The following is a 144,179-nucleotide window of genomic DNA, read 5'->3' as shown; positions in this document are numbered from 1 at the left end:
GCAACATACTGTAGATTACAGGGATGCTGACTTTGGCCCAGACAACACAGTCCTAATTAGATGAAACCATTTCTTCTGTCCATGTGATGTTCTGAGTTTTACTGGGTTATAATGTGTTTGCAGATAGTCTTCAGTGTTTGAGTTCTTGCAACTGCTGCACATGCTGTTGTTATCACACGTGACCCCTTGCCTACCAAGGCAGCATGGGGGAATGGCAGTACCATTTAACAGCAATTCTTTGGACCCATTCAATCTTCAGTCCTGTGATCTTTCCATGGGTGGTTCTGAACCAAGAAATTTCCATTGTGCAATTATCTTGCAGATGATCCTGTCTTCCGTTTATGACCTTTGTTTTCTACCATTTTGTTGTTAAGAAGAAACAAATCCATTAAGGAGGGGAAAGTGGAATTGTTGTTTGTTATCTTTTTGCTTGGTATTATTAACAAATCTGCTTGAAAGCAACCTATAGCTATCAGCTGTGATGGAAAATTAGTTTAGCACAACTCATGCAGCTATGTTCATTTCATAGGGTCATAGAATTTCTTATCCTACTACCATCTCTTTTCAAACTGTGCCTTTCTCTTATCTTCTAAATTGAGTGGACATTAACTATTCCCTTTTTAATGAACAATGTGGTCCCTCTTGCCTTAAATCTTAGGTACTGTGTATTGATTTTTCATTTCTTCTTTCTCAAGTGCTTTCTGCATCTTCATCCAAGAAAAACAACCTTTCTGGAACAACAACTTTTTCTCCAAGTGCAGTCTTTGGTAGTTACAAATCTCCTTAATAGGATTAGAATCTGTATTTTTGCGTCAGTTACTTATCTAATCATTATTATGTGTTTCTGCCTTGGCCTAAATGTGGTTACAGTATTTTGGTACTCAAGAACAATTCACTTTTATGAAATTTGGAAGCAACAAGTAGTAGTAGAAGTTCCTTTTGAAAATTTTGTTTCTAAACAAAGTGCAAGACAGAACCAGGTTTACTTGGGCACAAGTTATGATTCCGCATATGACAATAAGGAAATATCATACTAGAGAAACAGGAACCTCTGCATTATTATGTTAATTATGAATAATTGATAGTGCCTCATCATAATAATAGAATGTCATTTAGCCCAACAACTTTGTAATCCAGGAACTTCTGATATAATACAGCACTCTGCTATTACATCTGTCTTCTGGCAATATTACATTTGTCCTCTTGAAGCTCAATTGATGTAATAGTTTCAGTAACTAAAGCAAAGCAACTTCTCATTCAATTTGCATGAGTGAAAGAATGACTATAGTAGCTCTCAGTGGGTGGTTATTAGAGAAACTTGTTGAAAGCCCTTTATTTATATCATATGCAAAGTCTGAGACTTCCCCATTCCTTTCAGCTGCCACAAGAAGATGCTGGGCAGTGCCAAAAAATGGAGAAGCCAGTAAATATTTTTTATTTTATTTATTTATTTTGTCACACAGTATATATAAGCATAAGCATGAAATAATTATACAATATATAAGCATATATATGAGTATGTAATAACTATATTAATTGGATATAACGAAAGGAAACAATAGGACAGGAATGGTAGGCATGCTTGTGATCTTATGCACGCCCCTTACAGACCTCTTAGAAATGGGGTGAGGTCAGTGGTGAGATTCAACCAGTTCGCACCACTTCGGGAGAACCAGTTGTTAACTTTCTGAACAGATTGGCAAACTGGTTGTTGGAAGAAATCATTAGGGCAGAGAACCGGTTGTTAAATTACTTGAATACTACCACTGGGTGAGGTCAATAGTAGACAGTTTTTGGGATTTTGGGAAGAGACCATAGAGTCAGGTAGTGTATTCCAAGCATTAACAACTGTGTTACTGAAGTCATATTTTCTGCAATCAAGATTGGAGCAGTTAACATTAAGATTAAATCTATTGTGTGCTCGTGTATTGTTGCAATTGAAGCTGAAGTAGTCTTCGACGGGAAGGACATTGTAATAGATGATTCTATGAGTTAAACTCAGGTCATGTCGAAGGAGGCGAAAGAAAGAGCTGGAGTTGATCACAAGGAACTACTATCAAATGGGAGCTGCTGATATTGCAACTGGTTTAATTTCTCCTACAAAGTCCAGGGTGATATCCTGTAATCCTGGTAGTATGAAAATGAACTGGCCTGTTACTGCCAGGGTAAGTGAAGAATTCTGCCTTAGACAAGCCTCTTGCAATATATGCCCCAGATATCTTTAGGTATCGAACGGTTATTTCAGTCAGCTTGATTTCTCCATGTATTAATGCTACTGAAGGTAAGAGGGCAAAGAGGACTTGTAATGATGCAGGTCAATGATACACCTATTCTCCAGGCATGAAACAGGAGAGAAGGACAAAGGGAACAGAATACAGATCCATTTCTATTCTGCTCCAAAGAGATGATGTTGCTCAGAATTGAAGTTATCCTTCCCCAAAACATCTATGCTTGCTCAAAAGTATCTCAAAAGGAAGAGCCAAAAGGTAAGGTGAGCAACTTTAGCCACTAATATTATTTCTTTACACATACATGCAGCTAAGATGACTGGGGTCCTTGATGCTCTCTGAGCTTGATTGTTTTCTTGAAGATGTTTCATTATCCAAATTTGGTAACATCATCAGTGGCTGAAATGGCAAAATTGACTATTTTGATTAAAGAAAATAATATATTACTAAGTACTTTTGTTTCCACATGGAGACCGCTTCTGAACTTTGTGCTTGAAGTGGAAAATAATGAAATTTTGATTTTGGGTTTTACCAATTAAAGGTAAAGGTTCCCCTCACACATACGTGTTAGTCGTTGCCGACTCTAGGGGGCAGTACTCATCTCTGTTTCAAAGCCGAAGAGCCAGCGCTGTCCGAAGATGTCTCCGTGGTCATGTGGCCGGCATGACTCAATGCCAAAGGCGCATGGAACACTATTACCTTCCCACCAAAGGTGGTCCCTATTTTTCTACTCGCATTTTTACGTGCTTTCGGAACTGCTAGGTTGGCAGAAGCTGGGACAAGTAACGGGAGCTCACCCTGTTTCACGGCAGCACTAGGGATTCGAACCGCCGAACTGCCGACCTTTCGATCGACAAGCTCAATGTCCTAGCCCCTGAGCCACCGTGTCCCCTGTAATTGTACTAATTACCAATTAGGTTGATAGATTTTTATAGAAATGGCTTGTTTATATTATGAAAAAACAAAACATTGTGATTTGTCGTTAATGCCTTATTTTACTCTAACAGACAGGGGTGGGATTCAGCTGGTTCGGACCGGTTCAAGCAAACCGGATGCTAATTTTATATCTGATTCACCAACCCAGTAGTTGCAAGGACTGTCTGGCCCTTTCCACCCCTCCCCTCCTCTCCAAGGAGTCTCCATGCGGCCCGTTTTGGATGCCAGGTAAATACAGGACTCGCGCGGAGGCTCTGAGAGGGCAAAAAATGGGCTTCCTGAAAGTTCCAGAAGTGTGGAAATGGGTCTGTTTCCAGCCTCTGGAGGGTCTCTGGAGCCCAGAGGAGGCCATTTTCTCCCTCCCGGAGGCTCAAGAAAAGCCTCCGGAGCTTGGGGAGGGTGAAAATGCGCCCTCCCGCTGTGATGCAGGAGACTGAGTAGGCCACACCCTCCATAGCCATGCCACCCAGCAACCGGGCAGAGAACCAGTTGCTAAAATTTTTGAATCCCACCCCTGGCAATAGAGGGAGTCGGAAGTCAATGGTGTTTTTCTTTTTTTCCTACCCTTTCTCACTTATCTTCCCCCTCTTCTTCCCCACCATTATCCTATTTGTTTTTGTATTTTATATCTTCTTTTATCTTTTACAGGGCCGGAATAGCTCAGGCTGTTAGAGCCTGTTATTAGAACACAGTAGCCTGCAATTACTGCAGGTTCAAGCCCGGCCCAAGGTTGACTCAGCCTTCCATCCTTTATAAGGTAGGTAAAATGAGGACCCAGATTGTTGGGGGGGCAATAAGTTGACTTTGTAAAAATATACAAATAGAATGAGACTATTGCCTTATACACTGTAAGCTGCCCTGAGTCTTCGGAGAAGGGCGGGATATAAATGTAAACAAACAAACAAAAAATCTTATAACTTAATAAAAATATTAAACCAGGAAAAAAAAACTCAGAGAGCACCAAAGACCCCTCATTTCAACTCTGAGCTACAAATATTCTTCTTTAGTGTATGAATTGCATCTCCTGGAAAATATCTGATATGCTCTTTCTCATGTCTGATAACTCCATTGTGTCTGTATATTATTTCTTAACACTGCAATGTGAATTGACACAAGCTTTACATGGAAGCAGATAAATGTCGCTTGCAAGTATATAATATAAGGAGTGACCAGACAACTGATAGTCACCCAAACAGCTTTCGTGGATAAGGCGGGACTACAACTCACTGTCTCCTGGTGATTGGCCCAAAGACGTCCAGTTGGCTTTCAGGCTTAAGGCGGGATTAGAACACATTGTCCCTTGGTGACTGGGCCAAAGTAATCCAGCCGGCTTTCATGGCTACGGGGGGATTTGAACTCATGGTCTCCTGATTTCTAGCCTGGCGCCTTAACCATTCACCCACCCACCTTGTTCACTTCATTTGTAATAGCGAATTTCTTGCGAGAGAGACAAGGTTAATATTTGCTTATATGCTTTATTTAATAGATTAAATTAGATAACCATTCTAGTATGTGGTTATAGTTTATAGTTTATAGGAGAGTAGGCTACAATTAGAGAGACTTTGATTCCACCTTCAGCCATGGAAGTTTACTTTAGGCCAGACACTCTTTCTCAGTCCAAGTTATCTCACAGGTTTGTTGTTATAGGGGGGAAAAAATAGCGGAAGGGAAGGAGGAAGGGAGTGAGTTCCTGAATGGAAGATTATTTATTTATTTATTTTATTTATTTAATCAAATTTTTATACCACCCTATCTCCCGAAGGACTCAGGGCGGTTTACAGCCCGATAAAAATACAAATATAATACAAGATAAAACACTAATTAAAAAACTTATTTAAATAGGCCAAAATTTAAAGTTACAATTAAAATGATAAAACCCCATTAAAATTAAATTTAAAATTAAAATTCTAGTCCAGTCCTGCAGAAATAAATAGATGTGTTTTAAGCTCGCGGCGGAAGGTTCAAAGGTCAGGAAGTTGACGGAGTCCTGGGGGAAGTTCATTCCAGAGGGTGGGAGCCCCCACAGAGAAGGCCCTTCCCCTGGGTGTCGCCAGTCGGCACTGCCTGGCAGACGGCACCCTAAGGAGTCCCTCCCTGTGAGAGCGCACGGGTCGGTGGGAGGCAATCGGTGGCAGCAGACGGTCCCGTAAGTAACCCGGCCCTAAGCCATGGAGCGCTTTGAAGATAGTTACCAAAACCTTGAAGCGCACCCGGAAGGCCACAGGCAGCCAGTGCAGTCTGCGCAGGAGTTAGATATAAATCTAGCAAACAAACAAACAAATAGGCTTGCAGTTACTTGGATCCATAGGATTAAAAATGCTTGCAACAAATGCAGACATGCTTTTAGCACATTGTCGGCTCAACTCCTTAAACCAAACATGGCTTTTCCCTAGATTGCACCGCAGCTGAGAACAGATGTGCGATTCCAGGAAAGAAGACCCAGCTGCTTCAAAGCCAGGGCAAGCTGCCCAACTCTATTAAGTGCATAAAATAAAATTTTTAAAAAAATAAAAATGGGTTTAGAAACTTTAATATAGCTTTTTTTAAAAAAAAACAAAAACCCTGAAGATTCCATAGTTCAGGATCACCAGCGTGGCTTTCTTCTCATTCGACTAGAACAAAGCAGAAGCTTATTTATGTCTCGTGCAGCAATTAGGCCGGGAAGGGTTTATATCTTCCATCCATTGTATAAATCAAGAGCTACACGGAAGCATGCAATATTGAAGTTTTTAAAAAAGTAAAAACTAAAACTCTCTAGAAGGGGCCTCTACGGCCGACCTTCTGTTCCTAGCAATCTTTATGATGTACAAACTGAACAGCCTGTTGTTGCTGACAATCCTGTGAAAAACTAAAACGCCAGACATGTTTTGGTTATGGCCAAAGGCCCTGCAGGGATCTGGTTTATTTCAGAACACAAGCATGGGAGATAATAGGAATATTGATGCTGACTGAGGTCAGGTTACCAAGAAGGCCAGAATATAATTCTAAAACGGAAAAGCTGGTACGTGAGGGCTAGGATGGATGGAATCAATAGGCTGCCTTTTTAAGGGTTCCTGGTTCTAAAAATAGACCTATGTGAAGTGTGAGAGACACGGCAGTTTCTCAGGAAGGGAATCTGGGAAAAGAGCAAATAGACACGTTTTCTGTTCTCCATCCATCCATCCAGTATTCATTACTGCAGCCAACACAAGAAAATTTAAAATACTCTGGGACCCAACATCACTAGATCACTAAAATCACTAGAGATGTGTTATGTTCCTTCTTGCTTCAAACGCTCTACCATCATCTCAGTGCCGAAGAAGCCCACCATCAAGGAACTGAATGACTACAGACCAGTTGCTTTAACATCTGTAGTCATGAAAACCTTTGAAAGGCTAGTGCTTTCCTACCTGAAAACCATCACGGATCCGCTGTTAGACCCCTTGCAATTTGCATACCGAGCAAATAGATCAACAGATGATGCTGTTAATATGGCTCTGCACTACATCCTACAACATCTTGAGTCTCCAAAGACCTATGTAAGGGTCCTTTTTGTAGACTTTAGTTCAGCATTCAATACCATCATTCCAGACATTCTTCTTACTAAGCTAAACCAGCTACAGCTACCGGAACAGACTTGTAAGTGGATCACAAGCTTCCTAACAAACAGGAAGCAGCAGGTGAAGCTAAGCAAGATTACATCAAATACCTGTACAATTAGCACAGGGCCCCCCCAAGACTGTGTGCTCTCCCCACTTCTCTTCTCTCTGTATACCAATGACTGCATCTCCAATGATCCATCTGTTCAGCTACTGAAGTTCGCAGATGACACAACAGTGATTGGTCTCATTCGAGACAACGACGAATCCGCATATAGACGAGAGGTCGAACGACTAGCCTTGTGGTGCAACCAAAACAATCTGGAACTGAACACACTCAAAACCGTAGAAATGGTGGTAGACTTTAGGAGAAACCCTTCCATACTTCCACCTCTCACAATACTTGACAACACAGTATCAACAGTAGAAACCTTCAAATTTCTGGGTTTTATCATATCGCAAGATCTCAAATGGACAGCTAACATCAAAAACATCATTAAAAAAGGACAACAAAGAATGTTCTTTCTGCGCCAACTCAGTAAGCTCAAACTGCCCAAGGAGCTGCTGATCCAATTCTACAGAGGAATTATTGAGTCTGTCATTTGCACCTCTATAACTGTCTGGTTCGGTTCTGCAACCCAACAAGAAAGACACAGACTTCAGAGGATAATTAGAACTGCAGAAAAAATAATTGCTTCCAACCTGCCTTCCATTGAGGACCTGTATACTGCACGAATCAAGAAGAGGGCCGTGAAAATATTTGCAGATCCCTCGCATCCTGGACATAAACTGTTTCAACTCCTACCCTCAAAACGACGCTATAGAGCACTGCACACCAGAACAACTAGACACAAGAACAGTTTTTTCCCGAAGGCCATCACTCTGCTAAACAAATAATTCCCTCAACACTGTCAGACTATTTACTGAATCTGCACTACTATTAATCGCTTCATAGTTCCCATCACCAATCTCTTTCCACTTATGACTGTATGACTATAACTTGTTGCTGGCAATCCTTATGATTTATATTGATATACTGACCATCAATTGTGTTGTAAATGTTGTACCTTGATGAACGTATCTTTTCTTTTATGTACACTGAGAGCATATGCACCAAGACAAATTCCTTGTGTGTCCAATCACACTTGGCCAATAAAATTCTATTCTATTGTGCCTGCCACAACAACAAAGTAGCACCAAAAGCCACAGAATAGAGCACAGCTATAGAATACAGCTTGAAAAGTGAGTTTCTAACCCTAAGATTTGCAAAACTGTTCTTGAAATGTTGGGATAAGGAATGAAAGCTACTAGAAATCAGGGGGCTGCACTTAGGTTATACTGTACAGCTGTGCCCAGTGGTGGAATTCAAATTTTTTTATTACCGGTTCTGTGGGCGTGGCTTGGTGGGCATGGCAGGGTAAGGATAATGCAAAATCTCCATTCCTACCCCAATCCTGGGAGAAGGATATTGCAAAATCCCCATTTCCACCCCACTTCAGGGGAAGGAGACTGCAAAATCTTCATTCCCACCCCACTCCTGGGAGAAGGATACTGCAAAATCTCATTCCCACCCTACTTCAGGGGAAGGAGACTGCAAAATCCCCATTCCCACCCCACTCCTGGGAGAAGGATATTGCAAAATCCCCATTCCCACCCCACTTCAGGGGAAGGAGACTGCAAAATCTTCATTCCCACCCCACTCCTGGGAGAAGGATACTGCAAAATCTCCATTCCCACCCCACTTCAGGGGAAGGAGACTGCAAAATCTTCATTCCCACCCCACTCCTGGGAGAAGGATATTGCAATACCCCATTCCCACCCCACTCTGGGACCAGCCAGAGGTAGTATTTTCCAGTTCTCCGAACTACTCAAAATTTCCACTAATGTTTCTCCAAACTGCTCAAAATTTCTGCTAACAGTTCTCCAGAACCTGTCAGAACCTGCCGGATTGCACCCCTGGCTGTGCCCCAGGTCCTTGACTTATGACCACAATTGAGTCCAACATCTACTTTGTTAAGAGATATCTGTTAAGTGAATTTTGCCCCATTCTATGACCTTTTTTGTCACAGCTGTTAAGTGAGCTATTGCAATTGTTAAATTAGTAACGAAGTTGTTGAATCTGGCTTCTCCCCATTCTGTCTTTGCTTGTCTGAAGGTCACAAAAGGTGATCACATGATCATATGATATATCAAGTCAGAAATATCAACCCGTTGCCAAGCATTTGAATTTTGGTCATGTGACCATGAGGATGCTGCAACGGTCATAAGTGTAAAAAGTAGTCAGTGCCATTGCAAATTTGAATGGTCACTAAATGAACTATTGTAAGTTGAGGACTACCTGCATTCTACAAAGAGGGTAAGACAAGCTTTTAGTGGCTTTATTGTGGGAGTTGACTTTTTAGTGACAAGGAAAATAATCCATGCTGCGTATACATCCAGAAGGCTGGGGAGGATTGTTGCCCAAAAGGTTGAACATCAAAAACAATAAAGTGCTTCATAATACAGGCTGTTGTTCTTGGGTAGCTGGTTATTAGGCCATTCAACCCACAGCAATTCTGCAAGTAAAGATTTTTGTCTGACAATCTGGTGGGCACCAGAAAGCCTCCTCAATTTAACTTGTGTATCAAGTAGCTGTAAATACATTGGAACAATAATCTGTCTCGAACGAATAACTCCTATGCTTAGGTTGCTTCATACCAAAGTTGGAGATTGATTGATTGATTGATTTTGCCACACAGTATATATAAGCATAAGCATGAAACAATTATACAATACATAAGCATATATATGAGTATGAGTATGTAATAACTATATTAATTGGATATAACGAAAGAAAATAATAGGACAGGAATGGTAGGCACTTCATTAATCATTTTCATTATTAATCATTTTCATTATTAATCATGATTAATCAATCATTTCATTAATTGATTTTTGAGCCATGTATGGAATACTGACATCCAAAGAATTGGGGAGAGTTAGTTATGAAATCTGAACACTGCGGTTAAACAAAGTTTGAGAAATTATCCTGCCAGTTCATCAACCGCTCTGCCCACTGTGATTATTCTTAACACCGCCTGTCCTGCAAAGGTCTCCTGCAGCGAGTTTGCAAACATTCCAAGCAATGCACAATCCCTGGCAAACGAAAGTGGGTGAAAATGCTAGAGGGTTGAAACAGAACACAAAGGGATTGTTGTCCCAGGCTTGGCAAGAATATCCCCTATATCTACTCCTTCCCCAATCCAGCCTTAGTAGCCAGACTGTCTGCTGGATATAGCAAGGACTTAATCAGCCCCCATCAAGAATACTAAGCGCTGCATTGACCACAGTAGAAGGTTTTTTTTTAATCAAGTATCTGTCGTGTCCCACTCCTCCGCTGACGGCTGGGTCCGGGAAATCCGAATCAGGCTTGCCTCTGCAGCTCTGCCCAAAGTCCTAGCAAAGTCCTCAGAGCAGGCAGGAGACCAGTAAGTGACTTCAGCAAGATAAGTTTGACTTTTGCCTGACTCAGAGACTGCCAGAAAGTAGCTCCTTTATATAGGCCATGGGGTGTGGCTCCATGACTCAGCACTCATTAAGGCCTGCCCCTCCCTTCCCTCTGTTGCCTCCGCCTCTCCAATCTTCTGATGCGAGGGTCACTCCAATCAGCTGTTGTTGGGAGTAAACCCTCCTCAGGCTCACCTGCTGTGGAGGAGGGGGAGGGGTCTAGCTGCTCCGTTCGCCTGGGCATGGAGTCAGGGCTGGGGCAGGGAGATGCTCCTTCTTCTGCAGTTTGTCTGGGCATGGAGCCAGGACTGGGGCTGGAAGGCATACATTCCTCAGTGTTCGGGAGCAGGTAAGAAGGCCCCGGCTGCTCTGAGGGCGGGCAAGACACAACAGTATCCTTGCTGTCTTGACATTTTAGTACAGGTAGTCGTTGACTTACGACCGCAATTGAGCCCAGAATTTATGTTGCTAAGTGAGAAATTTGTTAACTGAGTTTTGCCCCATTTTACGACTTTTACAAAATCACTGCAATTGTTAAATTAGTAACATAGTGAATCTGGCTTCCCCAGTGACTTGGTTTGCCAGAAGGTCGCAAAAGATGGTCACATGACCACAGGGCACTGCAACTATTGTAACTATGAACCAGATGTCAAGCATACAAATGTAAATCATGTGACCATGGGGATGCTGCAATGGTCGTAAGTGTGAAAAAATAGTCATGTCACTTTTTTTCAGTGCCATTGTAACTTTGAACAGTCACTAAATAAATTGTTGTAAGTTGACGACTACCATAGTAGCAACAATGGTGGGTTGCTACCAGTGCGCCCCGGATCGGACGAACCGGTAATGGTGGCGGGAGGCTCCGCCCACCCACCCGAATGCTTCTGTGCATGTGTAGAAGCGTTGTGAGTGTGCCCCTGAGCAAACCAGTAGCGACAGGTTTTGAAACCCGCCCCTGAGTAGCAAGGAAAAGAACAAGGTGTTAAGTCCCGGAGTCACGTTGGAGGCGAACGCCTTGCCAACAGCAGGAGACTGCTGATTGGCTAAGGCGCGGGCCAAACAGGAGGCGGGAAAACCGAGGGTTGTTATTGGTTCAGCCATCTGACAGCTCTCTATAAAAGAGCTGTCAGAGAGCTGTTCGTTGTTGTTGTTCCAGTTACTGTTCTAGCTATTCAACCGTTCTGTAGTGTTTAATAAAGTTAGATTGAATTGAAGCACAGTCGCCTCAGTTTATACCCACGGAACATTCATAACACAAACTCTATTGACTAGTCAAAGATACAAACTCGGATACCTAGGACTTACATCAAATGTGGAGATCCTACAGTTTTCTAGTCACGGCCCATAGTACAGTATGGTCAAATATTACAAAGATACCCCTAAACTATCTTATATCTTAAACTGGGTTTGAAGGTAAAGCTAAATTACACTTGTTGCTGCATATAAATGAAGTGTGTCTGAACCTCTTCAAGGTGTAGACACTTGAAAAACCAGAAATTGAAATATGAATAGGTTCCTATGAAAATGGGCCTAATTAGTACTTGGATAAAATATTTGGGAGAAGGCAATGGTATAGTAATTCCCTATGAACATGCCATCCAGAACAAAGGTTGACTCACAGAAGACTTTACTTCTTAATTTTTTTTAAAAAAATCAGGTTGTAAATCTATCTTTTTGCATGGACATGAATCATGTCAGCTGCCTCTTGTTCTTTCATGTCACCAGTGAACAGGTGCACTTTTAGTTCTGCCGCAAACATTTATCCTATCAAGTTGCCACATATGGACAGACATATCAGATTTTTAAAAAAATCCGGTGTAAAATGTCTCTGGTTACTGGTAACAACCAAGCAGATCTCTTCTCCCCCCACCCCACCCCCATTTCCTTCTGCTTTTTGCATGAAATGCTACAGCCCTTTTCTTTTAATCCCATCTATTTCTTGTTAGCAGAGAGAAATTAGTCATTTGGAAGTCCTTAAATCATCTCTGTTCTTGGGTCACTGGTCAAGAATCAATATGGCTAAACAAGGGCAACCCACTTGGATTGAGATGTGTGAGACATACAGGCAAGAGACAGACAACACAATTTCCTTCCTTCCTTCCTTCCTTCCTTCCTTCCTTCCTTCCTTCCTTCCTTCCTTCCTTCCTTCCTTCTATTTATTATGCTATTCATTTATTAAATTTATATGCTGTTCATCTCACTATCAAGCAGCTCTGGCCAGCTTACACTATCATGAGGGACAGACAGTTTCATGCTGCAGGATAAGTCAGGAGCTCCTATGTGTGGACAATGGTAGAAAGCCATGGGACTTGGTGAGTGGTCATGAGAAAGTGTTGTGACCCAGGCCCAAGTAGGCAGTAGGAAACTCAGTCAGTGAAAAAACAAACAAACTTTATTCGAACAGCTATGAATTACTTCATTCCCAGCATAGTTCTACTAAATTAAAGCAAATTCCTCCCAATACAAATTCCTCAGTCCTATTGCAAACCTTGGTCCAATTAGGCAAACTGCCAAAGGCCTTTCTTTGCGAACATACTGAAATCACCAATACAAAAAATAAATGCAAGAAGACGAAGCTACCAACGTTGTTTTCCAGCAAAACCCAAACGCCGTTGCTGGACTGTTTTAATCCTTATGGAAGGGGCCAATCATCTCTTGGCCCTACTCCCGAGTTTTCCTCTTTACTTGAGCTACTCTTGCCTTCTGGCAGCTCTTCTCATGCGTGCATTGGGAACAGGCTCCTCCTGTTCCTCTGCCTCACTACTATCAGTCTCTGGAGGCTCTGGAGTCGGCACGTCACTCCCCGATGGCCCTGGCCCCATTTCAGCCTCAACACTGCCTGACTCCGTTGCCAGCTCCGCAGGGTCCTGGCAGATCACAACAGAAGGTTCCACCTACTCAACTCTACCCAGATGTTGAACAGCCCAGCAAGAAATTTTAAATTAAATATTGTGACAGTGACCATGGCAGCTCCATCGTAGAGGAGCCTTACTGAAATAAGTTCAAAGGGATGGGATGGTCATCAGGCAAAAGACAGGAACCAAAGAGACTGTTTCATATTGTCAAACTGCTCACCTAGTACCGTAGGATCTCAGTTTATGGCAGAACTGATTATACAAGCTACCATGAAAGACAAGGAAGGAAGGAAGTTCCTTGAGCACAAATTGGACTGGGTGTGGGAAGATATAAACAGGAAAAAGAAAATAGTTGAGTGATAATAATGAAGAATAAGCAGAATGGGAAGTTTTGCAAATGATTCATAAAACATTTAAAATTCATGTATAATAGGAACAAACCAATATATGTTAGACATGTTTTTCCTGAAAAAAAAATGTGTGAAGAAGATTGAAAAAAAGAAAAGAAAACTATAGACATTCAGTTAGAACTTTCTTTAACTTAAGACTTCTACAGTTGAAAATTATCTCTGCCCTGGAAGATGCTCTCTAGCAGCCTACCTGAGAGTTCAGGAGCTTGATCTGGATTAGTGTCCTAATGTCTACCTTCTCCTGCAAAGTAAAAATGGCTAGATCTTCAGTCCACCGATTTCCCAAGTCTGTTAGTTTCACAGAAACTGATAGGAGAAGTTGAAGTCTTCTACTTGAACCTGCATCTTACACCAGATCCTAATTCTTGGTTTCCATCGATACCATCAAGTTAGGTGTCCTGAAAACAGCTTCCAAATGCAAAAAGACCAGATAATGGAAGAATCTGAAATAAGCCCATCAAGTCCTCTTTACTAGAAAATGAGTAGGATTGAATGTATTTATCAGTGCTTCTTCCTTTTCTCCCTCAGCTCTCTTCAAATAACATGGACAGCAACTACGGACAATCTGGAAGGCACATAGGGAGAAAGCTAAGCAAATGGGAGGAAATTGCATCTGGAGTAATTACCGATTGCATTAAGGGTATCAAATCTGACATAAGGCAAGCTGCCCCGTCCTTTAATAGCTGTAAGAAACATTCAGCAGATTTGGATATCAATTCTTTTTTCTGTTGTTGTTTTGGATATGATGTTCCTCCATTATCCTGAATTGTAGTCCTTCCTCTGAGAAATTTCACATGTGGATCTAGTATTAAAAGCACAGAACCAGGTCCATCCAGACTGGATAGATCTTCCTATATATTTTGGTGTTGAAACTGAGGCTCAGTTGTAAGCTATGAATTAGTCCTACTTATGAACAATACTTAGAACTCCCAAACTGATAGAACTGGTTCAAAGGGAAGGGTAATTTTTTAAAAACAAAAATACCATACAGATGTATTCTTCAAATATTTAAGGAAGCAGCAGACTATTATTATTATTATTATTGTAATGGTGATGACGAAAAAAGTGCTTCTCAGGACAAACAATGGTAATTGTTAGTTATTTTCTTTTTGCATTTCGTATTTCAGCAGTACAGGAGAGTAAAACGAGCTTTTAAAAAATGTATAGGCCTACTTAGTGATGTGCTTGAGCAGGCTTATACCAGTTTATGAGGTTGATTATTTTTCTGGAATTTTGAGAGCCGGTTGAGAACCGAACCATACTGCTTAGCGTACTGACCAATTGTGTTTGGCAACTAGTGACACAGTGGCAATGGAAGTAAGCAGAACTAATTGTTAAACATTTAACACACTTCTGGCTCTACCTACTAACCGTGGCCCCCTGGTTAATCAAGTAAAGCTTTAGTTAATTCATCAGCAGATAAGGAAATGAACTCACTAACAAAATAGTGATATTAGAACTGGAAACAAGCTTCTCTAAGATCCAATTTTCTGAAAATATTGTGACATATACAGGCTTATAAATTTGCTTTGAAAATTGAGGCCAACACAGAGGCAAGCCACAAAGAATATTTCATCCAGTTAATGCCTTCCTTGACAAAAACATAACTTTGATCAATATTTCTTGAAATAAAACTATTGTTATATTGTTCATCATCTTTCAGCCAAAGCACTCTTGGTTTTTAGGATAAATGAGAGAGATGTTCAACTGATTATAACAGCAAATAAAGATCAATCTGCTTCTTTGGTTTACCTTAATTGCCCTTATTTCATCATAAAGCAATGTTTGTGTAGTTGAGGAACTTACACAAAGATGGAGAAATCTTATAAAGATCCTTGGTTCAAACTCTACTCAAATCTCTCACTATCTTTAAATTTATTCTTCCTTAAAAGTCTCATGCTGAAATAAACTAGGGCAGGGGTCTCCAAAGACAAAGCTGGCTGAGGAATTCTGGAAGTTGAAATCCACAAGTCTTAAAGTGGCCAAGGCTGGAGACCCCTGAACTAGGGTTATCAGTGTAACAATCTTCCAGGTAAAAATATGGGAAGGAAGAAAGGAAGGGAGGGAGGGAGGGAGGAAGGGAGGGAGGGAGGGAGGAAGGAAAAGAGTTTGTATAATAGTGTCTATCAAGCCTTCTACTTTCTGGGAAACTTTGATAGATAAAATTCTATCCAGCAATTCGTGTGTGTATATTTTATAGACAGAAACACCATAGTCCCCAAGTCTAAGAAACTAGAACTCAAATACTAGCTTGGCTGCATTCACTATGTGAGCATAAGGATTCTCTTTTGCAGTTTGATTCTAAGTTTGTTCAGATAGATAGAAACCAAGTTTCTTCACTGGGACCCTCTTCTCCATCAGTAAATTTAAAATAATGCTACTATCCAGTGCACCAACTGATGGTCTGTAGGAAAGATTCCAGATGTTGTTTCTAAGCATCATTACTTGATACTCTTATTTAAGAAAAGATATACTTCCAGTTTCATCTTTAATGAAATGAATTGCTTTATTTTATAGTCCTTTAAGTATTCTGAAAAAAACGGAGAGCTATTGGCAAACTGCCTAGTAAGAGTCATTTCAGGAAGCACTCACATTCCTTAGCACCCAATCAATGACCCTATAATTAGTCCTTGAGCCTCATACACCTTTCCGTTCTTGTGCAAAGCACCAGCTAGTGTAGCTTTAAAATTATAAATTCATAAGAACAATATAGAACAATTAGCCAATCTGACAGAGTGAACCAAATCCTGTGGACATAAAATGGACTTCAACAGCCAGTGAGAAATAGCAAGGAAATGCATTCCCATTTCCCAAATTGGTGAGGCATTATATGATTGGACCCAGCTTCTAAAATCATCTTCTTTCTGTGATGTATCATTCTACCCCAGAAATAAGGTTTCCTTCTTATAATTTTAGGGAGTGGCAGAAGAGTATCAAAGGTGATCCCCAAATGATTATTTGGAGCCTAAGTCATGTTGACTGCACACTGTACCGTAACCAGAAGCATACTAGCAACCAGGACAGATGTTGCAGAATACAGAATAACAGAATTGAAAGTGACTTTGGAGGTCTTCTAGTCCAACCCTCTGCTTAAGCAGGAGACCCTATATCACTCCAGGCAAGAAGTTGTCCAATCTCTTCTTAAAAACTGCCAGTGATGGAGCACCCACAACTTTCAGAGCACAGCTGTTTCACTGATTGTTCTCATTGACAGGAAATTTCTCCTTAATTCTATGTTGGATCTCTCTTTGTTAAGCTTCCATCCATCACCTCTTATCTTGCCCTCAGCTGTTTTGGAGAATAGGTTGACTGCCTTCCTTTCTGAGAGAACCTCTCAAATATTGGAAGACTGCTATCATGTCACTCCTCGTCCTTTTCTTAGACAGACTAAACATTCTCATTTCCCACAACCATTCAGTCAACCTATCTGTAGGTTGCATACAGTATGATTCAAAGGTCTAGTAGCATCAACTTCATTGAATGTTATCAACAAGCAAGGACCTCAGAAATCTTAGTTTAATCATTTCATTTTAGGACTCAAGCAGGAAGAGAGCCATTGGGTGCTTCATTCCCTGGTTTACAGCAGCAGGCACGGATGGCTGATTGAGAACTGAATCTGTACATGTGGGTGGGGTGAGAGTCACAGGACTGTGGTAAGCCAAACAATGGTATGTGTGTGTTTTGTGCTGCATATTGTTTCAATGCAGTTAATATAATTTGTGAATTATGATTTGTGGCTTAGCATAAAGAGGGAGCTCAGCCAAGAGTAGCTATGAAAGAAAATTGTGGTTCAGCAAATTGTGGCCTAGCACAATGTCTGAACTCAGTCACTGGGGAACTTCTATTTGTGAAATGCAAACTGTGATAGCTTTTCAACTCATTGTTTGTTGTTGCAGTCCCCCGAGAGAGGAAGGTACATCCGCAAACGGAAGGGACTTAAGCTTCTGGGGATCATCTGTGCCAAGGGGGAAGGGCAACCTTGCTTATCTACATTCCTGATTTAGAGAGATTCAGATTTCTCCAGCACCATAAGGCTATATTACAAGAGTCATTAGGCGAATGGGGTATTATCATTATGTTCCAGAGTGCAAAATGGGCTCCTTTCTGTAAAAAAATAATCCCACACCCTTTCTCAATCACTGCTCATCACAAATCCAACAATATTTATTCTTTCCATCATTATGACCAAGAACATGGCCAGAACAATCATGATCAAATGATCTATTTTTTATGGCAAATTACTAGGATTCGGGAAGTGGAGACGTGCTGGTTCTTGAAAAAGATACTAATTCTGTTCCTATCTCTTTGATACCAATAATGACATAGGGGAACTAAGCAAGTGAAAAAGCTCTTGCGGTAACATTTTATAGCCATGGTAGAGAAAGCTTCATATGTTAAGTTTCTGCATGTCAAGTTTCTGGTGCAGAAATAAATTGGTGGGGGGGGGAAGGGAGCGGAGAGAAAACTTATGAACATTTAGAAGCAGGGCTTAAATTCACATTGGCAGTGTTATAAAACCAAAACTATGTTCTCCCTGACCCCAGTCTTTTATGAATGGCACAATGGTCCAATGGCTGCTTACATACCTCCCTCCATAACATCCCTAATTAAATAAAAAGCAGGATATTAAATCCGGCTATTACTAAACATCTGAATTAAAAAAAAAAAGAGCAGTGGCTGATGTATGTTTCTTTAAGAAAGGATAATCATAGCTTTTAAATATTTGATGTTATGATACCCAGTTGGCAGGCTGACACAACAAAAGTACAGTACTGTATGGTCAACTCTGCACATGGATTTCTATTCTGGCAAAGTGCAAGATTGGAGGTCAGAATGTGAAGGTTCAAAAAAGGGGGCAGAATTCATTTTTGATCAGAGGATCAAAAGGGAGATTGAGGTTGGTACAATTTCACTTAATCTTCACTTCAAAATTAAGTTTATTGGCCTTCTGTTTATCAACACACTCCAAGAAACAGATCGTAATTAATCCATCAAAAAGAATGCGGTCAGAAATCAAAAAATAAAATCCCCTAATTTCTGCAGCTTGGGGCTGAGAAATCTTTTTGGAAACTCTAAAAAAAATTGCTGCCAATCAAGATAGAAGGCTGGGGATTTTATTTATTTGACTATATGTGTTAATTGTATTAATCTTATGACTCGGGGCAGTTGTACAACAAAAGAGAAATAAAACAAAAACAAACATCATAAAGAAACATAAAATAATTATGTAAATGTAAGAATGGGCATCCTCAGCAGATAACAGAAGCCAAAGCTGGTTAGACTGGGGGAATTTTAATGATCTTCTAGAATATCAGAACAGAAGGAATTATTCAAGCTTTTGGGGATAAAATGCTTCTTAATACAAAAGTTGACACAATAAAGTTGCTCCCCTGTTCAAATGCTTTGGTTTTCAAAAAGAGGAGGGACCCGCAGTTGATCCTTTTGAGATGTCTGAATCATTTGGCAAGGAATATATTAAATTTATGTCCCACATTCATTCAGGAGCTCAGGCTGGTATACTCCCCTCCCACCCCCAAACAGTCCAAAATAGGATAGAGAAAAACTAACTGAGCCAAGATCACCCAGTGAACTTCTGTAGCTAAGGGAGGCCAAAAAAATATGTATCCCCTACTCCATATCTAACATCTTAACAACCGTATCACCCTGACTGTCAATGGGAGGACTGAAGTTAAATTGAGTTGCAGAAGCCAGGCAGAGGAAATAGAAGGCTTACGGGAATCAATGATCTGATATACTGTACTTACACCTTCAAAAAACTCAAGAGGGAATGAGAAGCAACAGTTATACGACTGGATTTAAAACCCATTCAAAGGTAGGCAAACTGCAAGGTCTACCAAACTCTAAGCTGAGTACAGAGGTGCAAGTCACACCACCCTAGGCTACTGGCTCAGAAAGAAGGAAGCCTCTGGAAGTTTATTATCCTGCCCTCTAGAAGGGAAACTCTGTGTCTGACTGCTCCTAGAAACTGAGCCACGCACTTCATCAAGTTACTCAACCGCCCTTGTACGGCAGTGAGATAGATTTTCCCTGCAAAAAAAGGGGTGAGAACTATTTATTATTTATTCACATTTCTTTTATTTATTTATAAATTTTATTGGCTGTCCATCTTATCATAGGGTAACCCTGGGTGGTTTACAGTTAGATATACAGTTAAAACACAAAAACTATCAATCTCCCAAAGGACCATAGTTTTTTTTCCAAGAGGCAGCTGGACTTTCTGTTTTTTCTTTGACCACATTTCGCTTCTCCTCCAAGAAGCTTCTTCAGCTCTGACTGAGAATCTCCATAGACATAACAACTATGGACTTTACCTGACCTAATTCCTTTGCCTCCCCTCCAAAAAACCCCCTGCCTATATGGAAAACCCCTGCCTATATGCACCAGTTGACTGACATTGTTATCAGCAGGTATATGCGCTAATAGCATTACTTGTCCGAGGAAACCGGACCTGCTCCTAGGCAAGGCATGATGCCAGACTACAAAACTTTGAACAGAACACACGATTGTCTATGGAGATTCTCGGTCATCCAGGTCATGGTTGTCATTCCCCACCATCCAGTCAGACCTGAAGAAGCTTCTTGGAGGAGAAGCGAAACGTCTTAAAACCAGAAAGTCCAGTTGCCTCTTGGGGGAAAAAAAAAAGCACTTTTGGGAGAACATAAGATTGTTTCAATCCAAACTGAGGGACGAAGCAAACAGGATCTGCTCCCAGGAAAGGAAAGGCAGGATGCCGCCGGACTACAAAACTTTGAACAGAACATACGATGGTTTCAATCCACACGGAGGGGCGAAGACTGGGGGTGGGGGAGGGAGGTGGGGGAGACCGTGTCACCTTCCTCCGGTTCATACCAACCTGACCTCCAGTTGCCGGTTCAGCGGTGGCCAGAAGCGGAGCGAGCGGCGACCAGGAGCTTCCAGGAGTAAAGGCTGCGCGCGGCGCTCGCCTCGCCTGCGGGAGACCGAGAGATGCCTCCCGCCCCGCTCGCTTTGGATTGTAAATAGGGCACCGGGCTGAGTTTTAGTCCTAGGCGCCTTTACCTTCGTGTAAGCGAAGCTTCCAGCGGACCGTACGAATCCAAAGCTCCAGCTGAGAGATGCGTCGAACCCAGCGCGCTTACCTGTCGGCTCTTTTCCAGAAGCGAACTTTGTTTCTCCTTGCGCGCTCGCGGAACCGAGCGGGAATTACGGTACCCGAGATGTCCTTTCTGCTTGCGCAGCGGCGGCGCGAGTGAAGCCTCTGCCGCCTCCTCAGCAGCAGCAGCAGCAGCAGCAGCAGCAGGTGCCGTCCGCGCGCTGAAAGAGGCGGTGTTAATTCTAGAATAACTCCACCCCTTGCTTCGCCTGCCGGAGCCTCTGGCTTCCCCCTCCCCCTTGCTTTTTCGACCGTGTTGTAGTTCATCGGCAAGAGGCGGGGGCTCGAACGCAACCCTAGCTGGAAGCCACGCCCCATTTCCTTAAAGCTCCGCCCTAACGCCATATATGGTGTATCGACGCGAAGGTGTTTTCTGCAAACGTCACGAGGAGCTATCGAATGCCTCCGTTCCGAAATTAAGTTTGCCTTTCTTGACGGAGGAATACGACAGGGGCTCGTGATGGAGCCAATTCACTCAGCATATTAGGGCAGTAAGTAACTTAACGGGTTGAAAAAAAAAAAAAAGACCCAAGGACGAAATCATCAAATGATTTTTTTTCTTCCTATGGAAATATTAATGTATATGTTTGAAATTGTTTGAAGTTATTCTCCCAATGTTCCTTACAATAGTCAGTAGAACAGCATGTCCCTGCAATGTAAAAACTTTAATTATGATTATTAAAGCAGATGTGGATATGAGAACATTAAAGAGCACAGGTTGCTCAGGGGTGAAATCCAGCAGGTTCTGACAGGTTCTGGAGAACCGGTAGGGGAAATTTTGAGTTCAGAGAACCGGCAAATACCACCTCTGGCTGGCCCCAGAGTGGGGAGGGAATGGGGATTTTGCAGTATCCTTCCCCTGCCAGGCCCACCAAGCCACGCCAGTTTCACCAAGCCCTGCCCACAAAACCAGTAGTAAAAAATTTTGGATTTCATCACTGAGACTGCTCCAGATGGACTGAGGCTATTCTTCTGAACTGTGGATGCTGAATGTCAGATCAGGCCCATGAGTAGATCTGTCTTTTTCAACCTTGGCAATGTTAAGATGTGTCGGCTGAGGAATTCTGGGAGTTGCAGTCCACACATCCTAAAGTTGCCAAGATTGAAAAACATTGGACTAGATTGTAAATGACAGTTTTGATTTAGGATGCATAGAGCTGCGGTAGGACAGAAACTCTTTAGCACTAAATAAAATAAAGCAAGACCGAGAACTCTTATCTCTTGGATGCTATCCAGTGGCCATCAGGATTATTGCAGTCCATATCTTATAGTCCTAGGCATTTGAGGCTATTTGAACATGTTCTGAAGGACTGAAGGGAGAGGGGAGGATGTTTGTGTAGTCCAGGGGTCAGCAACCTTAAACACTCAGAGAGCCATTTGGACCCGTTTCCTACAGAAAAGAAAACACCGGGAGCCACAAAACTCTTCTGGTGCCTGACTATTTCCTGAGCAGTTACAAAAGTAGCATATATAGTTGAATTAAAGATTCTATTTTCTGCTGAAACTTTTCTTTTCTTGGATTTATCCATGGTTGGTCTGCCAGGGGTTGAAAAGCTTAATAAATTGTGCGTCGTTGGGTGTCGCACATTGGCAGTTGTGACACATATTTTGAGCAACAGGGAGCCACAGCAGAGGGATGAAAGAGCCACATGAGGCTCCAGAGCCGTGGGTTGCTGACCGCTGCTTTGGTCTATAAGCATTCTATTCATCTCCAGGTTACCACTTCATTTAAACATCCACTTTGTTAGGGTTATTCAGATCCTTGTTACTCAGATCTCTTATCTTCTATTTCCGTTGCATTTTTCAATCTGCTTTCCAAGATCATAGAAAGCCAGGGGAGATGAATGATCTTGACAGAAGTATGCAAGAACTGTTACCTAGGCAAACAGACTGAAACATTCCTTAAGTCCAAGGGAAGCAAGATAGCATTCAGTAGAGAGACTCAGGCAAATGCCTCCCTGATTCACCGAGGTATAACAGGGGAGGTACATTCCCAGCAGGCTTGCAAAGATTCTTTTAGTATAGCCTATTTCAATAAAGTGCCATTTTGGTCTTCCTGTACAGTTGTTTTTCTGGTCTGGTCTACCTACTGGCGCTGACAATAGGAGAGCTTTCCTGGATGCTTCACTTGTATTTCTTGGTGTGTTTTATCATTTCTTGATTTTTTTTTCACCCTCTTGACACCAAATAGCAATAGCACTTAGACTTATATACCGCTTCACAATGCTTTACAGCTGTCTCTAAGCGGTTTATAGAATCAGTATATTGCCCCCGACAATCTGGGTCCTCATTTTACCAACCTCGGAAGGATGGAAGGCTGAGTCAACTCTGAGCCTACAATACTGCATTCTAACCACTAACCACCATCAGAGCAATGAGATATATGTCCCTCTCTCTTACTTACATCCTGATTACAAGATGTAAGTAATCATCACCATGCATAATTTAGGAATGTTTCCCCAAATGTATTAATAGGGAATAGGTTCCATGAACCAACAGGAATTTTATTTTTAAATAAATATTCCTAAAATTTCAATAAAGTGCCCTTCAATAAAGGGCCGGAATAGCTCAGGCTGGTAAAGCCTGTTATTAAGAACACAGTAGCCTGCAATTACTGCAGGTTCAAGCCCGGCCCAAGGTTGACTCAGCCTTCCATCCTTTATAAGGTAGGTAAAATGAGGACCCAGATTGTTGGGGGGGCAATAAGTTGACTTTGTAAAAATATACAAATGCCTTATACATTGTAAGCCGCCCTGAGTCTTCGGAGAAGGGCGGGGTATAAATGTAAACAAAAAAAAAATAGTAGCCTACACATCACATTCACATTAATAGACTTTCCCTAGGCTTGGAGGAGAAAGTGCTAATGCTCATGGGTAAAAATTTCCTTGCTTTCATAGGGATTCCAAAATGCATTTGTTCCAAAAATTCCAAAATCCATCATTAGTCCTGGGCCACAGGACTAACCATAGAATTTTTAAAAATCATTTTATCCACCAAATTCAATCCCATGCTTGGTGCAGAAATCCAAATTAAAGTTTCCTTGGCAAGCAGCAGATACGTTTAGCTTCTTTGTGTATATAGCAAAGAGGAACTCGTCATTCATCACTTTCTGAGTAATCAGTTCCTTTATGAAACTTTTGTTGTTGCTAGGATGTTTTTCATAGCTTTCAAACACAATCTGCCTTCCTATAACTTTGAGGTCTTTATTCCGTATCTTGTACTTGGAAAAAATAGTAAACAAATTTTTAATATATTCTTTGGGTGCTTAAAACATAGATAGATAGATAGATAGATAGATAGATAGATAGATAGATAGATAGATAGATAGATAGATAGATAGATAGATAGAATAGAATAGAATAGAATAGAATAGAATAGAATAGAATAGAATAGAATTTTATTGGCCAAGTGTGATTGGACACACAAGGAATTTGTCTTGGTGCATATGCTCTCAGTGTACATAAAAGAAAAGTTACGTTCATCAAGGTACAACATTTACAACACAATTGATGATCAATATATCAATATAAATCATAAGGATTGCCAGCAACAAGTTATAGTCATACAGTCATAAGTGGAAAGAGATTGGTGATGGGAACTATGAAACGATTAATAGTAGTGCAGATTCAGTAAATAGTCTGACAGTGTTGAGGGAATTATTTGTTTAGCAGAGTGATGGCCTTCGGGGAAAAACTGTTCTTGTGTCTAGTTGTTCTGGTGTGCAGTGCTCTATAGCATCGTTTTGAGGGTAGGAGTTGAAACAGTTTATGTCCAGGATGCGAGGGATCTGCAAATATTTTCACGGCCCTCTTCTTGATTCGTGCAGTATACAGGTCCTCAATGGAAGGCAGGTTGGTAGCAATTATTTTTTCTGCAGTTCTAATTATCCTCTGAAGTCTGTGTTTTTCTTGTTGGGTTGCAGAACCGAACCAGACAGTTATAGAGGTGCAAATGACAGACTCAATAATTCCTCTGTAGAACTGGATCAGCAGCTCCTTGGGCAGTTTGAGCTTACTGAGTTGCTGCAGAAAGAACATTCTTTGTTGTCCTTTTTAATGATGTTTTGATGTTAGCTGTCCATTTGAGATCTTGCGATATGATAGAACCCAGAAATTTGAAGGTTTCTACTGTTGATACTGTGTTGTCAAGTATTGTGAGAGGTGGAAGTATGGAAGGGTTTCTCCTAAAGTCTACCACCATTTCTACGGTTTTGAGTGTGTTCAGTTCCAGATTGTTTTGGTTGCACCACAAGGCTAGTCGTTCGACCTCTGGTCTATATGCGGATTCGTCATTGTCTCGAATGAGACCAATCACTGTTGTGTCATCTGCGAACTTCAGTAGCTTAACAGATGGATCATTGGAGATGCAGTCATTGGTATACAGAGAGAAGAGAAGTGGGGAGAGCACACAGCCTTGGGGGGCCCCTGTGCTAATTGTACAGGTATTTGATGTGATCTTGCTTAGCTTCACCTGCTGCTTCCTGTTTGTTAGGAAGCTTGTGATCCACTTACAAGTCTGTTCCGGTACCTGTAGCTGGTTTAGCTTAGTTAGAAGAATGTCTGGAATGATGGTATTGAATGCTGAACTAAAGTCTACAAAAAGGACCCTTGCATAGGTCTTTGGAGACTCAAGATGTTGTAGGATGTAGTGCAGAGCCATATTAACAGCATCATCTGTTGATCTATTTGCTCGGTATGCAAATTGCAAGGGGTCTAACAGCGGATCCGTGATGGTTTTCAGGTAGGAAAGCACTAGCCTTTCAAAGGTTTTCATGACTACAGATGTTAAAGCAACTGGTCTGTAGTCATTCAGTTCCTTGATGGTGGGCTTCTTCGGCACTGGGATGATGGTAGAGCGTTTGAAGCAAGAAGGAACATAACACATCTCTAGTGATTTATTGAAAATATGGGTGAAGATGGGGGCCAATTGGTCAGCATAGATAGATAGGTAGATAATCACTGCAACCATCATAAATGTGAGTCAGCTGTCAAGCATTCAAATGTAAATCATGTGATCATGGGGATGCTACAACAGTCATAAGTGTGAAAAATGGTCATAAGTCACTTTGTTTCAGTACCATTGTAACTTCGAACAGTCATTAAACAAACTGCTGTAAATTGAGGACTATGTGTACCTTAACAACTACATGAAACTGGCTCTCATACAGTTTGATGCAGAGGTGGGCTGCTGGTGGTTTGTACCAGTTTGATTGAACCGGTAGTTCCGACCACTGGCTGGGCCTGCCCAACCGCCCCAGCGCTAGCCTGTCCTATTTATCTCACTCTCTGGTTTTGTTCCCTGTCCATGAAGCCCAGCTGACTGCTGCGGCTCACCTGCTCTACTCTGTGAGTTTGAAGCCACGTGAAAGCGAGGAAGCTGCACATGCAAAGTGCACATGTGCACGCTCACATTTCCAATGAACCAGTTGTTAACGTATGTGCAGCCCACCTCTGGTTTGATGTATTGTGTAAAATATATTTAATAAAGAAATAAACATTCTCCATTCAAATGCAAAATGCAGAATTTCTTTAAATCCACAACCTGAATGGTCAAACAATTTGCAATTTCATAGGATGTTAAGCAGGTGCATCGTGCCTGAAAAATAGCTTGTTTACTTTGTAGAAATACAGGAATCAGAAAAGATAATCAAATATCACTTTGTCCAACCTCTTGTTGATACAGGAAAACCATTGTTACTGTACATTCTGCCTTTGGCTTTTCAGTCTTCAGTAAAAGAAACGTATAATTTTTCAGGGCAGATTGTTCCATTCTCCGTTGATTCATACTGTTAGGAACATTTTCCTAGTATTTTGTTTAATGCTGTAATCCACTAGTAGGTGGGCCAGGCAATACATTTCCAGAACCTCCCTAAGAACATTTAGCTACCTCCAAGATTCCATATTGTGCAGATGCTCCAGGAGAATAACAGGGTCAATGGCATCCAGCAGAGCACTTCTCCTAGTAACACTTGCCAGCTCCCAGCAAGTACTACCATTATTGTATTGTCTCAGAAACCAGACTGAGGAGGATCCAGAAAATTAGCATCCTCAATGAAAGATTGAATTAAACATAGTTCATTATCCCAGAAAGCCTGGATGAACATTTTATATTCTCGGGGTAATAGGCTTCTACGATGTCCTAGGTTTATTTACACAAGTCACTGGTAAAGAAGTATTTCTAATCTCCAGCACATGACTCAGCCATCTTCCCCTAACAATTCTTACCAGGTTTCACCAAGTAATTTATTCACATCTAGGCCGGAATGATTAAATAAGGACGTGGTGACAAGAAACAATAACACTAACCATCCTTCAAAACAGGAGCAGTTAATCCAGAATCTGTCTTCAAGTGAGATGGATGTTGAATGGATATATAGGCCATTTTGCAAACTCATCCTCATGGCTTGTAGAGGGCTCCCCCTCACAATTCTGATATCCAGAATACAACAGCAGATCTACCTTTTGAAACAATTGTCTTGGAGGACACCTTGTTGGCAATGATGGTAAAATGAAGGAGAAATATTACATCGAAAAAATAACCCGCTCCCTAAATATACTTTCTCAGGAAAACTGAATTACCATCTGTGGAGAATAGACGCAGCACAGGGCTGTACTGTTGGGTTCTTGGTGTTTTCTGAATTTGCTTCTCTTCCTGCAGCACATTTCATGACTGAACTATGTAGTATAAGTTCATGGGACAATGGAGCATACTGTTATATGTCATAACTTGTCACTCATGCATTGGTCATCTAATGGCTTGAGTACTACAAGGGTAGTCTACAGGGGACTGCCCTTGAAGATTACCCAGAAGCTCCAAATGGCCCAGGATACAATGCAATGGGCAATAATGAGCATACTTTGCCCATGTAACACCTTCAAATTTCTGGGTTCTATCATATCGCAAGATCTCAAATGGACAGCTAACATCAAAAACATCATTAAAAAAGGACAACAAAGAATGTTCTTTCTGCGCCAACTCAGTAAGCTCAAACTGCCCAAGGAGCTGCTGATCCAATTCTACAGAGGAATTATTGAGTCTGTCATTTGCACCTCTATAACTGTCTGGTTCGGTTCTGCAACCCAACAAGAAAAACACAGACTTCAGAAGATAATTAGAACTGCAGAAAAAATAATTGCTACCAACTTGCCTTCCATTGAGGACCTGTATACTGCACGAATCAAGAAGAGGGCCGTGAAAATATTTGCAAATCCCTCCCATCCTGGACATAAACTGTTTCAACTCCTACCCTCAAAACGACGCTATAGAGCACTGCACACCAGAACAACTAGACACAAGAACAGTTTTTTCCCGAAGGCCATCACTCTGCTAAACAAATAATTCCCTCAACACTGTCAGACTATTTACTGAATCTGCACTACTATTAATCGTTTCATAGTTCCCATCACCAATCTCTTTCCACTTATGACTGTATGACTATAACTTGTTGCTGGCAATCCTTATGATTTATATTGCTATATTGATCATCAATTGTGTTGTAAATGTTGTACCTTGATGAACGTATCTTTTCTTTTATGTACACTGAGAGCATCTGCACCAAGACAAATTCCTTGTGTGTCCAATCACACTTGGCCAATAAAAATTCTATTCTATTCTATTCTATTCTATTCTATTCTATTCTACTTTGCGAGCTGCAGTAGCTTTTGGGTGTGATTCAAAGTATTGGTCATTACTTATATATGGTAAGCTGTACATGAACTAGGTCTGATTAAAATGAGAGACTGCCTGGCTCCCATAATATCTGCCTGGTTGAACAATCTGGCAAGTTTGGTGTGCTCTGGGTTCCTTAAATTAAACAAAATTTTCTTGAAGTACCCTTGAAGTACAGCTTCTTTGTAGTAGTGCTTGTCCTCTGGAATAAGGTTCCTCTACAAGATTCCTCTAACTTTCTACTTAAGCTTTTATTGATTTAGAGTCTAGGCAGTTCAGAAACCCCCGTTTCTCTCAGAAATACAGTTCCTAAGAACAACCAGATCTCAATCATCCATCCAATTGACATATCAATCAGAATGTCAGCAGGATCACTAGGTGAAAAAGTTCAAAGACCTGAATGTTCCTAATTCACCTGGGATCTATTAGTCTTCTTGGCAGCACCATATCAATCAGTCCTTTATCTTGCAGTGCTTCCAAAATCTAAAATATTTAAATGCTAACAAGTAATGATTTGACTACTTTTGTATTGCTAGCAGAAACCAAATGGAACAACAACAACAAAACTCTATTAAACTGTTGTAAGTTGAGGACTACCTGTATGGTTTCACTGTATTTAAAAACACAATAATTCAAATAAAATCTCACCTTTTAACAGTACTTAATAATAATAATAATAACAGAGTTGAAAGGGACCTTGGAGGCCTTCTAGTCCAACCCCCTTCCCAGGCAGGAAAACCCTACAGCATCTCAGACAGATGGTTATCCAACATTTTCTTAAAAATTTCCAGTGTTGGAGCATTCACAACTTCTGCAGGCAAGTCGTTCCACTGATTAATTGTTCTAACTGTCAGGAAATTTCTCCTTAGTTCTAAGTTGCTTCTTTCCTTGATCAGTTTCCACCCATTGCTTCTTGTTCTACCTTCAGATACCTTCTCTATCCCAGTTAGATATACTTTTAAAAATGCATTTCATCTTTGCAAATAACATCTTTGCATTATTTCATACCACTCTACTATCAAAGTTTTCCAGTTTCAGTTCTTCCAGTTTATAAGGATGTCAGTATTATAATAAATTCTGAATGGTTGCAGTGGTTAAAGGCATCAATCTAGAAACTGGGATACCTGGATTCTAATCCTGTCTTAAGCACAGCTGGGTGACTTGGGCAGTCTTTCTCTCTCAGCTCTAGAAAGAAGGCAAGGGCAAGCTATTTCTGAAAATCTTGCCCAAAAACCTGCATAATTTGTCCAAGCAACTAAGTTAGGACTGACCTAAAGATCTGTCTGTCTGTCTGTCTGTCTGTCTGTCTGTCTGTCTGTCTGTCTGTCTGTCTGTCTGTCTGTCTGTCTGTCTATCTATCTATCTATCTATCTATCTATCTATCTATCTATCTATCTATCTATCTATCTATCTATCTATCTATCTGTGTATCTATCTATCTATCTATCTATCTATCTATCTATCTATCTATCTATCTATCTGTCTGTCTGTCTGTCTGTCTGTGTATCTATCTCTAGCTATCTAGATACCACTTCGTTGTCTAGCTATCTGCTCACCATAATTGACATGTAACCTATCTAAAAGGATGAAGAATTTTTTTTTAAATGTCCCCAAAGTATCTATTAAAAATTTTACGTTTTATCTGAAAGGAAGATGACTTTTAATTTCAAAGTTGATTCTTAATTATAATAAATTGAAACAACTTCTACAGGAAAGGGGAGCAATACACCAATAGAAATTCAGCACACTGATTGCTTTGTCAACCCAGACAGACCTGCTGGTTCTCTGAATCCAATCCTGGGAACTTTTCTTTCCTCAAGTAATACATGCAGGTGGAAATTGTTGTACTTATGAATATGTATGCATAGTCATCAACAAAAAGCTATATTTCAGAAAAGGTCAGGACAAGGCACTCCAAAATAAAATAATGAAATAACCAAGGATTAAAATTTCTTCACTGTAAAAGCATCCCATTTATAAAAATAATTGATCCTGTATCAGCACGTACAGATTATTCCCTCCTTGCTTCTAGCAGAAACAACAAAAAGGAAGAGGGAAAAAAAAGCAGGGAAAAGAGGTAAGGATAACAGGTAGCTGTCCTGGAAAGATACTGGATAGAGATAAAATGATCAGAAAAGATATCTGGACAGAAAACACAACAAAAGATTGAAATTTGTATTTTTCCAAATAATCCATGTTCTTCAGCAAGTATGTCTACATCCACTGGCACCTCTCATTCTTTCTCTTCTCTTCAACATTTGCTTCTATTCTTCTCAGTCGATATAGAATAATATCTCCCTGCATGCAATTCCCAAATAATTATTTTGAAGAAAAAGACTTGAATTCTTTATGGAATTTGGCATTCATAACCATCATTCTATTTCTCTGTTGCTCTTCACGTTGAAGCTCAGAAAAATTTAGAAAAGGACTTTGAAAACTGTGAAAGAAAAGCATTAATAGTAAAAGAAACTATTTGAAGGTCAATTAAAAAAATAGAATTAGGTTAATTTAAAATAAAACCATTTAGGAGGCATCCAGATTGCACTGAACTGCAAGTTTTATTAAGAGAGAACATTAGTAAAGACATAGAAAATAAAAATATAAAGTATAAAAATAGTGTATGTTGAGGGGGGAAAAAATCAAAATCCATAACAATGGTAGCTTTATTATATCAACTGAACAAAATCACTGCAAAACTTGATAGAGAAAAAACATGGCTGGTTTTATAGCCGTTTTACATTGTTTATATGTCAGCTTTGGAAGCCATACTAGGCCGAAGGCTTCCACACACTGCCACTTTCTCCTCTGTGGGAAAGGAGGGGAGGAGGATGGTAGTACAAGGGATGATTAGACATAACAACATTCCTCCTCTCGGTCAAGGTCAGGCTAGGTTCCCATCTGGAGAAGGAGTGGCCGGAGTGATGCTTCAACATGGGACAGTTGAGGATTGGAGCATGTGACCGGCAGAGGGGTCATGAGGGTGGAGATTTTGAAGTTTGTATTAATGAGGAAAGAACCAGAATCCCCGGGTTCGGTTTTCATCCAACTGTGCCAGTTTACCTATGCTAGTAAAAGAACTTTGAAAGATTTGGCTTCGGAGTCTTTTCTGCAGGAGGGGCTTTCTGGAACGCTGACATTATATTTTAGATGATATGGACAACAACTTTTAGACTTCCAAACTGGATCTTACAATCTGCAAAACAGGTTTAACTTATATTGCAAAACAGCTTGACCAAATCCTGTTAGAAAGAAGCAAGCAAATGTCTACGAAATCATTTTTGAAAATAGAAATTCAGCTCATTTTTCTCCCATCCCATTATGGTACATACAATTCTAGGGTGGTAGAAAATATAAGAGAAATCAACATCAATGCTAGATATAATTTATTATTCTCGGCAACAAAGGTGAATTAAGGCTAATTAGTCAAGTGTGGCTCCTTGTTTGAAAAATGTAATATGCCCCAATTCCAGCCACAGAAAATGCCTAGAATAAGAGAGACATTCTAGCATTTAATGGTGTTTTCAGAGTTTATATTTGAAAGGTTCTTCAATTCACCTAGCCTATCAGACGCTTTAATTTTTGTGTGTGTGTTTTTGGAAAACAAAATTTCTAAAGATTCTATTTTTTTTCTTATTACTTAGTATCATCTCCTTTCATCTTAGCAGTAAATGTCACAGCTCTGTGAGCTGTCTGTAGAAGCTCTCTGCTCCTCCACTATCTTCTCCCAAAGGCCTAACTTTCTGGTTCTGCAGCACTTCTAATTTTTGCCAACTGAATGAGTGGGAATGAATTATATATAAACATTAATTGCCAATGTATGAATACTGCTTCCTAGATCTTCCTCTCTTTCTCTATTTGAATGCCCACCTGATGTTCTCAGCAGTGACAAAGCACTTTTAGGATACCACACATATTTCAGAGTTACCCTAAAGCAGTGAGAAGGCAAACCTTGAAGTTTGCATCCAACACATACGTGTTGCATTCAGCTCCCAAATCTCAACCTAGTGTTGGAAGAAATGTCCATCTGGGTTCAGTTCCAAGTGGGGGGAAAAGACACTGGAAACATGAAGACTGTTTGGAAAGATGGTTTAATGGTGGACTGGATCACATGGCTTGAGATCCCAGACAAAAAAGTACATGGTTGAGAGAGAGAGAGAGAGATGTTCGCCTTTGAATTTGAACTTGTATTCTGATTGGTTGTCAGCAGTGGTGGGTTTCAAAAATTTTTACTACTGGTTCTGTAGGTGTGGCTTGGTGGGCATGGCATGGCTTGGTGGGCATGGCAGGGGAAGTATACTGTAAAATCTCCATTCCCTCCCCACTCCAGGGGAAGGTTACTGCAAAATCCCATTTTCTCCTGATCAGCTGGGACTCGGGAGGCAGAGAATAAATGGAGACGGGGCAGTCAGAGGTGGTATTTACCGGTGTGCCAAACTACTCAAAATTTCCGCTACCGGTTCTCCAGAACTGTTCAGAACCTGCTGAAACCCACCTCTGGTTGTCAGACTCCCATGGGGCCATGCAGGGGTAACTCTGTAGGTGTCTTGAGTCCTAAGTTTGGTTGAGTCTTGCTCGGTGCTGATATAATGAAGGGGCTTTGGGCAATTCCTATTATGGCTCTGCTTGAAGGAGGTAGATCTTAATGGCCCCTTGACAAAGATGTGTGTGTGGGGCTCCTGAGTTTCTGCCTTCCTTTTCGGGAAATATTCTGCCCTTTCCTAAAATGTATCATTTCCCTAGGAGAGGGGTAGGTGCTAACTTCCTACACTGGGAAACTTAGAGAAGAGTTATACCTTCTCTAGCAGTCATGTGCTTCTCCTTCTCATATTCCTGTAAAGCATAGAATCAAGGGTAGCCTGACTATTACATCAGAGTGAGGTCCCAAATTCTGAGCCTTTCTTCATTAACTATTTATAGAACCACTAGAATGGCCTAAAGGGACTCGGTGGCTCAGGGTCTAGGACGTTGAGCTGGTCGATCGAAAGGTCAGCAGCTCAGCGTTTCAAATCTCTAGTGCTGCTGTGCGCCTTTGGCGTTAAGTCATGTCGGCCACATGACCACAGAGACATCTTCGGACAGTGCTGGCTCTTCGGCTTTGAAATGGAGATGAGCACCGCCCCCTAGAGTCGGCAACAACTAGCTCATATGTGCGAGGAGAACCTTTACCTTTAGAATGGCCTAGCAACCCCAGTTTTATCTCTCGTCCGCATAGCTTTGTTCCTTCCCTGCTATTTTCTATGCCCCAAACCATGTAGCAGGGTAACAAGAGTTAGGAGAATGAAATCCTATGTTGATTGTCCTTTCAGATGCTCCAAAAAGAGTTGGATTTTATTAATGATTGCTTGTAGTATAAAGCTCCTAGTCGGAGATCACTGATTCTTCAATCAACCAGCTGCCCAATTCTTGTTTTACAATAATTTTTATTAAATAAATTTTAAGAGAATAAAAGCAATACAAATTTTGGAAAAAAGAATAACGTTAGTAATAAGTGAAAAAGATGCAATAAAAGAAAAAGAAAGGAAAAAGAAACAAGTTATATTGAATCGGCTTCCAACCCATGATTTTTTTCAGCAAAAAGTCCAGACTTTTTCCAATCACTTCCAATAAATGTAGTTACTGTCCTTGTCCTAATCAGGAAAATCAATTTAGCCATTTCTGCTAATTATGTCATCTTAGCCATTATATTTCAGTTTTTTTCATTTTTGTACATATAATAGTCTCGCAGCTGTTATCATATAAAAAAACAGTCCCCCAATCCTAAGCATAAGTGGGTGAACCTGAGGAAGACAGTTGTCATTTTAAATGTTCAAGGCAAACACCATGCCATCATGTTTTGTAATACTTGATGTAGCATTGGTGGGACTTAAAACGGTGAACAGGTTTTTTTTTCCAGAATTGGAAGTTGCTGCTTGAGGATCTTCAACATGGCAGCCCTACTGAGATGCATTTTGCCTGCAGTTTGAAGCCAGAGACATTCCTTCCCTCTTTGTAAATTGCAATTCTGGGTGGCAGGCAATGCCATAATATTAGATGGAGAGAGATGTGAAGCAGCCAATTTTAGATGACATAAAAAATAGCGATGATAGTAAAGATGATTTGCTTTCCCTGATGAAATGAGGTACTTCCCGATCAAATAGTTACTGTTTGTTGTTCTTTTGAGGGTAGCAAAATGTCTTGGGTCAATTCTGAACAATGGCTAAGTAGTAGCTGCTACTCAAATGTCCATTAATGTCTCATTGATTATCATTGCAAGCATCCAGAATGAAATCCATATTTCGTCACAATCCAGTTATAGCCAGGTTATATTAAAGTGTTCACAGTGGGTTGTGCAAATCTATTCTGCAGGTTATTTGTGATCAAGATCAGCAGGATGATGGAATTGTCTTCCAATTTGCTATCTGTCAAACACTACATCTCTAGATGGATTGGGTATGTCCCATGTGTGCTTTATTCTATACTTAGAATTCTTTACTTTATCCTGAAAATCTCTTCCTTTTATTCTTGTAAACAGAAGAAAACAAAGACAAACTCTGGCACACAAGGAAAGTATTTTTTCAGTTTCAACTTCCCAATCTATGTGCCAAATAGTTATTGCAATTTGCAGCATACTGTTGGATATAAAATTATAATGTTTAGTTTTTTCCCCCTAGCAAAAGTATTATCCAAGTATAGTTAGAAGCATCTTTGCGGTTATTTTTTATTGCAGATCGAAGCAGGAACCGAAATGTTGCAGCTTACTAAAGCTGCAATAAACCCGCCCTCCCAATCTTAATTTTTAAAGCAGCGTTACCTTTGTGCAGAGAACAGGGAGGAAAAAGAGTTTACAAAAGACAGGCAGCGGGGCTATTTTACATAATAAGGAAACTATGAGAGAGGAAAAGACGAAACGTTAAAAATCAGAAGGAAAAAAAACCACTTGCGATTTTCTACCAGTCCTAAGAGACTTCTTTTCAACTCTTAGGAACAGAACTTTCCTTCGGCTCTTAGAACTCAAGAATTGAAAAGCGTTCTGCACCGGAAGTGTAGAAGGAGAAATACTACAGTCTTTCCCCTTGGGCGCCGACCGTAGGAAGAAATTTGTCCCTCACTGACATCCGTAGGGAGGGCGGGGTTATTCCGAGAGCGCCCCTGGGTAGTTTTTTTCGGAAGCTTCTTTGGCTCAGGAGAGGAGCGGTGGGCGCTGACGGCAGCAGCCGAGACCATGTTCCGCCTTGAGGGTCTGGGGCCCAAGCTGGACCCGGAGGAGCTGAAGCGCAAAATGCGCGAGGACGTTCTCTCTTCGATCCGCAATTTCCTCATCTACGTAGCCGTGCTGCGCATCAGTGAGTGCCTCCCGCGCGCACATCTGGGGCGGCGGCCACGTGCTGGGATTTTTCTTGCTGCAAAGCCGGGATTTAACGTTGGGGTTTTTTTTTTTTATACGGGGATAGAAGGAGCGTTTCATACCATTAGAAGATGCGGGGCGGAATAGTGGCTAAGGGGTTTGAAATAGATCCCGAGGGGAATTGGATACAAGGCAACTCTGGCTCATGGGAGGTCACTGGGGGACCTTTGGCCAGGCATGCCTCGGTGCAGCCCTAGGGGAAAATGGGAAAGGCGGTGCTATGTTTGCTGGTTGGAGTTAAAGCAGATTATTTATTTAAATTTATTGGCTGCCTATCTCCGATGGGCAAGGGATGAGATACTCAGGCAAGGAATAATACATGCTAATTTCTTTTACATAAGTAAAGTTAGTATAAATATCTATGTGGCTGTCTTATCTTAAACCAAACTCTGGGGCATCGCAACCCAAGGATAAAAACAATGTAAAATTTAATTTTTTAAAAAAAAATTAAAAAAAACACAGGAAAACCTGGTGCTGTCGCTAGATTGTCTAATGCAGCCCACAACACTATCCTCCGTTGGGATCTTCAACAGAGGTATTAATCCAAGTTCAAATCCAGAATGTCATTTACATGGCAGCAAAAAAAAAAAAAAGGGAAAGATAACTGTAATTTAACAGATGTCTTCATTTTTGCAGCTGAGATACAAGGACAGTACTCTGTAATACAGTATTTCATAAAGCCAGAGTCTTGGACTGGTAGCAGTTCTTTGAACACTGCCAAACTGAGTTCCAGCAGAAAGTGCAGTAGAGAAAAAAAATATTTCAATGGGCCTGCTTACCATTTGGCACTTGAGAAATAATGCCCTTCTGTTTTGTTTTACATTTTTAAAATATCTCTCTAGTATTTCACAATTTGTACATCTGTATTATATAACTTTAAAGTTAGGTATTGAATATACACTGATGCCTTCAGAACAATACAGGTGCTCAAGAAGTGGAAAACTCAATTTGTTTTCAGTGCAATTGTCTTAAATCTGCTTTTTCAGGATTAGATCGATTAGTGCAGTACTACAGAGCATTGTGGCTCATCACCATGGGAAAGAAACTAAGCAAAAAATATTTACTAGAAAATTTACCATGGTGTAGTTACACCTAGATAGGACATTCATTGTCAGTTGCCTATACTAATTGAAAACCATCACTTTCCTCCTCTTTTAGCTAAACTTAAATTGGGAGTCAAGATCTAAATGCCTCATTTTGTTCGTTGACAGCGTTATTGTGTTTCTTTCCATAGCTCCATTTGTTTTAAAGAAGCTGGACAGCATATGATAGTAAGAGCTTCAAGGATTGCCTACATGGAAGACCAAGCTGGACTGAATGCTTTTCTAAGAACAGACTATAGAAAAGTGACTCCAGATCCTAACAGATGATCCTGAACATTTCCATATGAAGATTGTTGAGCAGCTGAAAAAGTAAAATATTTTTGTCACTTTTCTTTCCGTGTGCCAGACTTGTGTTCTTGCCTTCATGTTGGTGCAATCTTTTTCTTATTCCGAGCTTTTAATCAGGCCTAATTTTGGAAAGCTGCTAAATATGCATTGGAATATAATTATATCTGAAGTATTAATAGTGATATTGTTGTCACTATACAGTCTCTCATGTAAAACCTTATGGATATATCCTGAAAGATTAAAATAAATGGAATATATATATTAATGATAGTGTTCTGCAATATTTCCAGTCAGATTAGTTAAACTACTTCTTTCATACTGCATCCTTTTTGTTAAATTCTGACACCTCGAGAAAAAAAAACCCATACAAGCATTGTGCTTGAAGCTTTTCAAAAGATCAAAACCAGGTAATGCTAAATTGACCCAAAAGCAAAGCTGACTACTCTTCCTGTTTGTCTTGTTTACGATAACACTCAGTTTTGTTAAGCAATCAACCCCCCCACCCCCCCCCAAAAAAAGTCATGGAGTAGACGGAACAATTTGGTTATGAATAAAATGTGGGCTTATCTAATGAAATTGCTTGTCAGGTCAGAGAGCAAAGAAAGGAAGAATACCATACAATGATGACTTACATCAGGGGTGTCCAAACTTGTCCCCTTGAAGAGTGGTGGACTTCAGAAACTCCCAGAATTCCCCAGCCAGCATGAGCTATAAATATGAACAAGTTGCTGGCTGGGGAATTCTGGGAGTTGAAGTCCACCACTCTTCAAGAGGCCAAGTTTGGACATCCCTGACTTATACAGTCACTGCTGCTAAATGGGGAGATAGGTACTAGTTTAGGCATGACTTCCATATTAAAGACAGGAATTGCGCCTACATTGATGTGCCTGCTCCCTAAAATCTTGATTTGAAATGAACCAAGATCATAGTCAACCTATTGATACTGTCTCCCTTGAGAGCAATGAAGAAATTAGGTTTAGCTTCGGAAGTTTTCTTTTTGCTTTTTAAATATTAAATTAATGGAGGCTAGGTCAGCCAGATAATCTAACTGGAAGATAGCAGACCTTGGTATCCAGATGCCATGTACCAAAAAGAGACACGCTCTTTCATATCCATGTCAGCTTCTTCCAGAAATGAGTGACTGGCAGGGGATTTCATTTCATTCAAAAAGCAGTCTGGGTTATGTGTATGAGGCTGTTTTCTTTTCCTATTTTGATTTCTCTTAGTGATTTGATTTCTGTAATTGGTTAGTGATAATTCAAAATGAAATCATGTGAATATATCATGTGAGCATTTCCATAAATGAAAGCAGCCACCCGATGTCAATGCTAAGTAGCAATAGTTTTCCTAAGAAAAGTGGTGTGGTCATTTTTAAATAGGGATTTCACTTGTAGTTTCATGATTTTTTTTGTCATTTTAAAAATCAGATACGAATTTTTAGGGAAAAGATTCCCCCCCCCAAGAATACCTCTAGATTCTATCAAAATCTGAGGACTATTTTTGGAAAATAAAAACTATGTAGCTGAAGTTTAAGGGTTGCTTTGTGTTGAAATGTACCTACCTAATCAAAATATAAAAGTAAGCTCGGGAATGAGAACGTAACAGGAGTTTGTCTTCTACTAAATGGGTATAAGCATGCAGGAAACTGCAGTTTAACTGTGAGTTTCCATCTTTTCTATTATTTTAAAACCTGTCATAATATCTTTTACCTTGGGCAGAGAATACTGCTAGATTAAAGGCATTATTCTATAATAAGACAAAGCAACAAAGATGATAAAGATGAAATGGCATGTTCTCAAATTTAGTGCACTTTTAAAGATGTAAAACTACAATAGAGTTGAAAGACTTTGGAGTCTTCTAGTTAGCACCTCTGTTCAAGCAGGAGACCCTATAGTGGTGATGGTTAACCTTTTTGGTGCCTAGTGCCCAAAGCACACACATGAATGCATGCACGTGAGCCACAGTCCCCAAAATGTAATGTGACTGCCCCCTGCGCATGTGCCCCGCACATTCCCTTCGCATGCGCCCCACCCACCCACACATGCGCCCCAGGACCCGTTTTGGCTTTCAGGTTGGTGGAGGCGGCTTTTCAGGCCCAAAATGGGTGCGGGGTAGGTTCTCGATCTCTACAGTTTCTATCCCCATCATGTCCTAGCTGCCTCCTATCTTCCCCGATCACAGTTTTTACCTCCATCAAGTCTTGACTTCCACGATCTCCAGTTTCTCCCCCCATCGAGTCCTGGCTTTCTCCTGCCTTCCGTGCCTTCTCCGATCTTTGCGGTTTCTTCCCCCCACTCATCGAGGCCTAGCTTTCGCCTGCATTCCTGCCACAGAGAGGCACCTGCGAAGGGGAAGGGCTTGCCCTGTGCATGCGTGGCAGAGATCCAAAGACCAGCTGGCTGACAGGAGGTGCGCACATGTGTGGTGGAGCTGGGCTGGGGTGACGGCTGGCATGCCCACAGAAAGGACTCTGTGTGACACCTGTGGCACGCATGCCATGGGTTCGCCATCACGGCCCTATAGCATTCTGGAGGGATGTGTGTATGTTTGTATTTTATTGACATGTTCTAGGTTCTATAGGACAGGAGTCCTATTCAGAATCCAGTTCAGAATTTGTAATGCCCAAGTTGATTGCCAGCGTATTGATTGAACTGTTGGGCTAACACTGGGGAGACAAGATTCAATTCCACCCAAGCCATAAAAACTCAATGGATGACTTTCAACCAGCTCTTTGCTCAATCTATCTTACAGGTTGTTGTGGTTAGGTAATGAAGGGAAGTTCCGGCATAAGGGTCTTGGAAGAAAAATGAATATAAATCTAGCAAATTTCAGTCAAGTGGTTAAACTGATGCATTAAAATACAATATTATTTCTGATATTTCTCATTTAGTAGGCCATTTAGTTTTATGGACAAAAATGATGTAGAATCAATTGCTTAATGAAGGGAGAGCTTCAATGAATATTTTCTCCATGTCTCAATTTTAAATGGCTGTGAATACAGTAATGTTTTGCCAGTTAATTTGTTGCTATAGTAAGTTGTAATGTTTCCTAGATGTAATTAAGCGTGCCAATAAAAACATTTTTTTTAAAAACATGCTTTTATTATGTCTTTGTTCCATACTAACTACATATTCAATATTCATCAAACACTAAAAAGGGGGTACAAATATCACCATTACTCAAGAAAAGATTGAGACAGTGTCTTCTAGTCTTCAGAAAGTAAGAAAGCAATCATTAATCCATTGGTGTCTAAATTGTGTTCAATTCTGATCCCACTGGAGGATGTCTCCTAGACAGATGTGGGGGAAGAAGAGAAGAAAAAATAACTTGTGGCATTCACAAATAATATTTATATGCAGTTTTACAGAAAATTAATGTGGAGGCTTCTGTTTAGATTCAGCAGGCTGAATTACCCTTCAGTTACGGACAAATAATTGGTTATAATTCAGTTTATTGCCTCATTCTTTATTGTTCTTTTATGTAACCCACCAATTTTCTGTGTCCAAAGTGCATAATCTTCTTTTCATCCCTATCTTTTAGCTCCTATTTTTATCAGACCCTAAAATTCTCCTGTTCCACCATATTTCCACCTGTTATGGTTCTCTGTTTTCCTTTTAAGGTGAAGTGTTAGATTTTAACTTTGGCTGGCATTCACTGATCTTGCTTTGTGTAGCAGCTACAGCCAAAACTATTTGCACAATGTGTATGTAAATGAATGTGGATTGTTTGCAGAATGATAGTCTGGCAGTCATATGCCAGAAAATGTGCATCAACTGCTGTACTTCTCAAACACATGGACTAGTTCTTGGAAAAATGTAGAATACCGGTAGTATCATTAATACTGCAGAGCATGGGTGTCCAACCTTAACAACTGTGGACTTCAACTCCCAGAATTACCTACTACTCAGCCATGCTGACTAGGGAATTCTGGGAGTTGAAGTCCATAAGTCTTAAAGTTGCCAAGGCTGGACAACCCTGGTATAGAGTCTCCATACAAGGAACTACAAATACAGTGAGAAAAAGTTGCAATTGGCTCACAAGCTGTTATTTTGGCCTATAATAGCATGTTTCTGTGCAGTTAATAAGGCACAAACAGTTACAATGCAATAACAAAAAAGGGAGTGCTCTTGTCTCCCCTGTTCTTACTACTATCTGGTGAGCATCAAGCAGTTCAGTGACTGTCATAGTTTTCTCTCCATCCTTTTTTGAGAAAGTTAAGTCAACCTATCTGCCTTTACAGCTTTTCTCCATTGAAATCCATCATGCATTTTATGAAGTTGAGGATAACAACCCCCAATTACCCTCAAGATAAATCACTGCTGCAAAAGGTCTCATTTCTGAGATACTTCCATACTTTCAGAGATTAGAATTGAAGGGATGGCCATATAGTGGCAATTTCCAGCAACATTTTCGTAGTTCTTACAATGCCTTGACTTTGCCTATAGTGAAATGTAAATTGATTCTGCTTGACAGCACTAGGCAATGATACCAACTTAACTTTCTTTTTTGAAAAGTTAGAAGTTCAACATACCCAATGTAGAAGAAAAGCCTTTCATAGAGTAACTCTTGTAAGGTGAGGAAATTGCAACCATGTGGTTTATAAATGTTCCATGGAAATTAAGATCTATTTGCCTTTAGGTTGAAACAGACTTGTAAGCCTCTTTCTCCCTTTTTTGTTCATTTTATTATGCCATCTTTGTCTTATCAAAAAAAAGGAAGGCATTTATATTCATTTAAAAAGGCATTTCTACCAACACGGAAGACTAAAGGGATCAAGGTTACCTTGCTACTTCATGTCTTCTGATGCTGGGAAGTGATCCTTATTTTTACTTTGGTGTAGGACTTTAATAGTCCCCTCAGCCTGCGTCTCTCCCACCATATTTGTGGCATGACACTGGTAAACACCCTCGTCTTCTTTTGTCAGTGGATTAATCTAGAGGGAAAAACAAGCACACACAACATATTCTCTCTGGGGGTATTTCCCCCTCCCCTCCTATAATTGCAGTGCGATTGTCTTTGCATACCTACAGTCCCTTTTTATATTGTTTTCAACAGAATCAGGGACTGAAAAACCTCTTTCTGATAGCACTATTTAGTGAATGTTTGGGTATAGCAGTTCCTCTGCTTTTTAAGAATAATTCTTGTGAACTCTCCTTGTATGCCAGGTATAAATACTATTTTGATCAGTCCAGAACAGACTTGATAATTTCCTGGCAATCAATTGGGAAAAACAACCTTGTCTACTGTCCCAAAGGTGCTTTTTTCAAGAGGCAACTGTACTTTCTGGTTTTTCTTTGAAGACGTTTCGCTTCTCATCCAAGAAGCTTCTTCAGGTTAAGAAACTTCTTGGATAAGAAGCGAAACGTCTTCAAAGAAAAACCAAAAAGTACAGTTGCCTCTTGAAAAAAGCACCTCTGGGACAACCATGACCTGGGTGACTGAGAATCTCCATAAACCTTGTCTACTGTATTGTTTATTATTTCAAGGTATACCGCTCCTATAGAATTAGTAGTAAATATTACATGTATAAAATCCAATAAAATCAGCTGCAACCATCAAAAGTAAAGGCTGAAAAAGGTAGGATCATGATGATAGGAATAAAATGGGATGATGCTTCCATCAAAAGAAAAAAGGAAACAAAGAAAATGAAATAAAGAAAAGAAACCATATTGGAGGGGCTGCTAGATTGATAACAAACCCCACCTTCCCCCTCACTCCCTGCTTCCCCACCCACCCATCTTTTATTTTAATCACTCTATCCTTGCTTTCCCCCCCATTGTTTATTATATTGTTCCTTTACTTTCCTACTGTTACGTTTACACTTTTCATTTCTTCATTTTTGTTGTTGTAAGCTGCCTAGAGTAGCCCCACGGTGAGATAGGTGGTGAATAAATTTGACAAATAAATAAATTTGGCTTTTATACCACAAATCACTGGGTTTAATCACACTCACTGATGACATACAATCCTGATGGACCATTCACTAAAGAAATGAGATTCTACACATTAAAATCGTTCCATGTCCCAGTAGCTGTTCCATTACAAATTGCCCCTTCTGACATACTTACCAAAACCCAACCTGTGCTCTCATGCTTAGAAGGACCACCTCGAACCTGAACAGCCATGTTAACTCTGTCTCCAGGCAATTCTTCTAAGAGCCTAACTCCCTTTGGGGACTCAGTGACCTGTGGGATTTAACCAAGACAGTATATTGGAAAGCGATTCATTGTGTTGTGTCTGCGTCCCCTGAGCCGGGCCTGCTGCCAGAAAGTGACTTGGACAGTGAGGGGGAAGGGCCGTCAGGACTTACCTCGGGAGAACCGGCTTCCCTGGCTCAGCTCCAGGAGCCAGAAGCAGGCCAGGTGGAGGAGATAACGAGGCCTCCATCCCCTGACTCTTTCCCCCCCCAGGCCACGCCTGCAGACCCAGCTGACGGCAATCAGGCTTGGTTGAACCCTAGGTTTCGTAGGCAGGAGAGGAGGGAACAACAGAAGCAAGGGTGGGGCAGGCCCAGGAAGTGCTGAGTCATGGAGCCACACTCCACAGGATATAAAAGGCAGCGAGAGCTGCTGTGTCTCTTTGTAACAGGCAAATCCACTGATTAAGAGCTGAAGTTTGTTTCTGGGTGACTCATCAGCGTTGTGGAAGATAACGTCTTGGCAGACGCTGGCTATTCTGCTGCCAGAGCTGATAGTGCCGGCTAATTAAGCCATCACTCGGACGGAGGCGAGGGAGGACAGAACACATTGGCTTAAAATTATGTATGTGGTTTTTTTTAAACATTTGTGTTTAACATTTTTTATTTTAAAAAATCCTGAGGCCTTGTTTAATGGAGACTATTTTGCAGCTCAGAGTTGAAATGAAAGGTGCTCTCTGACCTTAGTTATTTTCTTGCTTTGTTTAATATTACGCCTCATCATAATCTTACGTCCCAATACCCTAAGACACTTTATCTATCTGTCTTGTCTGTCTGTCTGTCTGTCTGTCAACAAGCACAAAACATATTCTCTCTGGGGGTATTTCCCCCTCCCCTCCTATAATTGCAGTGTGATTGTCTTTGCATACCTTCAATCCCTTTTTATATTGTTTTCAACGGAATCAGGGACTGAAAAACCTCTTTCTGATAGCACCATTTAGTGAATGTTTGGGTACAGCAGTTCCTCTGCTTTTTAAGAATGATAATTCTTGTGAACTCTCCTTGTATGCCAGGTATAAATACTATTTTGATCAGTCCAGAACAGACTTGATAATTTCCTGGCAATCAATTGGGAAAAATAACCTTGTCTACTGTCCCAAAGGTGCTTTTTTCAAGAGGCAACTGTACTTTCTGGTTTTTCTTTGAAGACGTTTCGCTTCTCATCCAAGAAGCTTCTTCAGGTTAAGAAACTTCTTGGATAAGAAGCGAAACGTCTTCAAAGAAAAACCAAAAAGTACAGTTGCCTCTTGAAAAAAGCACCTCTGGGACAACCATGACCTGGGTGACTGAGAATCTCCATAAACCTTGTCTACTGTATTGTTTATTATTTCAAGATATACCGCTCCTATAGAATTAGTAGTAAATATTACATGTATAAAATCCAATAAAATCAGCTGCAACCATCAAAAGTAAAGGCTGAAAAAGGTAGGATCATGATGATAGGAATAAATGGGATGATGCTTCCATCAAAAGAAAAAAGGAAACAAAGAAAATGAAATAAAGAAAAGAAACCATATTGGAGGGGCTGCTAGATTGATAACAAACCCCACCTTCCCCCTCACTCCCTGCTTCCCCACCCACCCATCTTTTATTTTAATCACTCTATCCTTGCTTTCCCCCCCATTGTTTATTATATTGTTCCTTTACTTTCCTACTGTTACGTTTACACTTTTCATTTCTTCATTTTTGTTGTTGTAAGCTGCCTAGAGTAGCCCCACGGTGAGATAGGTGGTGAATAAATTTGACAAATAAATAAATTTGGCTTTTATACCACAAATCACTGGGTTTAATCACACTCACTGATGACATACAATCCTGATGGACCATTCACTAAAGAAATGAGATTCTACACATTAAAATCGTTCCATGTCCCAGTAGCTGTTCCATTACAAATTGCCCCTTCTGACATACTTACCAAAACCCAACCTGTGCTCTCATGCTTAGAAGGACCACCTCGAACCTGAACAGCCATGTTAACTCTGTCTCCAGGCAATTCTTCTAAGAGCCTAACTCCCTTTGGGGACTCAGTGACCTGTGGGATTTAACCAAGACAGTATATTGGAAAGCGATTCATTGTGTTGTGTCTGCGTCCCCTGAGCCGGGCCTGCTGCCAGAAAGTGACTTGGACAGTGAGGGGGAAGGGCCGTCAGGACTTACCTCGGGAGAACCGGCTTCCCTGGCTCAGCTCCAGGAGCCAGAAGCAGGCCAGGTGGAGGAGATAACGAGGCCTCCGTCCCCTGACTCTTTCCCCCCCCAGGCCACGCCTGCAGACCCAGCTGACGGCAATCAGGCTTGGTTGAACCCTAGGTTTCGTAGGCAGGAGAGGAGGGAACAACAGAAGCAAGGGTGGGGCAGGCCCAGGAAGTGCTGAGTCATGGAGCCACACTCCACAGGATATAAAAGGCAGCGAGAGCTGCTGTGTCTCTTTGTAACAGGCAAATCCACTGATTAAGAGCTGAAGTTTGTTTCTGGGTGACTCATCAGCGTTGTGGAAGATAACGGAGGCTCTTGGCAGACGCTGGCTATTCTGCTGCCAGAGCTGATAGTGCCGGCTAATTAAGCCATCACTCGGACGGAGGCGAGGGAGGACAGAACACATTGGCTTAAAATTATGTATGTGGTTTTTTTTAAACATTTGTGTTTAACATTTTTTATTTTAAAAAATCCTGAGGCCTTGTTTAATGGAGAGTATTTTGCAGCTCAGAGTTGAAATGAAAGGTGCTCTCTGACCTTAGTTATTTTCTTGCTTTGTTTAATATTACGCCTCATCATAATCTTACGTCCCAATACCCTAAGACACTTTATCTATCTGTCTTGTCTGTCTGTCTGTCTGTCTGTCAACAAGCACAAGGAAACAAGTAACTGTATAGACATAGACATATGAAAAAAGTTGGCACAAATAAAAGGATATAAACAGGCAAAACATAGCCATAAACACATAGAATAATTACATATAAATGGGGACAGTAGGATAGGGATGGTAAGCACGCTGGTGCGCTTATGCACGTCCCCTTAGGGACCCCTTAAGAAACATGAAAGGTCCACGATATTTGCTATAGCTGTCATACTCCTTTTCCTAGCCTACCATTACTCAAGACTCCCCTTTCCTGGGATATTCATAGGCTTAATCATCTAATGTATGATGAACAGTTGGGAGGCCCCTGGACCATTTTTGGCATCCTCAGAGTTTCTTCTGGTATCGGCTGCCAAAAATCAAGACCATCACGAGAAAGGAAACACAAGGAATTTGTTGTGCAAGTCCTAAAATAGACACAATGCAAAGATTTATTTAAAAATAATAGAGAATCCTTGCCATACACACCTTGTATCATTATCTCACCCACTGCAATCCTTCAGCCAGCCACAAAATGGTACTGACTGCTGATCCAACAAAAAGTGTAAGAATCTACCTGTCTCTTCTAACATAATATAGTCAAGAATAAACAGAGCTCACTGAACTTAAAATATATTTTATCTTCAGGATCTCAATGCTTTTGTCAGCTCAAACTAATTAAGGGTAAAGAAAAACTTAATACATCCAATTAAAGAGCTACTCTGCACTCCTGCAGGATTTTAATGGAACCTTTAAGATCCATTCTATGAATACCTCTATATCCTGTAAATTGATCTTTTTTTTGGGTTCTAGAAGATCCAGAATCAACTGAATATAGATCACAACCTATTCCCATAAGTAAGATACTGCTTGAGTCAGAAGTATGCCTGGCATGGATGTAGCTGCCTGATTCAGCCCACTGGCATTTAGAAGGACCCTTAACCTACTTTCTTCCAAGTGATGATTGGTGTTGGAACTGCTTTCACCTCACAGGACAGATAGACCTGGGCTCCAGTTACATTGTGAATCCTTTTCGGTGGCACAACTATAGCAGGAGCTGTAAGAAACAGAGATATATATAGCATTTTAGAACTACAGGTAGTCCTCAACTTACAACAGTTCATTTAGTGACCGTTCAAAGTTACAACGGCACTGAAAAAAGTGACTTATGACCATTTTTCACCTTTGCAGCATCCCCGTGATCATGTGATCAAAATTCAGATGCTTGGCAACTGGTTCGTATTTATGACGGTTGCTGGGTCCCAAGGTCATGTGATTGCCTTTTGCGACCTTCTCACAAAGCAAAGTCAATGGGGAAGCCAGGCTCATTTAACGAACGCCTTACTAATCAACTGCAGTGATTCACTTAACAACTGAGGCAAGAAAAGTCGTAAAATGGGACAAAACTCACTTCACAAACGTCTCATTTAACAACAGAAATCTGGGGCTCAATTGTGGTCATAAGCTGAAGGTACCTACACTGTGCCCCTATTTGGAAAGAGATACATTTGAAATTTATTTATTTATTTATTTATTTATTTATTTATTTATTTATTTATTTATTTATCTATCTATCACATTTATATACCGCCCTATCTCCCGAGGGACTCAGGGCGGTTCACAGGCAAGTAAAAGACATATAAATACACACTAAAACCACATTTAAAAAACTTATTCTACAAAGCCGAATTAAAAAGCAATATAAATAATAAAAACCCATTTAAAACCAATATAAATTTAAAAACTAATCCAGTCCTGCGCAAATGAATAAGTGTGTTTTAAGCTCGCGACGGAAGGTTCGGAGGTCCGGAAGTTGAGTCCTGGGGGAAGTTCGTTCCAGAGGGTGGGAGCCCCCACAGGGAAGGCCCTTCCCCTGGGTGTCGCCAGACGGCACTGCCTAGCTGACGGCACCCTGAGGAGTCCCTCTCTGTGAGAGCGCACGGGTCGGTGAGAGGTATTTGGTAGCAGTAGGCGGTCCCGTAAATAGCCCGGCCCTATGCCATGGAGCGTTTTAAAGATTATCACCAGCACCTTGAAGCGCACCCGGAAGGCCACAGGTAGCCAGTGCAGTCTGCGCAGGATAGGTGTCACACGGGAGCCACGAGGGGCTCCCTCTATCACCCGTGCAGCCGCATTCTGGACTAACTGAAGCCTCCGGATGCCCCTCAAGGGGAGCCCCATGTAGAGAGCATTGCAGTAATCCAGACGAGACGTCACGAGGGCGTGAGTGACCGTGCATAAGGCATCCCAGTCTAGAAAGGGGCGCAACTGGCGCACCAGGCGAACCTGGTGGAAAGCTCTCCTGGAGACAGCCGCCAAATCTTCAAAAGACAGCCGTTCATCCAGGAGGACGCCTAAGTTGCGCACCCTCTCCATCGGGGCCAAGACTTGCCCCCAACAGTCAGCCGTGGACTCAGCTGACTGTACCGGGATGCCGGCATCCACAGCTACTCTGTCTTGGAGGGATTGAGCTTGAGCCTGTTTCTCCCCATCCAGATCCGTACGGCTTCCAAACACCGGGACAGCACTTCGATAGCTTCGTTGGGGTGGCCCGGTGTGGAAAAGTACAGCTGGGTGTCATCAGCGTACAGCTGGTACCTCACACCGAAGCCACTGATGATCTCACCCAGCGGCTTCATATAGATGTTGAACAGAAGGGGCGAGAGAATCGACCCCTGCGGCACCCCACAAGTGAGGCGCCTCGGGGCCGACCTCTGCCCCCCTGTCAACACCGAAAGTTACACTTTTTAGCTTTGTGAGTTTTTCACGGAATAGAGATAATAAAAATACCGTAGTTCCTTTAGTGGAAGGTTGTCAGTTTAATTCTTTGCACTAATATCACTACTTTAAAATAAAGTGCCTTAAAGTTATATTTCATTTGTTAGCATGGAAATATAATGCTTAATGATTCATGAAGAACAATCCGGAGCCCTGTAAAGAATTTGGATTCTTGAGTGGCATATAAATTACTACTATATATCTTTTTCATTGTCTCTTCTTCTGAGGTAATTGTAGAGATGCATCAGGACACAAAGACAATTTAAGGGGAAAAAAAGCTGCAGTTGTCCAGGATGTGGTGCTGTTGCTCTTTAATGGAATTCAATGGTGCTTCTTCATGAAGACTTTCTTAGCTACTCAAGAGTCCTTCTTGTGCAAGAAAATTTCAGGGTCTGAAAAAAATCAGGCTCTTAAAAAATGTGAATGAAAGATGAACATGATTACAGATGTACAAAGCAAGAATCCCAGAAGCACCCGATCTGCACCATTAGGCAACATTTGAGTTTTAGAGAATTGAATTATGCTCTGATCTGATCTGATCCCGTTAAGAAAAAAAATCTTTGAAATGGAACATTCAGTCTTCCAGTGAAACAGTTCACACTCCATTAAATGTAGAAACAGACAATCTGGGATTTTCAGATGTTGCTGAATTCAACTCCCAAGAGCTCTAAACAGTATAGCTAATGCTGGGACTTCTGGGAATTGTAGTTAAACAACTTCCAAATTCCTAATACTAAATCATGATTCCAAGAAGGTAAGATGGAACTTACTTATTAAGGTTTCTAATAGCTTAAATGGTTTGTAAAAAAATATCTTAAAAACATTATTTAATATTTTAAAATACATAGTTTTAAATAATGTTAGTTTTGATAAAGATTTAAGAGAACAATGCTTCTGATGCATCCATCCATATCTAATCTAATCTAATCTAATCTAATCTAATCTAATCTAATCTAATCTAATCTAATCTAATCTAATCTAATCTAATCCAATCTATCAATGTTTGCATGTTACTAAGTATTATCTTAGCAAAAACGTAATTCTAAATCACTATAATGAACAGGCTTAATAATTTTAAAACTATAAAAACACACATTCCTCATTCAACCATGTTCTATTTGACTAGGTGACTTTTGGGCCAGTGAATGTTTTTGAATCTACTATTGAAATAATTAAATGCAAGAAAAGAAGACTCCCAGATATTCTGCTATGCACCCCCAAAGAAAAAATAGAACGGAATGAACAGCTGTTTTACAGTACTTCTTAATTCTATGCACGCAAAGGATTTTTAATAATTTTAATATCAGGATTTTTCAACAGTATCTTCTGAAGGCTGGGTGGGGTGGGGGAGTTCCAGAGCCAACATATGCATGGTTTTCTATATTGGAAAGAATCATAACTTAATAAACCTTTGTTTATTCTTAAGTTTCTTTTGGTTCTGGGACACCCAGGACCAGTTGTCTACAACTGTTCTTTACATCTTATTTGTTAGAAGTGAAAATGGAATAAATATACATCCAGGGAGTAGTGACTGCTCTTTCAAACTAGCAAGGCAACTCAAAGGTTCACGTGTCTTAATCTTTCTATAGTTCCCCTTTTGATTTCACGCAGAGTTCTCTCTTAGCAGTATCTATGGCAACACTTCAGAATGATGGCAAGCCTTCTGGGATGGAGGGAGGAGGCTTGTAAAATTAAGCCAATTTCCTTTCAGTTTCCCCAACACACAAGGAATATGCAGACAGCCTGGATTCCCTTGCCATTAGCACTACTTCCCTTGCAGATGGTAATTATCGCGCTGGGGGGGGTGGGGGGAAGGAGAGAGACTTCTGGATCAGCCTCTGAAAACACAATACAAAATCCCCCTCTCTATTAGGCTTGGCTGTTTGGAACTGACATAGCAAGATGTGTTCCACACCTGGCATGCTGGGAGAATCCCAAACAGAAGATGCCTGCAGCTAAAGCAACAGGGAAGACAAGAATGAGTGGCTGGCACCTGTCTCTTGTCACAATGTTCTTTGAAAACGATGGGAAAGTGAGGGAGCGAAAGGCCATCTGTTAGAACTCCCATCTGTAATACCTCAAATGAGAAATTAATGTTTGTAGTAATTTTATTTAACTGTGTCTGTAAAAAAAGGTGAAATTTCCTTTAGATGCCAGCATTAAAGGTAGCCGTTTAGTTATTGCCTCGTTTAGCAGTTACAATGATGATGGAAAAGTAACTTGGCAACCAAACTTCGCATTTGTAACTTTCACAAGTCTATAAAGCAAAGGAAAATGGAAATAAGACCATGAAATGGTGATGTTTCACTTAGCAACTTATATGCTTAACAACCAAGTTGCTGGTCCCAGTTGTGATCATTAAACAAGGAGTACCTATATAGCTGCTGAGATAAGGATTTTGGTGATGAGGAGTAGCAGCAGATTAATAGTAGATCTTATTCTTTATAGCTGTTGGCTGTAACTTTGCAGTTCTTCCATATGTATTAGATTTTCCAAAGTTAATGGACAGCACTGTTAGAATAGAATAGAATAGAATAGAATTTTTATTGGCCAAGTGTGATTGGACACACAAGGAATTTGTCTTGGTGCATATGCTCTCAGTGTACATAAAAGAAAAGATACGTTCATCAAGGTACAACATTTACAACACAATTGATGATCAATATATCAATATAAATCATAAGGATTGCCAGCAACAAGTTATAGTCATACAGTCATAAGTGGAAGGAGATTGGTGATGGGAGCTATGAAACGATTAATAGTAGTGCAGATTCAGTAAATAGTCTGACAGTGTTGAGGGAATTATTTGTTTAGCAGAGTGATGGCCTTCGGGAAAAACTGTTCTTGTGTCTAGTTGTTCTGGTGTGCAGTGCTCTATAGCGTCGTTTTGAGGGTAGGAGTTGAAACAGTTTATGTCCAGGATGCGAGGGATCTGCAAATATTTTCACGGCCCTCTTCTTGATTCGTGCAGTATACAGGTCCTCAATGGAAGGCAAGTTGGTAGCAATTATTTTTCTGCAGTTCTAATTATCCTCTGAAGTCTGTGTTTTCTTGTTGGGTTGCAGAACCGAACCAGACAGTTATAGAGGTGCAAATGACAGACTCAATAATTCCTCTGTAGAATTGGATCAGCAGCTCCTTGGGCAGTTTGAGCTTACTGAGTTGGCGCAGAAAGAACATTCTTTGTTGTCCTTTTTAATGATGTTTTGATGTTAGCTGTCCATTTGAGATCTTGCGATATGATAGAACCCAGAAATTTGAAGGTTTCTACTGTTGATACTGTGTTGTCAAGTATTGTGAGAGGTGGAAGTATGGAAGGGTTTTTCCTAAAGTCTACCACCATTTCTACGGTTTTGAGTGTGTTCAGTTCCAGATTGTTTTGGTTGCACCACAAGGCTAGTCGTTCGACCTCTCGTCTATATGCGGATTCGTCATTGTCTCGAATGAGACCAATCACTGTTGTGTCATCTGCGAACTTCAGTAGCTTAACAAATGGATCATTGGAGATGCAGTCATTGGTATACAGAGAGAAGAGAAGTGGGGAGAGCACACAGCCTTGGGGCGCCCCTGTGCTAATTGTACAGGTATTCGATGTGATCTTGCTTAGCTTCACCTGCTGCTTCCTGTTTGTTAGGAAGCTTGTGATCCACTTACAAGTCTGTTCCGGTACCTGTAGCTGGTTTAGCTTAGTTAGAAGAATGTCTGGAATGATGGTATTGAATGCTGAACTAAAGTCTACAAAAAGGACCCTTGCATAGGTCTTTGGAGACTCAAGATGTTGTAGGATGTAGTGCAGAGCCATATTAACAGCATCATCTGTTGATCTATTTGCTCGGTATAAACACATTAAGTCCCCCGCCAATGCCCTTTGATGGGCAAAAAATGAAAACATATACACTAGATTGCCAAGGAATAAAATCCAAATGGTCTGCAATAGTATGACATTCAACAATAGATTTATAAACCTCATTATCTAGAATCAGGTAAGAAATGGGACATCGATACTGGAGTATAAAGATTCAGAAACATTTTTCTCTTAATAGAATAATGGAGTAACAGAGTTGCAAGGGACCTTGGAGGTCTTCTAGTCCAACCCCCTGTTCAAGCAGGAAACCCTATACCATTTCAGACAAAAGGCTGTCTCATCGTTTCTTAAAAACTGCCAGTGATGTAACATCCACAATTTCTGGAGTCAAGTCATTCTACTGATTAAGTCTGTCAGGAAATTTCTCCTTATTTCTAGGTTGGTTCTCTTCTTGATTAGTTTCCATCCATTGCTTCTTGTTCTGCTTTCAGGTGCTTTGGAGAATAGCTTGATTCCCTCTTCTCTTGTTTTATAGCCTTGAGAAATCATGTATCCTCCAGTTACATATCAGGAATTCTTTGTGACACATAAAATTGATTTCCATCTGCATGGTTGTAGAGCACAATAAAAATCAACACTATTAGGATCAGCAATATCGTTTTTGAATCTTTTAGGCTGTAGGAAATTACAAATATATACCATGATACAATCAGCTTTTAAGATGTCATAAAACTTGCTACATTTGCTTTGGCAGACTTAATACTACTTCCTTCTAAACCAGTGTTTCTCAACCTTGGCAACGTCATTTAAGACGTGTGAATTTTAGCTCCTACAATTCCCCAGCCAGCTATGCTAAATTTGAGAAATACTGTTCTAGACAGATGAACAATGACATCTTAGACAGGAGATGAAAAAAGATGAGATAAAAAGCAGAATCTGTTCCTGTTCATTAATATTACTGTGTATTTCTTATGTGAAGAATTTGGAGAGGGGCATACTCTTTTTAAACAAAGGGCAGTAGACATTTATCAAGAATGTAAAAGAAAAAATGTTGAAAAAAGCATTGCTGCTTTTGCTTCAGTGAGATTATTTTATGGTTTTCTATAGTAAAGTGATTTTTTCTGTTCATTGTTTTAAGTATTACATGTACTCTCCCTCCATCAAAAAAGAACAGAAAGGGTAGCTGTTTCAAAATATTGAAACACTGGGATTTCATGTAAAAAATTTCTATTTTCAATTATTTTTTCAAGGACACAGAGAGAAGAGAAGTGGGAGAGCACACAGCCTTGGGGCCCCTGTGCTAATTGTACAGGTATTTGATGTGATCTTGCTTAGCTTCACCTGCTGCTTCCTGTTTGTTAGGAAGCTTGTGATCCACTTACAAGTCTGTTCCGGTACCTGTAGCTGGTTTAGCTTAGTTAGAAGAATGTCTGGAATGATGGTATTGAATGCTGAACTAAAGTCTACAAAAAGGACCCTTGCATAGGTCTTTGGAGACTCAAGATGTTGTAGGATGTAGTGCAGAGCCATATTAACAGCATCATCTGTTGATCTATTTGCTCGGTATAAACACATTAAGTCCCCCGCCAATGCCCTTTGATGGGCAAAAAATGAAAACATATACACTAGATTGCCAAGGAATAAAATCCAAATGGTCTGCAATAGTATGACATTCAACAATAGATTTATAAACCTCATTATCTAGAATCAGGTAAGAAATGGGACATGGATACTGGAGTATAAAGATTCAGAAACATTTTTCTCTTAATAGAATAATGGAGTAACAGAGTTGCAAGGGACCTTGGAGGTCTTCTAGTCCAACCCCCTGTTCAAGCAGGAAACCCTATACCATTTCAGACAAAAGGCTGTCTCATCGTTTCTTAAAAACTGCCAGTGATGTAACATCCACAATTTCTGGAGTCAAGTCATTCCACTGATTAAGTCTGTCAGGAAATTTCTCCTTATTTCTAGGTTGGTTCTCTTCTTGATTAGTTTCCATCCATTGCTTCTTGTTCTGCTTTCAGGTGCTTTGGAGAATAGCTTGATTCCCTCTTCTCTTGTTTTATAGCCTTGAGAAATCATGTATCCTCCAGTTATATATCAGGAATTCTTTGTGACACATAAAATTGATTTCCATCTGCATGGTTGTAGAGCACAATAAAAATCAGCACTATTAGGATCAGCAATATCGTTTTTGAATCTTTTAGGCTGTAGGAAATTACAAATATATACCATGATACAATCAGCTTTTAAGATGTCATAAAACTTGCTACATTTGCTTTGGCAGACTTAATACTACTTCCTTCTAAACCAGTGTTTCTCAACCTTGGCAACTTCATTTAAGACGTGTGAATTTTAGCTCCTACAATTCCCCAGCCAGCTATGCTAAATTTGAGAAATACTGTTCTAGACAGATGAACAATGACATCTTAGACAGGAGATGAAAAAAGATGAGACAAAAACCAGAATCTGTTCCTGTCATTAATATTACTGTGTATTTCTTATGTGAAGAATTTGGAGAGGGGCATACTCTTTTTAAACAAAGGGCAGTAGACATTTATCAAGAATGTAAAAGAAAAAATGTTGAAAAAAGCATTGCTGCTTTTGCTTCAGTGAGATTATTTTATGGTTTTCTATAGTAAAGTGATTTTTTCTGTTCATTGTTTTAAGTATTACATGTACTCTCCCTCCATCAAAAAAGAACAGAAAGGGTAGCTGTTTCAAAATATTGAAACACTGGGATTTCATGTAAAAAATTTCTATTTTCAATTATTTTTTCAAGGACACACAGACAACAGTAAAGTTTTCTTACAGCTTTGGTATAAGATTTTATCTTTTTAATTAAGAATAACTAAAAAGAATTAATAAACCGCTTTTGTCTTATTTATTTATTTATTTATTTAATTAAGCTTTTATACCGCCCTTCTCCCGAAGGACTCAGGGCGGTGTACAGCCTACATTAAAACAATTTATATACACACTAAAATAACAATTAAAAAACTTATTCAATAAAAGGCCGAAATTAAAACCGTCCAATTGACCATATAAAATACCCAATACAATTACAATTAAAAAATTTAAAATTTAAAATTTAGAATTTAAAAATCAGGCCAGTCCCGCTTGGATAAATAAATAAGTTTTCAGTTCCCGCGAAGGTCCAAGGTCAGGCAATTGGCGAAACCGGGGAAGTTCGTTCCAGAGTAGGTGCTCCCACAGAGAAGGCCCTTCCCCTGGGGGCCGCCAGCCAGCACTGCTTGGCGGACGGCACCCTGAGAAGACCCTCTCTGTGAGAGCGCACGGGTCGGTGGGAGGCATGTGGTAACAGCAGGCGGTCCCGTAAGTACCCGGGCCCTAAGCCATGGAGCGCTTTGAAGGTGGTAACCAAAACCTTGAAGCGCACCCGGAAGACCACAGGTAGCCAGTGCAGACTGCGCAGGAGTGGTGTTACCCGGGAGCAATGTGGTACTCCCTCAATCACCCGCGCAGCTGCATTCTGGACTAGCTAAAGTCTCCGAGTGCACTTCAGGGGTAGCCCCATGTAGAGAGCATTGCAATAATCCAGACGAGAAGTGACGAGAGCATGAGTGACCGCGCATAAGGCATCCCGGTCAAGAAAGGGGCGCAACTGGCGGACCAGGCGAACCTGGTAAAAAGCTCTCCTGGAGACGGCCGCCAAGTGATCTTCAAACGACAGCCGTCCATCCAGGAGAACGCCCAAGTTGCGCACCCTTTCCGCTAGCCAGTGACTGCTTCAACAGTCAGCCGCGGTTGCAACTGACTATACCGGGATGCCGGCATCCACAGCCACTCTGTCTTGGATGGGTTGAGTCTGAGTCTGTTTCTCCCCATCCAGACCCGTACGGCCTCCAGGCAACGGAACAGCACTTCGACAGCTTCGCTGGGGTGGCCTGGTGTGGAAAAGTACAGCTGGGTATCATCAGCGTACAGGTGATAACTCACCCCAAAGCCACTGATGACCTCGCCCAACGGCTTCATTTAGATGTTGAACAGGAGAGGTGAGAGAATCGACCCCTGAGGCACCCCACAAGTGAGGCGCCTCGTGGCCGATCTCTGCCCCCCTGTCAACACCGTCTGCGACCGGTTGGAGAGGTAGGAGGAGAACCACCGATAAACAGTGCCTCCCACTCCCAACCCCTCCAACCGGCGCAGCAGGATGGTATCATAGTCGATGGTATCAAAAGCCAATGAGAGATCTAACAGGACCAGGGCAGAGGAGCAACCCCTATTCCTGGCCCTCCAGAGGTCATCCACCAACGCGACCAAAGCTGTCTCCGTGCTATACCCGGGCCGGAAGCCGGACTGGAACGGGTCTAGATAGACAGCTTCCTCCAGGTACTAAGGGAACTGCCACGCCACCACACTCTACAACCTTCGTCACAAAGCGAAGGTTGGAGACTGGACGGTAGTTACCCAAAATAGCTGGGTCCAGGGAAGGCTTCTTGAGGAGGGGTCTCACCACCGCCTCTTTCAAGGCGGCGGGAAAGATCCCCTCCATCAGAGAAGCATTTATAATTCCCCGGAGCCAGCCTCGTGTCACCTCCTGAGTGGCCAGCACTAGCCAGGAGGGGCACGGGTCCAGTAAACATGTAGTGGCATGCAGCCTCCCCAGCAACCTGTCCACGTCCTCGAGAGCCACAGAATCAAACTCATCCCAAACAACGTCAACAAGACGCGCCTCAGTCATCACATCCGGATCATCGCAATCTTGGTCCAAGCTATCCCGGAGCTGAGCGATTTTATCGTATAGATAACCGCTAAACTCCTCGGCACGTCCCTGTAAGGGGTCGTCCCATCCCCCCTGGTGTAGGAGGGAACGGGTCACCCGAAACAGGGCGGCCGGGCGGTTATCTGCCGACGCAATGAGGGAGGAAGCATAGAAACGCTTCACCACCCTCAGTGCCACTAGGTAGGTCTTTGAAAAAGACCTAACTAGTGTTCGATCAGCTTCGGAACGGCTGGACCTCCAGACACTCTCTAGGCGTCTTCTCCGGTGTTTCATCTCCCTCAGCTCCTCAGAGAACCAAGGAGCTAATTGAGATCTGCGCCGGGTCAGAGGCCGCAAAGGCACGACACGGTCCAAAGCCCCAGCCGCGGCCTGTTCCCAGGCCGCCACTAGTTCTTCGGTCGTGCCATGGGCAAGATCCTCAGGAAACGGCCCAAGCTCCGTCTGGAACCTTTCAGGGTCCATCAGGCGCCTGGGACAGAACCAACGCATTGGTTCCGTCTCCCTGCGGTGGTGAGTAGCGGTCTGAAAGTCTAGGCGGAGGAGAAAATGATCTGACCATGACAACGGTATCGTCACTAAATCTCTTACTACCAGATCATTAAACCACTGTCCAGAGATATAAATCAGGTCTTTTAGACAGTCTTGACTCCTGTAAACTGTCTGGATTAGTTCCTGTAATTTTCCTGATATTTTCAGAAGTGATTTGCTATTACCTCCTTCCTAAGACTGGTAGAGAGTGACTGGCCCAAAGGTGGCTTTGTGTCTAAGACAGAACTAGAACTCACAATCACCTAGTTCCTAGCATGGTGCTTTAACCACTATACCAAACTGGCTTTCTAATAAACTATACAGCATGTACAATAAAGAGCTAATTGAGATGCAGACATGAAGTTTCAAATAGATTAAAAATATAGCTTTTTGATATAAAATTCAAATGCATAAAAAGTATAGCTTAGAGGAAATAACATTTGCTCATGACTATTTCCTCTAAGCTATATCTTGTAGAAATAATAGAAATCATCATCATCATCATAAATCCACCGACAATCCAAACGGCCGACTTTGCAGCTGAAACTGTTTCACATTCAATATGTGAATGCAGCGAAATCGCACAAACCGATTACAAAGGTAGAGACGACCAAGTTGCTAAATTAATCCACTGGTCATTGTGTACAAAATATGACTTACCTGTATCCAAAAAGTCATTGAAACATAAAGTGGAAAAAGTTATAGAAAATGAGAAGGTGAAGATCTTGTGGGACTTTTGAATACAGACGGATCGTCATTTGGAACACAACACACCAGATATCACAGTTCTCGAAAACCGAAACGTACAATTTATTGACATCGCGGTACCAGGAGATACGAGTCAAAGAAAAAGAACTGGAAAAAAATAATGAAATATTGCGACCTGGCCATCGAAATTACATGGCTATGAATGCAACATGTAACAGTGATATCCATTGTCATTGGGATACTTGGTACCACGTCCAAGAATTTTATAAGATACATCAACAAATTGCAGCTTCCAGCAATAACACCAGCGGAACTGCAAAAACTGCGCTACTTGGGACATTGTACATCTTAAGAAGGTACTTGGTTGATACTTAGGATGCTGGCAGCAACCCGTATCAACCATTAACACCAGTCAATGGTATTTGTGATGCATTTTTTGAATGTTCAGTTGACGTGCGTTTCATGTTTAATGAATAAAAATAATAAATAAACAGGCATCTTTGATAAATACTACCATAAACTCCTTTAAATAATGACAAGCCTTGGCTATAATAAATAATGGGCTAGATTTTTGCATTTTAATTCAAAATACAAATCCAATACTGGATTTGTCCCCCGTCTGTAACCTGGCAGATCATTTTATCCACCACAAAATCCAATTACAAGGATGATTTTTCTGTACACTTTGCTTTGTTCACTAGCCCTCTCATATTTTCTGACCCCAGAATGCATTTCCACTGGAGCCAAAATAAGTGGGATTTCGCAGATACCATTTATTCATCCACAGCGTTAAGCTTCACAGATGTCAATGCAATTCAGCCTAGGCAGAATTTCCCCGCAAATGTTCACAAAGGCTGGTCAAAGCCTAAATTTAAGCAGCTACAATGAGCACTCAACTTAGAGAAGAGCTGCAAATCAGCATCTTTTCCTGAATCTCAGCCATTGATTAAAGGCCTCTCCCCCCACCCCTGCTTTTCTTGCTAAGTGTTGGTCCTACTTAAATTTGTTGAAAAATACGATGCTGACTAAAAAGCACATCTGCATGTATGTTCAGCTCTTTACATCTTTACCTGGTTTTACCCAACCTGATTCAGACTCCAAAATATTTTTAGTATTGTTAGAAGTCCTGGAAGAGCCACTGAGTCACTTTCATATGAACTGAGCTAATGGACAAAAAGCCCCATTGTGAAATATAAGAGATTCTAGCAGAGACCTAGAACTAAGGAGAAATTTCCTGACAGTTAGAACAACTAATAAGTGGAACGACTTGCCTGCAGAAGTTGTGAATGCTCCAACACTGGAAATTTTTAAGAAAATGTTGGATAACCATCTGTCTGAGATGGTGTAGGGTTTCCTGCCTGGGAAGGGGATTGGACTAGAAGGCCTCCAAGGTCCCTTCCAACTCTGTTGTTGTTGTTGTTGTTGTTGTTGTTATTATTATTATTATAGAGCTAATTGAGATGCAGACATGAAGTTTCAAATAGATTAAAAATATAGCTTTTTGATATAAAATTCAAATGCATAAAAAGTATAGCTTAGAGGAAATAACATTTGCTCATGACTATTTCCTCTAAGCTATATCTTGTAGAAATAATAGAAATCATCATCATCATCATAAATCCACCGACAATCCAAACGGCCGACTTTGCAGCTGAAACTGTTTCACATTCAATATGTGAATGCAGCGAAATCGCACAAACCGATTACAAAGGTAGAGACGACCAAGTTGCTAAATTAATCCACTGGTCATTGTGTAAAAAATATGACTTACCTGTATCCAAAAAGTCATGGAAACATAAAGTGGAAAAAGTTATAGAAAATGAGAAGGTAAAGATCTTGTGGGACTTTCGAATACAGACGGATCGTCATTTGGAACACAACACACCAGATATCACAGTTCTCGAAAACCGAAACGTACAATTTATTGACATCGCGGTACCAGGAGATACGAGTCAAAGAAAAAGAACTGGAAAAAAATAATGAAATATTGCGACCTGGCCATCGAAATTACACGGCTATGAATGCAACATGTAACAGTGATATCCATTGTCATTGGGACACTTGGTACCACGTCCAAGAATTTTATAAGATACATCAACAAATTGCAGCTTCCAGCAATAACACCAGCGGAACTGCAAAAACTGCGCTACTTGGGACATTGTACATCTTAAGAAGGTACTTGGTTGATACTTAGGATGCTGGCAGCAACCCGTATCAACCATTAACACCAGTCAATGGTATTTGTGATGCATTTTTTGAATGTTCACTTGACGTGCGTTTCATGTTTAATGAATAAAAATAATAAATAAACAGACATCTTTATGGTAAATACTACCATAAACTCCTTTAAATAATGACAAGCCTTGGCTATAATAAATAATGGGCTAGATTTTTGCATTTTAATTCAAAATACAAATCCAATACTGGATTTGTCCCCTGTCTGTAACCTGGCAGATCATTTTATCCACCACAAAATCCAATTACAAGGATGATTTTTCTGTACACTTTGCTTTGTTCACTAGCCCTCTCATATTTTCTGACCCCAGAATGCATTTCCACTGGAGCCAAAATAAGTGGGATTTCGCAGACACCATTTATTCATCCACAGCGCTAAGCTTCACAGATGTCAATGCAATTCAGCCTAGGCAGAATTTCCCCGCAGATGTTCACAAAGGCTGGTCAAAGCCTAAATTTAAGTAGCTACAATGAGCACTCAACTTAGAGAAGAGCTGCAAATCAGCATCTTTTCCTGAATCTCAGCCATTGATTAAAGGCCTCTCCTCCCCCGCCCAACCTGCTTTCTTTGCTAAGTGTTGGGTCCTACTTAAATTTGTTGAAAAATACGATGCTGACTAAAAAGCACATCTGCATGTATGTTCAGCTCTTTACATCTTTACCTGGTTTTACCCAACCTGATTCAGACTCCAAAATATTTTTAGTATTGTTAGAAGTCCTGGAAGAGCCACTGAGTCACTTTCATATGAACTGAGCCAATGGACAAAAAGCCCCATTGTGAAATATAAGAGATTCTAGCAGAGACCTAGAACTAAGGAGAAATTTCCTGACAGTTAGAACAACTAATAAGTGGAACGACTTGCCTGCAGAAGTTGTGAATGCTCCAACACTGGAAACTTTTAAGAAAATGTTGGATAACCATCTGTCTGAGATGGTGTAGGGTTTCCTGCCTGGGCAGGGAGTTGGACTAGAAGGCCTCCAAGGTCCCTTCCAACTCTGTTGTTGTTGTTGTTGGTTGTTGTTGTTATTATTATTATTATAGACCTACTTCATGCGCTGCAGTCAACATTCAGGCAGGAAAGAAGTGTTTCTCTTCCCTCCACGCAAAAATTAGCCCGATGCTCATTTCTTTAAGAGGAAGGAACCGAGGCGGATGAACTTCAGTTCATACAAGCCATTCAAACATGGTAATCCCTATCATGATTTACAGAATTAACTATTTGCCCAAGCTCACACAGATCAACTGAATCTAAGCTATGGATTAGCCAAACACATTTTTTTTTTAGTTAAGTGAGTTGCTTTTGGAGAAGAAAGCAGCTGAGGTAAATATGCCTTTGGTCACAGTTGTGTATCCCACTAGAGCCAAAATATGGTTTTGGCACAGTCTGCTAACTGAACTCAGGCAATGTGGTTTATAAACAGTGGTTTATTGCTCAGGGTATTGTTAGGCATCCCAACCAGCTGTGGTTTGTTCAGCAAACCCTAGTTATCTTAATGTATAAAACAGGTCAGTCCTGAGAAGGAAGCAAATAGCAAAGGCCACAAAGCTCCTATAGAGGCCCTCCCTTAAATATACACAACCTATGAAAATTAGACTTTTAAAAAATGCAGTCATAAAGGATAATCAAATAATGCGACCATTGTAGTTCTCAGAATTCATATCCTACAAGGACATGTTGCATTGAAATTCTGCGAGTTGTAATTCCAACAGATCTTGAGGAGAAATTTTAAATAAATTATACAGTTTTAAACATTTGTCTAACTCACTGGATGCGATCATCCAATAATTTGGAGGATAACATCATCAATCTGCAATGACACCCAGTTATGTATCATGAACTTGGACCATATGTTCTGTTGGAAGATGAAGGCTGTAAACTGACAAGTGTCAAGTTGATTACAGTGGGGTACAAATCCAACAAACTTTTTTCTTGCAACTTTAACTGATCATTCCCAGAAACTGTAATCGTAACAGAGAATGGGGAATACTGTTAAATATATTTCATTCAGAATTACCATACATTTTGTAGCTGGTAGCCAATCAAGTGTTGTATAACAGCATTTTAATCATTATTGTTCATAAGGAATCTTTTTGTTTTTGTAACATGGCTGATTGGCAACTTTTATTTTTTGCAATCAAGAAAGTAAGGAATGGACAATAATTTTCATTACCTTCTGACCAATCAGGTATATTAGAGAGAGCAATAAGTCCTAGATAAATAAGCTTAGTTGTTTTAAAAAACTTCTACAGTTTTCACTCAGTTTGTAATAGCTACTACATGGTCACAAAGAGGCTAAATACATAAACTGAGGTTAGGTCAGAAATAACTAATGAAAGCACATGTGGAAGGAAGGAAGGAAGGAAGGAAGGAAGGAAGGAAAGAAAGATAGATTATACCCTGCACCAGATTGGAGATCTTTGCTGAAAATAGTAGGAAAACAGATGTCCACAATGGAAAATTGGAGAAAAACTGCTTAATCAGATATCTGGGTTTGCACATCCAATTTAGGCTTTAAAAAAATCCTGCTTAGAATGAAAATGAAACTGACATAATTTTTGTCCAATAATGTTTACTATTGTTTTAAACTTGTTGCTGATTTCATTTCCTAAAATAACTTCTCCAAAGAGTTTTAGATGGTGGGTGAGAGTCTGTTAGTTGCTAATTTTTGGGCAAGATCTGTTTAATTTGTATATATTTTAATAGAATAGAATAAAATTCTTTATTGGCCAAGTGTGATTGGACACACAAGGAATTTGTCTTGGTGCATACGCTCTCGGTGTACATAAAAGAAAAGACACCTTCATCAAGAATCATAAGGTACAACACTTAATAATAGTCATATGGAAACAGTCAATATAAATCTTAAGGATACCAGCAACAAGGTTACAGTCATACAGTCATAAGTGGGAGGAGATGGATGATGGGAACGATGAGAAGATTAATAGTAATGCAGACTTAGTAACTAGTTTGACAGTGTTGAGGGAATTATTTGTTTAGCAGAGTGATGGCATTCGGGAAAACACTATTCTTGTGTCTAGTTGTTCTGGTGTGCAGTGCTCTATAGCGTCGTTTTGAGGATAGGAATTGAAACAGTTTATGTCCAGGATGCGAGGGGTCTGTAAATATTTTCACAGCTCTTTTCGTGCAGTATACAGGTCCTCAATGGAAGGCAGGTTGGTAGTAATTGTTTTTTCTGCAGTTCTAATTATCTTCTGAAGTCTGTGTCTGTCTTGTTGGGTTGCAGAACCAAACCAGACAGTTACAGAGGTGCAGATGACAGACTCAATAATTCCTCTGTAGAACTGTATCAGCAGCTCCTTGGGCAGTTTGAGCTTTCTGAGTTGGTGCAGAAAGAACATTCTTTGTTGTGCTTTTTTGATGACATTTTTGATAGGTGTCCATTTTAGGTCATGAGATATGGTAGAACCTAAAATTTGAAGGTCTCTACTGTTGATACTGTGTTGTCTAGTATTGTAAGAGGTGGTAGTATGGGAGGGTTTTGTTGTGACCTAGGTCCAAGTAGTTATTACCAGACACAGTCAGTCCTAAACAAACGTATTTTATTAGAACAGCTGAGAATTACTTCATTCTCAGCTTAGTCCAAATTAATTCCAAAACAAATCCTTCAGAAAAAGTCCTTTAGCCTTATCACAAACCTTTGTGTTCTTTGGCACCCTGGCAAAGGCTTTTCTTGGCAAAGCTCCATAACGCCAACTAGAAACAAATGTAGGAATGTTTCTTTCATACAAAGAGCCCAAGAGCCATTGCTGCTCTTTTAAGCCTTATGGGAGGGGTCAATCATCTACTGGCCTTATGACCGAGTCGTCCTTTTTGCTTTAGCTGCTCTTGCCTTAGAGACCATCATGAACTTATAAGATTCATAGTAATTCCAAAGATGTCAGAATCCATCATCCTGGGTTTAGCTTGGTTGGACAAATGGGAACCCACAATCAAATGGGAGGATGGATTCAGGAAAATTATATGGGCTTTCAGACCCATAGACCCGGTTCCCACTACCGAAAAAAAGAGCCCAATGCGTCTCTTTGCATGCGTGCACTAGGAACAGGCTCCTCCTGTTCCTCTGCCACTTTGCTATCTGCTTCTGGAGGCTCCAGAGTCCACGCATCGCTTCCAGATGGCCCTGGCCCCATCTCTGCCTCCGACGCAGAACCCTCATCCAAGCCTTCCCCTGACTCCAGGACTGGCCCATTGTCCTCCCCAGCTTCCTCACTGTCCGATTCCTCTGCCAGCTCCACAGGCTGCTGGTGGACCACAACAGGTTTCTCCTAAAGTCCACCAGATCCGTGATGGTTTTCAAGTGAGACACCACTAGCCTTTCAAAGGTTTTCATAACTACGGATGTTAGAGTAATTAGTCTGTAGTCATTCAGTTCCTTGATGCTTCTTTGGCATTGGGATGATACTAGAGTGTTTGAAGCAAGAAGGAACATAGCATATCTCTAGCAATTTATTGAAGATATGGGTGAAGATGGGGGCCAATTGGTCAGCACAGACTTTTAAACAAGAAGGAATTATCTTGTCTGGGCCTGGAACTTTCCCTGGCTTTTGTTTATGAAATAGATCTTGCACTTCCTTTTCTGTGATCACTAGGGGTTGTGAACCCAATGGGATGAGGTCAGTTGGAGATTTGGCTGTTGTTGGTGTGTCTGAGATGGGGTTTGTGGAGATAGGTGGCTTTCAAACCTGCAGTAAAACATGTTCAGGTCATCTGCAAGTTGTTGATTTCCTTCAGCCTGGGAAGGAGGTTTGTCATAACTGGTGATATTTTTAAGAGTTTTCCCCATGTTTGCTGGTTCATTTGTTGAGAACTGATTCTTTAGTTTTTCAGAGTAGTTTCTTTTTGCTGCTCTGATCTCCCTTGTTAATACATTTCTGGCCTGATTGTACAGCATTTTATCACCTTTTCTGTAGGCTTCCTCTTTGGAACGACGTAGCTGCTTAAGTTTAACTGTGAACCAAGGTTTGTTGTTACTGTATATTTGCAAGTTCCTGGTCGGTACACATAGGTCTTCACATAAGCTGACATATGATATTATAGTATCTGTGAGTTCATCTAAGTCTGCAGAGGTACTTTTGAAAACATTCCAGTGTAGTCAAGGCAGACCTGTAGCTTTAACTTTGCCTCCTCAGTCCAGGTCTTCACTGATTTAATTGTTGGTTTTGTGGTTTTAAGTCTTTCCTGTAAGCAGGTACAAGGTGAATCATGGAATGATCAGAGTGTCCTACAGCTGCTCGTGGTAAAGACCGATAAGCATCTTTTAGTGTTGTGTAGCAATGGTCTAAAGAATTCTTGCCTCTAGTGGGACAATTGACATGCTGAAAGTATTTTGGTAGCTCTTTCCTTAAGTTTGCTTTATTTAGATCTCCCATAATAATGGCCAGTGAATCAGGGTATTTGGCTTCAGCCTCCATAATCTGGTCAGCTAGAGTTTGTAATGCTTTGTTTACACAGGCTTGTGGGGGGACATAAACAGCAATTAGTAGAAATGAGGACAACTCACGTGGACAGTAAAATGGTTTACAGTTGGTAAGTAAAGACTCTAAGTTTTCATCACAGAGTTTATATATTATAGTTATATCCTGAGACCAGCTGTTGTTGATATATAAGCATAAGCTTCCTCCCTTCTTTTTACCTGATGATTCTGCAATTCTGCCTGCTCTATGTATCTGAAACCCTGAAATTTGCATGCTGTTGTCATCAATATCATGTAACCAGGGTTCAATAAAGCATGTGAAAATCAGAGTTGCATCTGTTTAAAAGGAGTATTTCATCCATCTTGTTAGCGTAAAGTGAATGTAAATTTGTCAGGAAGATCGAAGGCAGAACAGTTCTAATCTTGTATTTTTTAATCTTAAATTTTATGTCATATAATATGCCTAATTGTGATGGTTCTGATATGAATAAGTAAGCATCCTCCTCATAGCCTATCCTATTCAAAGGGCTGAATTGTGAATAGGAGTGGCAGCTGGATGCAACTAAGAAAGGACAGAATAGCAGAACCCCAAAGAGTAGTACATTCAGTCAGTCCTTGTTTAATTAGCAACCACAATTGGGGCTGGCAACTCAGTTGTTAAGCAAAGAGATTGCTAAGTGAAACCATGGCTGTGTTTGTGATCTTACTTCAGCTTTCCTTTTTTTTATAGATCTGCAAAGGTGATAAATATGTGGATTGTTCACAAAGTTTTCATCACTGTCACTCCAGTAGCTAAATGAGGACTACCCGTAAAAGCAGTAAAAAAAAAAGATGGTAGCACATCCCTTTTTATATTTATTTATTTAATTTATTTATTTATTATTTAGACTTTTATACCGCCCTTCTCCCGAAGGACTCAGGGCGGTGTACAGCCAAATAAAAAATATACAATATACAATATTAAAACAACAAATTAAAATAACATATTATATAATGGCCGAAAAATTTAAAAGTTTAAATGTAAAACCGTCAAATTGACCCCAATAAAACACAGTACCCCAATTTAAAATTATTAAAATTCAAATTTCAGAATTTAAAAATTAAAAGTTAGAAATTAAGCCAGTCCCGCTTGGATGAACAAGTACGTTTTCAATTCATGGCGAAAGGTCCGAAGGTCAGGTACTTGACGCAAACCAGGGGGAAGTTCGTTCCAGAGTAGGTGCTCCTACAGAGAAGGCCCTTCCCCTGGGGGTCGCCAGCCGACATTGCTTGGCGGACGGCACCCTGAGAAGACCCTCTCTGTGTGAGCGTACGGGTTGGTGAGAGGCATAGGGTAACAGCAGGCGGTCCCGTAAGTACCCGGGCCCTAAGCCATGGAGCGCTTTAAAGGTGGTAACCAACACCTTGAAGCGCACCCGAAAGACCACAGGTAGCCAGTGCAAACTGCGCAGGAGCGGTGTTACCCGGGAGCAGTGTGTGGCTCCCTCAATCACCCTCAATATGCATCATGATTGGTTGGTTGTGGCCGGCATATTGACTTCTTTACATCTCCCCCTCCCAGAATTAACCCTATAGATAGAACAGTGTTAATGGAGGCAATTAAGTTTATTCTTGCAAATCATTTATTTTAACAAAATCTCCTATGCTAACCCCATCCCGTCCCAAAATTTGGTCCCTGTTGAAGACTAGCCAAAAAATGTATAATGGGATAATTTTTGCAATTCAGTGGCACAAGGCATTCTATGACAAAGGGACACTATACAGTGGTTACTGCCATCAGCAGCTGGCATATAGCAATATTTTAGATTCTCCAGGAAGAATTACCAACCCCACCTACCTCACAAACTGTTTTTCATGACATCTACACCGATAACTCTTTGAAATAATGCAGACTTCTGGGGCAACATCTGCAGCATGACAGTTTGATAGCACAAATGTAAGCAAACAAGCCATTCTTAATTCTTTTCAAACCATACAATAGGACAACCCAGCGTGTGCCAGCCTCTTTTCTGTTCTTTTATGCAATTCCTGAGTCCATTATACTGTCAATCTCCCTGTCTATGGAATATTGTTATGACTTGAGCTTCTTAAAAGTTTAACTCTTCACTAACCTACTCCCCAATTCCTACTCCACAAACAATTGTTTTACTTCATTGCTTTAATCAATTTTCTAGCCATTTTGCAAGAACTCAATTCTCAAATCCTCCCAAAATGGCTTACAGCAGTGGTTCTCAACCTTTATAGTGCTGCGACCCCTTTAATACAATTCCCCACGATGTGGCGACCCCTTTAATACAATTCCCCACGATGTGGCGACCCCAACCGTAAAATTATTTTTGTTTTGAATTTATCGCGCCTGAAGCCGTATTGGCTAGCGATCTGAACTGCTTGTGATTGCCTTGAGGATGGAGGCATTAAAGCGGAGACTCCTCCCCTATTAAGTTTATCGCGCCTGAAGCCAGATTAGGCTAGCGATTGGGAGTGATTGCAGCTGCCTTGAAAGGGAGACATCAGAGCAAAGATTTCTCTCTTTTTTAATTCATCGCGCCTGAAGCCGAATTCGGCTAGCGATTTGAAGAGCCTGCAGCTGGCTTGTGGAGTCAACCATTGGAGCGCGATTCTTCGACTCGCAAGTATACTTCCCATATTTCCGATGGTCTTAGGCGACCCCTGGCAAATCGTCATTCGATCCCCAACGGGGTCCTGACCCACAGGTTGAGAACCGCTGGCTTACAGAATACATACCAGGCAACATTTTAGAAACAAGGTTTTCAAATGCAACCTGTTAATGTAAAATACATTTTAGTAGCAAATGCCACAATTTATCTTCAATTAGACATGAAGGAAAAGTGAGTTCTTAGCATAGCTTTGTATCTCTTGGAAGGGAAAGGGTAAAGGCTCTTGCGAGGCAGCCAACAAATAAGATTTGAAAGTGGCTTTAAAAATGAAAAAAGGGGGTTCATATGGGCTGTAGGTTTGTTTTAAACCAACTATGACCAATTAACATACCCATAAATGTAAATTCAACAACATTCAGCTGTTATTCTGAATATTTAATTAGGGCTAAGTCCCTACATATCCAGCGGGAGCTCTTAGGTTTTAATGATAAAAGTCTCTATAAAAAGAATATAAAAAATGTCAGTCATGATAAGTAATATAAACATATAGAATGCTCCCAATAGGTAACATTACATAGTGGAATAAGACAAACTATAGTCCCAGACAAAGGTTGCATTTGTGGATCGTTGTGAGGAAAATTGGAGGCAGGAGCATTAGATATGTTTACTTGCTTGAGTTATAGATAAAAGTGTCAGGAAATGTTAACAATAACAATTAGTGCTCCTGGGACTCTGAATTCTTTCTTCCAAACTGAATCCAAAGCACCACAAACATTCAACATTTTCTTTCTTTGGGTAATAGTACACAATACTAAAATATCCCAAGTATGTCTTCTGAGAATTTCACGGCTGCGTTGACTTATACAATTGCTCTGAGCTTGCAGTGTTGTCATGAAAGAAAAGCACGTAGTACAGGGTATTGTTCTGTAGTTCCACAGAATTATGCTCTTCTCTCTTCATTTTTGTATTGGGGAATACACAGTACATAGTTTAAGCTCTACTATACTAGCAGAGTAAGTGCTATGCTGACAAAGTGGGGCCATAAAGCCCAGCTTTATATAATGGCTAAATGTAGCTTTAGCAGCAGAAAGCAACTTCAGTTTGCTTGAACTATTTTAAGACATGGCTGAAATACAAGCACAGCAGTACCAGTTATACTTAATTTTGGTGATAACTTTAACAAAAGTATGAGCAAGTATTAAAAGTTTGAGAAACCATGCCTTGAGTCTTTATTTTATTTATATGTCCATCCAACCCATTCTGCCATCTGATTTATATGGTCACCCATATAAGTGACAGTGGGTGGTGAACAAACTTAATAAAAACGATTTTAAACATTTCAAAAGTTAAAATACAGCGGCTGAGCAGCATCACTAGCAAAACCAAAAAGTGAGTTCCTGTACATCTTTGGGGTCCCAGGCCAGCAGCGAGAGGGCCATCCTGGTATCTGGAAGTGGAATGTCTCACAAGCAGAGGTGAAATGCTCCTGGTTCGCCTGATCCGGTAGCGATGGCAGCGGGTGGTTCGGAGAACCGGTAGCAAAAATCCCTGCCCCCCACCCCTCCCATGCCTAGCTGAGCCGCACAATCATCAGAGGTTTTTTTTTCCCCTTTTAAAAGCATTTTTTCTTCGGCTTATTTCTTCTTTCTTATGCTTTTAAAAGTAAAAAAAAGGCTCTGATGATCACACGGCTCAGCTGGGATCATCAGAGGCTTTTAAAAACATTTTTTCTACAAGCTCTTGGACAAAGAGGTTGTAGAAAAAATGCTTTTAAAAGGCTCCTCTGACGATCCCAGATGAGCTGCCTGATGGTCAGAGGCTTTTTTTCTTTTAAAGGCAAAAAAAATCCTTTTCTTTTCTTTTAAAAGCATTTTTTTTTTTTGCCTTTAAAAATCAGGCAACTCGATCAGGCAACTGATCAGGCAACTCAGCTCCAATTGCCAAGAGGTTGTAGAAAAAATGCTTTTAAAAGTAAAAAAAAGAGAAGTTGGCCACACCCACCCAGTCACATAACCCCCCCAAGCCACACCCACAAAACCGGTAGTAACAAATTTTACATTTCACCACTGCCAACAAGGTGGGCACTGTGGCAGAATAAGCATGTCTTCTGGGCTCTGCCAACTGGCATTCTTTGGCAGACATGACCTGAAGCATGCCCATCTGGTCTGACTGGATTGGATGGGTAAAAACAATTGGGGAGAAATGGTTCATCAAGTAACCTGGTTCTAAACCATGAAGGGCTTTAAAGGTGAAAATCAGCACATTAAATTGCAGAACAATTTAATCCAGAACAACTAGACACAAGAACAGTATTTTCCCGAAGGCCATCACTCTGCTAAACAAATAATTCCCTCAACACTGTCAGACTATTTACTGAATCTGCACTACTATTAATCGTTTCATAGTTCCCATCACCAATCTCTTTCCACTTATGACTGCATGACTATAACTTGTTGCTGGCAATCCTTATGATTTATATTGATATATTGACCATCAATTGTGTTGTAAATGTTGTACCTTGATGAACGTATCTTTTCTTTTATGTACACTGAGAGCATATGCACCAAGACAAATTCCTTGTGTGTCCAATCACACTTGGCCAATAAAAAAAATTCTATTCTATTCTATTCTATTCTTTTGGAAGCTTCCTGGCAACCAAAGCAGCTCAGAGAAAAGCAGTGTTACAGACACTTGAGTTAGCGGAGCCATTTACTACATTTGCTGCTACATTCTGCACCAATTGAAACTTCCAAACCTTGTCAAGGGCAGCTCAATGTAGAGTGCATTGTAGTAGAAACAGCAGTAGCGCTTAGACTTATATACCGCTTCACCGTGCTTTAGAGTCTCTCTCTAACTAAACGGTTTATAGAGTCAGCATATTGCCCCCAACAATCTGGGTCCTCATTTTACCAGACTCAGAAGGATGGAAGGCTCTGAATCAACCTTGAGCCAATGAGAATCGAACTGCTGGCACTCAGCAGAAATAGCCTGCAATACTGCATTCTAACCACTGTGTCACCACAGCTCACAATAGTCCAGATGAGAGATCACAAGGGCACGAGTGACAGGGTGCAGGGTCCCCCAATCCAGAAAAGGAGTTCCAAACTTCAGTGTTGCAATGATGTTGGCAATATTCAAGAGGTGAATCAATTTAGTTCCAGCTTAGCTGCAGATTAATTGAAATTGCAGTGAAGCCAATAGTTTCTTTTAAAAAACTGAGCTTATGGGCAGTCTCATTTTCCTCTGGAAGGAACACTTAACCTGACTCCTGACTCCTAACTCAACAAAATCATTATTCTCTTTCCCTTGTAAAGTTTCAGTTTAGAACGTATCTCCAGGGATGTTGTTTGAAAAAATAAAAAAAAATGTGTTTTTGGTGCTTTGTAGAATGCTGGTCCCTCCTAAAGAGGGGTGGGGAGGGAGACAAAATTCTTACAAATTTGGCTGGGCTACTCTGGATGAAGGAAGAGTGGCTGTAAACAGTCTGGTGAGATTGGAAGTTGTTAAAAATCACTAGCAGAGAAACGCCTTTTAAGTGAGATGCCAATTTTTCAATCAGAGAACCTAACTGAAAACAATTTCTTTTTAAAGATCCACAGGCGAGTTGCAAAATCTCCTTAAATTTGTTGCCTGAGCTCACAAAACAACGTAGGTCAAACACAGCTTCAGTTCAGAAATGGTCTCTGATGGCTGTGTAGCCATTGATCATCTCTTATGTGGGAGTGATGAGTGTACAGATGTAAAAAGGCCCCCAAGGACTAAGCTTTTCCGAGCTGTCTCCCTCTTTCATAGCTGGGCTATAAAACTCTGGATGACTAGAAGATGACACCCAAAAAACATACAGTTCCCTACTCACTATAATTTTCTGCTCACTGGTGATATTCAGTACAGATTAAGATTTCTCATTTCCCCTGTAAAATACCAGTTTCTCATCTGTGAATATATCAACATACGCACTGAAACCAAGCACAGTAGCATCCTTAAAACAGATCCAGAAAGATTTGTGAATACACGCAGTCTGTGACTTACAACCATTTGTTTACTGGCCATTTGGAATGACAATGCACTGAAAAAAGTGACTTATGATTGGATACCTGTGACCATTGTATGTGATCCAATTTCAGGTGTTTACCATGGCTGCCAACATTCCAGGATCACGTGATCATCATTTGTAACTTTCCCAGCCAGCTTCTGACAAGCAAAGTCATTACGGGAAGTCAGAATCACTGTGTGATTCACTTAACTGCAGTGATTTGCTTAAGGACTATGGCAAGAAAGGTCATAAAGTTGACTCATTTAATAATCATCTGGTTTAGCAACAGAAATTCTGCCCCCAATTGTGGCCATAAATTGAGGTTTTGGAAAAAGAGATGAATTCAGGCTCCATTAGTAATCAATCAAAGACATAATCAAAAACAGTTTAATGTTTAATGAAAATTTAATTCGTTTAATGAAAAGAAGGACCAGGGGAGACATGATAACAGTGTTCCGATATCTCAGGGGCTGCCACAAAGAAGAGGGAGTCAAGCTATTCTCCAAAGCACCTGAGGGTAGAACAAGAAGCAATGGGTGGAAGGAGAGAAGCAACTCAGAACTAAGGAGAAATTTCCTGACAATAAGAACAATTAATCAATGGAACAACTTGCCTCCAGAAGTTGTGAATACTCCAACACTGGAGGTTTTTAAGAAGATGTTGGATAACCATTGTCTGAAGTGGTGTAGGGTTTCCTGCCTAAGCAGGGGGTTGGACTAGAAGATCTCCAAGGTCCCTTCCAACTCTGTTATTCTATTCTATTCAAAGCTGGCTCTAAGGAGAATTCCACCAGGAACGATCTATTGAAAGAGAATCAAGATAACATCATAGCCCCTAAATTTGCCTACCATTATTAAAGAGCCTAAAGTGCACTACCATATGGCATAGGAATTCTGTTGCATAGGAAAATTTACAAAGGTATGGAAAACAAAATCTCAGCATCCCCCAAGACTTCCAAGTGGCACTGAAAGGACTGGATTGGAAAAAGCGAGTTCTTATTTGTAAATAAAATAGATTGATCTCCCTAGGATGCTCTTTCCTCCTGTTGCTGTCTTCTTCTGCAGCCAGAGCCTGTTTTCCCCGTCCCTTCCAAGCATCATACCTGAACTGCCTCCTGAGTTTTAGAATAGAATAGAATAGAATAGAATTCTTTATTGGCCAAGTGTGATTGGACACACAAGGAATTTGTCTTTGGTGCATATGCTCTCAGTGTACATAAAAGTTTCTTTTATATACACTGACAGTGTAGATGTCAAGGTTCCAGAAAAACCTCTTCTGCAATAAAAAAACTCAGAAGCCATTGTTTTTTCAGAGTTCTTTACTAGCATGAGGAAACTGGCACACGATGAGTGAAATTCCAAAACTGAATTTCCGGATTCTTTTCCCAGTTATACAAACCCCAAGAGTCCCACCCCTCTGACCCCTTTGATGGTCACATGGTCCCACGTTCTCCCAGTTCATTTGAATATCTTCTTGCCACTCTTCCTGCAGATGTGAACACCATCCGACCTTGACCGCTTGAAGAATGTTAACATACCCCTCAGCCCCCCTTCTTCCCCTCAGGGGAAAAATGTGGCAGCGTCTGGAACCCTAAAGTCTAGTATGGTTTCCAGGCCTGACAGTAGATACATTCGTCAAGAATCGTAAGGTACAACACTTAATTATAGTCATAGGGAAACAGTCAATATAAATCTTAAGGATACCAGCAACAATGTTACAGTCATACAGTCATAAGTGGGAGGAGATAGGTGATGGGAACGATGAGAAGATTAATATTAATACAGACTTAGTAACTAGTTTGACAGTGTTGAGGGAATTATTTGTTTAGCAGAGTGATAGCGTTCGGGAAAAAACTGTTCTTGTGACTAGTTGTTCTGGTGTGCAGTGCTCTATAGCGTTGTTTTGAGGGTAGGAGTTGAAACAGTTTATGTCCAGGATGCGAGGGGTCTGTAAATATTTTCACAGCCCTCTTTTTGACTCGTGCAGCCTTATTTGTGTGTAAAAATTAAAGCGAGGTATACATTTTTGCCCCGTTCATTTTTTTTCAAAATCCCAATGGAGAAGAAATTCTTTTGTCATATTTTAACCTGTGTAACAGGACAGGCTTTTTAGACATTTTCTGTAACTTCGTTAGTGGGTTGGGAGTAGCTAATGCCTTTGAAAGTGGGTAACCCAACTGGCAAGTGGATATTTTTCTTCTTATGCCTAAAACATTTAAGGTTGGGAATAGGGTTCAAGATGGAGTAATTAGGAGTTACTTGTAGATGTATACAACTTAGATTTATATTTCTACTTGAAGAAAAATTCCTAAAAACTCTTCATCTTATACAGGTTAAAAGATGACAAAAGTGCATTTTCCTAGGAAGCCAGCCAGGAAGTAAAATCCTCTGAAAATAAGGAAATCCCTTAAATAACAATACTATGTTAGACCCTCATAAAAGTCTACTCCTAGAAAGACCTGAAGTTACTCTTTAGCCAGACAGAAAAGATTTCAAATACCCAGGGCTAGCTGGAGCTGACAAAACCAAGGGAAAATTGATTTTCTGTTTATGTGTAAACATGAACAAATATGTTTATGTGTAAACAAACACGAACATGTGTTTATGTGTAAACAGTGGATTCCTATCGCAAAGTGACAAACAAAGGAGTACAGTTGGAAACTTCTTATACTTAACTGTAGTAGCATGGCCAGATATTCTGGTAACAGTCAGAATCATTTATAGGAAGACAAGAACATCAATCACAGAGGGCTGGATTAGAATCAAGATGGTGAGACGATATTGTACCTAACGGACTGTGTCCATTTAAACTCTTAGACTGTCAGCAATATCAAACTGGTTTAGCAGAAGACCGGGCAGACTGAAACTAAGATGGTGCAATCAAGAAAGCAAAAAAACAATGAATGGTGGTTATATTGTCCATCAAAACAGAATATGTATTTACAGCACAAACACTTTTGGATAGGTGAGCCAAAACCAACTTTTCTGTGTGAAGACGAGCAAGAAAGCATTCGATTCCCTCAAATGAAGAACCCCCAACCCCCCCAAAAAAACCCAGACACCAAGTACCACTATATATTAGGTGCTCAAGAAAAGAGAGGCCCACTGAACTGAAATACTGTTCTATTAACAGTGTGGATTGGTACTCAAGACATTGAGAAGAGATCCAAGGCCAATGGCACTGATTCCTTAAATCTTCATAATCCACTGAACACAAAAATGCAGTGGGATATTACGTTACATGTTTATTTTGCACTCCCTTTCTAGTTATTGCTTTGCAAGATCTTGTCTAAGAGATTACTAATTTGAGGTAACTTCCTTCTGCTTTCCCCCTCTTGGCATACTAGCACAGACCACATGCCCTTTGATTTTTCTTCTGGCAGGGTGTAATCAGTTAAATGCTAAGTTTGGCTTTCAATAAAATGGAATGGAATGGAATAGAAATAGAAATTAATAGGAAATAGGAATAGAATAGAATTCTTTATTGACGAAGTGTGACTGGACACACAAGGAATTTGTCTTTGGTGCATAAGCATAATATCTGTTTTTTTATAAAGCCTGTCTCACTAATCATTCCTGCTTCAGATGAGATTCCTGCTTTCAGATGCAAATTTCATACAAATAGATAGAATATAATCTCCAACACCATCCACATACTATTGGCAATGCTAACTTTCTCCTGGATGTTTTTCAACTATCAGGTATACAAACTTGGTATTCCTTGGTACTCACCCCTCCAAATACTAATTAACCCAATTCTTCTAAGCCAAAACAAAATTGGCTAGATGAACAGCCACTTGCTGAGTTGATTCAATGAACCCTGCCTAAAAGAGCGACAAAATCCTGGTTTAATGTAATGTGTAAATACAGCTATTGTCTGATGCATCTGGCTGCATTAACTAGATAGTGAAGTAATACTCATTATTTTTCCCTATTTTTTGAAAACAAAGCATGAATAAGTCTGATGTAGATGAACAAAATTTTGTTTCGCGCACAAAGTGCGTGCGTGAAGCGAACACCGGTTAGAACCTACCACTGAAGAGCGTCATGATGTTTGATGGAGCTGAAGGCAATCAGAAAGGTTAACAAAGAAGAACAAGATACAATATGGAGAAGACGAAATGTAAACTTCCAGAATGTTGCAGCCAGTAAAATGGCAGAGAAGGATACATATGACAAATATATGGCTTCAGTTTTCCAAAAATCCCAAGCTCAGATTGCATACACCCAAGTTTACATGATGCTGACAAGAAGCAGCCAGACTTGATTTTGCTTGCAGCGTGGTACCCAAGCCTGAGCAACTTCATGTGACTTTATCTACAAAAAAGATCTACAGACTAATAACAGTATATGTTGGAGGTCCAACATATGTTTCATACTTTGAACATTTCTGCTGGATGACAATACAGATCATTTCCTTTTTATCATCACAGTCAACACAGGACAGGTTCTAAGTCAGGGAGAGATCAACTATGATCCTTTTCAAACCAGAATTGCCACAATCTACTGGCAGTCTGGCCGATGGTGAGAGATGCTATAAGTTCACATCAGAAGGCATGGTTTTAAAATCCAGAAACAGATGAAAGCAATTCCTCCTACCCAGTGGTGAAATCCAAATTTTTTTACTACCGGTTCTGTGGGCTTGGCTTGGTGGGTGTGGCAGGGGAAGGATACTGCAAAATCTCCATTCCCACCCCACTCTGGGGCCAGCCAGAGGTGGTATTTGCCAGTTCTCCCCACTGCTCAAAATTTCCGCTACCGGTTCTCCAGAACCTGTCAGAACCTGTTGGATTTCACCCGTGTTCCTACCCCAAAGAGAGTGGCTTCCAGCTCTTTCTATTGCATGAGTGTGAGAAAAAACACAAGAATGTGGACAGGAATTTTATTATAAAACAGATTAAACAGAAACTATCCACCTTTGATATACAGCAGTTGGTAGAATTATTTCCTATCTGATATGATTCACAGCTTTTCTACAAAAAGTCTCCTTATCTGAGCTTTTGTGTCCTTGGAAATCTATTGTTTTTGTCTTGTTACCTAGGGAAGCCTGACAATAGGATAGGATAGGATAGGATAGGATAGGATAGGATAGGATAGGATAGGATAGCAATAGGCTAGGATACCAATACAATACAATGGAATACAATACAATACAATAGCTTTATTTGGCCAAGTGTGATTAGACACTCAAGGAATTTGTCCCCAGTATAGAAGCTGTACGATTTCTTCAGAAATTTCTCTACAAATTCTCTAGAAATCTAGAGGCTTGCCATTGCTCTATAGCGAAGGCTTTCTTGGATTGAACCGGATCACGTTTTCCATCATTTGAATTATGAGTATTTGTATGCAAACTGTACACAAACACATTTATTTAAACAGCAGACACTCGTAGCATTATGATTAATTTACCGCAAACTTCTTTGCTTTCAACAAAAACACTGCAAGCAGAAATTGCAGTGCTTTTGTTAGCATTTCTGACCTCAGCATGTTGGTACCTGGCTAATTGGCATTTGGTGAAGAGAAAGAGTGATAATTAGCATGGCTGGGTTTGAAAACTGTCACTCATTTCAAGAAAGGGTGAACGATTCCTTAAACTCAGTTCTTCTTTCACCCTTCCCCCTTAATCAGAATGACATTTGCAGGTATAGTCTATTCTTTTGGCTCTGTTTTTTGCTGAACCATTGCGACAAACAGTAACAATAATCAGTGTGTTATTATGGCTAAAATCCCTGAATGTTTTGTGCCTAAAGAAAGAGCCAATTTCAGATTTACAGAGTAAAAAAAGGCATTTACTAAACCATTATCCACAGCTGGAATAGGTAATATTTGGCAGGCAGGAACCACACCTGCAGTGATAAAAAAACCAAGCATACATGCATTGTACCTTAGATGTGCTATTTTTTTCTTTTCTTTTCTTCTTCCTTTTGGTTTGGGAAAGGATGGAAAACTGCCAGTCATTTTTAGAAACTTTGCAATTAATCGTGGTGCAATTGGCTATAGTTTTCACAGCTGCAAAAAGAGACTCAGGAGCTACATGGAGTTCTAGGCTGCAGGTTGCCAGTTCATTAAAAGAAAATATTGTAACAATATTTTGCCAATTTTATAAGCAACAAAGGGAGGACTTGCTCCCCCTCCCTCTGCAGTTTAGCCTGGCACTATGCTCTTGGGAGTTTTCATCTTCCCCTTGACTCTTTTCTTATCCGTCGCTTCTGAATAAAATAGTGTTTAGTCAACACAAGTAATACTATCCCTGGCATAGATAAGCAGAATCAGGTGTAGGAGCCCAGTCTGTTTTTCGCTGATATGGGCAGCAGCATTGAATGGGCACAGTGTTCATTAGCATCTCCCCTTGCAATGGGCAGCAACTACCTGGATAATGTAGCCTGGGAAGAACACTTTTTTTTTTTCCCGTCCAAAGGCTGGACTTGGCTTTACCCTCCAAAATATGGGCAAGTTTAGAAGAAAGAAATGAGAGCAGCCTGGATACAGAATACATTTGATTTAGTTTGCATAGAAGTGAACTTAAGGAGATATTGTTGGTATGATGCAATGTCAAACTGATATCCATTTTATAATTTCTTAAAAGTTTTTTCCTTGACCCCCAAACTGCACCCTTTTCAGGTGTGTGTGTGTGTGTTTGTGTGTGTGTGTGTAACACTTGATGAAATTTCTGAGTTAATAAAATTATAATTGAAGGAGCTACTTTTTCATATTACTGTAAATGATTTTCCACTGCTCTGCACTTTATTATAGAACAGTATTAATAAATGTACTTCACGTATTAAATAATTGCTCCATCTCAAACTGAAACCTTTCCTTGGATAGCAACTTTTTGTGAGATTCTGGGCTGTCACACCTTGATTTGAAGGTAAATAGGAACAACAGAGAGTCAAATTTCTGTAGCACTTCTAATACTGCAGGATGGGGATGTACTGGCATGAAATGTGAGAAGGGACAGGAACAAGGATATAGGTAGTCCTTGACTTACAGCAGTTCATTTAGTGGACGTTCAAAGTTCAAAGTCTTTTCAAAGACCTGAAAAAAGTGACTTATAACCATTTTTCACAATGACAACCTTGGTAGCACCTCCATGATCGTGTGATCAAAATTCACATTCTTGGCATCTGGTTCATACTTATGACCAATTGCTGTGTCTCAAAGTTATGTGATCCCCTTTTGTGACCTTTTGACAAAGTCAATGGGGAAGCCAGGTTCACTTAATGACCAGGTTCCTAACTTATCAAGGTGCAGTGATTCACTTAACAACTGTGGCAAGAAATGTTGTAAAATGGGGCAAAACTCGCTTAACAAATGTATCCCTTAAGAACATAAATTCTGGGCTCAATTGTAGTTGTGAGCTGAGTTCCTTCTGCCAATCTAGAACTTACGAATTAACAGGATCGCAGTGGGCAGGTGGACACCATACTGGTAGGACAACCCAGACGCAAGGAAGTTTCATTTTTCAGTATCTAACAATGAATGAGCAATTAATGGAGACATGAGAGAGAGAACTACTGTGGTATATACGGTAGTAGTTGAGTGGCTAGTGAGCACAGAGGCAACAAAGAAAAGCAGAAAGAAGTGAGGGAGATCACACAGGGTAGCTCAAATTGTTCAGAGAAAGTTTGAAGAAGAGACAGAGTATGTAAACCAGAAAGGGAAAAAATTTCAGGAGGAGAGGGAAAAGAAAAGAGAGAAGGGTACATGAAAAAGGCAGCTTCACAATAAAAATGTATCTCTAGAGTGGAAGCAATGCAGCCCAATATAATTATACAATATAGAAAGAAACAGTCTAATCTGGTAGTTGGGAATCAGGCTGTTTTCTTGCCCCTGACTTCTTATACTGATAGACCTCAACTTATGACCACAATTAAGTCCAAAATTTCTACTGCTGAGGAAGACAGTTGTTAAGTGAATTTTGTCCCATTACAGGGGTGAAATGCTCCCGGTTCAGTCCGGTTTGGCTGAATCGGTAATAAAAAATGAAAAAAAAAAAGAAAGGTCCAACGATCAGGTGAGCGATGTGCAATCGTTGGAACTTTTTAAAAAACTTTTTAGGCATTTTTTTACTACCGGTTCTCTGGACCAGGTAATAAAAAAGCTTTTAAAAAGTAAAAAAAAGAGGCTCCAATGATCACAGCTGTGCCGCGTGATTGTCAGAGCCTTTTTTAACCTTTTAAAAGCATTTTTTTACAACCTATTCGCCCAAATAGGTTGTAAAAAAATGCTTTTAAAAGTAAAAAACAAAGATCGTGTGACACAGCTGATCACCCCCCCACACACACTGTTCTACTTACCCCATGCCTCCCTTTGGTGTGCACTGCATGCGCACACCTCACACTTAGTTGTGGTGTGCATTGCACATGTGCGTGCGCAGCACATTTGGTACGCAGCACACATGCGCAGCCAGCAAACCAGTAGTAAATTGGTTCAGATTTCACCACTGCCCCATTTTATGACCTTTTTTGCCACAGTTGTTAAGCGAATCACTGCAGTTGTTAAGTTAGTTAACACTGTTGTTACGTGAACCTGGCTTCACTTTGTTGAATTTGCAAAAGGTGATCCCCTGACCCCCCCAGGACACTACAACTGTCATAAATATGTGTCAGTTGCCAAGCATCTGAAATTTTTAAATCTATTTTTTATTAGTTTATCAAGCATCTGAGTTTTGATCACTTGACAATGGGGATGCTGCAACGGTCGTAAGTGTGAAAAATGGTTCATAAGTCTTTTTTTTTTTCTCTGTAACTTTGAATGGTCACTAAATGAACTGTTGTAAATCGAGGATTACCTGTATTACTCCATCTGCTTTAATGAGAAGTCCCTGCAAAGCTTATGCACCCTAGTCTTGCTTCAGGAGCAGAGAGAATGGCAACTGCTGGATCAGCAAGGCAACAGCAGGAGCGAGAGGAAGACCTTGGTTCCCAAAGCCTTCAGCCTTGTCCATCAGAGATGTGCCAATAAGGAGATGCTGAGGCAAGGTGTTCAATGAGACTGTTTTCACACTTACGACCATTGCAGCATCTCCATGGCCACATGATCAAAACTAAGATGCTTGGCAACTGGTTCATACTTACGGTCATTGCTGTGTCCCAGGGTCATGCAATCAGCTTTTGCAACCTTCTAACAAGCAAAGTCAATGGGGACGCCAGATTCACTTAACAGCCATGTGACTAACTTAAGAAAGGCAACAGTTCATTTAATGACTGTGGCAAGAAAAATCGTAAAATGGGGGAAACTCACTTAACAAATGTTTCACCTAGCAACATAAATTTTGGGTTCAATTAGAGAATTATCTGTACTTCAGTCTACAGAACTTTCAAAATAAACTGGGAATCAAAATGGTCTACATAAATTGTTTATTTACATAAAATAGGAAGTGTTTGGCAAAGGGTGTCCAACTGAATTACTTAAAGAAGGAGGTCAGATATTTTTTAAGACTATCTGCTAATGCAAAACTATTAGCAGATTTCTCTCTGGTTTCAACAGTGGAAAATAAATGCTGATGAGCATTATTTAGGGGTGAGATCCTACTTTAAAAAGACATTTCTGAAAGCAACTTGCTGAGTGTCAAATGCATCGATGCTCTCATGTCTGATGTCACTCAAGATTTTATAATTGCTTGGTAACTTGCCATACATAAAAAAGAATCCGCTCTTTAAGGGCTCCCATGTTTTAATTTATATTAGAGGTTTACAAAGATGAACTTAAATATATTCATCATTTACAGAAGCAACTGTTGGAACATTAAATTTGATTGGCTTAATCCAATAATTTTTCAATAATAATTCAGTAATCAAAAATTTCGTAATTTTACACAGCCTTGGAAAACCAAAACCTCTAAAGTTCTCAAACAAAAGTTTCTGAAGTATAAATTCCATCTTCAGGTATGTTTTTGTATGTATGTATGTATGTATGTTATGTATGTATGTATGTATGTATCAAGGGTGGGTTCTAATTTTTTTTACTACCAGTTCTGTGGGCGTGGCTTATTTTGTGGGCATGGCTTGATGGTCATGTGACAGTGGGTGTGGCTTGATAGTCATATGACTGGGTAGGCATGGCCAACTCAATGTCTCTCATGTCAAGGGGTACCTCGCCTGGCCCCTCCCCTCCCAGCCATTTCTTGTCACACCCAGCCTCAATGTATCTATAGTTCTGCAAAAATGTTGTTCACCTTTTTGCAACTTTATTATCTACATACTATAGACCAGGGGTCTCCAAACTTGGCCACTTTAAGACTTATGGACTTCAACTCCCAGAATTCCTCAGCCAGCTTTGCTGTCTTAAAGTGGCCAAGGTTAGAGACCGCTGCTATAGATGCACTTTCATGGACCACTGAAAGGAGGAAATGGCTCACATGCTTTGCCCAAAAGTGTGATAGGCAACAGGCTTTTAAGGGGCTGCTAGAAAGAAGGGGGGGGGAAAGTATTTTCCAAAGCACCAGAAGGCAAAACAAGAAGCAATGGATGGAAACTCAACAAAGAGAGAAGCAACCTAAAACTAAGGACAAACTTGCTGACAGTGTGAACCTATATAGGTTTCAGTTATAATTTCACATATAAAATAGCCATTCATGTAATACAACCTGAATATTGTTCAAAACAATCATTAGTATTATGGCTGATGTTTGACAGTAAGCCTAAAATCCCCATTTCTTCCCCACTCCAGGGGAAGGTTACTTCAAAATCCCCATTTCCTCCCCACCCCACTAATCTGTTCTGGGAAGGAATCAAACTCCCCCGCTTCATTTCCCAAATAAAATATCCCAGATAATTAAGGAATAATCAAGCTGCTAGCAAGGAACCTGCCTGGAATTCCACATTCCTGCCAGCTGCATAAAGGAAACTTTGTAAGCAGAAAACAGCTACCGGTGCTTACAGATAATATAAAGTGGAATCCAGAAGTTCGGCTCCATTTACAAGCAGGCAGAAAACTCATTCAAGACAGGATACTTCACAATGGAAATTGCCCAAACCTTTTTAGAAACACAAAGCCCATGTTGCACAAACCCCAAAACTTCAAAAACATTGAACCATATAAGAATTCCTCTTCTTATCCAATTTGTTGTTCAGCTGACCCAGAAAAGAGCTTCTAGCCGCTCTGTCAATTTAAAACGACAGCATCTCCACCCCTCCTTCTTCTTTGCCAAGCGATCTCCTGGCTGAGAAGCAAGCCGATCAGTTGGGAGGCTTCTTGGCTTCTCAATTTAAAGGGACGGTGTCTTGTTTTTTTCTTCTTCTCTTCTTCGACAAGTGAGTCTTGATTTTTTCCTTCTAGCTGATCAGCTGGGAGTCGGAAGGCAGCAATAGATTGGGGGCGGGGCCAGGCAAGTTACGGGTTCTCCGAACTACTCAAAATGTTTACTACCGGTTCTTGCGAACTGGGGAGAACCGGTAGCAACCCACTACTGGTATGTAAGCATCTTACATACAATATATTCTATTTATGACACCTAAAGCTGTTCCTGAATTAATTTTGGGTGACAAAATGATTAATTTTGCCTTCTAATTTTAAGCAGTTGCCTAAGAAAATTCCTGATTAAAAGGTTTGGTCATTTTTGTATTCCTTAATTCAGACTCCTCAGACATGGATTAAATCATATCATACATTCTTATGCTGCAAATTACATGCTATTAACAATAATTGTACTAATTGAAATTTCATAATTTACATAACAATAAAAATCAACAAATTCGATGGTTCGTTTCAAAAGTCTTTTTTTTCCAGCAAGAAGTATGTTTTAAACTTAATATAACCTAATAATTCTCCCAGCTCCAAGGCTTGTTATAGAAAATAAATTCATAGAAATGTATTTATGGAATATAACCCTGCAATTCAAGAACTGATTGGCTGGAGTGGCATATGTACAAAGATTTTGGAAAAGTCCCAGCACTTCAAAAGGGTTCTCATTTCTTTGACTGGCTCCTGATGTTTTTTTGCTCATTAGGTCATCATTAAATCTGCTTACAGAAGCTTCGGGTTTTCAGGCAAGTGCAGATGACAAAGCCAGGACAAGGGTAGAAAGCATGAGATCCAACAATTTCAAAAGCGAGAGAATACACCTGGGACCAAAAGCAGACCCTCTAAAATTAATCCGGACAAAGCTTTGATTCCTTCATTGAAATGTTACCAGGCATCTCCCTCTCTCTTTTTTAAAAAGAGCTTTTCTTACTGGATTGCTAGAAAGAATTTTCCTGCCTTCCCCCACAAAGATGGTCGAAAAGAAAAACAGGTACAGCTATCGCAACAAAACCTTACAAACTTTACAAATAAAATCACAGAGTGTTTGATGGAGAATTTTGATAGATGCTTTCTGAAACAGGTATTTTGGGGAAGCACCACACTGGAGGTGGCTACTACACTGTTAGCAAACCCCCACCTCCCCCTCTGTATTCTCTGCACCCCACTATCTTTTAATCTGTTATTACTGTACTTCCATTATTGGTTCCACTGTTTTGTTATTGTTATGTTTTTGCTTTTACTGTCATAAGCCACCTAGTGCCACAGCAAGATAAGTGGAAAATAAATTTAACAAATAATAATATTCTTACATACTGCCACAATACCCTTAACACCATCTAATGTCAACATCTGTCTATCCCAGATTCTTGGAAAGTACTTGCTAGGCAGACAAAAATGCCAAATTCAGTCTGAACATCTGGCTGACTGTGTGACGAACCATGATATTTGGAATAAACACCTGAAAGTCTTCACATTCAGCTAAGACAGGGTCTGCAAACTTGGCTCTTTGAAGACTTGTGGACTTCAACTCCCAGAGTTCCTCAGTCCACAAGTCTTCAAAGAGCCAAGTTTGCAAACCCCTGAACTAAAACAATCTAATATAACTTTTCATGAAATTCTCCTAGAAAATACTGTTTATTGTCATTGAATCCAATTCTAAAGGCAAGCCGATCTACTGGTTAATTGTTCTCAGGGTTAGAAATTTTCTCCTTAATTCTAGGTTTCTTCTCTCCTTGATGAGTTTCGATCCATTGTTTCTTATCTTGCCTTCTGGAGCTTTGGAAAATAGGTTGACCTCTCAAATATTGGAACATTGCTCTTGATTGCTCTTTTCTGCACTCTTTCCAGAGTCTCTACATCTTATTAAGGCTTTATAAAAGTGGTACTAATACTGTACTTCACGTGGTCTTGATTCTCTCCGTTTGTTAATGCAACCTAGGACTGCATTGGCTTTTTGGCTCCTGCTCATATTTAAGTGATTGTCCACTAGGATTCCAAGGTCCCTCTCATAGTTACTGCTACTGAGCCAAGTTTAATCTGATCTCTAGTGGGAAATGATGCATTTGATTTTTGCACAAAAGATATTGTGCAAAGCAGAGGCAGAAGTATACCTGCGTGCCTACCATCCCTGTCCTAATATTCCTTTTTATTTACTCTTTTCATGTATCCAAATCATGTTTATATTTTTACTTGTTATCTTATTTATGATTGACAAATAAATAAATAAAATAAAAATAATAAATAAAAATAAAGATTAGTGGGAAATGATGCATTGCATGCTGCTGAGACCATCAAAGAACAGTCATCTGAAGGAAGCAATGATGACATCACTGTTTCTGAAAGAGGGGAGAGAAGGGATGTGTTGTGGCTCCTGCCCCTGAACCTGGCCCCATGCCCGAAAGTGCCTTGGAGCCGGGCCTGCTGCCAGAAAGTGACTCGGAGCCGGGCCTGCTGCCAGAAAGTGACTTGGACAGTGAGGGGGAAGGGCCGTCAGGACTTACCTCGGAAGCACCGGCCTCCCTGGATCAGCTCCAGGAGCCAGAAGCAGGCCAGGTAAAGAGATAACGAGGCCTCCATCCCCTGACTCTTCCCCCCCCCAGGTCACGCCTGCAGACCCAGCGGACAGCAATCAGGCTTGGCTCAATCCCAGGTTTCGTAGGCAGGAGAGAAGGGAACAACAGAAGCAGGGGAGGGGCAGGCCTAGGAAGTGCTGAGTCATGGAGCCACACCCCACAGGATATAAAAGGCAGCAAGAGCTGGTGTGTCTCTTTGTATCAGGCAAATCCACTGATTAAGAGCTGAAGTTTGTTTCTGGGTGACTCACCAGCGTCTTGGCAGCTAACGAGGGCTCTTGGCAGACGCTGGCTCTTTTGCTGCCAGAGCTGGTAAGAGCTGGCTAATTAAGCCATCGTTCGGACGGAGGCGAGGAGGACATAACAGGATGGTGCTCATCACGCTGCCCTACTCACTCCAGGAACTCTGCCGTAATTTTTTCAGCTGAAAGTTGGAATAACTGCAAGTAGTGCTCAATTTACAACCGTACATATAGTGTCTGTTCGAAGTTACAGCAGCACTGAAAAATGTGACTTATGACCATTTTTCACACATTGAACCATTGGCCACGCGATCAAAATTCAGGTGCTTGGCAACAGATTCATATTTATGGTTACAGTGTCCTGAGATTAACTTTTGCGACCTTCCAACAAGCAAAGTCAATGGGGGAGCCGGATTCACTTAACAACCGTGTGGCTAACTTAACAACTGCAGTGATTCACTTGACAACTGTGGCAAGAAAGATCGTAAAATGGGGCAAATCTCACTTAGATGTTTCACTTAGCAACAGAAATTTTGCGCTCAATTGAGGTCATAAGTCAAGGACTACCTGTAATGCTCCAGATTTCGTTTCAAGCCACCATTCGGAGTCATTCAGAAAAACTTTTGGATCATGGTATGTTTTTTCTGGATTTGAAACAACTTATTTCTTGTACTTGCTTAGAGTGAACTATCATTTCATCATTCAATTTTAGCTCTGCACAGATGCTGATATCTTCCCTTTATAATTTCCGCTTCTCTATTTTTGTACTTTAAACTCTGCATATCGTATTACTAGCTATGGTCACCGTCAGGATGTAAATATAGCTGGGCTCCTTAGTAGATATAAATAAATAAACTGATGCTCATCTTCACCAAACTAATGCTTAGGATTTCAAAAGAGAGATTGGTAACCCTGCCACGCGCTGGTGTCTGTGCTATTATAGAAATAGTTAATAATAAGGGGGGGGGGGAAATCTATGTATCATTAAGAAGCTCATAAATCATTAGGGAACAGTTTCATTGCTTGTCTAATTCCTGTAAAGACCTATATAACATGTGAAACATATGTTACATATTAATATGTTCATTTCACACTATGTTGGTTTCCAAGATGAATGGAGCATGAAGAAAAAGCTTGGACAATAAAATTTTTGATATTTGCATATACATGTTCTCAGAATAATAAAAAAAAAGCTTTGATATACTCATGGGAACAAGAAATCTGGAATACATACATAAAAGAAAGAAAAGCCTATTAAATTGGTGCATCCCAAACCTGGGAAATAACTCAAAATTGGGTAAAAGTGCTTTTTCTTTGGGTAATGACATACAAATTCATTAACCATCACAACATGGATATTTAAATTGACATAAAGATTGCCACGTGCACTAAAATATATATTTTTTAAATCTCCCAAAATAAGACTCTAATAATGAGATGAAAACCAACGAAATTATCAATGGTAATTTTTTGAAATGACAAAAAGATCATCCAATGACATTGTTATTATGATACAATAGCATCCTCAAGTTATGACCATTCATTCAGTAATGTTAAAAGTTACAATGTTCTAAAGAAAAGGACCTCGGACAGGTCACTGAAATTCAGTAGGATATTCTGATATGCAGCTGTGGGAATCACTGCACTAAATTGATGATTAGAATTGCTGCAAGTGGTCATTCATTCTTCTAAAATGTATCTTTGTAAATGTGTTTCTTTTCTTCAATATTACAGTCTAATCCCATGCTGGTGAACCTATGGTACGCGTGTCGGAAGTGGCACACATTTTTCTGGGCACGCAAGCTGTCACGCAACTCACCAGCAGCTGCGCATGCATGTGCGCCACAACTGGTGTTTGGGCCTCTGGTGCGCATGCGTGCAATTCAGGGGACCCAGCTGGTCTTGGGAGCTCTCCTGCGCACATACGCACGTTTGCACATGTGCATGAGAGTGTTGTGTCTCGCCCAATCTCACCACAGCCGGGGCCTGCTTATCTGCTTCCGAACACGGAGGAATGTTCTAGTATGCCTCCCGGCCCCAGCCCTGGCTCCATGCCCAGACAGGCTGAAGAGGAGGAAATATCTCCAGCCCCCAGCTCTGGCTCCATGCCCAGGCAAACAGAGCAACTAGACCCCTCCCCCTCCTCCACAGCATGTGAGCCTGAGGGAGGTCAATTGCCAACAGCTGCCGACTGGAGTGACCCCCGCGTCAGAAGACTTGATAGGCGGAGGCAACAGAAGGAAGGGAGGGGCAGGCCTGGATAAGTGCTGAGTCATGGAGCCACACCTCATGGCCTATATAAAGGATCTGCTTTCTGGCATTCTCTGAGTCAGGCAAAGTCTAAACATATCTTGCTGAAGTCACTTTCTGATCTCCTGCCTGCCCTGAGGACTTTGCTAGGACTTTGGCAGAGCTGCAGAGGCACGCCTGATTCGGATTTCCCTGACCCGGCCGTCAGCGGAGGAGTGGGACACGACAGAGAGTACTTGTGCACAGTGCACACATGCACACATGGCATTCGTGCGCATGCATTGCATGTGCAAAAACCACATGTGTGGGCAGATGGTGTGATTGTGTGTGCAGCGCATGGTGGGACACATGTGTGAAAGTTGTGTGCATGGGGAGGAGCCATGCGTTAGCACAGATGGCACATACACACGAAGCACAGACCTGTTTGGCACTCGGTGAGTAAAAGGTTTGCCACTACTGGTCTAATCTAAAGAAGCTATGTCATCTGTTAATCTTTCCAGATGTGTAAAGCTACAATATTCATATTCTTCAATGAGCAATTGATGAGAGTTGTAATCTAACAGATCTAAAGTCATCAGGCTACTTTGGGCAACAGAACTGTCTGGGTGTGAAGTGTGTGTTTGTGTGTGCCTCTCACAAACAAGCTCCCTATTAATATTAACACCTTATAGATTCTTATAGGCCTCCCATAGATATTGTCTCTTAGGATACTAGAATAGAATAGAATAGAATAGAATAGAATAGAATAGAATAGAATAGAATAGAATAGAATAGAATAGAATTTTTTATTGGCCAAGTGTGATTAGACACACAAGGAATTTGTCTTGGTGCATATGCTTTCAGTGTACATAAAAGAAAAGATACGTTCATCAAGGTACAGCATTTACAACACAAATGATGGTCAATATATCAATATAAATCATAAGGATTGCCAGCAACAAAGTTAGGAAGGAAGGAAGAAGCCACTTTGGACTGAATATTTTAAAACTGGCTAAGTTTAAATGAACTCGGAATAGGAACTTTTAAATCCCAGAAGGGTTATGTAAATGCCATATGAACAGTGATACTTTTTGACAGCCATAATATTCCAAGTTACTAGAAGAAAATTCAACTCCAATCTTCAGAAAAAGGAATGGGAGAGACTTCAAGGACATCGTTTCAAGCATGCTAATGTCATAACTCTCAAGTGCTCATGCTTGGATATACCTAAAAACAAACATTGTACCATATAAGTATGATCACATACATACTTAACTACTTTTACACTGCATTTAAATAGGAAAGTGAGGGTCAAATTCGGCTTTCACCCCAAAGCAGACACAGGAAACAGATGAAAAGCAGTTTGTCACCTCCCCTTCTCTTTTCTGCTTCAGGATTTCACTCCCCACCTGTTTTGATCCTCACAAGAAAGTCACTTTTTGCTTAATCTTCCTTCTTTTTCAGTCTCCGTATCCCCATTATTACACCGTTGTTGAATTATGCTTCCTTCACAGGCTTTGTGTCAGGATTATGACTAATAAAAAAAGATAAAACTTCTTCAGTGCTCTAAGCCAGGGGTCTCCAACTTTGGTCACTTTAAGACTTGTGGACTTCAACTCCCAGAGTTCCTCAGCCAGCAAAGCTGGTTGAGGAACTCTGGGAGTTGAAGTCCACAAGTCTTAAAGTGATCAAGGTTGGAGACCCCTGCTCTAAGCTACAGGCTGATAGTCCAATTTACTTGCTAGGAAAAATTCAGTATATGACGAATGGTCTCTGACACCTGCACACCTGTTCCATCCTGGATACAGGTGTCGCTGCTTTAATGAGTCTCCGACAAGTGCTCTGTTTATGCTCTTGCACTTGCTAAATCTTGCAATCAAATCCAAAACACTGCGTATAAATATAAAACTGTCCCCAGTGTTTGCTCTGCTCCAATGACTTGCAATCAGTCTCGCCCTGCAGTAAAGTCATAGAAAGGTATCTACGTTTGCTAGCATTCTTCTGTTGAATGGTTTCCGCTCCCTTCATTTTTGTGTTAGGAAATACAGAAGATACTGATTTAATTTTATTAATATTGCATTCAGAACACAGTGAGGCCATAGTACTATTAAACTGATCTTTATATAAATGCAAAATACCGTATATACTCGAATATAAGCCGATCCGAGTATAAGCCGAGGTCCCCAATTTTACCCCAAAAAACTGGGGTAAACTGGGGACTCGAGTATAAGCCGAGGGTGGGAAATGAGGCAGCTACCGGTCGGGGAAACCCTCCCTCCCTCAGCCGAGAAGGCTGGCGGCTCCCCCGCCCCGCCCTCTCACTGCACCGGCAGGGCTTCCCCGCGCTAATGCAAAAGCCCGCCAAGTTTGCACCATCCGGTATAATGTGAAAAAAAGAAGGAAAAAAAAAACTCGAGTATAAGCCGTATATACTCGAGTATAAGCCGAGGGGACGTTTTTCAGCACAAAAAACGTGCTGAAAAACTCGGCTTATACTCGAGTATATACGGTATAACATTTATATCATAACTAAGTGCTAGATGGAAAGAAGATCAAAAAATTGGTATAATGCAAAGGGAGGAAAATTTAATAAAGCAAATTAGAAATCAGACCCAGGAGCATATAAAGAGATTGTATAATGTGTTGCTTGAAATAGATTCGGAAAAGGATTTGGTAAAGGACTGTATGATAAAATGGGCACAGAATATTCAGGAACCAATAATGTTGGAAACATGGGAGAAAATCTGAGTTAGAAATGTTAAGTTTACACAAGCACAGAATTTAAGGGAAAATTTTTATAAGATGTTTTATAGATGGCACTTAGATCCCAAAAAATTATCATGTATGTATCCTGATATCCAAGCGAAATGTTGGAGGTGTGATTGTGATGATGCTACATATTTTCATATTTGGTGGACTTGCAAGAAAATTAAGGCCTTTTGGATAAGAATTTGGTGGATTATTCAAAATGTACTGAAGAAGAAGATAAAGTTCCTGCCGCAATTTTTCCTTTTGGGAATTATAACGGATTGTACAGGGATTGAGACTAAATTGATTCTGAATTTAATAACAGCAGCAAGACTGTTGATTGGACAATACTGGAAGAAAGAAGAGGTACCTACAATAGAAGAATGGATATTGAAAGTCATTAATTTGGCTGAGATGGCTAAAATCTCAGCTTTTTTGAAAGACAATACGCAGGAAAGATATTTAATTGAATGGAAAAAATGGATTGATTATCTACAAAACAGATATCAGATTAAGAAATATCAGATTGCCTTTGAATAATTAGGAAGTATTATTTTATGTAATGGGGAGGGGGTTGGGAGATGAAAAGATTTGGATGAGGTTAATTGGATTAGAAGGGAAAATTTTACTCTATGTTTGGTTTATGTATAACAATACCTTGTGATTGACCGGGAAGCCGGGGGAAGGAGGGGAAGGGGGTTTTCTGGGAGGGAGGGGGGGAAAAGGGGGAAAAATGTTTTTGTTTCTTAAAACTTTTTCAATAAAAAAAAACAAAAACATTTATATCATGAAGCAAACTACAATCAGCTGCAAAACTCCAGGATAGTCTTTGAACTATTTTAAAGCCCATTTAGAAAAGAATGTGCAGCAGTAATGAATGTCTGCTTTTAAAATGATTTTTTTAAAACCCCTCACTTTTCATTGTTCCACCTGTGTTCTAAGCTAATTCAATTCTATTCGAGAAACACTGATTTAATTCTTTTTTTTTTGTATTTTTACTTTTGAGTTTATGAATTGCATTTTAAGGTTTTTTATTATTGTTTTAAAGAAAAACCTCAAGTGAATAGTAAAGTGTCCAATAGTTTAGATTTTAAGACCAAAGGGTTTGGGGACATGCAGGGGCACCCACCAAAGATATTTTTTGCCAGCTACAGAAAATAGCTCTTGGATGCCAGAAAAACATGCAGATGCTTTGAAAACTTCTGGACAAGGACAGTGTTGTGACTCGTTCTCCCTCCTCTCCTCAGCCGGGCCCCTCCCATCTCCAACCGGGCCTTTTATCAGACTCCGAGTCTGATAATGAAGATGAACGGCCTGTCATGACTCCAGCCCCTGGCCCTGGCCCCCATGCCCGGAGAGGATTCCAGGAGTGAAAGGACAAGCCTGATAAACCTCACTCATACAGCATGTGTTCCTTTGGCTCAGCCTTCAGAGCAGGAAGCCAGCCAGGTGCTGGAATCACTCGGCCCTACTCCCTCTGACCCCTCCCTTTCCCAGAAGCTGACAGCAGATCCAGCTGAAGACAATTCAGCATGGGAGGACCCTCGCTTCCGGAGATCTGAGAGGCGACGCCAGCAAAAGGAGGGGTAGGACAGGCCTGGATAAATGCTGACTCATGGAGCCACACCCCACAGCCTATATAAAGGACCTGCTTTTGGCATTCCAACCTTGAGTCAAGCAAAGTCTTATCTAGTTTGCTGATATCGGACTCTATCGCTGAAGTCACAACTTGGACTCCTGCCTGCCCTGATAAACCTCGAAGGAACTTGGCAAGCTGCAAAGGCTTTGTTGCCAAGTTTGTTACGGACTTCCTTGACTCATTCGTCGGAGTGGGAGTGGGACACGACAGACAGTGTGAATTATTCTGTTTGCTCTGAAGCATTTCTTTTGTCTTCAAGTCCAAAGTGCTGCACAGTCATTTAAAAACCTCATGTTTAAAAGCTAGTACAATTAGTCCTCGACTTACAACAGTTTGCTTAGTAACCATTCAAAGTTACAACATCACTGAAAAAAGTGACTTATGACCATTTTTCACACTAGCAATCGTAACAGTATCCTCATGGACATGTCACCAAAATTCAGATGCTTGGCAACTGACTCATATTTGTGACGGTTGCCATGTCCTGTTGCCACATGATCCCCTTTTGCGACCTTCTGACAAGCAAAGTCAGTAGGGAATCCAGATCGTTAGTAATTTAACAACTGCAGTGATTCACTTAACAACTGTGGCAAGAAAAGTTGTAAAATGGAGCAAAGCTCACTTAACAAATGTCTCATGTAGCAACAGAAATTTTGGGCTCAAAATTTACAGGACTACCTGTATTTTGAGCAACGAGCTTTTTCCTCAGTTTTGTTTTTGGGAAAGGCTCTCAATATGGCTTAGGACCGGGCTACTTACGGGACCGTCTACTGCCGGCCTCTATCTCCCATCGTCCGGTGCGTTCCCACAGAGAGGGACTCCTCAGGGTGCCGTCAGCCAAACAGTGTCGACTGGCGGCCCCCAGGGGGAGGCCCTTCTCTGTGGAGGCTCCGACCCTGTGGAACGAACTTCCCCTCGGGCTTCGACAACTACCTGACCTTAGGATCTTTCGCCGCGAACTTAAAACCTATTTATTTCGTATGGCTGGACTAGCTTGATTTTACTTTTAAATTTTAATTGAATTTGATGGGTTTTTAAATTTTTGTAATTTTATGGGGTGTATTGTTATTTTAAATTTTTGGGCAAATTTAAATCAGTTTTTTAAGGGTTGTTTTAACTATTGTGTATGTTTGTATTTTATCTGCCTGTTCACCGCCCTGAGTCCTTCGGGAGAAGGGCGGTATATAAATTAAAACATTATTATTATTATTATTATTATTATTATTATTATTATTATTATTATTATTATTATTATTATTATTATTATTAATATGTCAAAAGATAATGAACAGAGGTTCAGATATGGACAGGTCCATACAAATAATATTGATGATGTTTAAAACTATTGAGGAAGCCACTGTTTGTTGTCTAGCATTGGGTGGGTGTGTTTGAAAGGAAATGCAGACTCAGCACAAAGCAGAAGTAAATGGGCCACAATTCCTAAGGTATTTATGAAGGCAACCCTAATTCTGAACTTCAATCTGAACATATCTCAAGGGACCTAATTTTAAAACTATCCTTGAGAAAAAACATCTGCCTTGTGCACTGCAGCCAGCTGGTCCAGCACTGAAGTGAGGGAAAAACAGAATTCTTGATGATTTTGCCTTTTGCCTGGAGTATTATTACGATTCCGGCTTTGTTCACCTACATTTGCCACTGCAGCAAACAACCATTACTTGAGCTATTCTGAAAAACATCGGGCTGCCAAAATGTGGATCCTATATTTCTTCCGGATTCAGAGCTAACCCTGATTCTGAAAAGAAAAGCGAAGCAATGGGTTTTGGCAGATGGATAAAACCATCTTGTAGGTAATTGCTGAGATTTTGAGATGACCTGACAAATCCACACAATAGGTACCGGAGATGAATATATGCATTAGCCATTTATTTCTATCACTTCTGAATGGTGGAAGGGACAATAAAAGTTTTGTAATGGCTCGAGTTGTGGCAGTTCAAGAGCCAGGGGACTGATTAAATGCTGTCCCCACCCTCCATCCCCTTGGTTAGCTGGAAGAATAATAAGGGGCTGAGGATACTCTGTGTATGTTCTTAGCAATAATGTCTGCAAAAGTGAAGATGACTTGGATTGGCTTCAAATTGCTTTTAAGGATTGGGAAGAAAAGAGTTCACATGGAACTGCTTTATGTCTACCTCAGTGGTGAGTTTCAAATTTTTTTTACTACCGGTTCTGTGGGCGTGGTTTGGTGGGCATGACATGGGAAGGATACTGTAAAATCTCCATTCCCACCGCACTCCAGGGGAAGGTTACTGCAAAATCCCCATTTCCTCCCGATCAGCTGGGTCTTGGGAGGCAGAGAATAGATGGGGGCGGGGCCAGTCGGATTTTTTTCTACCGGTTCTCTGAACTATTCAAAATTTCCACTACCAGTTCTTCAGAACTAGTCAGAACCTGCTGAAACCCACTTCTGGTCTACCTAGGGAGGATCCTGACTTGTGTCTCACAGTACCTTCTACAGCAGGGGTGTCAAACTCAAGTCCCGCGGGCTGGATCCGGGCCACAGAGTGCTTAGATCTGGCCCACAGGGCTGCTTTGGAAGCAACAAAGGACTGGCCTGCGGTGCCTCTGGCAGTGAAAATGGAGCTCAGGAGGGCTGCATGTGGCCTCCCCCCCTCCACAGCTTTGTTTTCACTGGCAGAGGGCTAGCAAAACAAACTAAAAGCAAAACGAAACAAAACAAAGGAGAAATGTTTCCCCTTTTGCCAGTGGTGAAATCCAAATTTTTTTACTATCGGTTCTGTGGGCGTGGCTTGGTGGGCGTGGCAGGGGAAAGATACTGCAAAATCTCCATTCCCACCACCCTCTAGGGCCAGCAAGAAGTGGTATTTGCCGGTTCTCCGAACTATTCAAAATTTCCGTTACCGGTTCTCCAGAACCTGTCAGAACCTGCTGCCTTTTGCATTTGAGCAGCCAAGAAGGGACAGGAAAGGAGAAAGGGAAAGAGGAAAGACCAAAAAAAAAAAAAAAGATGGGAAGAGAGCAAGGAAATAAAAATAAGGAAAGAGGGGAAGGAAGAACAAAGGAGAAGGAAGAGGGAAGGAAAAAGAAGAGAAGGGAAGGGAAGGAGATTATAATGAGAGGAAGGGAGGGTCTGAGGGAAATCCTGCCTTAACACTTGGCCACCACAGGTGCCCCCAACATGAATGACGAGCTGGCCATGCCTCCCTGTCCCCCTAGGCCAAATACAACCCTGATGTGACCCTCAATGAAATCGAGTTTGACACCCCTGTTCTACAGCCATCCTAACCTTTCCTGTCCTGCTTTAACAGTAATCCACATAGCTGTGTTATTGCCTTGACATTGACTACTTAGAAGATGCCACTAGTCATTACTGGGGTAATAAATATGCCTTTTATGTAAGATACAGACTTTATTTAGAAAACAGTATATTTATAAAGATCCTTGTGTGAACTGAGATCCTCCTTGGTACAATCTCTGAAAGCAACATAGACCAAACACAGCTTCAGTTCTTTAATGGTCTTTTGACAGTTTTTACATTATGGAAAACAGAATGGCAAGCATCTCTTAAGGCAGATGTATATGAGCCAGAAGCCAGATAGAATGAATCACTGAGAACAAAGGAATATCAGATAACAATTATATAGTTGCAAAGAATTCATTTTCTTTGTCTCTTTGCTACTGGTGATCCAGATTTTTTGCAGTCCCAAAATAGCCCTACAACAATGCTCTTTAGAAGAGAAGTGATGGCGCTGCAGACAATATATTGTTCATGTATTATGGAAACATCAAAAAGGGGTCAACTGACCCAGCTCACTAACACCATGGGAGTTAGATTTAGCTTAAAACTGTTTCTGAGTTTTTCTGCAAAACAGCACTAATATATAGGTTCTGCAGGTTCCAGCAGAAAATGGAGCCATCTTAAGGAAATACAAACCACACTTCTAATCGTTATTGTCCCTTGCCTGGGAAGCAGAATAGAGATTTTGTTCACAGCAGGAATAGAGAGAAGAAAGAAGTGGGGTGTAGAATTCCTTCTTTGGTACTAGTAACTGGTTTCTCTATGGCAGTAGTTCTCAGCCTTTATAGTGCTGCGACCCCTTTAATACAATTCCCAATGAGGTGGTGACCCCAACCGTAAAATTATTTTCGTTTTGAATTTATCGCGCCTGAAGCCGTATTGGCTAGCGATCTGAACTTCTTGCGATTGCCTTGAGGACGGAGGCATTAAAGCGGAGACTCCTCCCCTATTATCGCGCCTGAAGCCAGATTAGGCTAGTGATTGGGAGTGATTGCAGCTGGCTTGAGAGGGAGACATCAGAGCAAAGATTTCTCTCTTTTTTAATTTATCACGCCTGAAGCCGAATTCGGCTAGCGATTTGAAGAGCCTACAGCTGGCTTGTGGAGTCAACCATTGGAGCGTGATTCTTCAACTTGCAAGTATACTTCCCATATTTTCGATGGTCTTAGGCGACCCCTGGCAAATCGTCATTCCAACGGGGTCGTGACCCACAGGTTGAGAACCGCTGCTTTATGGGATGAGAAGATTGGCATCAAGGGAGCTGTGCTTACTGGTTTTTTTCCTGTTTCTCTGCCATAAACGAGAAAAGGATGGAGGCAAGGATGTGTCAACCCCATTAGATCAGGGGTCTCCAATCTTTTTCTTTTTAATTTGAATTTATATCCCGCCCTTCTCTGAAGACTCAGGTCGGCTTACAATGTGTTAAGCAATAGTCTTCATCCATTTGTATATTATATACAAAGTCAACTTAATTGTCCTCATTTTACCTACCTTATAAAGGATGGAAGGCTGAGTCAACCTTGGGCCTGGTGGGACTTGAACTTGCAGTAATTGCAAGCAGCTGTGTTAATAACAGACAGACTTAGTCCATTGAGCCACCAGAGGCCGTTGAGCAACCAGCAAAGCTGGCTGAGGATCTCTGAAAGTTGAAGTCCACAAGTCTTAAAGTTGCCAAGGTTGGAGACCCCTGCACTAGGTAGCTCAGACCAGGAAATCAATTCCACAGGAAGTTAAAATTACACTTACAGAGATTGGCTGCAATAACAGACTCTTGTAAGTCTAATTGCAGTGTCCTTCTCCTCCTTCCTCTAGATCAGGACTGTCAAACTGGCGGCCCATAGACCGGATGTGTCATGCACAGGCCATGCCCACCCCAGCTCTGTGAATGGAAAAAATGTGAAGTGTCACATGACGCCGCGAGTTTGACACCTGTGTTCTAGATTTTTGAACAAAGGAAACATCTGCCTGAGCTTGTTCTGAATGTTAGTGTTGTGCCTCGCCCGCCCCCCTCTCTGCAGCCGGGCCCCTCCCATCTCCTGCTATCTCAGCCAGAGACTGATAATGAAGACGAATGGCCTGGCATTCAGCCCCCAGTCCTGGCACCATGCCCGGACAGACTGAGCAAGACGAATGGCCTGGCATGCCTCCAGCCCCCAGTCCTGGCACCATGCCCGGACAGACTGAGCAAATAAACCTCCCCCCCCCCCAGCGTGTGAGCATGAAGCCAGTCACGAGCTAGAATTGCCAGCAGCTGGAGGGTGGACAGATCCCCGCTTCCGGAGAATGGAGAGGCGATGTCAGCAAAAGGAAGGGGGGGCAGGTCTGGATAAGTGCTGAGTCATGGAGCCACACCCCATGGCCTATATAAAGGATCTGCTTTTTGGCATTCTTTGAGTCAGGCAAAGTCTAAACAGATTGCTGAAGTCACACCTTGGATTCCTGCCTGCCCTGAGAACTCTGCCAGGACTTTGGCAAAGCTGCAGAGGCTTCGTGGCCACGCTTGAGACAGACTTTCCAGACCCGGCCGTCAGAGGAGGAGTGGGACACGACAGTTATAACTCAGTGATGGCGGACCTATGGCACGTGTGCCAGAAGTGGCATGGAGAGCCATCTCTCTGGGCATGCGAGCCATTGCCCGTTGTTCATCCGGGTTCTGGTGTGCCGGCCATCTGGTCTTCAGTTGCATGGGAGCACCGGAAACTGGAAGAGCAACCGCTCAGTGAGCACGCTCGCACCAGGAAGATGATCTTCCAGTTTCCAGCATGCGCATGCGCACTGGCCACCTGGTGTTCTAGTTTCTGGTGAGCATGCATGCACGAAGACCAGTTGGCTGATGGACATGCACGCGCCAAAAACCGGAAGATCATCTTCCCAGCGTGCGCATGTGCACCAGGTGGCTGCTCTTCTGGTTTCTGGCACGCAAGCAAGTGCTCCCGTTTCGGCACTGAGTGCCGAAAAGGTTCATCAACACTGTAATATAACTTTTCTGGACTTTAAAAATGTTCTATTCTCTTTTGCCCAAGTTATGTTTCTTGAATATCCCCTTCCTTACTCTGTACAGTATGAAACTAATTTCTCTTCCCATTACTCTGTACAGTATGAAACTAATTTCTCTTCCCATTGCCTTATCTGTGGGAAGATGAACATGAGACAAAACTTTCAAAAGAAAGTTGGCAGGAACTGCATATTCCCAAAATAATGACTCTTGTTAGACTACCCAAAACCACTGGGTAGAAGACAGTGGTGAAATCCAATTTTTTTTACTACCGGTTCTGCATGGCTTGGTGGGTGTGGTGTGGCTTGGTGGGCGTGGCAGGGAAAGGATACTGCAAAATCTCCATTTCCACCCCACTCCAGGGGAAGGATACTGCAAAATCCCCATTCCCGGGAAAGGATATTGCAAAATCTCCATTCCCACCCCAGTCTGGGGCCAGCCAGAGGTGGTATTTGCCTGTTTTCCAAACTACTCAAAATTTCCACTACCGGTTCTGAACTGCTCAAAATTTCTGCTACCAGTTCTCCAGAACCTGTCAGAACCTGTTGGATTGCACCCCTAGTAGAAGATCTGATTGGGTTATTAGCTGACTGTGTTCATTGTTTCTGTGAACAGGGCAAGTTGTTTGAAAAGGAAGGATAAAAATTGGATAAATAAGTAAGACTACTTGGTAGCTCTTTTACCTAAGCTACAATTGGAAGAACATTTCATTCCCCCCCTCCCCCGATTTTATTTTTATATTAATTAGGTAAAACAAACAAAAAGCAAAAATAAAGAAAAGGGATAAGAATGCATATACATACATAAAATAAATTTACAGCAAAGGTTGAAATGCAAATATTATAAACAGATTTTGTTAAGTTTGAAAAAAGGCAAAACAAAATTATCATTAAAATTTAAAATTAAAATTTAATTAAAAATTCAAATTATAGGAAAAAGTGTTCTAGCACCCCACCCCAGCCTCTGCTACTTAAATATTTTATACTATATTTTGGACTTCTGTGATTATTGCTCATTTGTGTTTGGATTACTTTTTTAAAAATCCATCCTTCCTTCCTTCCTTCCAGCCATCTTTCCTTCTTTCCTGAATTCCCTTTAAAATCAAAGGTGATTCTGAAATCTACTCATTAGCAGAAATGTATATATAGAACTCATGAAAATATAACCTGTAACCCATAAGTGGCAGTGAAATGAGCAGATTTCAAACTAATCTCAGACTGGTTGAGTCAGCAAGAGGATTAAGGGGTATGAAAAGCACTGCTGGTGATACAAAAAGAGTTCTGTCATTCCCCCCCACACACACACACAGCAGTCAGAACATTATAAAGCTGGCTGGCTCTTGGGGGGGGGAACAGCTTATAGGAAACACAGGCCCTTTTGAAAGAGTCCTGTCTCAAGTAAGAGTCCCACTTCTCCCAGTCCTGTCTTAAGCAAGACTGAATGAAGTTCAGTGGGGTGGGGAAAAGCTTGGCTTTTGTTTAAAGAAAGTGCTACAAATCATGAATACAGTGACTTTATTCACATGTATTCAGGACTTCAATCTTCCAGTTGGGCAGCATCACATTAAATAGCATAGGGAATATCCAGAAGATGGTTGGACATTTCTATCACACCACAGAGATTTGAAATAAGGGCACTTATTTGTAAAACGTGCGTTACAAATGTGTTACACTGCACAAATAAAACTAAAAAAAAGGAAGAAAGCAATGCAATATATCCTTGAAATGCTTATATATCTATATCTGCATCTACACACACACACACACACATCAAATTAAACGGAGCAGGCCTGATTACAAATAGAAAGAGAAGCAGCTGTTACGCACAGCCTGGTTCCCAAAGGGGGCCATTAAATGTTACCCTACTGATTATATGTGTGTAAATGAGTGCCCTTGGGTTAAGATATAATGAAGTACTTACTAACAGAGAAATGTGTTCTCCTCTCCTTTGCCCGTACTTTTATTATCATCTAAATAGACAGCTGAGAAGATGCATGGAATAATACAATAATAGGCAACAGTAGCCCCATTTAAGCAATTATTTATTATGTTTGTTGGAATAGCACATACATGCCATAGATTAGACAAAAAATTCAATTCCATGTAAGTCTGAAACTACTATTATTGGAACAGTGTCTTGCAAGTCTAAATGTTCTCCCCACTATCTCACTTTAACTTCCTGTGAATTAGAGAGGGGGTTGTCTGTGATGTTTTCTCAAATTAAGTTTCTTGGCCCAGGCTCCGGCTCCACTTGTCTGACCTTGGTAATAGTTCTTCCACCTGTCCCTATGCCTATTACACACCGTCATTCATCCCTCTTCCTTTCCCACCTTTTTATTTTTGTGACTAAGATGTGAGTTAAGCTGAAAGAGAATCACTTGGCTGAGAGCCATCTACTGACCTGTAGAGATGGAAGGGGATGTGGATCTAGGTCTTTTTAATCCAAGCCCAACATGCCACATAAAATCCCAGGCTAGTTAGTTTGGGTGAATGGAACACTCTTTCTGTAATACCCAATCTGGCTGTATTTATGGAAAGTTGTTAGGAAAAGTTTGCGCCTAGATGTTGTAGTGATATAAGAAGGTGACTCCTGAGCTAGTGTAATGTAATGCCTGTGTGTCTGAACCTGTTGTGGAAGCATAACCACGTTTTCTGAACCCAGAACATGACTTAATTTAACTAAATTATAAGTACTGAATGAAACCAGGGAGCCCAGGATTACAAGCGTGCCTGCATTCAGGTTGTTGGAGTGTCAATAGCCATATGAGGTTTATGTTCATGTTCTTGGACCATTTAATAGTCCAAATTCTAAATTCCCCAACTTGAACTCATTGATATTTCCTTCCCTAAGTCAACTGGATGCTACCCCTTTTGAAGAGACCATATATTATGCTGGGGAAAGATACAAGGAACCGAAGGCAACATAGGAATAGGTAAGAAAAGTTGTCAGGATAGGCAGTTACTGAGAAGTTTAATGACCTACTTTTAGAACTCTCCTTGATTTCTTTTCCCCATTGTATTTCATTTATTCTCTTTCTCTCTCTCTCTCTCCCCCCCCCCTCTCTCTGTGTATACTCACTCACTCTCTCAAGAGCTATGCTATAGTTGCAGGCTACTATAAAGTGACAAAAGTCTTAATAGTTACAATAGTATATAAAGTCTTAAAAATAGACTACGGTTACTGCAAACATCTCTGTTACTGCAAAAAAAAAAAAAACCTGTCCAAGTTTTTACGTTGATTGCTTGTGTATGTTTTGTGCGTGTGTGGCACGTGCGAGTGTGTGAATATAAAGAAACAGTTCATTGTTCCAATTTAGACTGACAGGCATTTTTTCTCTGCGATTAAAACACCAAAAGACTTGAAGGTTTGGAAAGTTGGGGGCAGTCGGGAACGGGAGAAAGAAAGACATGGGAGTTCTGTGGTGACCGCTTTCGGCTCTCCCCCCCGCTCCCGCCCACGTCCCCGCGCCGCGCGGCTCACCAAGTTTGCACTCGCCGTCGTGGGCCTTCCGGACGCGCTCGCGGCCGTCGAGAAGCGCGCGCCAGCTGTGCAGGTGCAGAGCGCACACGCTACTGTAGGACCGGCCGTCGGAACCGCAGACGGCGCCGTCTTCCTTGCAGACGCAGTGGCCGGTTCCCTCTTCGGCGTCCGTTTCGGGCGCTTCTGCCTGGCGTTGGCTCACGCACACCAACCCCGGGCCACAGCGAGCGCCCCGCGTCCCGCCACAGCGTTCCCCCTCCGCGCCGAGGCAACGCTCGCAGCAGCCGCACTCGTCTCGGGCGGTCAGCTCCGGCACGGCACATTGCACAAACGCGCAGAGGTCCTGCTTGCACGGAGCGCAAGCCGAACCGGTCGCGCCCCTCGACGCCAGAGCCCAGCAGAGGGCCACCAGCGATAGCCACCGAGCCCGGCCTCTGGCGCTCATGCTGCGAGATCCCAGAGGAACAAGGAAGGCGGCTGCGAAGACTCGCGCCGTAGCAGCCATCTGAGGGGACAGTGGCGGAGAGCGACGAGAAAGCCGCCCCCCACCCAGGCGACCACGCCCCCTCCCCTTCCAGGCGCCCGCCCGGAGAAGCTTTTATAGCGCTGAACTTCTTGGCGCCCGTTAGGCATAACGGAAGTCTGAGGCGTTTTGGGGAGAATGGTTGGACGGAAAACGGGGAGTGTCTGTGGGGATTCTCAGTCAATCCAGTTGTCCTAGTTGTCCCAAAGGTGCTTTTTTTTTTTTTCAAAAGGCACCTGGACTTTCTGGTTTTTCTTTGAAGATGTTTCGCTTCTCATCCAAGAAGCTCCTTCAGCTCTGACTGGGTGGTGGGGAATGGAAAGATTTATACTCCTTGGTCACTTGCATTCTTTTTAGAGAATCCTTGAGACCAGCTGGAGGTTTATCTGTGTCCTCAGAGTCACCTCAGTAGTGCAAATGGGTATGAAGCCTTCTTGGAATTGCTGAAAGGACCATGTTTGTAGACTGGAGATAGATGATGTCGTATCCCTTCTGATCTGTTGGGAGAGGGGTGTTCAGTTTTGACATAGATGGCCTCTTTGACTCCTTTTTCAAACCAGTGGTCCTCTCTGTCAGTGGACAGCGGGTGGGATACGGCATCATCTATCTCCAGTCTACAGCACAATCCTTTCAACAGTTCCCCACACCCACACTCCACACCCATTTGCACAACTGAGGACACAGATAAACCTCCAAATGGCCTCAACGACTCTCTAAAAAGAATGCAAATGACCAGCTTTTGCAAGGAATATAAATCCTTCTATTCCCCACCATCCAGCTAAGAGCTGAAGAAGCTTCTTGGATGAGAAGCGAAACGTCTTCAAAGAAAAAACGGAAAGTCCAGTTGCCTCTTGAAAAAGCACCTTTGGGACATGAGGGAAGGGAGAAGCAGTGCAGCTTGCTGGAGGCTGTGGTGCAAAAGAACTCAAGGATTTGAGAAATCTGAATCCTCCTCCTTTTTAAACAGGCCTATTGAAGTGGAAGTACACAGCTAAGAAGCACCATTTGAAAGAAAACTAAATACCTGTAGTCTTCGACTTACGACCACAATTGAGCCCAAAATGTATGTCGCTAAGTGAGACATTTGTTAAAGGAGGTTTTCCCCACTTTACGACTTTTCTTGTTGCAGTTGCTAGGTGAATCATTGAAGTTGTTAAGTTAGTAACACAGTTGTTAAGTGAATCTGGCTTCCCCGTTGATTTTGCTTTTCAGAAGGTTGCAAAAGGTAAATGGCTTGACCCCGGGATGCTGCAACGGTCGTAAATATGAGTCAGTTGCCAAGCATCTGAATTTTAATCCTGTGATCATGTGGATGCTGCAATGGTCATAAGTGTGAAAAACAATCATAAGTCAACTTTTTTCAATGCTGTTGTGACATCAAATGGTCACTAAACGAACTGTTGTAAATTGAGGACTGCCTGTATATTGAACAAAAGGAGCCTGTGTTTGGCCAGGTTGCCATCTCTGGTTGCCCCAATTAGAAAAAAACAAAGCAAGAAGCCATTCCAGGCTCCTTGGATACTTCTTGGCAGTTCCAGGATACACATTTGTTGCAGCCATCACGTGTTTTCTGCTTATTTGTAATAGGTGTGTTTTCATGTTCCCAGTAGACTTGAGAAAAGAGGTTGAAAGATGGTGAAATTGACAAATTTTCCACCTAAAAGTGCAAAACTGACAAGCTCAGACCTGCAATTTAGAGTGACTGAGTCACGGCTTCAGTTTACAAAATAGAGTATTAAACATCAGATCTGATTTTGGTTTGTTAGTTTGCTCCTTTGCGAACTGAGTCTCAGGGGAAGGAAAAAAATGGCCCGTTATTATAAGGTATGCTCAATAGGAAGAACTTTTGTTTGTGAATGTAATGCGAATGTAATGCTGCTGATCACTATCTAAAGAGAACAAAAGAAATGGTCAGTACAGTGCTGACGTAATTTAGATGTAATAGTTAGAATAATCTCAGATAATTTGCTCAGTAATCTGGGAATAATTTGATTCTGTTGGACCTGAAGAAATGGATGGGGTCCTATGGAATGCAAATGCCACCACCTCCACATTAAATCCATGCCCCTCCTAGCTGGTTAAGACTGCCTGGGAGGTGTTATGCAGGTGTGTCCAAATGATGGTAATTCGTTCTTGTTGGAAGGGGTATTCCTGGCTCTTTTTGAAGAGGCACTGGCTGCTCCCCGCTCAAGAAGCCATTGCTGGCCCTACCATTCTGAACAATTTTTATCCAGTCTCTGACCTCCCTTTTTGGGAAAGAAGGTGGTGGCAACTGCAATTTCAGGGGATCTTGGAGGAAATGGATTATCTGGATCCTTTTAGTCAGGTTTCAGGCCTGGCTATGGGACAACATTGGTTGCGCTTATGGATGATATCTGATGGGAGCAGGATGGAGGTGGTGCGTCTACCCTTGATCCTTCTGATATCTCTGTGACTTTCGATACCTTTGACAATAGTCTCCTTTTGGACTCACTTAGGGAGCTGGGGACGGGTGGCACAGTTTTATGTTGGTTCCCTTCCTTTCTCAGAGACACGTCCCAATAAATGTTATTAGGGAGTGAGGAGTTCAGCTCACAGCCCTTCCTTTGTGGGGTGTCCACAGGAGTTGGTGCTCTCTGCTCCTTTTTAACATCTACATAAAACTTCTGGCCAAGATCATCAGTCAACACGGGATGAAGTGTGACCAGTGTGCTGTTGTACCCGGTTATACATCTGTCCCGGGCAAAGTGAGTGATGCCATCGACACACTTTTGCCGTGCCTGGAGGCTGTGGAGGCCTGGATGTGGGACAAGAGACTTCAGCTGAACCCTGTAAGACAGAGGGGCTGTGTATGGGTCCCTCTGTACCCAGAGAGTTACTTGGCCCTGGATGGGATTGTGCTACCCGAGCAGACCTGGTATATAAACTGGAGATCCTCTTGGACTCACAGATCAATGAGCAGGTGGCAGCCATGGCCAGGGGGACCTTTGCACCATTCCATATTGTGCCCCGTTTATGCTCTTTCTTGGATAGGGAGGCTTTCCTCGTGGTCACTCATGCCCTGGTCATCTCCTGTGAATTCTTCGTGGGCCTATCGGGAAGCTTCAGCTGGTACAGAATGCGGCCGTGTGACCTATACACAGAGAAGGTTGCATGTAACACTGCTCCATGAGTTGCCAGTGGTGTCAGTGTGCCTTCATGTCCAATTCTTAAGGTGTTGCACTTGTGAACCATAAAGCCCTACACGGCAAGAGGCAGGGACATCTATGGAGCCAGCTTCATCCCATTACACCAGTCCCTCCCACCCGGTCAGGCATGGAAGTTAGATAGATAGGTAGACGGACAGATAGATAGATGTTGGAGAGTGAGTTTAGTGTAGTTGTCCAGGCACCCGGCTGAGACCAGGAAAGCATGAATTCAAGTTCTACCCCAAAGCCAGTCACTCTTTCTCAGCTTTAAGAAGGAGACAGTGGTAAACCACTTCCAAAATCTTGCCCCAAAACTACAAGGGCTTATCTGGCAGTTGCCAAGAGTAAAGAAAACTGATTCAAAGGGACAAAAAAATAAAATTTGGGATCAATGTGTCTAATGAAGTTAACTGACTTGCAGAAGAAAGCAGGCACGAAAGCATCTGAGTAATTAGCTTATTATTTATTGTTATTATTATTTATTAGATTTTTATACCGCCCTTCTCCCGAAGGACTCAGGGCGGTGTACAGCCAAAAAGATATATATACAATTAAAACAAAAATTTAAAACAGAGCATATTAGAAAAAGGCCGACATTAAAAATTTAAAAATTTAAAAACCCTAACACAATAAAACCCCAATTAAAATTAATAAAACTATTAAGCCAGTCCCGCTTGAATAAATATGTTTTTAGCTCACGGCGAAAGGTCTGAAGATCAGGCACTTGGCGTAGGCCAGGGGGAAGTTCGTTCCAGAGCGTAGGAGCTCCAACAGAGAAGGCCCTGCCCCTGGGGGCCGCCAGCCAACATTGTTTGGCGGATGGCACCCTGAGAAGACCCTCTCTGTGTGAGCGTACGGGTCGGTGGGAGGCATAAGGTAACAGCAGGCGGTCCCGTAAGTACCCGGGTCCTAAGCTTAAAGTAATGAACTTAATTACTGGACATAACCTGGTCTTGGTTTATTCAGGTCAATTTAGAGTCTAGTTTTCAGGATTAAAATATGCTTTTTCGTTTTAACTATGTGCCAAGTTCTCGCATAACCATCTGACAGTTTTTGCCTTAGTCTTGAAAGGTGAGACCTTCGCCCTTTTGTGCTACTCAGCTCATTCATTTCCTCAGTATCTGTGCTTAATCCCCGCTCTGTGCGATGGATGGCTTACAAAGAAAGCTTCCAGAGCTGCATTGTGATGAACATAATGGCTAGCAAGATTCCCACACTGGTTATTGCTGGGCTGGGCTTAAAGTTTTCAGCCTAATGCTTTTAATATGGAGGAGGCTGTTGCATTCAGGCATTACTTTCTGCCAGATTTTTCTTTAGTTACGTTGTGGGCAATTGATCAAGGGATCTGAAGACTGTTGAAACAAAAAAGCCTAAAACCAATCTAAAGCAGCAATATTGACTTCAGGGACAGAAGGATCCTCTGTTTGCCAGTTTTGAAGCCAATGGTTGTATTCGTCTAAAGGGGACAGGAAATGTAAAGCCATTAGGTTCAGAAACTAAAATGATCCAGCCGTATTGCCTAGTGGCAAGATCAGGAAATAGAGCCAAATCAGATGCGGTTTTTATGAAAAATCTGGTAAGAAAGATAAGCCAGCTAATACCAGAAGTGCTCTAGAGCTGTGATGGCGAACCTATGGCATGTGTGCCCAAAGTGACAGGTGAAGCCATGTCGCCCGCACGTGCGGCCTTGCTTGTTTGTCTTCCGGGTTTCTGATGCACATGCGCACATGACAATCAGCTGTCCGTGCGTGGGGCAGTGCCGAAAACCGGTGTGCGCATGTGCGCTGGCCAGCTGATTATCGGGTGTGCATGCGTGCCAGAACCTAGAAGTTTGGCTTTTCCAGAGCGCGATACCTTCGCACATGTGGCAGTGCTGAAAACCGGTGTATGCATGTGCGCTGGCCAGCTGATCATTAGGCGTGCATGCGCGCTAGAACCCAGAAGTTCAGCTTTTCAGGAGCACGTTTCCACGTGACCTTTTCGGCACTTGGTGCCAAAAAGGTTCGCCATCACTGCTCTAGAGACTTAAAGGAGAACCTTATTGGGATAACTTAAAAGGATATATATATATATATATATATATATATATATATATATATATATATGTAGGTCTTTGGTTATTCGGGTTTTCTCCCACGTAAAATTGGAAGTGTCTTGGCGACGTTTCGACGAAGTCTCATTCGTCATCTTCAGGCTTCAGCTTCGTGCTTCTGGGAGCAATGTGACGTGCTTCACGTCACAACAATGTGACGTACTTCTGGGAGCAATTGCTCCCAGAAGCACGAAGCTGAAGCCTGAAGATGACGAATGAGACTTGATCATCAGGCGTGCATGCGCTAGAACCCAGTAGTTCAGCTTTTCAGGAGTATGTTTCCACGTGACCTTTTCGGCACTTGGTGCCAAAAAGGTTCGCCATCACTGCTCTAGAGACTTAAAGGAGAACCTTATTGGGATAACTTAAAAGGATATATATATATATATATATATATATATATATATATATATAAAATTTTAATCTGGACCTGGGGAAGACCCTGGGGGAAAATGTGAAATTTACATCCCTTTAATATTTTCAAAAATTACAGCTGCAAGGAATTGTTTTTTAAACTTTAACTTTTTTTGTAGACCGAATTCTGTTTATTAGTCTTTATCTTCTGATAAGTCAATGGCTCAATAGAATCAACTCATGTAATTTAGGTCTTTGTAACGCCTGATGACCTCTAGGAGTCCTTGATTCCAAAATGCAAACAATAGAGGAATCTCCAAAAACAGAAGAAAATAAAAAGTGGAAAGTAGGGACTTTTTTTGTAGCTCTCAAACTTTGCCTTGCCTTCTATCCTGGCTTGGAGTCTGCGTCTCTCAGAGTTTATAGCTATTCTGAGCAATGCTGCTGTCAGGATCTTATTTTAGTAAGTCATCCATCAGGAAGAAGTTAATATATGATGAAAGGACAGCTTTGCGGGTGCCTCAATCTTAAACAGTCCACTAGAATAAGAGGGGAAAGAAAGGTTTCTTCAAGTCTTGCATTCTGAGAAATCATCAGGTAGATACAGATTAACAGAATTGGAAGGGACCTTGTAGGTCATCTAGTCCAACCCCCTGCCCAGCAGACCCTACACCATTTTTGACAGATGGCAGTCCAGTCTCTTCTTGAAAGCTTCCAGTGACGAAGCTCCAGGAAAGGAAGGAAGAACTCCAGGAAGTCATTAATTTATGACCACAATTGGGTCTAAACTTTCAATTGCTAAACAAGATGGTTATTAACTTCAGTTTTGGCCCGTTTTCGACATTTCTTACCACAGCTGTTAAGTGAATCACTGCAATTTTTACGTTAGTAACAAGGTGAATCTGACATCATTGAGTTTGCTTGTCAGAAGGTCACAAAACGTTGAGTTTTTGATAAGAGAACTGGAGTGGCACCAGGAAAGAATTTGGTAAGGGGAAGCCTCAAGAATTGCGGGCATGCCTGGCATTCTTTCAGCGTACTGTTCCCCTGCTCCCCCATAGCCCCAAACCCCTATGATAAAGCAGCTCTACATTTTGAATAAATACAATCATTACTGATTAGCAACTATTAGCGAAGGTATCTTTTTATTGCCCTTGTTCCTATCCCCTTAATGGCAGCTTCGCATAGGAAGGCGCTAAACAAATTCAGTCTTTTCTCTATCTCGTTTATTTTGTTGCTTAGAGAAGCTTTATTAGGGTCAACTTGCTGCTAAAAAGAGAAGGGCGGAACTAATTGCAACCTTGGGAATTTGTTTAAACAATTAGAACTTCGGAAAGAAAAAGAACCCTGAAGAAGACGTAAGCAGGATGTAAACGGTTACCTTAGTGTGGGCAGAAGGGATCTGCAATCCGATGCTTCTCAGATGATGCTTTCTATCATCTCAAAATTTAATGGTCGACAACAGCTCCCTATACTGGAGGCATTTATCCCTGATTTCTATAAAGTGAAGAAAAAAACCTTAGTGCTGTCCAAAATAATGGAGCCATGCCATCAATGCTCTTTTGAAACTGCAGTGTTTAAATAGAGTGTCATTTGCATTGAATTATACACTGATGCTCAGCTTCGCTACTTAATGGCAAGAAGCATGCATAGCCTTTCTCAGTCAATAATGATGATGGTTTTCCCCTGCAATTAACATAGAAATGGCACCTCTGATTTTTCCCCTATTCTCATTAGCCATTAATCACCTTTACCGCTCCATAATGTCCCTTGGAATCTGTATTGTTAAGAAGGCTATTATGAGTACAGTTAACTTTTAGCTTTATTTACTGAGATTATAGACCAGGAATTGAACCCCAGTAAGTATAATGGGATCCCATTTGACTAAAACTTTCAATGATTTTTCTGATTATTATTTTTTAACTGCTGGGAAAAAATGGGCACAACACTACAAAACATAAATCAAATATAAATCAAAATGCTTCAGAAATACATTCAGGAGAAATCAGAGAAAAAAAAAAGCTAGGGAACGTTAGGATATAGAAGGCAGAATTCCATTTTGGGTACTAGTTCCATCACTAGGTTTTTCTATTGATAATTTATTGTTGGGATGCTTATTTATGCCTCAAGGGAATGTCTAAAAAAACACCTTGGAAGAAGGCTTCAGGTTCCATCTTATTGCCAAGAGAACTATATGAATGTGTGGTTTTGCTCATCTCAAAAGATATTTTACATTGCATTTGTTTTACAAAAGAGGAGGTTAAACAGGAAGACCATAGAATAACAGAAGGAACCTTGGAGGTCTTCTAGTCCAACCCCCTGCCTAGGCAGGAAACCCTACACCACTTCACAGAAATGATTATTTGTTTATTTATTTATAATTTAATTTCTATACCGCCCTTCTCCTGAAGGACTCAGGGCGGTTTACAGCCATATTTAAAAACACAAAATACAAACAACAAATTTAAAAACAGAATTAAAACCAAATATTTAAAAGGCCGAATCAAACTAAAACGGTCATAGACCGACGTAAAACCCATTTAAAAATTTCAATTTAAAATTACGCTTAGGCCAGTCCCGCACGATGAAATAATAAAGTCTTAAGTTCACGTTTGAAGGTCTATTATCCAACATCTTAAAAATTTCCATTGTTGGAGCGTTCGCAACTTATGGAGGTAAATTGTTCCAATGATTAATTGTTCTAACGGTCAGAAAATTTCTCCTTAGTTCTTCTCTCCTTGATTAGTTTTCACCCATTGCTTCTTGTCCTGCCTTCAGGTGCTTTGCAGAATAGCTTGACCAATTTTGATTCAACGTGTGTGTGTATGTGTGTGTGTGTGATGAACCGATATCCTGCAGCCTGGAAGTTGCTGATTACAGATAGTCTTTGATTTACAGAACAATTATTCATTTAGTGACTATTCAATTGCAACGGCACTGAAAAAGATGGCTCATAATCATTCCTCACATTTGCGACTGTTGCAACATCCCAATGATCACCTGATCAAAATTTGGGTGCTTGGCAACTGGTGTGTATTTATGATGTCCCAGGGACATGTGATCATCATTTATGACCTTCCCAGCTGGCTTCTGACAAGCAACGTAAATGAGGGAAACCGGATTTACTTAATAATCACAATTCACTTAATAACTGCAGTGATTCACTTAACAACTATGGCAAAAATGTCATAAAATCAGGGATGACTCCTTAAACTGCTTGCTTAGCAATGGAAATTCTGATCCCAATTGCGGTCACAAGTCAAGGACGTGTACATCACACAAAGAAAACAGCATTTAATGAATGGGAGGCCCTATTTTGTGCTTTCAATTGAGGTGGTTGTTACTGTGTATTTGGAACTCTGTTTTTCACTGACTGCATTAATTGTGTTGGAAGTCAGGACTTAGGGTATTGTGTAGTTTTGAAAAGTATGTTGCCCTCACTTGACCCTCTGACAAATAAGAACAAGAGGTCACTGCAGAATGAACGAATGACCATTACTTTATACTGGGTTGGCTAAGAATTGACTGCCATCTAGTGGGAAGTAGTTATATGACATTTGTAGCTTTTCTTATTTCTGGTTTTATGGATTTGGATTCTATTCAATGGTTTTACCGAGAAAATTGGTTGAGCTGTATAATACATTTATTTATTGTTTTCTTCCATGAGTACGAACTATTGGCTAAATATTTTACATATGTGTGTATGTGATGTTGATTCTTAGAGATCATGGGGAAGCCAGATTAACTTAGCAAATTTATTAATAACTTAAAATCTGTGGAGATTCTCTTAACAACTGTGGCAAGAATGGGGCAAACTCACTTAACAAATGTCTAACTTAACAACAGAAATGTTGGGCTTCATTGTGGTCGTAAGTCAAGGACTACCGGTATATATACCACTGACCAGAAGAGCAAAATGCCAAAATAAAACAGATCAGAGTAAAATAACACAAACTATGGTCACAAACTTCAGGTTTAGGAATTGAGCAGCCTATGAAATAAATAAACAAACCCACAGATTCCTGTGAAATGCTAAGCTTGACAGCAATTTCCCTCTAGGTGAGCCATCGATGATAATCTTTAATCAGTTCATGAACCTTTTTCATGTGAAATAGATTGATTAATGTCTTAGGCCATCCACTTCATTCTTGATTCCATAAATCAGTACTTCCTGATTCATCACCTTTCCATTTTTTGGCCTAGTGGGACACAGTACTCATGTCAATGCAATTCTCACCATAATTATTTTTTATTTTTATTTATTTTTATTTACATTTATATCCTGCCCTTCTCCGAAGACTCAGGGCAGCTTACAGTGTGTAAGGCAATAGTCTCATTCTATTTGTATATTTACAAAGTCAACTTATTGCCCCCCCAACAATCTGGGTCCTCATTTTACCTACCTTATAAAGAATGGAAGGCTGAGTCAACCTTGGGCCTGGTGGGACTTGAACCTGCAGTAATTGCAAGCAGCTGCTGTTAATAATAGACTGTCTTACCAGTCTGAGCCACCAGAGGCCCTAACGCCTTTCAACTTAAGTGAAAGTAGGCACTAAAGAACACGGAGACCTGGTTGGGCGCAGATCTGAGATAGACTGGACGCAGATTGGGTGGATTCAGGTGAGACGACGGAGGCAGGTCTTGAGAACATTATTTGGGCGGAGTTCGACTCTGTGACTCCCGAAGACATGGACAGGATACTGGGGAGGTTGAATGCCACCATATGTTTATTGGACCCGTGTCCCTCCTGGCTGGTACTGGCCACTCAGGAGGTTACACGAGGCTGGCTCCAGGGTATTATAAGTGCTTCTTTGATGGAAGGAGTCTTCCCAGCTGCCTTGAAAGAGGCGGTTGTGAGGCCCCTCCTTAAGAAGCCTTCCCTGGACCCGGCTGTTTTGGCTAATTATTGTCCGGTCTCCAACCTTCGCTTTGTGGCGAAGGTTGTTGAGAGTGTGGTGGCTTGGCAGCTTCCCCGGTACCTGGAGGAAACTGTCTATCTAGACCCGTACCAGTCCGGCTTCAGGCCCGGGTACAGCACGGAGACGGCTTTGGTCGCATTGGTTGATGATCTCTGGAGGGCACGGGACAGGGGATGTTCCTCTGTCCTTGTCCTGTTAGATCTATCAGCGGCTTTCGATACCATCGACCATGGTATCTTGCTGTGACGGTTGGAGGGTTTGGGAGTGGGGGGCACCGTTTTTTGGTGGGTCTCCTCCTACCTCTCCGACTGTTCGCAGATGGTGTTGACTGGGGGGCAGATGTCGACCGCTAGGCAACTCACTTGTGGGGTGCCTCAGGGGTCGATTCTCTCGCCCCTCCTGTTCAACATCTACATGAAGCCACTGGGGGAGATCATCTGTGGTTTCGGGGTGAGTTGTCAACTGTACGCTGATGATACTCAGCTGTACATTTCCACCCCGAACCACCCCAACAAAGCCGTTGATGTGATGACCTGGTGCCGTTCGGGTCTGGATGGGGACGAACAGATTCCGACTCAACCCATCCAAGACAGACTGGCTGTGGAACCAGCATCCCGGCACAGTCAGCTAACTCCATCGCTGACTGTGGGGGGCAAATCGCTTGCCCCCAAGGAATCAGTGCGCAACCTTGGCGTTCTCCTGGATGCATGGTTGTCTCTAGAAGACCATTTGATGGCCGTCGCCAGGGGAACTTTTTATCAGGTTCGCCTGATTCGCCAGTTGCGCCCCTTCCTTGATTGGGACTCTTTATGCACAGTCACTCATGCCCTCGTTACCTCTCGCCTGGATTACTGCAATGCTCTCTACATGGGGCTCCCCTTGAAGAGCACCAGGAGGCTCCAACTGATGCAGAATGCGGCCACGTGGGAGATAGTGGGAGCGTCGCGCAGCTCCCATGTAACACCTCCTGCGCAGGCTGCATTGGCTGCATTGGTCTTCCAGGTGCGATTCAAGGTTTTGGTCATCACCTTTAAAGCGCTCCATGGCATGGGACCGGGATATTTACGGGACCGCCTGCTGCCACTTACAGCCTCCCATCGTCCGGTGTGCTCTCACAGGGAGGGCCTCCTTAGGGTGCCGTCGGCGAAACAATGTCGGCTGGCGGCCCCCAGGGGAAGAGCGTTCTCTGTGGGGGCTCCGGCCCTCTGGAATGAACTACCTGTGGGGCTACGTCTTCTCCCTAATCTTCGGACCTTTAAGGGCGAGCTCAAAACTTTCTTTTTTCACCAAGCACGGCTGGCCTAATGATTTTATTGAGGGTTTTAGTGGGTTTTTTAGAAATTTTTAGAATTTTTACATATTTATTTTAATAACTCAGCATATTGAATTAGATTTTTAACTAATATTGGATTTTAAGTGTTTTGGTATCCATGTTTTATCTGTGCGGTACACCGCCTGAGTCTTCGGATAATAAATAAATAAATAAATAAACACATAACACTTGTAATGCATTAGTCCCGACATCTGTGGCAACTGAAAAACTGAAGGCATGATTTTCATACAACCCTGATATATGTGTTTGTATGTTTGTGTATATATGACAGCTAGACTAATATTACATTAGTTAAGATGCTGGATGTGCATCAGAGAGGCTCAGGTTCATGGAAATCAGGTACTCTCTCGGTTCTATAATGGGGAATTTAAAAAAAAGTCTATTAACCTGCACTGTTCCTGTATAGTGAATCATGGTCCATAACCTTCAGTGAAAAGGTATTTATCTTCTAATTGATTCAAGTTGATAACAATATTTGCATGTGTGTGAAATAAATAATGCTACTACAGTATTAGAAACAAAATAAAATACATTTACAAAGTAAACTTGATCTTGATGACTCATAATTATGCAAAGAATTCAGCATACAAGATTATAAAAGACTTCAGTGTTCATCTCCATCGGTGTGCCTAGAATACCTTGGACAATGAAAAAAGAATGAAGAAAGCCTGAATTGCAAAACAAGTATAGGAAGAAGAAAGTTGAGAGAAAGGGAGGGAGAACTGAAAAGCTGTGATCGGATAGAACTTTGCCATTTGGCAAAGTATGAAGAATTATACAGTTGGGGTAGAAACAATGATAATTTGAAAAGATTATCTCATGCCTAATTTGGCTTCCAATTTATTAAGCCTTCTATGTGCTTTGCATAATGCTCCATACGCTGAAAAGGAGCAGCATAATGATTTTGTATGGATGGATGGACTTTGTTTTCCCTACAAAATATCTAATGGCTGATGGGTCTCTTCCATTCACTAGTCACAAGCTTCTAACTGCACTCCAAAGCCTGTTTTTTATGTCTGAATCTGCATTTCCTCCCTCAGTTTTCCTTCCTGATCTTTCTTTCCCAACTTTCTCTCTGTCCTACTCTCATTTCTTCCAGAAATCCCTAGCATTTTGCTCCACCCCAGTGTGTGGTATTGTTCACCACTTTGTTATGAATTTAATAGTGGAGACGGTAATGATTGATGAATAAAGTAATTAACAGGAAGAGAACTGATTAAAGGTTGCTATGGGATGTGGGTGAGAATTGCAAAATTAATTGTGAACGGCACCTTGATTTGCCCTTGGCTTGGTTTTAGACTAGTGTTCCATTAAATTTCATTTTGATGCAGAAGTTGCTATTTTTATGTGTATGTGTGTTATAAAAAGGCTTGCTTATCAGGCTCTATTTTTTCCAGTGTACTTTTTCACACCTGCTCATTAATTGCAAATTAGTTTTAATTTAAAATGGAAAAAAGATGATCCAGGGATGGGGTGCAAATTAATTGAAAGATTTATTTTATTTGGTGTAAACTAAATGAGAAATTAATTTGTTAGCCTAGATATCGATGAAGTTAAATAAAACATAATAATTATTTCTAACATGCACATCTTGATATAAAAGCATGCACAACTTAATGCTGTTACCCACTATACCTCATTGTTTTGTAGTAATTTAAAATTTAAATAATGCATAATGCATGCAGTATGAAATTTGCAGTCTTTTGGGAATGAATGGGTAGGAAAAAAATGCTATTTAGTATTCATATATAGTGGGCCCCATCCATCCATCCATCCATCCATCCATCCATCCATCCATCCATCCATCCATCCATTCTCTATCCATCCATCCATCCATCCTCTATCCATCCATCCATCCATCCTCTATCTATCCAACCATCCATCCATCCACCCACCTATTATTTATCTATCTGTCTGTCTGTCTCTCATCTATCTTAGATGCCTAGATAAGTTCCTGCAGTTTTGTTGGCAAGGTTTTTCAGAAGTGGTTTGCCTCTTTCCTAGTGACTGACTGAAAGTCACCCAGCCGGTTTTTCATGCCAGGACAAGAACTCATGGTCTCCCAGTTTCTACCTGGTGCCTTAACCAGTGGAACGGAACAACTCGCCACAGCCAACCCGCTGTGGTCAACTCACCATGGGGCAGCTGCAGGACAATTTAACAATTCAATTTAGTTATTTGAAATAAACAAATATTTTGATTTTTGTCATTTACATTTCATTTTGTCCCACCTTTTGCATCCTTTCTTTAATTATTTTATTCCATCATTTCTTTGATATTAGTGTAATTCTTGTCCCGCAGTGAGTTTTCCTATGGCGAGTCGGCCATGGCGAGTTGGCCTGCGGAGAGTTGGCTGTGGTGAGTTGGCCATGGCGAATTGTCATAGACCCCTTAACCACTACATCAAACTGGTTATCCCTAACCATGGTGTAACCATGCCTCATTCTTTTTCTGCCATGAGCCATGACTTTCCTTTTATCTCCTAGCTGTAGTGAGACAGGTGGTTTGTGATTGTTAGCCATTGGTGTTAAAATAGCATTTTCTTTCTCACTCAAAATCAATCATAGGCAGTTTTAAGGTCTATAAAGTCATTTAGGTTTTTGCCACCATTATTTTGGGATGGGGTTAAGCAGCCAGGAGACTGCAGTGACTTGAAACAGATGCAGGTCAATAGAGGTTTACTGGATCAAGATCCAAAGTAGACACGGGTGCCTTGGATCTGGTGTGAGAGAATAGTACTGTACTCATCACTCTGTCTTTTCCTGTATTCACAGTGTATCTGTATAGATTGAATTCAAGAGAAGTTATAGAGCAGTGACAGGATACAACTGCATGTCCACAGTTGTTTGGTGCCTCATTACCACTTCCTGATCTCAAACATGTATTTGACTACTGTGTGAATTCAGGAAAAAAATTTCAGGCCATTTATGGAGTTGCTGGAGGTACAGTAAGGATGCATCTTTAGCATGTTTGCATTGAACCACCTAGAGTTTGTGTAAGAACCATGTTGGTATAATTACAAGAAATGACCCACATTTACCAAATAAAACTCTGGTCACATGATCTGAGGATATAGGTCAATGCAATGAGCAAAGAAGTTTGGGAAGTTTCATATGAAAGGAATTTTGGGTATTTACCTAAAAACAATTCAACTGCAAGGCATTATCATTTTATAGTGTACACTGATGATGAACTTTGCAGATGTAGAGTTGCATGTCGGAATGAGACATCTTGCCATGGCCAATTCGTTGCGGCCAACTCACCATGGGCAACTCACAGTGGGACAATTTGCCATGGGCCAACTTGCCGCAGGACAATTCAACAATTCAATTTAATTATTTTAAATAATTTAAAAGTTATTTTAACTTTTGTCATTCATATTTCATTTTGTCCTTCCTTTGGAATTCTTTCTTTTAACGATTCTATTCCAATATATAGGACTGGCATTGTGTCAATTTATGGGTAAAATAAACTAAGGGTACTGAACAAATTAAGAATGTATAAGTGTAATAGATTTATTATATCAGAACAGATAATTTGTTATCCTAAAATAACTTATAAATTTAAGATTTAATGTCAAGTGGTCTTTGGCTTAATTTCAAAAATGTTTTGAGAGGAAACCGGAGTGATTGTCTTCTGTTTGGCAAACTGCTGCCTAAAGGAAAATAATGGAGGAGAAAAATAATTACAGCCTAATTATTTTCAGCTCAGGTTCTGCCCACTATTGATTTTAGCCCTCTCCACATTTGGAATAAGTCCCCAACAGATTATGCTCACCTAAACTGTGAGATTATCATCAAATCTTATTTAATTAAACAAAAACAAATGCAGGGCCACTATAGATTATCAAAGGAATATAACATACTTTGATTACAGAACAGCTTCCCGATATGCTGAAATGGGAGAATCCTTTAGTTCAGGGGTGTCTAACCTTGGTCCCTTTAAGACTTGTGGACTTCAACTCCCAGAGTCCCTCAGCCAGCAAAGCTGGCTGAGGAACTCTGGGAGTTGAAGTCCACAAGTCTTAAAGGGACCAAGGTTGGAGACCCATTCTTTAGTTAGAGACTTTTGGTAGAAGATGAACATGTTACAGCTACACACAGTAATTTTCTTCCATTTAGCTGGTGAAGAATATCACCAACCTTTTGAAGGAATCACTAGAGGGCAGTATAAGCTTATGAATGCAAGTTTTTCCTTTCTTTCTCTATACTCAGAATATGACTATAATTTATTACAGAAGATTTTTCAAAAATTCCTGACTTTACTCAGCAGTACTACTCTTGTTTAATACGATATTTGTACTATACTTATAAGGTATTGATCTTGCTTTTTTGTTTCTTGCCCTTATATTTAATATTTTTGGTAGTTTTTATAATTATGATTTTAATCATAAGTTGTCCAAATCGCTTTTCAGAGTGAGATGGGTGGCATAGTAAGTAAGTAAATAAGTAAGTAAGTAAGTATCCTCTCTATGGATTAACTATTTTGCACTTGGAGAATGCCAGTGATATTATTTTGAAGGATAAATTCATGTTCTGAGTCCTTTTTCTGGAAACCAGGGCTAGAAATTGAAAAAAAAAAAAATCAGAATCCTGCTAGCATTTTTTTCTAAATAAGACATTTTATTAAATAGTATAAGCTTACAGGAGCTGCTCTTACTCTTTTAATAAAATGTGTTCTAGTCAGAAAAAGGTATTAGCAGAATCTTTTTGAATGTTTCCACCCCACCATAGATTAATACAGTTCTTTTCCAAGAAGATCAAAAGAGTGGTACAGTTTGGAAGTAATAATTGTGTGCATCTGGGAGGGTGTATGGGTGAGGGAAAATGGCATTTCTTTGATCAATGTCCCAGCTGTGCTAAATACGTAATAAAGAGCCATGCATGTAGCTAAGATTTTTTGGAGTTGCTGTTTACATTGAACTGCATGTAATTTATGAATGACCTTGAGTGTTTGGTTGCGATAACCAAAAGTACAAGCAGACAAACCTTCCATTGGCTAGGAAAGCCAAAAGCAGTACGCTCTACTGTCTGATTTACAGCAAGAGAGGGTTTCTATCATAAATTATGTCCTAAATCTAAAAGCTATCCCCAGATACTCTAATGCCTTTCTAGAAACACAGGAAACAGCAGTTTGATAGCCTTATATGGCAGTGATGGAGATTTACTGCTTTCTCATAGAGTTCTATTTTATACAACAGTGTATTTGTGCACATACCTTGACTACACATCTTCTACTTTAATACAATAGGCTATAGGGCTGGTTTCAGGTCTTGGAATCAGTGAAGGTCCGGGTTTAGTCTCCTTATCACTGTCATAGCAGTAGACTCACTTGCTTTTCTCTTTGGGTCCATAGGAACCAGTTCTTCTAGGGAGAGAATGTAACTTCTCCTTGTTTTATCATATCACAAGATCTAAAATTTGTTTTATCATATCGCAAGATCTAAAATGGATAGCTAACTTCAAAAACATCATCAAAAAAGGACAAAAAAAAATGTTCTTTCTGCGCCAACTCAGTAAGCTCAAACTGCCCAAGGAGCTGCTGATTCAGTTCTACAGAGGAATTATTGAGTCTGTCATTTGCACCTCTATAACTGTCTGGTTCGGTTCTGCAACCCAACAAAAAAGACACAGACTTCAGAGGATAATTAGAACTGCAGAAAAAATAATTGCTACCAACCTGCCTTCCATTGAGGACCTGTATACTGCACGAATCAAGAAGAGGGCGGTGAAAATATTTACAGATCCCTCACATCCAGGACATAAACTGTTTCAACTCCTACCCTCAAACGATGCTATAGAGCACTGCACACCAGAACAACTAGACACAAGAACAGTTTTTTCCCGAAGGCCATCACTCTGCTAAACAAATAATTCCCTCAACACTGTCAAACTATTTACTAAATCTGCACTACTATTAATCTTCTCATCGTTCCCATCACCAATCTCTTTCCACTTATGACTGTATGACTGTAACTTTGTTGCTGGCAATCCTTATGATTTATATTGATATATTGACCATCATTTGTGTTGTAAATGTTGTACCTTGATGAACGTATCTTTTCTTTTATGTACACTGAGAGCATATGCACCAAGACAAATTCCTTGTGTGTCCAATCACACTTGGCCAATAAAAATTTCTATTCTATTCTATTCTATTTTGTTACTGAGAGTGGGGAGATGAAGAGGAAGAAAGAAAGGCTGGGATGATCAAGGACATCCTACTGGGATAAGGGTCTTTATAGATGCTCAGTGATGCTTCTGTTGCTATCCATACTTTATCTATACTTTATCTATACTTTGGATGTCAGTTCCACTGCCTAAATCCTCCAGGCTTTACATGGGAGGGAGGGAGGGAGGAAAAAGAAAAGAGGAGGAAGATTTCTGAAGCTCCCTTCTAACTTCACACAAGGAAGCTCAGTGGGGAAGCTGGCAGGAAGTTGAATGTTTCCTGCTCTCATGCTTTTTGGTCATTGGTGGTCACCGGTTATCTAGTATTATCTAATCTTTTGAAAATCCACATTTAAAAAAAAATACGCACAATGACATTGAGATATAATCACTTCTGAAGAGCACTTTTCAAAGCAATAGCTTTGATATGCCATATCTTATAATTCTGTTTCTCCATTTAGATAAGGAAATGACTCTAAAACGAGGGCTCAGTGGGTCACTGGTTATCTAGTATTATCTAATCATCTTGGAAATCCACATTTTTAAAAATATGCAGAATGACATTGACATATAATCACTTCTGAAGAGCATTTTTCAAAGCGATAGCTTTGATATGCCATATCTTATAATTTGTGTAAGTATTTCTTCTTCTGTTGCATGTGTTAGAACCCTCTCTTTCACGTTCATACCATTCTCCATGGTGTTTCTTTGCTACATGTTGTGACAAGCATCTGGTCTGCTCCTAAAGCGCTGTGGTTGTCACATTAACATGTTTCTAACTCAGTGAGTTATCTAACTCTGTAAAAATCATGAATCTATTATGACTTCCCTTTACAGAAATCCATCTGAGAAACATTACCACTTCTTTAAAAAAATCAGTTTCATCTCCTTTGCAAGCATCTTTTTCTAATCACTTACTGGTATTTTGAACTGCATTAGGTACTAGATTTGCTACTTCATTTCTTATCCTGTTGTTTTGTAGACCCAATATATGAATCCCCAAATTTCTAATGATGGAAAGGAGTATCCATACTTCCAGATCTCTTAAACATGTCATCATAAATTTGAACTTCTATGTCAGCAAATGGAATATTTTCTATCTTGCTTAGCTTTGACATTTCATTGTGGTTACAAACCACCATCTATCAACTGACTAAAACCTGATCGGTGAAAGTCAGTTCTTGATTTTCTCTTCCAAAATTCCAAGGAAGAACTTGGTAAGTTTCTAAAAGTGACACAATGCAGCCATCCTAAAAGAATAGCTTCAGTCGTATTCTCTGTGCGGCAACTTAGAAGCCATTTTCATGTAATTCAGTAATGATTTACCGTAATCTAAAGTAAATAGGTTTACTGGGATAGGCAGTCCGCAAGTTGCATGTGACACTCCAGGGGTTTGATGTGAACCACAAAGAATGCTGATGACCCACTTCTACCGCCCCATTCGCTTGTTCCTAACTGCTTTCACGCTGCTGTAGCTGCTATGGCCACCCATTCTTCCACTCCTGTTTCTGTACTGAGAAGGTTCCATAATTGCTGGGAAATTCAGGACTATTTAGGATCATTCAATAAATGGTGCTGTCCAAGCCACAATGGCAATTAGGCAGAAAAAAAGCAGATGTGTGGGGAGGTAGCTACAGGACCGAGATATTTTGTGCAGTAGCGCTGATATACATTATTTATATGTTCATGTAGATCAGGGGTAATCAACCTTTTTATACCTACCGCCCACATTTGTATCTCTGTTAGTAGTAAAATTTTCTAACCGCCCACTGGTTCCACAATAATGCGCTGTGTATTGTCGTCTACGCATGCCTCTCGTGCATCGTGGATTGGGTTGGCGGGGGGCGCCGGCTACCAGATCTGCTTGTCTGTTACAGCTGGGTGGTGTTGGGGGAGATGCACGAGCTATTCTGGGACGAGGCTCTTTTGTTTGCGGTCGCACAATAGCACCATTTAGTTTCACTTACGTAACATGAACTAAACTTATGCGCAGGCAATACAAATAGTATATTTTCAGAAATTTCAATTGACATGGGGAATTTTATGAAAACCTAATGAAAATGTTTTTAAATAATGCTATGAATTTTTTTTAAAAAGTCAATTAAATTAAAAAAAAAAGGAAAGTGTTTCAGTATCAGACAAAACCCCTTCCGCCCACCATGAATCCATTCAAAGTTACAATGTGCTGAAAAAATAATATATGTACCGGTCCTCACGCTTACAACTGCTGCTGCGTCCCTGCAGTCACATGATTGAAATGTGGGCCCTTGGCAGTCATCATGGATTTATGATAGTTGCAACATCCTGGATATCACCATTTGAGACCTTCCCAGCCAGTATAAATGCGGGCACTCAACAACCATCTTGCTTAGCAATGGAAGTTGCGATCCCAATTTTGGCCGTAGGTTGAGGCTTACCTGTGGCTAAAGAGATTGTTTACTTCGGGAATATGATAGTAATATTCTGTTCCACTGTTCATATAGCCAGTAAATTTTCTACGGTATAGAAATTCCTAGGGCTATTTGGCTGAAAGAGACAGCTAATTTACCTTGATAAGTGGAACTTAATGAAAATCTCTGGTAGTCCCTGCGTGAATCACATTTGCGTTGAGACTCCCTGGGGATGGAGTGGTTGAGAAATTTAGCCACATCTCTGTTACCAGTACGAATGTTCCTGTTGCTCCGGACTCATTTCCTTTTTCCACAGGTGCCACTGTTCTGGGCATAGTTATCTGTTTCCCATGGATAACTTAAGAATGAAGATGCATCAGGTATTGGTTGTCAATGCCCGAGAGCCTCATCATCAATCATACTTTCAATAGCTATGTTTTTGGCAGTAATTGAAAGGCGCTGGGAAGTCTTAGCAATCCATCAGTTAATTACAGACCTAATTCTGAAAAATGAGCCAATTGATGATCATTAGGGTATGATAATGTGACACAATGACATTCCAGACTGTAGTATCACGGAGAGATCATTTTAATAACCACGTGTTATCCTGCGAAACATATGTGTGATAATCACTAATTGGAGGCACTGCTTCACTATCAAGGTCCTTGCAGAGTTGTTTCTTCTGCTTGACGAGAGTGTTCTCACTGTATCAGATTAATTACAACTGCTGCAGTATATGTTGGGTAAAAGCACTATAAACGCAGTGTTGCACTCTGCCTACTATTGGTTTGGGCCCTCTCAGAGGTCATTAAAGTATGAACTGAGAGCTCTACTGGTTTTAAAGACAATAATTTATACTACTGGAAATCTATTGCTCCCTTGGAATGCAACAAAAGCTGGAGAAGGAATTTGAGTCAGCTGGCAGAAAAAGGAACCTAGACAAGAGAGGTTAGTTTGAGTGACCCAGAAGAACCATTTTATCCTGAAGAAAGAGGAGAAGAGGCAAATCAAGCAAAAAAAAAGGGGAAAAAAAATAGTGATTGAAAAAAAAAAAGGAGAATGCAAGGAATGACCGGCCAGAAAATAAGATACACTGCAATCAGACCACAATACATGTATTTCTATTCTCTGGGACTACCAAAGTAACAATTATCACTATGTTTGCTTTTCTCCTTATTTTCTAGTTTTTTTTCCTTGAATCTTTGGATTCTAGACCCAGAAGGCAGAGATGGTCTAATTACTATTTTCTTAAACTACAGTGAAGAAACGTTTTGGCTGAAGTTTTTTTGCTTTAAATATAGCTTGCCATGAAAAAAAAAGGCCATAAATAATCTAAGCACAATGCTCAGAATGTTTGGGTTGCAACTTCTATGCCAGATTTCCATAATGTGGTGCCCTTGACATGGGTCAAACATCCTTATCTATCATCACACACTGGTCAGGGATGACAGGCGTTATAAACCAATCACATCCAGAAGATGTGACATTGGGGAAGACAGATTTAGAGTATAGCAGGAATTTGCATGAGTCTGCATTTTCATTAAGTGTCATCCAATTCCGTTAATCTTGAGCTGGATAAGAAAACTTTTGCACCTGGAGTAATTACTCAACAAAGGAGTTAGACAAAGAGGACAGTTCTTAGCAAAGGAGATGTTATCACAATCACAATATCATTCATTGGACCAAGGTGAGTAATTCTACACGGCATCCTTTCTGTTTCCCCTTTTATAGGAATTCAGCAAGGCCTCAATCCTGAGCCTGGAATAATGGGAAGGTCTTAGACTACCAAATGGACATTTGATCTCTAACATGCTCTTTACCATAAATTTATCAGGCTCTTGGCTCCTTGGACGGTTGCTAGAGGATCTAAAAGTGACTGGACTCCAGCCAAGGAACCCTTGTCCTCTTGGTGTCATAATCACTTGGGGAAAGGTAATCTAAAGTAGAGAAATGTTGACTCTGTGATTTTAGTCAGAACAGAAGACCTCATTCAGTGCCTTGAAGCCAGCGGTGGGCTTTTACCAGTTCGCCCAGGTTTAGGTGAACCAATAGTAGCGGCGGCGGGAGGCTCCGCCCACCCATCTGGATGTTATCATGGACATTCTGCACATGTGCAGAAGGTTCTGCACATGCACAGAAGCGCCACCACCTGCACGCTTCTGGTTCCAAACTGGTAGTGAAGGTAAGTGGAACCCACTACTGCTTGGAGCATACCCCAATTGATTTGGGAATGGGACACAACTGGGTTTTAAAGCTTTGTTGTAAGTGTTAGATTCAGTGGCTATTACACGGTGTGCTATTGAGACTTGGAAAATATCTGAATCTACATTATATCTATATAATAGATAACAATCTTTTGAATGTTCAGTAGGCCTGTGTCCAATAAAGCTTAAACGGCAGGTCAGTGGGGTATAATAGGATTACAGGGTGAAGCAGGATGTAGCTTAAACAATGCATTGAGAGAGGTCTCTCCTATTTTATCCTGAGCCACCATTATATCAGGCTATTTTTGGACCTCAATTTACTGATCTGGCATTATGCAGGCAGTGGCTTTTGGCCACCGTCAAAGTCAAAATGATCCTGAAAGGCCATGTCCAGTGATCAGAGAGGAGGGGTATGCCTGCAACTTCATCACTTAGCCAACAGTAGCTCAGCAGACGCAAGACCCAAAATAATGAATGAAGCACCATAGATTGTTCATACATCCAGACGGTTGTGGGGGGGGGGGAGAAGATGGAAAAATGCTCATTTAAAACTGACAGCTGTGGATGGATTAAATTTTCCTTTGCAGTGAACATGACAACATGACAAGGCTTTGCCATAAGGAGGTGTCATCTAAAATAGGTCATCTTGGTGCCATGGTTGATGTGAGAATGGGGTTCAAGTGCTGTAGGAGAATTTAAGAGGAGTTCTTTGGCTCAGTCTGTTTTTGTGGTTCTTTATATCAGAAATGACAAAATCTGAAATGGTGGAATCCCCTTTTCCCATTTTGCTAAGATTTTCAGGATCAAGCAATTAGAGAAAACACAAAATCAATAGAAGAGAATATTTGTAACTCAGGGTTAAATTGGTCCTTAGTGCTCTCTGAGCTTGGTTATTTTCTTGCAGATATTTCATTACCAAACTAGCAAACATCTAGCACTGAAGATGTTACCTAATTTGGTAATGAAACATCTGCAAGGAAACAACCAACCTCTGAGAGCACCAAAGACCCCACAAAATGCAAAATAGTAGCTTGGGGGAGGGGAAGGGGGTCACACCTTAGTTTAGATTTCTTTCAGTACAAAGCAGTGTTTTCTCTATAACCCAGATTCCAGGCTCCATGAAAACAAACCCTGTTGTTATGAAGGAGCCATGTGTGGAGGAATCATTTTACACGGACTTCAGTGGAATTAAATCCTACATATTTTAATACAGTGGGAAGGCAGCCCAGGAGTTTTGGGACAGAGTGTTGTTGTTTTTTAGCAACCTCTGAAGGAGTAGCTTTTATTTGTAAGTGATGCTGCCTTGATAATGCTTCCTTAAAGACCACCTTAATTCCCTCACTGATTAGATGAGGCACTGGCAATTTGAAACAAGTTTAATCTGAAATAATTTGAAGCCAGAGATTCTCTAAAAGTGAGGGGATTAGTTTTGCGTATGAGAGAAAATATTCTGCAACTGGCATGAGTAAATTAATATTTTAGTGGCATTGCTCCTAAGAACTTCCCTTCTCTTTTTAAAGGCTAACAATCATATTGACTGGCAGAGAATACTCAGTGATGGGCCTTTCCTGTTCATTTGCAGTTATATGAAAACCAGATATGGGAATTAGGGAGAATTTTTCTTCTTCTTTTGACTTCCCAGAATGCAGAAGTTTCAGAAAACAGCACTGAGTTTTTCCTCTTATTCTACTATGCATAGTTGGGTAATTAATATCTTTTATGTCAGGGACAATCCAAATATTCTGAGGCCAGAAATGGAAAATCCAAATCCCTCTACAAAGCTTATAGTTACCTTCCCAAATGCTAAGAAGTGTCAATTAGCACAACAAAATATACTCGTGAATAAATTTGGGGGGGGAAAAAAACCTTATTGCAGAGGTTAATTCATTAATCAGACATTAATTGAATTACACCTGTTTTCCATGATCGTTGGCCATATTGTATGAAACATTTAAAGTTAGGGAATGGAAAAAATCTATGTAGTCATTAAGACTAAACAATGGCAATGTAGTCCAGCAACCATACATTTTTATCAGGAGGAAATAAAAAATTGGACAGGGCATATAGAGCTATAGTGAAGCAGTGGTTAGAATGCAGTACTGCAGGCTAATTTTGCTGACTGCCGGTTGCCAGCAGTTCAATTCTGACTGGCTTAAGATTGACTCAGCCTTCTATCCTTACAAGGTTGGTAAAATGAAGATCCAGATTATTGGGGGAAATATGCTGATTCTGAAAACTGCTTAGGGAGGGCTATAAAGCACTGTGAAGCGATGTATAAGTGGTGTTCTATCGCTATATTCCTTTCATGTTTGTAAGCAACGATTTGAGTACAAGATGGAATGAAGCTACTATCTCAATCAGTAGATCTGGGGACATCATGAAATAGTAGCCAGTGGTTTCTGGTTTAATTTGATTGGTGCTGTTATATTTTATTGCACCTTGGTGACAGAATATTATTATTGTGGCTTATCACAGAGTCAGCCAGATGTTTAGACTGGATTTGGCATTTTTATCCAGCTATTAAGTCATTCTTGAGAACATGGGATAAGCAGATATTGTTGTTTGATGATGTTAAAGGTATTGTTGCAGGATGTTATCTTTTCCGAGTAAGGCTGCCTTTTGTATTATTATTGTAACTATGGTTTGTTGCAGAGTCAACCAGATATTTAGAGTGGATTTGTCATTTTAGCCACCTATCAAGTCTTTATTATTATTAGATTTTTATCCCACTTTTAAAAACATTTGGTCTACCGAAGATGGCAAATATAGCTAATATTGAGTACCATGCTCCAGAGGTGGGTTTCAGCAGGTTCTGATCAGTTCTGGAGAACCGGTAATGGAAATTTTGAGTAGTTCGGAGAACCCGTAGTAAAAATTCTGACTGGCCCCACCCCCATCTATTCTCTGCTTCCCAAGCCCCAGTTGATCGGGAGGAAATGGGGATTTTGCAGTAACATTCCCCTGGGTTGGAGAGGAAATTGTGATTTTACAGTATCCTTCCCATGGAGTGGGGTGGGAATGGAGATTTTACAGTATCCTTCCCCTGCCACGTCCACCAAGCCATGCCATGCCCACCAAGCCACACCCACAGAACCGGTAGTAAAAATTTTTGAAACCACCACTGCCCTGCTCCTTAGTAGGCTATGACCAAGTCTTCATTGCATTCAATTAATGTGCCTAAGAACTGGAAGCTAAACCGGATCAGAAAACAGATAAGAGTGTTGGAAGAGACTTCAGGGGTCTTCTAGTCCACCCCCTTCATCATTTGCCCCACTCAGGATTTCCTGTCTTCCTGAGCAGCCAGATTCCTTTTGTTAGGCCAGTGAGGTATTTATGCCATATAATTGTCCCTAAATTCCAAACAGCACTATCCTTAGTATATTTTGATATTTTCTCTACCGCAGTTCTTGAGTGAAAATATAAAATAATCCTCGATGAGCTAAAACTTTGTTTTTGTGGCGAACTGTTCATTGAATTTGTAGTTCATGTCTTGTTATATTGGGTTAGGATGCAAGGGCCTGTCCTATAATTTCCTATATAATGAAAAACCCAGGCAATTCTGGGTTTTTTTCCCTATACGGTTGCAATTATCAGACCAGTATGATTCAGTTTTTCTGAATATGGCCAAATTTTTCTCTGTTTAATCGATTTATATAGCCACCCATTTCAACAAATGACTCATGGTAAAAGCAGAAGCATTCTATTTGCATCAAGGATCTTGTGATAAACTATGCTGTTGAGGTATTTTTGTTTGCTGTTAACTTGTTATATTCTGATCAATGATTCTAATAAAGTACTATGTTTCTTGACCTGGACCTCAGTATTAACATAATTTATTTATTTATTTATTTGTCACAACAGTATATATAAGTATAAGCATGAAATATCTATACTATATAAAGCATATATATAATCATAAGTATGTAATAACTATATGAAATTGAATACTACCAAAGGGAACATTAGGACAGGAACAGTAGGCACGTTGGTTCCTCTATTTTTTATAATTTTATAATTTGCTACAATGTTTTATAACTAGTCTTTCATATTTTATAATCTGTTGGAAACTGGGAGAAATTGGCACCAAGTTACCTATTTCTTATTTTGGGAGGACATCTGAGCTTTGATAAGAAAGTTTTAAAAAAGCCCCTTGAAGGTAGTCTGAATTCCTTGATGATAGGAATTATGACCAGATGAGAGAGACAGTGAAAGGAGTGCAGCAGGTATGAACAAAAGAATGAAAAAGGAAAGAAGGGAAGGGAAACTAAGAAGAAAGAGGAAGAAAATTGTTAAAGGAGGCAGATAAAGACTGAGAGGGAGACCAATTCATTCATATTCTCCTTCCCTACTTGCCCTACATCGAAGGGGTGAAATCCAGCAGGTTCTGACAGGTGCTGGAGAACCGGTAGCGGAAATTTTGAGTAGTTCGGAGAACCGGCAAATGCCACCTCTGGCTGGCCCCAGAGTGGGGTGGGAATGGAGATTTTGCAATATCCTTCCTCCAGGAGTGGGGAGGGAATGGAGATTTTGCAGTATCCTTCCCCTGCCACGCCCACCAAACCACACCATGCCCACCAAGCCACGCCCACAGAACCGGCAGTAAAAAAAATTGAATTTCACCACTGTCTACATCAACAATAAATGTTGGTTGGGTGGAGGTATCTGAGTGCAGGTATTCCTTGACTTACGACCACAACTGAGCCCAAAGTTTCTGTTGCTAAGTGGAACATTTGTTAAGCGAGTTTTGCCCCATTTTACAATCTTTCTTGCCACAATTGTTAAGTGAATCACCGCAGATGTTAAGATAGTAATGTGGTTGTTAACTGAATCTGGCTTCCACATTGACTTTGCTTGTCAGAAGGTCGCAAAAGGGAATCACATGACCCTGGGGCATTGCAACTGTCACAAATATGAGTCAATGGCCAAGCATCTGAATTCTGATCACGTGACCATGGGGATGCTGCAACAGTCATAATGGTCATAAGTCACTTTTTTCAGTGCCTTTGTAACTTTGAACGGTCACTAAATGAAACTGTTTCAACTCCTACCCTCAAAACGACGCTATAGAGCACTGCACACCAGAACAACTAGACACAAGAACAGTTTTTTCCCGAAGGCCATCACTCTGCTAAACAAATAATTCCCTCAACACTGTCAGACTATTTACTGAATCTGCACTACTATTAATCTTCTCATCGTTCCCATCACCAATCTCTTTCCACTTATGACTGTAACTTTGTTGCTGGCAATCCTTATGATTTTTTTTTTGTTTACATTTATATCCCGCCCTTCTCCAAAGACTCAGGGCGGCTTACAGTGTATAAGGCAATAGTCTCATTCTATTTGTATATATTTATATATATATATTTTACAAAGTCAACTTATTGCCCCCCCAACAATCTGGGTCCTCATTTTACCTACCTTATAAAGGATGGAAGGCTGAGTCAACCTTGGGCCGGGCTTGAACCTGCAGTAATTGCAGGCTACTGTGTTCTAATAATAGGCTTCTTAACAGCCTGAGCTATCCCGGCTTGATATATTGACCATCAATTGTGTTGTAAATGTTGTACCTTGATGAACGTATCTTTTCTTTTATGTACACTGAGAGCATATGCACCAAGACAAATTCCTTGTGTGTCCAATCACACTTGGCCAATAAAAATTCTATTCTATTCTATTCTAACTGTAAGTCAAGGGCTTCTTGTGAAGCTAAACACCATAGCCCAGGATTAAAAACACCATCAGCACCAAATAGAGCCAAAAGTCAGAAGTGACAGAGGTAATTCACACCACATTCATCAGCCAGCGCATCAAAGGCTGCAATGAAGCTGCTACTTCATAGGGGATTACAGTCAACATTCAGAGAAGGGCAACTGAGAAGAGATTGCCTTGCAACCCTCAGGCAGTTAAAAGCCTCCTCAATCAGCTTTTGCTTACATGGTCAAAAACTCCAGATCTCAACCAATAAATGCTTTGTGTTACACATTGGCAATAAGAATCAGAACACAAAATACATGCTGAGTGGACCCTCACTCTGTCAAGGACCTTGGAGTACTCATATCTAATGATCTAAGTGCCAAAACCCACTGTAACAATATCGCCAAAGAGGATTGTAAACCTAATCTTGCGTAGCTCCTTCTCTGGTAATATCACACTACTAACCAGAGCATACAAAACATTTGCTAGACCAATTCTTGAATACAGTTCATCTGTCTGGAACCCACACTGCATATTGGACATTAATATAATTGAATGTGTCCAGAATATTTCACAAGAAGAGTCCTCCACTCCTATGCTCGCAACAAAATAGCTTATGCCACCAGACTTGAAATTTTGGGCTTAGAAAATTTAGAACTACGGCGCCTTCGGTATGACCTAAGCACAGCTTATAAAATCATCTGCTACAATGTCAATGACTGCTTCAGCTTCAACCACAACAATACACGAGATATACACACATAGATGTGAACTTAAAGTGAACCGCTCCAAACTTGATTGCAGAAAATATGACTTCAACAGAGTGGTCAATGCCTGGAATGCACTACCTGACTCTGTGGTTTCATCCCAAAACCCCCAAAATTTTAACCTTAGACTGGCTACTGTTGATCTCACCCCATTCCTAAGGGGTCTGTAAGGGGTGTGCATAAGAGCTCCAGTGTGCCTACCATCTCTGTCCTTATGTTCCCTTTAATATTCAGTTCATGCCTATACTTATATATATTATCTAATACATACTCAACAAAATAAAAACAAACAAACAAACACATTCAGACAGGGGGGTGGAGAGCCAAAAGGGAGCACATGTTGGCCTCATGCAACCACCACCACAATCTTTTGGCTGAGAAAGCAAAAGCCACCAACTGCTATTCTGTCCTGAATCCAGGACTGGGAAAATTGGTAGGTCCGGGTTGCATTTTGCTTGTTTTTTTCTTTCTCTTTTCCCTCTTCTTTCCATTTCCTGCCCTTTTGCCAGATATCTTTTTCCATTTTGAGGCGGAGGGCAGTAACCATCCATTAAAAAGCAACAACACCAAGATGAACTTATTTTTATATAACAGAAAAGAGGGATAACATACAGCGCCAGTTCAATGAAGAATGACGAAATAGAGATTATATCTCAGAATACAAATACTTAGCAGTCATAACCATAAGATAGTTCAAGTAGAAAATTAGCATAAAAGTAGTTTTTAGAGGGATGACACTCTTTCAAAATGTCTATTTATTATCAGTTCAAGGTACAGCAATAGCAAAGAACTAATCAGGTTTGACCTGCAAGTCAAACATGAAGATGAAACTGATCTCATAATGAGGCTTCTTTATGTTTTTAAAGTAGTAACTGGTTATTTTATGGCCAAATTGCTATCCATTTTATTGCCATTTTCTGGTTCCACTGTAAATGTAGAACCTCCCCCCTCCCCAGAATAGCTAAACACAATAAATGGATGATCCATTTTTATTTTCTGCAAAGGAAAACATGAAAAGGTTCTTACAGTAAACTGTTTCTAAAAAGCAATTCTCTGCAATAATTCATCTGCAAATGGCATAAATATATGATTTCACTGTGCTGAAATTATGTTGGTTCTGCTGTTTTTTAAAATGCTTTTTTAAAAAAGCTAATGACATATAGTTTATGTAAGGCTGAGCTAATGATACCCCACAGTGACCACGTGAGCCAATCTATCAAAGACCCTTGTATATTATGACTTCTCTAAGCTTCTGTATTTGCTCTTAAAGCTCCTAGGCTTCTCTTGTCATTGACTAAATAGTTCTAACATCACAGAAGACCAAGCAGCAAAAATGAGTTTAAAGGTAAGAAGTCTATTATTCAAGCAGAAAATGACCAGAAAAGGTATATGGACAGGAGTGGGCTTCAAAAATTTTAGCAAGGGGTTCTCTGCCTGTTTGCTGGGTGGGCGTGGCCATGGTGACCATGGCCTAGTCAGCCTCCTGCACCATGGCGGTGGGTGGGGTGGGGATGTTTTTGCCCTCCCTGGGCTCTGGAGGCTTTCCTTGAGCCTCCAGGAGGGCAAAAATGGCCGCCCCAGTCTCCGGAGGCCCTTGGCCTTCCCAAACTTCGGGTAGCCTGTTTTTCGCCTTCCCCGAGCCTCTGCATGCACCCTGCACTTACTTGCATCCAAAACGGGCTGCATGGCGACTCCTGGGAGGGGCGGGGCACGGTGGGTGGGGCCAGCCAGGAGTGGCATTTGAGGGTTCTCCGAACTGCACAGAATCCTAGCTAGAGGTTCTCCCAAACCCCTGCGAACCCCCAGCAGCCCACTCCTGTATATTGGTGGGGGAGGAAGAACACAATAGATAAAAGAAAAAGGAAGGACATATTGAATGAAAACGAATGACTGAGGAACAGATTAAGGATAATGACAAAAGAAATGTTAAGAAGGAAAATCGTTTTGCAGCAAAATGAAGTCAGGAGAGGAGGTTCAGAGGAGAAGGTTGTGGGGAGAGGAATCTGAAGATTTAGAATGGCTTTCCCCATTGGGAGACCTTTTCCAGTTAAGTCTGATTAGAATTTTTAAAAAATAAATCTTCAGCTGCTGCAACACAAGGACAATGGGAGCTGCAGTCCAACACGTTGAAAGAAATTTGGTTGCGAAAGGAGGGGCCTATGAAAAGAGAGTGGAATGGAGAGGAGAAGAAGGAGTCTATTGGGATGGCTATGATCAGTTACAATTGCAACCCCAAACAGCTAGTTTTATACCAAGACTGCTAAAAATACCAAAGCAACCACAGTGGAGAGAGGCCAAGGGATAACAGAAAGCATTGTACTCAAATGCTAACAGCATTCATTCCAGAACTTTCCTCAACCGAAATTTATTGATACAAAATCAGGGGTGTTTTTTTTTTTAAAAAAAATGCTGCTTAGACCTACTCTTCTAATGAAGCTGGTTTTGGAAAGGTTGCCGTAATGTATCTCTTTCCTCTCCCAGTTATGGATCCCAGGTTCAGATCATCAGCATAAGACTTGAAGTTAGCACAAGTTGCTAGCCGTCTCCAGGGACAGCATTGTTGGTCCCAAATTACATGGTGGTGGCCAGAAATCACAAAACCCCTACAGCTAAATGATGGTTCCAATATCCTGACATTCCGGGATTGCAGCTCCTACTCAGCATGGCTAAATGATCATCTTGAGAAAAAAACCAATTTACTCACACCATGAATACCTAATCAAGGTGGGGGGTGGAGAGAAAATAAATAAAAAAACATCTATAGATACAATTAAATTTAGTAAGCACAAAACCACAAATTTATGGCTGCCCAGTGCACACAGCCAGCTTGTACATAAATTAAAGATCCCTCAAATATGTATGTGCACACGTAGGTTAGAAATTATTCCTTTTTTTTAGGGCGGGGGGAAAGAGGGGAACTGTTGTAGGAAAGGGATTTACTTCCATGTAAATACAGTGGGATAGTGTGCAGTGGGGGGAGGTAGGGGAGAGAGAAGATTAATAACTTCAAACCCTGCAGTTATTGTGAGTGATGGTTGTTTGTGCATAACTGCAGGTTTGTTTTTTTTTAAAAAAACCATGAATATTTATACAGTTCTTTGAAAGTCTCAGATGATAGAAACTATATGCGAATTGTATTATTTTGATTTTAATAAGTAGAAACTCTTGGCTAAGCAGTTTAACTGTTGCTTGCCTAAAGCGGCACATTTGTGGGGTAAGGAAAAATAAACAGCTGAAATAGCGAAATCTTGTTGAGGGAAAGAATGACTCAAATCTGCAGTTACCTGAACACCATATAGCCCAGGGCACTGTGACCCTCAAGGGATCAGCATACTGTATCTAAGTTTAGTCAATAATGAAGGATAGTTCAGCAATATTTTGATAGTAATCCATAATTCAGATCTCATACACATTAAATATTCAGCTGATTAGGACAATCTACACTCAGTACAGGTGCTTAGTACAGGTACTTAGGGCCACAACTGAGCCCCCAATTTCCGTTCCTAAGCGAGACAATTTTTAAGTGAGTTTTGCCCCATTTTACAACTTTTCTTGCCACAGTTGTGAAGTGAATCACTGCCGTTGTTAAATTAGTAGCACCATTGTTGAATGAATCAGGCTTCCCCATTGATTTTACTTGTCAGAAGGTCGCGAAAAGTGATCATGTGGCCCTGAGGAACTGCAACCGTCATAAATATGAATCACTTGCCCAGCGTCTGAATTTTGATCACATGACCATGAGGATGCTACAGTGGTTGTCAGTGTGTGAAAAGCGGTGTGTGAAAAGCGGTCCCCCTCTTTTTTTTTTGATGGCATTGTAACTTTGAATGGTCAATAAACAAAAGGTTGTAAGTTGAGAACTATCTGTACTGAGTATGAGCTGGAACCTGTGCCACGGGATTTTTATGGAGGCTGATACAACCAGTAATGATATTGTAGCAGAGAAAGCATAGAGACATAGTTATCTTCCAATCCTCAACATCCTCCCTTATACCAAGCGCTGTTGGTTTCATTTGCTTCCTAGTGCTGGAAGAAAACTCCATCTTGTTCAGTTCCAAGCTAGGAGAAAGGTGCTGGAAACAAAATGGAGGCCGATTGGAAAGAAATATGCTGTTTATTGATGAACAGAACCAACAACAGCATGTGGTTCTGGGGCAGCTGACCTTAATGAGTGGATGGATCTTTATAGGTTTCTGGGGTTTTGTGTTTGAAATGCTTCAGGGGGTTGTGCAATGTAGTGAGCCTGGTATCTTTTGCTATTCGAATGGTGGGGGGTCGTATTATGTCCTAAAAAGCTCATGTCTTGTCCTTCTTAATCCCATCACCCTGGAGCTGAAGATGTCTATGAATAGATTGGCTCGGATTTCTTAATGGGCCCAAAATTTCTATCTCTAAGGCAATGGTGAAATCCAAATTTTTTTACTACTGGTTCTGTGGGCGTGGCTTGGTGGGCATGGTGTGGCTTGGTGGGCATGGCAGGGGAAGGAAATTGCAAAATCTCCATTCCCATCCCACTCCAGGGGAAGGATACTGCAAAATCCCCATTCCCTCCACACTCCTGGGGGAAGGATATTGCAAAATCTCCATTCCCACCCCACTCTGGGGCCAGCCAGAGGTGGCATTTGCCGGTTCTCCAAACTACTCAAAATTTCCACAACTGGTTCTCCAAACTGCTTAAAATTTCCACTACCGGTTCTCCAGAACCTGTCAGAACCTGTTGGATTTCACCACTGCTCTAAGGATTTCTGCTGGAAGCTGTTTTACTATGCAGGAAATTGGTGCTGGAGCATGTTTCTCCATTCTCCTTTGAGGAAACATAATATTCTGCCTCTTTTAATATTCCCAAAAATATTTCATTCTTCTAAGAGGTGTATGTGTGGGTGTGTGGGTGTAATTACTTCTAACACTAGCCAACAACAGATCCAGGTTAGTACTTACATATATGTGTCTGCACAGCAGTCCATGTTACCTGTGGAGGCAATAGCTTCTGTTGATGAAGACAGTCCTGGATACCATAATTTGTCTTGGTGAATTCAAGTTAACCTTTCTAATTTGAAATTGGCGTTTCTGAGCTGTTTATCTGTTTTACCTTGTTTCCCCAACCTCTTTGTCTGTAGGCTCAGGGAGCGACTGTCAGAAGCAGAAGTTCTGATTCTGGGTCACTGCTCTGGGGTAATGTAGTAGAAAGGAACACACTTCAGCCTTGTTCGATTTGATTATTTTGTACTTAAACTCTGGCTCAGGAGGGCAGTTTCCAGCACTCCGAATGGCATGTTAATGGCTGCATCCAAAGTAGCAAGGTCACTTTTTAATTGTTTTTAATTAAATATCTTTAAACAGTTTATTTTTCTCCAAGATACACATGATCTCTCTCTCTCTCTTCCTCCCTTCTTCTCCCTCCCTCTTCCTCCCTCTCTCCCATTCCGTCTCCCTCCCTCCCTCTCTCTCTCCCTCCCTTCTTCTCCCTCTCCCTCTCCCTTTCCTTCTCCTTCTCCCTCTCTGTCTCCCCCTCCCTCCCTCCCTCCCTCCCTCCCTCACCCACACACCCCACAGCAAAGGTTTACAGTCAATGTGTTCCATATAATTTTATTCCTCACTTTTCTCGGTAAAATTATCAGCAGAAAAATGGGGAAAAAAAACCAGCTGTAAATTGTTTCATGATCAGTAGAGAGGGCTGTAACACCAAGACTAATAGGCAGTTTTCATCTGACGGGCTACGAAGAGGAAGTGTTCATAATAAGATAAGATAAAATAAGATAAAATCGGTAAACAGCTCAGAAGCAGATTGCAGGGGGAAAGCGAGGTGTTAAGAAGGGGCAGGGCAGGGTGGGGTGTTGTTTGCATGTGGGGAACACTGGAGAGTGAATGTAGAGAATGCAGAAACTGATGGGTTGGATGCAGGCAGGAAAGGAGGACAAAGGGTTGGAAACATTTATGGAAGAGAAGAAGTACTCAAAGGCAGCAGATAAATCTGGATGGGGAAGAAGCATCAGGTGGATGGGTGTAACTGATAAATGTTGTATAATAGATACAGTTAGGCAAGATAATTTGGCAAAGGCATCTGCAAGGATATTAGAGAAGCCCAGAGCATGCAACATCTGGATTGCGCATTGTACTATGTGTTGCACAGGCGGTCCTCAATTTATAGCCATTTATTTAATGACTGTTTGAGGTTATGATAGCACCGAAGAAAGTGATTTATGACTGTCGTAGCATCCCTGTGGACACAATCCAGGCATTTGGCAACTGGCTCGCATTGACAATGGTCACAGGGGCCTGAGTGTGTGTGTATGTCACAGAACCACCATTTGTGCCTTTCACAGCCAGCAGAGTCAATGGGGGAAAGGTGGATTTTCTTAACAGCCACAGCAAATAAGATTGTAAAATCAGATGCTACTCATTTTAATTACCATATTGCTTTGTAATAGAAATTTCAGTCCCGGTTATGGTCATAAATCAAGGATTACCTTTAGAGTGGAGATGCAATAATGCAGTGTCACCATTATTTTTTTTTTACAATCCTCAGAGGCGAAAAACATTGGTCTTTTAGTTTGCAGTTTTGTGGGGTGGTGCCTTAATTTTAGCATCCCTTTAACGCAGTTAGTTAACCTCAGAAAGTTTAAGATGTGTGGGGGATACTTGCTGGGGGATTCTTACTTGCTGGGGGATACTTGCTGGGGGATTACTTGCTGGGGGATTCTGGGAGCGGAAGTCCACACGTCTTAAAGCAGCTGAGGTTGAGAAACATTGCTTTAATGCAGGGGTCTCCAACCTTAGCAACTTTAAGCCTGGAGGACTTCAACTCCCAGAATTCCCCAGCCAGCAAAGTTGACTGGGGAATTCTGGGAGTTGAAGTCCTCCAGACTTAAAGTTGCCAAGTTGGAGACCCCTGCTTTAATGTGTTCAAAACTTTTGAAGTGGAGCTTTCAAGGCTCAACAGTGGTGTCTTTCTTCTCTAATGCTACTAAGCAGAACCAGGTGCAGAGAAGACACCTCAGAATTAAAGGAGAGGTTGCTTCTGAGTGCATTATGGGGCTAGGATAAAACTCTAGTATAAAACTCAACACACTTTGCTGGGTGAGGACTCTACCCAACCTTCCTTCACCTCCCTAAGGATTACGCTGTTGTTTGTATCAAAGAGACTACAAGGTGAACATGCATCATTGTGCATTTTTTTTAAAATCAAGGAGTTTCAATGGCCTCTTAGCCACTATAAAACAGACTGACGACTAGATCCAGCAAAGCATTGCTTGAGATTGTATTATGTGGTCGGTGATTTAGTCTTTTCTCAATCTTAAGCCCAAGAAAATGTCTCCCTCCCCGTTTCATTGGGGAAAACCTTGGACAAATGTTTATATATTACATTCCGTATAAAATATTGGTTGGTTTTCATACATGTAAACTTTCACACAAAGCAGCATACACATGTCAGTATGCCAGATATGGAAGCAGAGGGAACGGAACACGAACTTAGAAGAAAATGAAGTCTATAGAAGCCAAATTGTCAGATTCTCCTATTGCTTAGCTATGTCAAGTCTTGAACCATTTGCTATTCTTCCTATCTTCCACTTATTCAAAACTGGAAGTCTTCAATTTGCAGAACTTGGGAATGAACATTTCTGAATGATATCAAAGGGCCGAATTTGCATAGAAGATTATGACTAATTTTTCTGGGTAGGAAGTGAAAGAACCACTCCCCTTTCGCAAAGCGATCCAGATTGATTTGATCTTTCCCTAAAATAGAAATGGATTAATACATATATCTCTGCAGTCATATACATGGTTAGGTTAATGCTTGTTCAGATGTAACGCCTAATTCTGTGCAGAGCAGGTTCCATTCATGGACCATTTTTTTATTTATCCAGGCCAGTGTGTATCATATATCAACAGGATCTGTATGCGATTACCATATGATTACAGCTCATCCATTCCACCTTTGCCATTACACTGGGGAGGTTTACTGCAGAAAAGTCTGATTGAAGGGAGAATTCCAAGATCCCGAGGCAGCTTGAGTCCAATTATAGCCCATGTAACACAGCATTGATTGAAAATGATACATCTTGTTTTCTGTCTACCTCCAAATTACAGGCTGCATTAGTTAAATTAGAGAAAGTGTCAGAATGAGTTGGACTTGCCATTAGGGAGAAGACAAATCCTCACCTCATTTGTACAAGAATCAACTAAGGTGGAGATTCCTAGACATTGTTTTTTTTTGGGGGGGGATGGGGAGAAATACAGGGATTTGGAGCTGTGTACAGATCTGTCTGACTCACCCCGAGATAAGACGTTCATTAGAATTCAGAAAGAGAACATCAAAGGGGCATACAAAGAAGCAACCAGGCATTGATTTATACTTGCACTGAAATGCTTCAGTTTTGCACTTGTCCCAAGAACAAACATCTCAAAACTCTTTTATTGGTTTAAGGTCCTTACGCTCTCGTTTGTCAAAAGCCCATAAAAGAAGAGTGAAACGAAATGTCTTCTTACTGTATTTGCTTATGATAGCTATTTAAATTGAAAAAGTGAACTGCTATGTCATAGGACTGCTAGGAACGTTTTCTTTCCATTTAAATATCTTGGAATTAGTTACATTTTTTTTGCAGAGATAAATGTCATGCTAACAAGTCTCTCATTTAAAGGATCTCATTTGGATCCCCCCTTCCTGATTTATATATATGTATGTATGTATGTATGTATGTATGTACGTACTGTATGTATGTATGTATTCAATTTCTATAGCCACCCAACTCAACCAAGTGACTCTTGGTGGTTCACAAGTCTAAAATTATAAAACAATTAGGGTAAAACATTAAAGCAATAAAGGCATTCACAAAACAAATATGTACAAACAGCAGCTATGATGATTAATCAACAGTAGTCAAGTAACAGGGCTCTTAACACATTCTGAGCCCCAATCCCAGGTACATGGCCAAGTTTTTAAAGTCCTAGGTAAAGGTAAAGATAAAGGTTCCCCTCGCACATATGTGCTTGTCGTTCCCGACGCTAGGGGGCGGGGGTGCTCATCTCCGTTTCAAAGGCAAAGAGCCAGTACTGTTTGAAGATGTCTCTGTGGTCATGTGGCCGGCATGATTAAACACCAAAGGTGCACAGAACATTGTTACCTTCCCACCAAAGGTGGTCCCTATTTTTCTACTTGCGTTTTTTACGTGCTTTCAAACTGCTAGGTTGGCAGAAGCTGGGACAAGTAACGGGAGCTCATTCTATTACGTGGCATAGGGATTTGAACCGCTGAATTGCCGACCTTTCAATCCACAAGCTCAGCATTTTAGCCACTGAGCCACTGCATTCCTTGCTTTCAAGCCTTATGAATGGCCAGTAGGTTTGGAGCCATTCTAATCTCTCAGGGGAGAGTGTTCCATAAGGCACTAAGGCAGGATCTGTAGCAGAGAAAGCCCAACTTCTAGTCCCCACCAGTTGACAGTTTTTGGGTGATAGGATAGGCAGCATGCCCACTCTGGTTTTTTTTATTTTTTTATTTACATTTATATCCCGCCCTTCTCCGAAGACTCAGGGCGGCTTACATTGTGTAAGGCAATAGTCTCATTCTATTTGTATATTTATATACAAAGTCAACTTATTGCCCCCCCAACAATCTGGGTCCTCATTTTACCTACCTTATAAAGGATGGAAGGCTGAGTCAACCTTGGGCCTGGTGGGACTAGAACCTGCAGTAATTGCAAGCAGCTGTGTTTAATAACAGGCTTCTTACAGCCTGAGCCACACCGCGGCCCTATTGTTTGATTGAATTGGATGAAAAATTGGTTCCTCAGGTAACCCAGTCCCAAGCCATGTAAGGCTTTAAAGGTGAGAGCAACCAGCAATTTGAATTGTACCCAGAAACACACAGGCAACCAGTGAAGCTCATGGAATATCTGTCCAGCTGTATTTTTTGCCAGTTGAAGTTTCTATATTCCCTTCAGGGGAAGCCCCATGTAGAGTGCATTGCTGTAAGTTTAGGAGGACCCCCAGATTTCACACTGGGTCTGCCTGGGGTAATGCCACCCCACCCAGTGTAGAGACAGAAGAACCTTGACTCTAGTGGGTCCAAATATCCATAGTCACTCCATCTTGCTAGGGTTGAGTCAGAGTTCATTTTGTCTGATCCAGACCCAAACAGCCTCCAGGCTCTGGGATAGGATATCTACAACATCACACGAGGGGCCTGGAATAGATATAGAAAGCTGGGTGACAACTACATATTGATGAAATGTCTCCCAAACCTATGGATCATCTCATCCAGTGGTTAGAGGAGAGAGAACTGAGCCCCCAGCCACAAAGTAGCTCCTCCTCCTCCTCTCCCATCAACACTGTTTGAGACCAACCCTGGAGGAAGGAGGAGCATCAGCTCAATACAGTGCCATTCACTCTAACTCCTAGAACCGGCCAAGAGGGATATCATGATTGATGGTATTGAATGCCACTGAGAGGTCAACAAGAGCCAGGATGGATATTGGTAGCCTTACGACATGTTGGCATGTTGCCAACATATTTATATTCTCTACTTAACCAGTCAGTAATTCATAATTTGTCTGTTTGCTTGATATAATAGGCTTTTATCGCCTCTATTTGACCTAGTTTTTCAGGTGCCAATTCTGAAATGAGAGTTCCAGGTTTACTTATCCAAGTAACATCTTCTAATGTCATCTAACACTTATTTTCTTTTTTGATATTGCATGCCACCTCCCTTCCCTTTCCCTCTCTGCTTGAGGTCTTTTCCTGAAAACTCTATTTTGTCTGGTCAAAGGCTGGGAAAGTTGCCCCGGCTGCCTAGATATTTCCTTCCCCCATCAAATCTATTTTTGTTGTCCTCTGCAAAATTGTCCTGGATTTTCTAATTGTGTGTAGCCATCCGGGTGAGTCTGTTCTCTTGCCAACTCTATACTGTACTGTGCTTGCTTTGTTCCCTTTGCATTTATTATCAAAAGAGAGCTGATGGAAGCAATTCTATCATTGCGAGGAGGTACATGCGATAGCATGAAGTTGCTTTGATGTGAAGCATTATGCAGATGCTTCTTCCCGTTTTAACTACTGTATTAACTTCAAAAAAAAAAACCTAGTTTGGAATAACATGGTAGAATAGAACTATCAACGTCCTTCTGCCTAAACTCAC

General features: G+C 41.0%; 2 protein-coding genes across 2 annotated transcripts; one reads left to right on the top strand and one right to left on the bottom strand.

Annotated features, from left to right (window-relative positions):
- Window positions 1–35,427: 35,427 nt before the first annotated feature.
- On the top strand, window positions 35,428–37,597 carry TOMM5 (translocase of outer mitochondrial membrane 5). Its single transcript, XM_058169854.1, has 2 exons — window positions 35,428–35,636; window positions 36,933–37,597. The coding sequence occupies exons 1-2, from the start codon at window positions 35,516–35,518 to the stop codon at window positions 36,965–36,967; spliced, it is 156 nt and encodes a 51-aa protein (XP_058025837.1). The 5' UTR covers window positions 35,428–35,515; the 3' UTR covers window positions 36,968–37,597.
- Window positions 37,598–40,000: 2,403 nt separating this feature from the next.
- On the bottom strand, window positions 40,001–103,958 carry IGFBPL1 (insulin like growth factor binding protein like 1). Its single transcript, XM_058169856.1, has 5 exons — window positions 103,433–103,958; window positions 47,066–47,175; window positions 45,201–45,317; window positions 41,872–42,022; window positions 40,001–40,378 (listed from the first exon to the last, which is right to left on the bottom strand). The coding sequence occupies exons 1-4, from the start codon at window positions 103,935–103,937 to the stop codon at window positions 41,876–41,878; spliced, it is 879 nt and encodes a 292-aa protein (XP_058025839.1). The 5' UTR covers window positions 103,938–103,958; the 3' UTR covers window positions 40,001–40,378; window positions 41,872–41,875.
- Window positions 103,959–144,179: the final 40,221 nt, after the last annotated feature.

This window comes from Ahaetulla prasina, chromosome 2, assembly GCF_028640845.1.
Source record: "Ahaetulla prasina isolate Xishuangbanna chromosome 2, ASM2864084v1, whole genome shotgun sequence".
In the NCBI taxonomy this organism is placed as follows: domain Eukaryota; kingdom Metazoa; phylum Chordata; class Lepidosauria; order Squamata; family Colubridae; genus Ahaetulla; species Ahaetulla prasina.
Note: the sequence above shows the minus strand (reverse complement) of the source record. Positions and strands in the feature narration are given on the sequence as shown.

Excerpts from the sequence above, each read along its gene's own strand:
- TOMM5 (XM_058169854.1), top strand. The coding sequence starts at position 35,516 with ATGTTCCGCCTTGAGGGTCTGGGGCCCAAGCTGGACCCGGAGGAGCTG. Across the intron at positions 35,637-36,932 it reads CGTAGCCGTGCTGCGCATCA|CTCCATTTGTTTTAAAGAAG; the intron begins GTGAGTGCCTCC and ends TTCTTTCCATAG.
- IGFBPL1 (XM_058169856.1), bottom strand. The coding sequence starts at position 103,937 with ATGGCTGCTACGGCGCGAGTCTTCGCAGCCGCCTTCCTTGTTCCTCTG. Across the intron at positions 45,318-47,065 it reads CAATCATCACTTGGAAGAAA|GTCACTGAGTCCCCAAAGGG; the intron begins GTAGGTTAAGGG and ends TAAATCCCACAG. Across the intron at positions 42,023-45,200 it reads AGAGCACAGGTTGGGTTTTG|ATTAATCCACTGACAAAAGA; the intron begins GTAAGTATGTCA and ends TTTTCCCTCTAG.